This window comes from Chanos chanos, chromosome 8 (genome assembly GCF_902362185.1).
Source record: "Chanos chanos chromosome 8, fChaCha1.1, whole genome shotgun sequence".
In the NCBI taxonomy this organism is placed as follows: domain Eukaryota; kingdom Metazoa; phylum Chordata; class Actinopteri; order Gonorynchiformes; family Chanidae; genus Chanos; species Chanos chanos.
This window is the reverse complement of record NC_044502.1, coordinates 9,027,223-9,168,947: the sequence shown is the minus strand read 5'-3', so window position 1 is coordinate 9,168,947 and position 141,725 is coordinate 9,027,223. Positions and strand designations below refer to the sequence as shown.

Below are 141,725 nucleotides of genomic sequence, written 5' to 3'. Positions count from 1 at the left end.
TGTTCACACTGCAGATGGATGTATGTCCATTTGACTGTTTTGGCATCAAGTAGACTGTGGCAAGTTTGGATTACTTGTACCCCTCAGTCACCATTGTCCTGACTCTGGCAGATAAGTAGATCTGGAGATCTTCACTGTCTTCTTGGCTGTACTGTACACTCTGCCTGCCTTTGCCTATTGAATACATCTGCAACTATATCACTCACACTGTTAAAGTAGTGTTGTTCTGCCTCGGTTTTCATCAGTTTGGAGGTCCTTTTTTTCTTTAGTGCATGAGTGTTGACAACCACATGGTTGTCCTTAAAATGCAAAGCACCAACGCTCCAGGTTTTGGTTTGCGTGGTAGTTTGGAGTCTGAGGTAACAGCTGGTTCCCGTCTCTTGCTCATAGTTCGAGGACACGATGGCATGCTGTCATTTTGCTGTTGCTCGCTGAACTGGTTGTCGTGTACATATGCAACATCTCAGAGCCCTAAAGCTATCAGTGCCCAGAAACAAGAAAGTCCACTGAATCTACAGGAAGTCCTTCAAGGCTGTACTTGTCATCCTGATCTTGGTCATCAAACATTACTTTTTGCTTCTATGAAATTTCTGAACCCTTTTGAGTTGCACACAACTCACTTACTGTATGTTGCCTACACGTTCTTATCCATGAGCGGTTCCACTCAGATCTTGTCTTATCTTATTAAAGCAGGGAAACTGACATGGCTGATAAGCAAATGAAGATGTCTTCTGGCAATAGGGTCAGATCTGGGTAAAACAGACAGTCAAATATGTAGAGTCCATTGAAGAATTACCTGTTTAGAAACAAAAACAGCATACTGTTTGCTAAACATCTTCAAACCTGCTTTCTATTGATTGGTTAAATTACTCTGTCTATTCTGTGCATTAATATGCTGCAAGCTATTGATCTTGTCCTTTCATATGAAATATTATGATGTGATGTTTTGCGTATAACGTCTCCATTTTATTGTGATAGTTTAATTTGAGATTTTTAACGTAATGTAAATGTAAATATTTTTTGGTGATACTTGCATTTTCTGCAATAAAGGGTCTCTCCACCAATTGTCACTTTGAAATGTTTTTAAATGGCATTCTGTTTCCTCAGCTGCTCTGATATGTGTGGTGGGGTTTGACAGTGAAGGACTAAATATCAGAACTGAAAAACTCTTTCTCTGTTGTGATGACAGCTGAACAACCTTCTTTTGTGTTACATCTAGGTTCCTGTGTAATGTTACTCATTTTAAATCATCTTCTTATTAGACAATATTGTAATCCAGTTACTTCAGCAAATGGCTCAAGATCAAAGACAGATCTTAAATGTTTTATCCAAGTAATTTTAATCTTACACAGTTTTTATTAATCTATTGTTTTCGATGTTACTGATCATCTTTTATGTCGTTTTTGAACTCTAAGAGGCTGCCCCCACTGCATAATATACTGTATACTCAATATTTGACTGTTTGATCTTTGAACTTGTGTCTTATACATCTTCATTATGCTTGTGCTTAGGTTAAAATGGAGGCGCAGGCAGGTATCAGACAAATTATACCGTGGAACTTCTTTTCAGTTTTCATGGAGAATATAAAAGATCTTTTCTTGCAGTGTATACACTTTATCAAAATGAAATAATCTTTCCCATTCCTTTGACATAGACCTGTAATGTTGCGTATCGTGTAGATCTCGTTCTTAAAAAGGAGAAGGGGAAAAACAGCTCTCTTGCGACGTGACTCTTTGAATGTGTCAAGTGCAGTCCAAGCAAATTAAGAAGAAAATGTTTAAAAGCGAGGGAAAATAAATATCGTGTATTTTCAACACGACACTGCAAGTACACTTAATTTGACCAGCAGATGGCGCACAAATGTCGCGTAATTTCAGATACATTCAGTTGCGCTATTATTCTTGGACACACTGTAAATCAAAAAGACATTTCAATACCATGTTTACCCCGAGCATATATCTAAAACACGTTATTGTCTGAGCTGACAAAAGGCTGCTCTTCGTCAAATTTAGTCGCTGAGGTGACCCTGATGTGGCCAGCCAATAGTCACTGTTAAGGCTCTATATTCTGTGTAGTGTGCTGTTACTGTTACTGTTACAGTCACAGTCATTTATATGAAAATTGAGCTGTAAATTACAATATTGAAATATTTCGTATGAATTCCTTGTCCGTTTGTGTTGACATAAAATATATGACCAAACAATTAACTGAACAATGTTAAAACAATGTTTAAATTGGTTATCAGATTTCTGCTAAAGTGGCGCAGTGGGGGGGAGGGGGTGAAAAATCCTACATTGTAACAAGGGAGTGGGAAGCTGAGGAGAGGGGGGGCGGTCAGTGTTTCCTCTCCGTAGCGCACACGCCGCAAGAATACACCGAACTGATTGGGAGAGGGAGGAAAGAGGGGAGCGAAGGAAGGAAATTGAGAAGCAAAAGCACGATACGAGTGCTTTGTTTTAGAAATTCGTGGATAACTGACGAAGAGCGGATAGTGAGGATACAGAATACTCGACGAGTTTTTCTCCATAGTCATTTACCGGGCAAAATATGTTGCTTGCAAGCTAATTTCGCAAGGTTAGGAGCACGTTAAGGAAAATTTTCCTCTTCATGGAGGTAGGATGTGGTCCGTGTTTTAGATATAGCCTTTAGCCTTCCTCGACTTTGCGTCCAAATGCTGGACCATTTGTTCACTGAGGCTGTACATTGTACAATTCGTTATTTATGTTCCTTACATTTATGCTCGTTGTTCTGGCAACTAACTGAAGCGTGTAATTCAATGATAACCGTTTAGAAACGCTATCCATTTCTGTTCAGTCTCCAATGTAGACGCAGTAGCACATTGCATTCGGGCCTCTAAATTACTTCTTATGTAAATGCTTTTAGAACTCCAGTGTAACATACTATGTTTGGTACTGTACTATTTGCATAAGCACCACAGTAAACAATTAGTATTGGTTTTGTTTGTTTGTTTTTTAATCCCTTTGAGTAGCGTGTAGGGAATCGTTATCTCACCACGTTCTCAGCAAATTGGCCCAACCTTAACAGTTAGGTTAAGCTAACCGAACAGACATAGACGAAAGGCTTAGATGCAGAGGGTTTGAAAGAAAGGAGGGTTTTACGAGCTGAAGGATAAAGATTTGTTTGCCGGCACTATAAGACCAGGAAGAACTTTGGTGAATTTCAATGTTAATGTCGACCGACGTAGCATCCATCATGTTACCCGTAACCCGGGGAGTAATGGACCGGGAAAGGGACTTAGACCCAATGGCAGGAGTACATTCGAACTCGTCCGGGGGTTCATCTACAGTCCGTGGGATGAAACGTGGAGATCCCGAACCAGACGCACAGACAGCGGCAGCACTGACTGACTCAACTGGGGCTGAGTGCAAACGTCCACGCATTGATGGGGGAGTAGGAGAAATTGGCCAGGTAATATTATTTTAAAGTGTGCTGGCCTAAATTGTCAAAACTATGAAATTTTGTTGATATTATGCTCACAGAACTCTAAATTTAGATGGCGGTTTTTTCCCTGAAGTGGTCTATAAGATATCTTCATCCGTAAAACCCCTACCTCATCTCAGCTCAGCATCCAGGGAGGATAGTTAATGCACTGTTCAAGTTGTAGCCAATGCTGACATCTGTCTCATATTTTCCGATATCCACGTTGATATGTGCTTTGTAAAAATGCGATTATATTATTTCTGATGCTCGTTTTCGGTTCCCGTGGACTTCTGAGATATTTTCCCAGTGCAGTTTATGGCCTGTATCTCTTATTAAAGCTAGGGTATGGCATTTTTATTGATTTAGGGTGCAGAAAACGGCAAGGTCTGTGACTTGTCCTAATAAACAATTTAATTTTTCCCACTCCATTATGTTTCACTGCTGTTCATCTACATTTGAGAGCAGTAAAAGAGAAAGCGTCATTAATATGACTTCATAGTCCATGAATCTAGGAGAGGGGTGAATAGTTCGCAGGGGAAAAAACAAGGAGCAAATCTTGAGTGGCATTTTTAGAGTACCCTTTGGCCTATGGGTATGACAACTCAGCAACTCACAAGCTGTGCCACATGTAATATTTCATCTTCTGGTGGCTTATTTCCCCTGCTGCTCATCTGGGGACCTCCATCAAACCTTGCAAGACAACAGTCATTAGTCATTAAGGCCACCTTGTTAGAAATGGCCCCAGTTATTTTCCATGACCTTGTATTGTTAGCTTCAAGTGATATGAAGTTGTGTCACAGCAAAAGTATAAAATAAAAAAAAAATCACAACCTCGTTATTTATCCGTACTGGCAGAGAATAATAGACAGGGATGTCTCACGCTCCTGTGTCGTTTAGCTTTATGTATTTGTTTTCCTGGTAGCTTGACCTGTCTATCAAACTTCAAACGCCTCCTTTCTTTCTTTGCCTCTCCCCATCCATCTCCTGCTGTTGGATAATTGAAGCTAAGTGCTTCGCGGTATGGCTCATGTTGAGGAGTCTAATGGCTCGTTTTCACACTCTAATGGCCCTATAGCCCTTCACTGCTCCTCCTCTGAATGGCTGAGAGACAGTCTTAAGGTTTTAATACACTTAAACAGGATGGAACGGGAAATGATGGGTTGAAATGGAGTGTGTGTTTGTGTGTGTGTGTGTGTGTGTGTGTGTGTGTGTGTGTTGTCAGCTTTGACTCCATACGAAGCTCAAAAAAGGTATTGATCGTTCACTTTGGGGGGCAGTCTGGAAACATGCTTACAGGAAAAAAAGACAGAGCGAGAGAGAGAGAGGGGAAGGGAGAGAGAGAGATGTGTGGAATGGGCAAATGAGGATCAGATGAGGGGGTAAACAGAAGTTTGATAATCATATGTAGCCAACAGAGAGCGGGGGGGGGGGGGGGGGGGCTTAATGAATGTCAGCCTGTAAGTGTTTCCAGAAGCAAGAGAGCAACTGCGAATAAACGCCCCCCCCCCCCTTTTTTTTTTACTCCTCCTGAGACGTCAGATTGAATCAAGTTGATGTGACATGAACACAGAAAATGTACAACACTGAAATGTGCTGACCTGTCAACAAAATTCTTCATGACCTTATCAGTCTCTGTCTGCCCCCCCCCCCCCCCCTTTGTCTTTACACCTTCGTATTTCTGTTGGAATCACTTAAATCGCAATCTGAATCACCACAGCGATATATATATTCCCCCTCTTTTTCTTGGCCTCTGTGTCTCTCCTCTGTGTTTCCTCCTTCCCTGTTGTCTTCTGCCTGTCCTCTCTTCTATGTTTCTCGCATTCGCACAGACGCGCAGACAGACGAACAAGTAAGCTGCTTTGCCCTATCGTTAACAGAAAATAGGCTTTTGGTTTTGGTCTTGAATCGGTTAGGAGTGGGCTTTCCCTAACTCTGATCTCTCATTTACGAATCAAAGGACTAGAGGATTAAAGCCTCACAGCCTAAACACAGACACACACACACACACACACACACACACACACACACACACACACACAGAGTATGCAGTCATTACTCTGAACACTTATTTTTCTGTCTCTCACGGGCTACACTACGGTCAGTCGCTCATATAAAAATATTAGATGATTGTATTAGTGTAAAGCACAGCAAATTCAAGTCTGTTTACATAGCAGGAGCTGACTGTATAGCCACAGTCGGTAAACCTTCCTGTTACTCAGTGGTCATTTTATGGTGCGCTTTATGTAAACAGATTCCTGAACATAAATGAAATTGCGTTTAGTTCTACCGCTGTGATTTAGTGATCTGACAAAATCTAAGATGGTATTCCTCCTGCGATACTGCTCATAATTAACTGGTAATTAACTTTAAAACACGACTTCAAACAACATTGGATGGTTTCATACATCTCAACGATGAACAGTTCTGTCCAGTGTCGCTCTAAGAGAGTGAGTGCTTACGCTACCTCATACCCAAGCTGTAGCTTATTAAACACAGAGGAGAAGCCCAGATATTTGGCTTTAAGCCATTCTGTGACCAACCTTTCCATAAGTTGCAATAGAGATAAAAGTCTGCCTTTCTCAGAGCGTGCTGACTAAATTGTAATGACATATTTTGTTCCTCTAGCTTTGGATCAATGCTTTAATACGAAGAGTGTCGCAGTGGCCATCTTGATGATTGAGCTTAATGCAATCTGTTTTATCCTCTGTTTCCCTTAATTACCCTTACGAGATCTCAAGTGCATGCATTTCCATGGCAACACTGATCTTTGACCTCTGGGTTGGGCAATAAATTGGGGTGTGGTATTGAAGAGGATTGCAACAGACATTACAATGACCTCATTCAATCAGACAGACAAGTGCAAGCAAGAATGAGTTTACTGTCTTTCTTTCTTTCTTTTTTGGTGTGTGTTTTTTTTTGGTGTGTGTCTTTTTTAATTCATATTTCTCCCTTCAGTAGTTTACAATAACCCAGTAAGGTTGTTTACACCACACTTCCCAGTAATAATAATCATAGTAGTAATAATAATCATAATCATAATTTGATATACTGACTTAAAAGTAATTTTATCATAGCTATTTTTTTTAAGCTATGTTGAACTTTGTTGTACTATGTTGACACCATTCTTTGGACTAATGACATAGATTCCAACAGTCTGTTGTGTGGCCCCTGGTTAGTCAGTAACTACCCACACAGAGTCAGTAGCCATTACTGTCACTGAAACACCTACCAATTAATCAGTCCCCCCATATGAAAATCTGAGCGAAAATTAACTTTCACAGCAACAACCACCAGTATAAAAGTCGCTTAGCGATTTCTTTAGATGCTTGACCAGTGTTAACCTTCTGGGGTTGTGTTTTTGTGTTTGTTTGTTTTTTTTGGTGGAGTGCTGTTATACTGTGAGGTAACTTGTGAAGGAAAGTTTGACTGTTACTCTCTGTGTCACTAAGGGAAAGTGATCTATATCAGATGGTGGTTAAATAAGCAGGTGGGTCCTGAAACCAGAGAGGATATCCTCCCCTGGTCACTCCCTGTGGGTTTGGAAAGCTCAGGACCTCAGGAGCATAGGGATTAGTGCAGTCCTTAGCACTGGTGATGTGAGTGAGAAACCTGGATGTTTTTAGGCAAGTGAACTCAGTGCCAAAGCGTAAGAAACGCACACACACACACACACAAAAACAAAGTACAGAGCCTTGAATAGATGCTTCCCTTTCCACACACACACACACACACACACACACACACACACATACAGAAGACTTTGTCCTCTTTAGCGCCTTGCCCTTCTCAACTTGTACCTCTTTCTCAGGTCCTTTTCCACCTCCATCAGCCGACTCCTATTCCCCTGTTACGCTGAGCCCTCCCTCCCTCACCATCTGCTGACTTCAAGTCAGTTCCTTACTTTCTCCTGATTGTCCACACTCCCTTTTCCCCCACTTTATCCCTTCAACTTTTCCCTTCACAGAAAGAGGCCGTTACTTAATCAGTTTAAAGGAGAAGACGTCTGACCTGAGTGCTCATCTGCACACGGCCATCTCAGCTGCCTTTTGATATCTCTTTTTTTAACGATTTGTTTTTTTTTTTAATCAGAATTCTGAAGAAATAAGTATTGTGTTTTTAAAGTGAGTGGCCTTTTGGTGTCTGTATTGTTTGGAGATAAAAATCTGTGTGTGTGTGTGTGTGTGTGTGTGTGCGTGTGTGTGTGTGTGTGTGTGTGTGTGTTGGGAGGGGACACTTCCACCCCACTAATCCTTAAGGTAATTAAGCACATGATTAGACTTACGTATGACTCATTGTGTCTCTTCCTCATCCAGCTTTGCTGGTTTTCAACTTTTTTTTCTTTTTTTTTTAAACTTATTTTCATTTTCAGATCTGTCCATCTGGCTTTCCCTCAGCACTGCACAAGCCTTCCACTCGTCCTCCCTCTTTTAACCTCTCCGTCCTCCTCTCCATTGTTTCTCTTTCAAATTACATTTGCAGCAGGTGCTTCTCCCCCCTCTGTGTACGTTTTATACTTACGCTGTACGCCCTACTGACACCCATTATACACGCAATATGTTACCGTACCCGCTTCTCGCTTCCTCAGAAAAACCTTTTGTGAGAAAATTGAAAATTGCTGTGATATACAAAAGTACCATAACAGCGCGTTAGATGATTAAAAATCTATTATGCAGCTTTTGGAACACAACACCGACTTGATGAATTATGCAGTTAACCCAGACTAGGTAGCAGCAGTGAACTCATTAACTATTGGTATTTATTCAGTAGTTAGCTTGGAGGCTGACTCTATCTCTTGGGTGCAGAAGCTGTGGTGTGCCCAGTACTAAGTGTTCCCCCAGGGGACAAGAGTAGAGACTGACATTGGTTCCAGCTGAGAGAGAGAGAGAGAGAGTGAGTTGTTAAGAGGGGATGAAAGGAGGGAAAAACGAGAATGAATGCGACAGAAGAAATATATGACCCATTTTTTTTGTAAGCAGGGAGCACTCACATACAGTACATGTCCATTTTTTTTTTTTTTACGTAACCAGAAATGGCTTAATGTAGTTTCTTTGTAAATGTTTAAGGAGTAGGTCTCTACACGCTTAAACCTCTGAAACTGAACAAGCTGAACAACGAAACTCATTTGGTGTTCTGAGCATATACTCAAAGTTGTTCTGACTGCAGTGAAACAAACTCACTCCAGATATTTGTTGTCGAATTTTCACGGAATATTTTCATCTCCCAGAAAGCTGAAAGCAGAATATTCATAATAACCAGTAAAACTGAATGTATCTCATCATTTACAGAACTTAGTAAAATGGCTCTCTTTACACTCATTTCATATGCTTCAGATGTTGGTAGTTAATTTTTAACACAGTTTTTTGTCAACATGTTCTTTTTTTTTCATTTATTTTAAATATAGACGAGATTAACTGTTAATTGGTAAAATACTTGTGATCGTTTGATGGCAAATAGTCATCCTAGGGGAAAAAAAAGGGGAGGGGGGGAGTCTGATGCATAATTGTGAACTCATTGGTGCGCTGGTGTTTTGAGTCACACGTCACTGCATCCTTTTCTCTGTCTCATGTCAAGCCTTCTCGTTTTAACACTGTCACAATGAACCAGCTGGAGTGTGAGTTCAACAGGCCACGCAACAAAAGAATTAGGAGGAAACATGATTAATCTGATTAGAGGCAATTAGGTGACAATTAAACACATAAGCAAGAGAAGAGAACTCACACTGAGAGAGGTAAAGGACAGAGTGGCATAGACTGGTTTCCTCCAACCTCAGCATCAATGGCCCGGTCTCCAGGGTGTGCAAGATTATTTAATCGATAGGCCGAAATGCATTCATTAGACATAATTCAGTAGTCAGTGGTCATTTCAAGTATTTTTGGTCCCGTTGCACTTTGAAAGGCAGTGGAATTTCAGTGTCCATTTTCTCCCGTGTTTCATTGTAATAGCGCAACATATGCAGTGACTCACAGGGCCAGCCAGCAATGGTGGCCAGGGAGCAATTCAGACACATCTGTGTTAATCAGTTATCAGAAAATCTTCCAAAAAAAAAAGCCTTACACTAAAGAACACTGCAGGAGCCCTTTCCTATAAAGTTGTAAATCCCTTGGTGATGGATACTGTTAAAGTAATATTGACCTGAAGTTAAATGTAATGAGTGCTTAATATTAATTGAGATTTTAGAAGTGCTGACATACCGCAGGTCTTTGAACAGTTCTCGGACGCACACAGATTGTTAAAGCTGTATAATATGGATTGACCAAGCGTGATGCAGGGAAAAGGTCAAGGATCAGAGGTTGTTCATTTGGAAAGGTTAATGGCCATTCAATCACCTTGTCATGTACTGAAATACTGTTTCACCTCTCCTCCAGAATAATGAACCGCTGACCATGGGTTTCCATGGATACCCAACACCCAGTCAGGTAAGGAGACCCATCGAAAGCTCTCAAATTAGTTTGTAAAACACACCTGGAGCTTGACATTCTTAACGTTAACCTGCAGGTTTTAATTTGGATGTAACCATCGTGTGGATTTTATACATGCATGTTTTTCAAATATGTGTCAGCAGGGAGTTGAAACGTTGTTGAAAAAATTGAATTAACCCAAATCTCTCAATAAACCTGTGTTCACATTTAAATCACATTAACTGCTGCCATCACTTGCTTTATGTGAACTCTTAAGGTTTTTTTTTTTTTTCCAAAAGAAACAATTTGATGTTCTGTGGAACGCTCTGGAAAATCATCAGGGATTATAGCCACTGTAAATTTTGCTGGAAATTCTTAAGCTTTGGAGCTCTCTCCTGGCATCTGGCCGTCACACCTCCTGCTTTTGGCCTGAGCATGTGTTTCAAGTGTACACTCATTAATACTCACCAGCACTGGGGTGTTTCATGGGGGTAGGTTGTAAATGTAACTGTTCCTCCGGAGCAGATTCAGATGTCTCCATTATGGGAGAGATGTCCAGCATGGAGCAGGACAATAACATCTAACCCCCCCCCCCTCCTCTGTATGGTTGTTTGATGGTGGCTATAGTTGTTTAGTGGTGGTTTGATTGTGTCTAAGTCTGTTTTATCTCAACATGTGTTATGTTGTGTTGACTTGGTGTATTAGCGTATTATTAGCGCAAGGCGTACTGGCGTATGGAAGGGTTATCAGATTGTTCAGTTGGTGCTGTTAATCCCCAGATCATCCCCTTTATCCCCTCATCCCTCTCTGTCACTCTAATTCTGTCATCTCTCTCTTATCCATTTATCACCATCCGTTTACCTCTGTTGCCTGTTATCTACTCTCTTCTCCTTCTTTTTTGCTCTTGTGTGTGTGTGGATATTTGTTTAAATCTGTGTGTATTTAAAAAAAAAATCAGCAATACGTAATGAGATGGAAATTTAGAAAAACAAGTAGAGAAATAGTGGTTTAGTACTCTGGCAACACCATCTAGCTCAGCAATTGGTGGATTCTTTTATGTGCTGTGGGGTGCAAATGGCCAACTTCCAGCTGACAGTGTCAAAAGGAAAGACAACAGAAAGGTGCTGATGTGGACAAGAAGCTGTTGATGAGCGAAAACATGATCAAAGCCTTTTCGGTTGGGGTGGGGGGTGAAGGGTGGGGGGGGGGGGGGGGGGGGGGGCACGTTCAATGCTGGGAGCTCCATCCCCAAATGTGAGGGAGGAGTCCGTCTCTTTCTCCCAGCAGTGCAAACAGCCCCAATTTACTCACCTAGATGAAGAAAGAGAGCAGAGGGAGGGAGGGAGAGAGACTGCGACAGCAAAGGGGAGGGAGAGAAAGTTTGCAGGTGTGACACAGGGCAAGGAGGAGGAGGGAAAGAAGGAGGGAAGGGTGGGAGGGAGAGAGAGAGAGAGAGAGAGAGCGCGATATCTAGGTGAGAGAAGGAGAAGAAGACAAGACTCTGAGCAGGCAGGCTGAAAGGAGAGATGAACGGGGAAGAGCACTGCACAGAAGGTTGGGGGTAGAAGAGAGAGAGAGAGAGAAAAAAAACAGAGAGGGAGAGTGACAGGGACAGCTCGGGAACCACTGAGGAGGGGAGGGGGGACTAGTACACAGAGAGAGAGAGAGAGCGAGAGAGAGAGAGCGAGAGAACGTGAGCAGGGCAGAGAGCGAGGGAGATTTTGAATGCATGAGACAGACAGAGCAAGAAATAGAGACTGTGAGAGGTGACACCAACCAAGAGGAAGTGGAGGAAAGGAGAGAAAGAGAAGAAGAAGAAGAAGAACAAGAAGAGAAAAGAAAGTGAGTGGAGGTCCAAATACAATGATGGGGCTCTACTATCCCTCCGTGTTGTCGGTGAGTGCTTGCCCTCCTTATTACACAGCACAGCTGGAGACATTTCGCCAATCGTTTGCGGCTGTGTTTTACAAGACGCACGAAGTTAAACCTGTAGTCAGAAGCTGACGTGTTGTTTTTTTAACAGACATCACATCCTTAAGAGTGAATCGAAATAATTACCAAGGCATTGACAGGGCATGTATACTGTGTGCAAGTCTTTTTAAATGCTCGCTGTGACAGCGGCCTCTCGGAGGTCTCATGCAGTGCACGATATAAAAAAAAAAAAAAAAAAAACAAGAAAGAAGAAAAAGTCATGTCTCCACAACATGAGCTGACTAAACTTATTATGTCTGTTCATTTTTCAACTGGGTTTTTTTTTTTTTCTTTTTCTTACTGTTGAAATAGAAACAGAAAATTGCTGAGCGGCTCAGTTTCTTTACGTACGCCCCAGGGCGATCTGTAAATGCTAGAAACACGCTCAGTGTGTTTGCCTCTTGAATGCAGCGTTTCCTCTGGTCTCTTTAAAGTGTTTGTTTTAAAGGTACCGTTCAGTTGTTATTTGGATTGTGAATGACCATTGAGCTGCTTTGCATCTGGGGCAGTAGTAGGGCCATGTTGACAAGCAGGCCAGGAGACTTAGGGAAAAAGAGAATGAGAGGAGAACAGAGGGGGTGGGGGTGGGACAGGGGGTTAGAATGGAGGAGAGGGGCACATGGTGTAGAAGAGGGAGGTAAAGACATGCTTTGTTGTGCTTACCCCCCCCCCTTCCTCTTTTCCTCAGCTGTCTTCATAACTCTCCCTTGTCCTTTTGACTGAAGGAGGCAGGTGCCAATGAACAGTTGTCACCCCTTACCCTTTCACTCTTCCTCCCTTGCTTTCTCCCTCTCTCTCTCACACACACACACACTTTTAACGCACACGCAGGTCTCCTTACCGTCGTGCATAGCACGTTCGTTTTGGGTCTTTTTTTCTTTCTTTCTTTTTCTTTTTAGCGTTTAGGGCGAGTCGGTGTGGTTCGCTCTCTTGTCTTTCTCTCTCGGTTGTACCTTGGAATCCTGCTCTCTTTACTGTTTTGACCTCTTTTCCCTCCTCCTCCCTCTGTTTCTCCCCCGGGCTCAAGCAGCTGTTATCTCAATGTTTTTCTTTAAAAGCAAAGGATAAGGGGGGGGGGGGGGGGGGGGGGATGGGAGGAAAGGAAAAAAAAAAGAGTAGGAGAATGGAAAATTGATTTTAAAGGTGACAGCCAACCAGCCCCCATTGCTGGGAAAACATATGAGATAGTGTCGTTTAAATATAGATAGCCAGCTTTGAATACACACACACGCATAAGATATGGTTTATAGGTTGTGAGTCATAACGTGATAAGTAGATGGTGATACAGATGGTCAGAATGTGTATGACTGTGGAGGCATTGTTACAATGCTGAGCTGGCCTTTCTGAAAGTGTAGAATTGTAGTTGATACTCAAAGGAAATTATAGTTCTACTGTGGAGCCTCTGACAGGTTATGCAACATGAACTCATTTTTTTTTCCTCAGTGCATTAAAGAGAGAGAGAGAGAAAGAGAGAGAGAGAGAGAGAGAGAGAGAGAGAGAGAGGGTTGTTGAAATATTTGTGGAGCCCCACCTAAGCATGTGCCCTGAGGTGAGGGAGGGAGGGACTCCTACCTGCCATGCAAGACACACACACACACACACACACAACTGGGAAAAAGAAGAAAGCAAAACGAGAAGCAGGGAAGAACTGTAACGAGGGTTTCATATGCTCATATTCAGCCCACCTAGGAAAGGTTTTGTATGAAATACATACATAGGCACACGCACACTCTGGTCATTTGATATGTTCTCATACACATGTGCAACCAGTTCACACAATACAACACCTTGCACACGTTGTCAGGTGGACAAACACATGTTAAAACTCAAACAGTCTAACTCTTCACACAAACATGCACACACACGCACACACACACACACACACACATTCTCACATTCACACTAAGTTAAACACAAACAGGTCACCTGGCCTCTCGCTGTCAGACTTATGTTGTGGTTAGCCTTTCAAATGTTGTGGTTGTGGTCATAGTCACATCTCTATACCAGTACAAACACACACTTCTGTTTGTTGTGATCACACCTGCCGATTACTTCAAATATTTGTCAGTACTTCCAGTTCAGGATAAATTTGCAGCTGATTCAGCATCTGATTTGACTTTAAAATATCCATATTTCAGAGCATTAGACAGAATGGCAGTAGCATTCTCTGTAAGACAGGTTCTGATTTGTCATGTCCCCTTTTTGAATCATTTCTTCACTTGTTTTTCTCTTCTTGTTCTCTCTGTCTCTCTTTTTTTTTCTGTCATACGCACTCTGATTATGTTCTAAACATAGGAAGCGTATCTTACATCATGGATTGTGGTCATTTAATGTGTTAACCTTCACTCACTCTCGCTCTCACTCTCACACACTCTCTCTCTCATTTATTTCAACGAGTAATGCTGGTTGGATTCCTATTAGTGACACTGGAGTCCAGACACATTGAGCATTTTAAAGGTCCCTATTAAACTGATTCATGGAGAATCTGACCCACCTCAGTGAAGTAGAAAATTACATGGTGTCTGAAATGGGTTTATCAGGATTAGCTGATGATGTCATAGGTAGCCTTGATTTTTCATTTGAGTGTTGGCTTGAAGTGTAGACCTTTTGACACATTTGTACTTTTGAGTTACGCCCTCAATAATGGTACGAGGGCTGAAATGTTAATGGGAAAAGAGCAGAGATAGAAAACTTTATTTTCATTTCTTACAGCACAGATGAAAGAGCTTTAACCACCAAGTCCTCATCACCAGAACAGGTTTCCCACAAAACACCGAGCCCCCCCTCCCTCCTCCCAGTCTGTTCATGACTGCCAGGCCTCTGTGGTATTACATTTGCAACTCATGGCACATGGTTTCTGGATTTGCAAGTTTTTGAGCTCTGATGACAAGATGAACGAAGCATTGCAGACTAACTTATATTCATTTCAACCTTTTCTTTTCCCACTCTGATGTCATTGTTACTTACATGATGAACGAAGCATTGCAGACTAACTTATATTCATTTCAACCTTTTCTTTTCCCACTATGATGTCATTGTTAGTTACATTTGTTTTCATTTAGCTTTTAATATCAGACTCACGTCTGAAGAAATAAACAGAGAAAAACCTTATTTAAACGTGTTGGGTCTCGCATTAGTGTAGGTCATGCAAACACCATGTTGGAAAGATGAGTTATAGAAGGCAGGACTGAATCTGTGCCACATTTAGAGCAGCTGTACCTCCCTTAAACAGGACAAACTAGTTCCCTGGTCATTGCCAGTGTATGCAAGGTGGGGTATACATCACCTTATTTCATTCACACAGTGTAAACATGCTTCTGTGTTTGTCTTTTTGGGTGGACATATCCATGCCTGTACCGTACGCTTTAATTTTTTAGTGAGGTAAAATTAATTGGTTTTCTCTACTGGACTCGCTTGCGTGTAGTGATTTATAGTGGCCCCCATCTAACTCTGTACATTCTGGAGGCTAGGAGAATATGATTGGTTAAGAACTGGATAGGAACAGAAACATCACCCTATAAGGAAGAAGGGCCGGGAGGTCAGAATAGAGTATTGACAAGGTTCTGACCAATAGCACTAAGGCAGGACGCGTGATTGACGGTGGAGGCGGGACGGATGCTGGAGGTCCCATCTGGATTTTACGATGCGTGAAAAAGGAGAAGAGAAGCATGAGGATCAGACACTCACACTGGACTGAGCACATAGAACTGTCCCTGTGAATAGCCCCTGTTTTGAGGAGGGGGGGGGGGGGGGGGGGAGTAATTATTATCATGCTAAATACATTTGTTCATCTTTCTCTAAAGTTATATCTTTCTCCCATCATATAAAGTGCTGAAATATGATACTGGCTTTATGTTTTAACTCTTTTAAGAGGTCAAGGCTTGTGTTTCAATTATTTGACATGTTCGCATATAGAAATAAATAATCTATACCTTAATCCTAAATATTTTATTTTAATTCGAGTGGCCGCTCTCCTGATATTGCAGAGCATGGTGAAACATTTAGCATCGGCCCTGTAAAGTGACTGCAAATGAGGAGAAACTGCGAATATTAAATGGCGGTCAAGCTAGCCAAACGCTACGCGGGGCGTCCCGTGACAGCAGAGCATCAGCCCCCGTGCTTTGAATGATATAGCCTCCCTAACCAGATACGAAGTGACCCGTAACTAAGGCAGCCAGTGCTTCAGAGCCTCGCGCTCTGCTGAACGCACGCTCTTACACAACCAGCGAACACGCACATACATGTGCCTTCACCCTAACTCTAACACGTGCAGGCTACTGTTTATCTCCAACACCGAACTTAATCTAAGGTTAAGTCATCTGTTTTCTCCTTGTATCTGTTTCGTGATTTTGAATCTTCTCCCTAAACTCTTTGTAGTAATCAAAATATACCTTGAAGAGCGCGCGTTTTCTCAATCAGTCCAAAAATAAAAACTAGAAAAAAAATCCAAGCTTCATGACGCTGTGATCAACAACTACACTCATTAAAAAATAATTTTTACAGCTACGTCGTTTTGGCTTAAAATAGCAAATCACATTTAACCGAAAGAAAACAGCTCATTTGTTGAGATGTTACTACTTCATGTAAATGCAGCTTGCTAGTCTGTGGAGCAGATTGGATTTAGCCTTGTCATAAGATAATGATGTGGTATTTTTGTATCCCACTCTCTGCCACGGAATAATTGATAGATAGCAGTGCTATTATTACCAGTGTCTGTTATTTCTTGTCTGTCTTTTTTCCCCCTCTATCTCTCCCTACCCCTCTCTCTCTCTCTCATTCTGTCACTTCTGCTCCTTCTCTCCCCCCTCCTCCTTCTCTTGTCTCCCTCCGTCCACATAATAATGCCATTTAGGGTAGTGGTGCCCGTTTGCCAATGGGCAGGAATGCACAGTTGATAGAGCAGGGCTGTCTTGCCCCCTTTCTGACTAAGCATGTTACTGGGAGAGTGCAGACAGGCAGAGAGATGGACAGTCAGCCAGTCTTCCTTATTACTCTGATGTGTACGAACAGCACGGTCATTTTAGATTGTGAAAGCGATTGAACGTTGGAGGTAACTGACGCAAAGGCCAGAGTGTTAATTGAAAAGCTGGGCTCTTTTTTTTTTTTTTTTTATCTCTGATAGCAGATCTATAATAGTCTCTCATTGACTTCATAGGAAACGTCACTGAGATAAGAGAAGAAATGAAGTTGCTTAAAGCAGCAATGTCATGTCAATGGAAGAGTGTGAATTGGTAGATCTGTCCTTATAGTCTTCAAGCGTGTTAATGGTGGTCTGTCCCTTTCCCTGTGGTTCAAACTGACCGTTTTAAGTGGTACTAATATACAGTAAGTCATTGGTTGTAACACAGAAGTAGTATGTAATTTAGCAAATTGAAGAGCGACAGTGTAGTTTTTAAGATGAGGTAAAGCTAATCTATTGATGTGGGCTGCCCTTTTCTATATATGGGGTGTGTGTGTGTGTGTGTGTCTTAGCAGAATGCCTTAGGAATGACAGAGATGTTCTCAGAACAAGAAAAAAAGTCAATATTCAAACTTAATGGGAGCTCATTTGCAGATGTTCTCCTGCTCCAGATGACTGTGATGGATGGAAACGCAGTCGTGAATCGATATATATATATATATACATATGTGTGTGTGTGTGTGTGTGTGTGTGTGTGTATATATATATATATATATATATATATATATATACACTATATAGAAGAGCATTGGTTATGATTGTGCTCATTCTCGCAGTGCCTCACTTAGTGTTTACAGAAAGACCGAGCCCTCTTTGTGTGTGTGTGTGCCGGTGTGTTTATTCATGTGTGCATGTATGCACACTGGAAAGTGTGTGGGTGTGTGTCTTGTGTGTAAGGGACGGTTTGTGTATTGTTGTAATGCCGCTACCATTCATCCAGCATTGTGTGCTCGAGTGTGTTCTAGCTCCGTACTTTCAATAATGCATGTGGCCGTAATGAATAGTTAATGACTGCCTGAAATCCTCTTGTCTCTATAGAGATATGGAGATAGAATGAGAGGGAGAGAAATGGACTATATCTGGCTTTTAGTGCTTTTCTCTGTGGGAAGTGTGTCTCCATTCTCACATTAAAGTTCAGCTTACCGGAACCTTCCCTGTTTTTCCTCTCTTTCCCTTAATCATCACATCAGGTTTTATTTTATAAAACGCTTCTACTTCTTCCTCTCTTCTCTCTTTCTCTCCCCTGCCCTCTCCATTCTGCTCTTTCTGGATTTTTTTTTTCTCCATACAGTCAGTTGCTTAGAAAAGGAGACCCTTTTTTTTTCCTGCTCTCTGTTTATTTTCTCCTCGCCTCACTCCCTTTTTCACCTTCTAGCTCGTCTCCCTCTTCCTCCTCTCCTCCTTCCTAAAACCTACGCCGTGGACGCGGGCCAGCTTGTCAATTAAGACCACTCTCTGGTTTCCCCCTCGCAGGGCACTCAGGATTCGATGGGGGGTCAGGAGGGGTTGGTCCCTCCTCCCTTTTCTGCCTTTCCTCCACCTCCCCCACCTCCCCCACAGAACGGCCTGGCTCTGGAGTACGGGGGTGGTATGTACCCTTCGGCCGGGCAGGGGCAAGCGGAAGCTGCAGCTGGTATCAGTAGCTCCACCACTACCCCCAACAGTCTGAACACGCAAGTGAGTGGCTTTCATTTTACCTTTAAACTGAGAACCGACCGGTTCATTATTATGTCAGTTCGTGTTAAGTTTTGATTGGTCCTTGTCATTGTAATCTTACAGTTATGAGTGAATAATTACATTTTGATTCCAGTGTTGAAGTAAATATCTCTCCCACTCTCACACATACACTTACCCCCCCCCCCCCTCTCTTTCTCAGCTATCAGACGGAACTCCTCAAACAGAGGGCCAGTGTGGTTCTGTGGGGGGCTCTGGACTCGGCGGTGGGGAAGACCCCACAGAAGGCAAAGGAACCCCGAAACGTCTCCATGTCTCCAACATCCCCTTCCGCTTCCGTGACCCTGACCTCCGGCAGATGTTCGGGGTAAGAATCTGGGAGATGCTCATTACACCCCAGTATCATCGTTCCGCAGTATTTCACTGGACCATATGCACACCATTCATGGATGAGAGAAAAAGATTGATGATGTTAGAGAATTGTTAATGCATTGGGAATGAATAGAAGAGAACGCGCTTTGTTTGGCAGCACTGCCACCTAGTGGTCAATAGTTTTAAATAATCATTGAATCAAATACTGTATGTAGAAGATACAGTGTTATGTAAGTATTTTCTGCAAATACAGTATTGGGTCCATCAAACATTGTCCAGGGAATACCACATTTATGGAAAGGAAAATATAGCATATATCAGTGTTCACTGCTGAAATGAAAACTGCTCAGTGAAATCCCCATCTCTCACTTCGTCTTGTAGGCAGTATTATTCAGGACCTCATACAATTTTTTTCTTTCATTTTTCCTGTTCTTTTCAGCAATTTGGAAAAATTCTGGACGTAGAGATCATTTTCAACGAGAGAGGCTCCAAGGTAAGGGATTTTCGTTTATGTATTTATTTTTGCAGTACTCGGCGTGCATTTGAAACTTCGTTTCGATACGGTTATGTAAAACTAATGTAGACACTGGGCAGCACATTTCATACATACGAACATGCAGGGTCAGGCTTTCAAGCTGAATTCTCACCCTTTCACTCCCACTCGCTGCTACAAACATCGCATGTAGACAAACTTGTTTGGTATATAAAATTTAACCAGTCTTTTATTTATTTATTTATTTATTTATTTTCTGTGCTCAATCTCTCGCCCACAACCACCACCACCATCTTTTTCTTACATTCTTTCTCTTTTTGTGTGTCACTCTCACACACACACACACACACACACACACACAGTCGTGGCCTCACAGGGAAAAGATAGGCTGTTCTCTGCAGTGCTTAGATAGATAGCTTACTGCAGGTTTTTTTTTTTAAACGACGCCCAGTAGCAGAGTGAATCGATGCAGAAGCTTAGCTCAGGGAGCTGTGTGTTGAATCTGCAGAATCCTGCTGAATGTCGGATTGCAGGCATAAAGCGCCTCACCGCTTTAAGGTTTTATCTCTCTCTCTAATTACACGAGAAATCAATCACAGCCCCACGAATAAACACGTAAAACAGCTGGGCTTGAAATCAACTGTATTACCGTCAATTCTACATCGTCCAATCTTAAGTGTCGTTTTTTTTAAAGACCAGCTCTACAGACTCTAGGTGTATATACGGGGGGGGGGGGGGGGGGGGGGGGGGGGGGGAAATGTACATGTAAGCAGAACACACACACACACACACACACACAAACAAAACTATTGGTTCTTTGTGTGTCACGTTGAATTTTCTGAGTCTGTGTTTTCTTGCCAGCCTGCTTCGCTTAGGCCCAGTCACCCCCACATCTCAATTGTCTCTCCGTGTTATCTCAGGGCTTCGGCTTCGTGACGTTTGAAAACAGCGCGGACGCCGAGAAAGCCAGAGAGAGACTCAACGGGACGATAGTGGAAGGCAGAAAGATCGAGGTAAGTCTCTTTTCTCTCTCTCTCTCTCTCTCTCTCTCTCTCTCTCTCTCCCCCTACCCCTGTTTTTTGCCCCCCCCCACCTCACTATCTCTCTTTCTCTATCTCCTGTGATGCCTCTGCATCCTCCCCCCCGCCCCCAGCCCTTTTGTTTTATCTGTGAGAATGAGCTCGTTGTATGGCTTCAGCTGGTCTGCTCTGCTCTGTCCTGACGTCGGTGGTTCAGACGATAGCATTTTTTGTGCGCGCGTGTGCTTGCGAGTGTGTGCGGGACGCCGTCGTAGCTCTAGTTACCTGTCTTGTGCTTGCATTGATGTTCATAGCGGCTGAATGTAAACGATCAATCCTCGCGTTAGCCTGGATAAAAAAATAAAAATTAAAAAAAAAAGCTGAAACTGGGGAAAAAAAAAAACCTGTATGTTTCATCCTATTCCTTCAGGTGTCTGTGTTTTATGCCAAAAGATTTTCTTTTTTTTTTTTGTTTTTCAGTTTGGTTTGAACTTGGATAAGAAATCCTCTGTCCCCTCTTTGACTCCTCAGCATGGGTTTAATGCGTATGAATATTTACTTCCAATAAAACACAGACAGCCATTGTTGGTATACCCTGATAGGAGTTTTGCATTCTAATTTGAGTCGGTGAATCATACCACGAAACAGAGGGACTTTCCAGTGGGCAACTCTGTCCTCCTCTTTCTCCCTTGTCTTCTCTTCATCTCCCGCGTGGGGCCGTAAGCATGTAGCTTCTGCTGTTCTTTTGCCTGCCCTTCAGCGAATGAGCCCATCCTGTCTGATCTCTGGCTTTTTTCCTGTCATCTGTGGCGTGTCTTTGGCCCTCTCTGTGGAGCGCATACATTTTATGGGTGTTGAATCATGCTACATGTCAAGTGCTCTTTTGAAATAACGGAAAGACCCTGAGAGTTCTGTGGTTTGGTTTGTTTTGGTTTACTTTTTTTTGTTTTTGTTTTTTTTTCCCGTACTGAAAGTTCTCAGAGTTTGAGCAAATCATGCATGGAGTGTTACCAGAGTGGTGATGCGTGATGTGTGTGTGTGTGTGTGTGTGGGGAGGAAATGACCTTTTGAAACTAAGTGTTTCACTCATTTGGCATTTGGTACTGTAAATGAACTCAGTTCCGCAGTGTTTGTGTGTTAGTGAGAAACAAGTGACTGAACATCGCCGTGGTCCTGCATGGTGCTTGTGGAAACGTCCAACTGTCCCAGTGTCTTTGCTGTGCCTTAACATCATCAATGGTTTGATCTTGCATGGGAAATCAAATTCTTTTTTTTTTTTTTTCCTTTTTGCACAATTTTTTTTTTTTCCATCACTGTAGTTTTTTGAGACGTTGCTTATTCTACGTCTTGTTTGCATGGCTTTGGGGGAAAAAAAATGAACACATTTAATGTAAGTATCATAATGATCTTAGATACATAATTATCACCAGACCTGAGAGCTTCTACTTATGATTAACAGAACAAACTCATCTCATCAGATCAGACAACATTATCGTTCAAAGGTTACATTCATGTCACACCTGCTTTTGAAAGCTTGGATTTCTTTTCTGCTTTTTGGGGTCAAAACATGACTTTATATATTTGCAGTGAGGTACCATAGGTTTACAGGTTTACTTAGAATTCGAAGCATATGGTAAACATGAACCTGTGTCAGGTCTGTCAACATTCCATCAATTCATGCAAAAAATGAACTTGTTAAAAAGTTCATATTGGCATTTGTGTGCGTTTGTGTGTGTGTGTGTGTGTGTGTGTGTGTTGAGTGTTGCTGTGTGTCTGAATGTGTTGCTTTTTGGAGCTTGAGAGAGAGAGAGAGAAAGAGAGAGGGAGGACAGAAAGAAAGAGACAGGGCAAGGAACAGGGCTAGAGCGATATGTTCACTCTCAAATTCTCATCCCTCACTTTTGTATTCATTCCCCGTCTATCTGTTATCTGTTCCTCCTCATCTTTCTTTCTGTCCTTTTCTCACAGCATTCTCTCTCTTTCTCTTTCTCTTTCTCTCTCTCTCTCTCTCTCTCTCTCTCTCTCTCCCTCTCTCCTGCTCTCTGTGCACTCTCTCTTACTTTTCTGTCCTCTTTTTTTTCCCCCTTTCGTTTGTACACCACTTCCTGTCTTTTCATGTATGACATTTCTGTCTATATTTAAATTTTTTTGTCATTCCCAAGAACTTGCCTTTAATGGGGGGGGGGGATTCAAAGTCCATTTCGGTGGCTTTCTGCTGGAGTATTTGACTGTCTTTAAGTCAAGACAGTAATGGCTGACTTCCTAATAGTCCACTGGTTTAGGTTTCACTATTTAGAGTGAGATGGGATTGATCTGTAGATTGTAATTGTACGATTATAGCTGCCGGTAATGGATCATGTGACTGAGTCTATTTCTCTGTAATCTCATGTTCTCGGCATCTATGTTTCCAAAGAGTTTTCACTGTTAACTTTAAACTTCCCCTTTCATTTGTGTTCCGTGCACTCTTGACATGTTCCTTTAATTCATTTGAATTTTGTCTGTTTAAATGGGGCTGAGTTCTCTCATCATGTGTCACATAATTTTTTTTTTTATTTTATTTTTTGGTCATTTCTTCGTTCATTTTTTTTTCTCTATATATTATTTTTCTGTTTCCCTGATGACTTTTGTGTGTTGTTGTTGTCAGTCTCTACGGTAACCACTCGCGTGTCTTCACGCCGTATCCTGGGTCATGGTAAGTTGTGTATGTTCGGCCTCATCCTTGAATCACCTTCCAATCCCTGCTCCGCTAAACAACTTACAGGAGCACTCTCTTAGCTATAGCATTACCTCTACTAAAGAACTATGTCTGTGCTCTGTTTTGCATGTGTCGTAACACAGCTATATTCATTTTTGAGGGAGCAGCGGGTTATGTGGCATATATTTTGAAAGCAAAAGAGAACACACTGAAAAACGGTTATTGTCCTGTTTTAGCCCTCGTTCAGAATGGTCCATATGCAACAAGCAGCTGCTTCCCTGTTACCATCAAGTCTTCTCCTTGGCCTATCCCCAAATGAATAGGAAGTGTTACATTAAAATTATGCTGGGTGTAGACAAGAGGAAAGTAGACTACATTCAGGGTTTTTTTTTTTTAACCTTTTATCACAAACATACTATTGTCTCGTACACGAATTAGGCAAAGGAATTTTGTAATTGATAGTTATTTTGTGTGGGAATACGAGATGAAAGACTTGAAGATCATCCAGCGTATGAGCTGGTGGTTTCCGTTAGTTCCTGTGATCCTGCTGTGATGTACTCTTTCACTCCTGCTGAGAGAGTTAGGAGGAAAAAAGAAAAACGCTCTTTATTAAATTAGCCTCATAAGTCTCATGCTTAGCCCCCCCCCCTCCCCCCAGCCCCCCACCAAAGACCACAGGGGACTGACAGAAATGATATCTCTCCTCCCACCCGCCCACCCCCTCTCTCTCTTTTTTCCTTCTCTCCTTCCATTATCATTTACACATCATCACTCTCTACCCCCGTACTGACACCAGTGACAAGACTCTGCCTCTACGCCCACCCCCACCTCAACCCCCCCCCCCCACCCCCACCTCCCCGTCCATCCATCCGTCCTGTCGTTCGTCCTAATGAGCCTAAGCCGTCATTAGATTTCTCCTCCGTGTGCTTCAGGGCCCTATTTAAAACCATTTTTACCAGCCAACCGGCCCAGCGCTTTTGTCACAGACACCAGCGAAAGCTTGTCAAGATGATGACCGCTGTGTAGGCAATGAGTAAATGCACGCGCCACCCCCCCACACACACACACACACACCACCACCACCCTCCTCCTCCCAACACATCAGCGCCCACGCACGTGATTTTTGAATGCCATTAAAACCCCCTCACCCCTCAGGAGATGTGATTACTGTAATATTCATCTGGGGCTTTTATTTTTCTTTCTTTTTTTTTTCTTTTTTTTTTGTGGCCAAACTCTGGGGTTTGTTACTCCCTCAATTATATCATTTCCTTTTCTTTTTGGATGGTGTTGGTGTGACACTTTTGGTTTTTTCTTTTTTTTCTTTTTTCTTTTTTTTTTTGTCGTTGTTGCTGTTTCTTTTTTTTTCCTTTTTTTTTTTTCTTCTGCATTTTGGTCGTAAGAGTGTGACAGCACAGTGTTGACGCCTGGCAGTGTTTTGGCGTTCATGATTTGATTTGTTGTGATATGTGACATATGCATCTTCACTCTCTCTCTCTCTTTCTCTCGCTCTCTCTCTCTCGTTCTCTCTCTCTCGCTGTCTCTCTCCCTCTAGCTTATCTTTCCCTTTCCTTTCATCACTTTCGTGCTCCCTCTGTTCTCACGAGGTCTGTTATGAAAACTGATCACTGGCTTTTCTTTCCTTTGACACACTTTGGTATTTGTCTTTGTTCATGAAAAAATCTGGTTTGTCTCCGTTTGTTGTTGCTTATGGGGGTGGATGGTTCATGCCGTTCTTTCTCTTTCACTCTCTCTCTCTCTCTCTTGCTCTCTTGCTCTCACTCTCTCTCTCTCTCTTGCTCTCTTGCTCTCTCTCTCTCTCTCTCTCTCTCTCTCTCCTGCATCAACCCTCCTCCCCATTCCTCTATCTCTGTATGATGTGTGTGACTGGGAGATGGGTTACAAAGTGTTTTGATTGGTCCATATTCTGCATCCAGTGCTTGCTGATTGGCTGTTTATTGCTCATACCCGGTCATGTGATGCATTCTGACTTAGCTGTGTGTGATTGCGGAATGCTCTGCACCACTGAAATATCTTCATCATTGCTAAACAGACGTTTGTCGCTGCCCCTCTCTCTCTCTCTCTCTCTCTCTGTCTTTCTCCCATTTTAAGCAGCGGAATGCATAGTTTTCTTTGCTTGGACATGCAAAGTTAATGAATTGTTTTTATTCTAGATGGGTTTTTCTTTAATAGTGTTTGACTTGTCAATGAGATTACGTGAGAAGTTTAAAATTTCGGGCTGCTTTTTTTAACCTTGCAGACAAATATAATCTTAAATGTCATGGTTAATCAGTAATTTCCCCCTTGAAAATGATCCATAATTTAATACTAAATTATTAATTGATGTTAAATGTAATGAAATAATCGTAATGACCTTCTTACAATACATAATGATTAATATTCCTGGCTCTCCTTGTTTTGTCATTTTTAAAATAATTCTACGATTAAATCTTCTTTGCTTACTTAAACGATGTGTTTCTGAAATGTAACCAGGCAGGTAAAACGCTTAGTTAACTCTGATTTGATTTAGACTCTCTCATTTATTCAGATCGTATTTAGCTGTTTGTTTCTCCCTGCTGTTTGTGTGTGGCTTTTTTTTTTGTTTGGCTTGGCTGCGATGTGTATTGAATTAACGTTTCTCCCGTGTTCAGGTGAACAATGCCACAGCCAGGGTCATGACTAACAAAAAGCTGGTTAGCCCTTACGCTAACGGCGAAGGACTCACTGCTCTGCCTTACGGTAAGTCTCCCTCATGTCTAATCACCGAGTTCTTCCGCGATAAACTACGGCCAGTCTCTCTGCTCTTTTTCGTTGTGCTATGTCCTTCAGTGAACTAGCCCGTTTTCTGAAATCCTCTATCTCTTTTTTTTTGTGTGTGTGTGTGTGTGTGTGTGGTGTGTGTGTGTGTGTGTGTGTTTTTCCCCCCAAAGCTGGGTGGAAGCTGAGTCCAATGGTAGGGGCCATGTATGGACCAGAGCTCTACGCAGGTGAGACACTGGGTATGTTTCCAATTCTACTCTTCACCTTCCCCCGTGACTCTCCACTGCCACACTAGTGCAGGTCACACACGTCAGTGTGGCGTTAGCGACCACATGACCCATTGACATACAGCTTCAGGACTGCGTCAAAGAATTTGAGTAAAACTGTTTTTGAGAGGTCAGGTTTTAGAAAGGGTTTTAGACGAGGTGTCAGAAGGAAAACCACCCGGAGAGATTTGAGAAATTCTGGTACTGATTTGTCTAACAGTCAGGTGACCCCTTAAATATAGAGACACATAATATCAAGAACAGAATGTGTGAAATATTATGCAATGTTTTCACCAGAAATATTGAGGTAAGTTGTCAGTGTGATTTCCACTGCTGTGGTAGTCTGCACTGGAATTGCTGTAGTTGTTTCTTTCCTCAGAAACAGACAGCTAAAAAGAAACAGTAGAATGAGAGCTGGGGTTACACCTGTTTTAATTCCTCTGTCTCTCTCACTCTCTCTCTCTCTCTCTCTGTCTCTGTCTCTCTCTGTGTCTGTCTCTGTCTCTCTCTCTCTCTCTCTCTCTCTCTCTCTCTCTCTGTGTCTGTCTCTCTGTCTGTCTCTCTGTCTCTGTCTCTATCTCTGTCTCTCTCTCTCTCTCTCTCTCTCTCTCTCTGTGTCTCTCTCTGTGTCTGTCTCTGTCTCTCTCTCTCTCTCTCTCTCTCTGTGTCTGTCTCTGTCTCTCTCTCTCTGTGTCTGTCTCTGTCTCTCTCTCTCTCTCTCTCTCTCTCTCTCTCTCTGTGTCTGTCTCTGTATCTCTCTCTCTGTGTCTGTCTCTGTGTCTGTCTCTCTCTCTCTCTCTGTCTATCTGTCAGTGCCTGGTTTCCCGTACCCGACGGCAGCGGCAGCAGCAGCGGCAGCCTCCACTGCTGCCACGTTCAGAGGAGCCCATCTGAGAGGGCGGGGCCGTCCTGTATACAGTACCGTACGGGCTGCTGTACCACAGCCTGCCATACCAGCCTACCCTGGGTAATAAGACACACACACACACACACATATATATATAATACAGCCTGCCATACCAGCCTACCCTGGGTAATAAGACACACACACACACACACACACACACACACACACACACATATATATATATATATATATATATATATATATATAATACAGCCTGCCATACCAGCCTACCCTGGGTAATAAGACACACACACACACACACACAGTTTACTCTCATGTAGTGCAAAGGTTCAGAATGTGCATATACTGTACCTAAAGACTCAATAATGGACAAAATGGTGTCAGTAACAAACAGACATATACATACACTCGCATCACATAAACAGGACAAGGCACAAACCACTCACACAGTGTACCAAACATAACCTCTACATTCCAGTCTATCTGCCTTGATAGTACTGAATCGCATGTTGTTGCACGTTGAAGTTTAAATAATGATTGATATGTTAAAATGCCATTTACATTTACTGATGTATAATTATGTACCTCTGTACGATATAGTTAAAACTGTTTTTTCTCTCAAAGCACTGAGAGTGTTGAGAACAAATTTGAATGAATATACTTTCAGTGGCTATTTTGGCACTGGGTATAATGTGAAAAAATTGATTATAAATGTAAATTTTGTGAATATGTGAACGTAACGCTGATTACATGTGCGTGTCAGATAAATGGAGGTGGCATTTTAAATGCTGTTTGCTGCACGTGTGTGCTAACCTCTTATTCCTTTTTTTTTTGTTTTTCCATCTTTCTTTCACACCTGTCCTCTTCCGACCATCATCTCGACCTGCTTCCCTCCCCCCCAAAAAAAACACCCACTGGATGGCGCTCTTTCCTTACTTTTATTTTACAAATGATCACTCTTTCTATCGCTCTTTCCTCTGTCCTCATCTCCTTTGGTCCTCTCTCTCTCTCCTTTTTTTTATTCCGTTTTTTTGTTTGTTTGTTTTGTTTGTTTGTTTGTTTTCTCTCAGTGTGGTGTATCAGGACGGCTTTTATGGAGCAGCAGACCTTTATGTGAGTATCAACCCTCTTCTCTTTCCTTTGTTTTCTTCACCCTCTTTCTTTTCTTTTCTTTCACTCTGAGTGATTTTGAGTGTAAGAGTGTGTTTGTATGCGTGCGTGTGTGTGTGTGTGTGAGCAAATCAACAACATAGAGCCATTTATTTGTGACCTCTGCTTTAAAGTAACAGAAACTTTTATCAGTTTCGTTATTTTTATCTTTTTTTTTTTTTTTAACGAATAACCCTTTCGGACTGCCAGCTCTTTAACTCCGTCATGTTGGATGTATCTGTGCAGTTGACTTAAAATAAATTTCTTCTTAACTTCCTGCTTTTCGTAAAATTGACTGTTTCTCAATGCCTAATTATATTAGATTCCACTGCTGAACACTACTTTTGCAGTAACAAGTGAATGTGTGACAGATTTACATTAGCTGGTATATATTCTAACTAATTCAGTTTGTCATATGCTTGAAAAAAGACTCGATGTCTGTGAGTAGATGGCTCAATGTGTAGCGTGAAAAAACTCGAGTGTCTCTGTTTTTACGTTTCTGCGTGTGCGTGCAAGTGTGTGTGTGTGCGCGTGTGTGTGTTTGTCCAGGTTGACGATAGCTTTTTCTGTTCTCTCTGTAGAATAGTGTTTCAGGATTCTATCGTTAGTGGCAGATTGCCTCAGGTAGGGTTCTTCTGAGAGACAGAGTGCATCATTCCCTCTGATGGGCTTTTTTTTTTTGGTTGTTGTTTTATTACTTTTTTTTTTTTTCATTTTTAATCTTGACCGTTTGAGATTGTGATGCTGTTTCTGTTTCCCTACTAACTCACTGCAGTCTCACATGGGCGGAGGTGTGGAAGGGGGAGAAGATCATTACGATCATTCAAATCAAGACATTCTAGAACGTTCTAGATGGTCGTGTTGACATTTTTTTGACCTCGACATTTTGAAGTACTCGCACTTGAGTTTGTTGGCTATTTGATTTACTTTTTAATTATATTTTAGATAAAATAACTTTTGAATGTCATGAAACGTATCACTTTAAAGTGACATTACCAGTCACTATCTTTCAGGGCATTTTAGTTTGAGCAGCATTTTGTACTGAAATTCAAATACACTGATGTTACGTTTCGGTAGAGCACTAAAGACTTTAAGTTTCTGACTCCTAGTTTCAAAAGGACTCTGGCCTGAGAGACCACAGAGCCAAATATGAGGATGGCTTTCTGACCCCTTACCAGAATCTCCCTGTATTTGTTTCACTTGTGGCATGCTAACTGAATCAGTGTTGGCATGCAGGCTCACTTAATTCCCCCAGACTCCTAGGCTACTGCTCCTCTCCTGGCTTTCTCTCTCTCTCTCTCTCTCTCTCTCTCTCTCTCTCTCTCTCTCACACACACACTCACACACACACACACACACACACACACACACACACATACACACACACATACACACACACACATTCGCACACTCTCTTTCTATCTTCACCACTTTTAAACACTTCCACATTTTTCCAACAACTTTATTTAAAAAAAGTTAACCCAGTTATTTTCCTGTTTCACTCCAACATATACTTCTCTTTTCCCATTTTAGTCTCTCTCTCTTTCTCTCGCTCTCTCTCTCTCTCTTTCCCCCTCCTCCCTGAAGGTGTGTGAAGGAATGTTGGGAACTGTATCAGACTGGTCATAGGGCAGAATGCAGTGGAGTGACCGGCAGAAATTGCTTGTTTGTTTGTTTGTTTTTTTCCTTTTTTTTTTTTGAGTTTGGGGTGCATGCTGAAAGTCTGTATGTCTGTCAGTGTCTGACTGTGGTCATGTGAGTGTGAATGTTTCCTTTAATCTCACTGTCTGTCTGTGTGTCTGTCAGTAAGCCAGTGCGTGCGTGCGTGCGTGTGTGTGTGTGTGCGTGCGTGTTTGAGCATATGTGCGTATACGCTTGTCTTTCTTGTCTCTAAACGGCACCTGTAATTGACTTGCTCACTACTTTGTTTTGTGTATCTGTGCATTCGGGCTGAGGGAGTGGCACTAAATCTATGCACATGTTTTATATACATATATATTTATATATATATATATTTATATATATTTATTTATATTAATCCCTGTTTGTGTCTCCCAATGGGACAAACTCAAAATCCTAAGTATTGGGATGATATTTGGCAATGCTGCAGTACATTTCAATAGCACGGTGTGGTTTGCAATTGTGGATGACACACTCAGTGAAATGACTCTTCATTCTGACGATGTGGTTCGCATTAGACGCCGCATTACTGCCAGTGTGCTTGTTTCAATTCTCAGTATCCTCTGTGAAATCCGTCTTTTAATCTTAAAGTCATTTATGGTTTTGCTCTGTTTGTTGAGGCCGTTTGTTTGTTCATGTGAATTCTAATCACCATGCGTCTCTTTCTCTACCCCTGTCTGTTTCTTTCCATCCCTCCCTCTCTCTCTCTCTCTCGCTCTCTGTCTCTCTCTCTCTCTCTCTCTGTTGTCGTGGTTTGCGTCTGTAGGGCGGTTATGCAGCGTATCGCTACGCCCAGCCGACGGCGGTAGCGAGTCCCACGGCGGCGGCGGCAGCAGCAGCCGCGGCAGCCTACAGTGACAGGTCAGACAGCTCTGCTTTCCGTCTCCCCTCACGGATGCCAACCCTTTTTTTTTCCCCTTTTACCTCCATTAAGTTCAACGCTCTGAACACGCTTGACAGCAGCTTTTCCACTTTTAGACACTTTTTTTTTTTTTGTAACTGTTTTTTTTTCCCCCTGCTGTTTGACTAAGCGACTAAGCATGAAGAAAAATTTTTTTTTTTTTTTTTGCTCTTGATGGTCCTTACGGTCTTGCTGTCATTCCTGTCTTAACGGTGTGTGCTCTCTCTCTCTCTCTCTCCCTCTCTGTTCTCCAGCTATGGTCGAGTGTACACAGCAGACCCATACCATGCTGCAGCATTAACCCCAGCTGCAGCAGCTGCCTATGGAGTGGGAGCTATGGTAAGATTCCCCCCCCTCCCCTCTCTCTCTCCCCCAGTCTCAGGGAGCAGTTTTATTAAGATACAATTCTATAAACTATACATATAAATGCATGTGTGTGTGTGTGTGTCTGTGTGTGTATGTGAAGGAGAGAGAGAGAGAGAGCTTTCGAGTGTCTGCACGTATCTGGTATCGAGCTGTTCTTGCCCGCCAGTCCAGTAACAGATTTAATTTGAATTTGTTTCAACAAATATTAGAACAGTAAAAAGACAAGGTCAGAAACCTATAACTAATAGAATATTTCTCCGCATTCTCCCGCAGGCTACCATCTACAGGGGAGGCTACAGCAGGTTTTCCCCTTACTAAACATCCCTACCTCCAGGTTTGGCTGTCTTGTCAGATACCTTTCAAATCAGTCAGTTTGACTTCCCCCCATCTCACTGATGTGGAAACGAAACAGTTTGGGTTTTTTTTTTTTTTTTTTGGACAATGGAAAAAAAATAATTAAATGCACCCAGCCTGATAGATTTCTTAAAAAAAAACAAAAAAAACTAAACAACAGCAACAAAGTGATATGACCACAGTGAAAAGGTGGATTTTTTTTTAAGACAGTAAGGCAGAACAGGAAGGACTGACTGAAAAGGCTGCACAGCTCAAAGCTCCATCCTTCCCTTTTTCCTCGGCACGTTTTTGTCTGCACATTTTGCATGCAGTATCAGGCCCCCCCGGAGCACCGCAGACAGGGGCCCCACCAAAAACTACGTGTGCACAACTTTACCTATGTGGCAACTGCGCCGTTGCTAACCATACAGGACAATTACCTATCTCCTTCTTGACTCTATAACGCTGCATGAATTCAGTAGACGAAGCCCCCCCGCCCGCCCCGCCCACCGCGCTGCCATGCCAGACTGAGAAGGTGGGGGTGTGGGGTAAGGGCGAGGTGAGGGGGGGGGTCTTTGGAAGTAACCACTGGTCAAACTGCTTGTTGGACGACGTTTCCCTATGACATGCAAGAAAACCACAATACAGGAAAGATGTTGTGTGAGGAACGCATGACGGAAGACTGCTCTTTTAAACTGTTACAGGTCACATGATTTTTTTTTGTTTGTTTGTTTGGGGTTTTTTTGGCTGCAGTGATTATGAATCATGACGTACACGGTCTTTTCGTTGTCGGTGTTGTACATAACCTCCTATTTTATGATCTTTTTTGGAAAGTTCAGACCTTTAAAATTGAATAGTAATTATATGCAAATGTTGTAGGAACAAAAAAAAATTACCAAACATTATTATTATTATTATTATGATTATTATTATTATTATTATCCCATTTGCATAGCTGTTTAGGCAAACATTTATATAAGATGGAGGGGGCATAGAATGGGAGATTCCTAAACAAAATGAGTAGTTATTATGATATATGAAAACAAGCTCCGTCATGTCATGAGCGTTTTTCACAAAACAATTAAGCTATGGTCCTCAAAAATGTACAAATATGTTTTATTTTCTTAAGGGTTTCACTACTCTGTTTAATTCAAAGTGTTCTTGAATAGTTGTGTCAAATATGCAAGTTTCATGCCACGCTCATGCAGTGTGATGGCGAGTGAAATGATACTAAAAAATCCAAGTAAATAACTTAAAAAAAAAAACAAAAAAAAAAAAACAACAACAACATATAACTACATTGTATTCTCAGAATTTTAAGGTTTTACTTTTGTTTTGGTTTCAGTGTTTTGTTTTTTTTTTGTTTTTTTTTGTCAAATGTATGAAGATATTATCCTTGTTAATGTTGGATATAATAATTATCACAGATGTTATTTTACCTTGGGTCTTTTTTTTTTTGGATAATAGATATCAGAATTCCTTCCAATACAAAATTTTAGATTTTGTTCCATATTACTGAATTTAAAGAAGTTAAACCTGTCTAGAAGATTCATCAGTCAGTGGTAAGGACACCCACATATGGACACAACCATTTTCTTTTTAACGACATATTCACATTTATCCGCTGTTGTTTATTGATCCGTTTATAAAAGGAGTGTTACTAAGCAAACAAGCAAATTTAACATTTTAAACAGGGCAAATGAGATTTTGAACTAAATGACAGATTTGCCTGAGCCATATCTCAACACTGTTGAAAACGCTGGGATGCAATCGTCAGCAATTATCACACAAATCTTTTCATGACCCAAAGTTTACAGTAGATGAAGCTCTCTGAATTAACTATTATTTGGGCTTTTAATCTGGTCATCAACCTCCGGGAACAAAGACATTTCTGGAGAACACATTTCATTTATTTGGAGATGGAATTTTCTCTGTTTCATATTTATCAGTTCTAGTGGTTACATAAATGACTTATTCAACCGATAATGCAGTCATTTGGAGTATTTAATTGCGGTAAGATACCAAATATAAACAATTTGAGTGCAAAGAGAGATGTTATTTTTTTTGTCTTTTCTTTGTCCATTTAGGTACTCTGAAGTCTATGCACTCTTCTCCTCAGTGTTAAAGTGAAACAGAGACCTCAACGCTTTTCTTTTAAACCTTGTTTCTTTTTACGAGTTGCAATTTATAAAGAAATAGCAGTTTTTTCTCGGCTGAAATTCTTTCACGGCCAATTTCTGAAGTCCACTTTTTTTTTTTTCCTTTCTTTTTTTTCTTTTTTTTTTTTTTGGTAGCCTCACCTTGCGGTGACCTTAGTACCACTGTATATGTTGGTCTGTAACCTTCCTCAGTTGTGCGGTAGGTGATGCAAAGGTAATGGCTGCCACAGTGCGACTGTTCCGTTACTGTTTTATCTTATAACTTGTAACATATGACTTTTCCATCCTTGCACCTTATTCTAATGACACAAGTTATGCATATTTGGTTTACAATGAATGTTGCTGTGTACTTGATTTGAGCTCTTTCCCTCAGATTATTCAGATGCCATTTGTGATGTTGTTTGTAATTGAATGTCCATATAAACCATTTTTATATACACATGGATATTTTGCGTGTTCATTTCTGAATATTTTTGCATATTATATGTTATTTCTCATTCTATAGTATTTAGCATTTTTTTTGTTAATGGTCGTGTTACATTAAAAAGAGTTTAATAGAGAAAAGAATTTATTCCTTCCCCCCAAAAAAACACTTGAGGCAAAACATTGGGAAAATATTGGATTTATTTTGGATTCCTACACCAAGTTGTCGGCATTGCTGGGTTGAGACTACACATTGTGATGTACAGATGATTTGGAGACACACAATTACAGTCACACTTCATAAAAATATAGCTTTGTGCTTTGAATACATAAATATATCTCTGTACATACAGATGTATTAAGGAGAGCGGGTGAGGACAGAAAGGCAGGAGGGGGGAAAAAAAGGACTATCGTTATAATATTGCGACAACAGATATCAAACCCTGTGCGTAAGGTTATGTCCATCTCATGTCTCTGTGCTTCGATGCTTCTGTCTCTAGAGAGAGCTCCATCAGTGAAGTAGCTTCACAGCTTTGGGGGGAAAAATGCCTTATTCTTGAGGAAACTCAGGAACATCTCCACGGTAAAGTGCATCTCGGTGCATTTCTCACCGTGTCATTCAGGGAGGGGAAGGGTAGACGAGGGAGGGTTGCTCGAACGTTTCAGCCGAATTTGCCCATATGTTTTCCACCCATTACGTTCCGGATGATTATCGTCAGTGCGCGCGCCGGTGGTCTGGCTAGCTTACAACGATAGCAAGGTCGAAAGGTCAGAGGTCCGTGGGATCAGGGACCATACTTTAGGAGAGATAAGAGCGGAGGAGAAGGAGAGGAGGTCACAGGGAAGAGGAGAGAAGGAGGCGGACTACACAATTCCGTATTTAGCCAGGTCGCTAAGCTCCATGTCACCGAAGGCTTCCCATGGGCACACCACTGTGATGTCTGTGAGAAAGACAGAGAAAAAGAGGAGATTAATTCTAAGAATTGGCATCTCTCAGAAGCAGATTTACACGATGGTAATTTCTGTCGAGAGGTTAACAACATAAACAAAGGTTAAGTCTTTTACGGCGATCAGTATCTTGATGTTAACCTGCTTAAGATTAAGTAGAACTAGTGATTTATCTTAGCACGTGATATATTAGATATTCACCTGTGCCGAGACCCTCCATTCCAGGGATGTCATCACCAAAACTGTTTACCAAAGCGAACAGAAAAAAAAGAATTTTATAAGACAACATTTAAGACACAAAAGTAAGAGGAGCTGTGTCTCTATGAGTTGACAATGTATGTTAAAAATATATTTGGTTGTATCTGCTGTTGAGATTATTCTCTTCAAATTATTTTTATACATTGTCTTTTGCCCTCACCCCTTCTGGCCAGGCTTGGGGGCCTTGCTCTTGAAGGTGCGGGTGGTCCTCTGCTTGAATTTGGGGGGTCCCTTCTTGTCAGCAGGTGCAGGGGCGTCCATTTCTCTTGTTTACTGATTTGGAATGTAAAGGAAGAAATGTATTTGAATCTGGATTAAACACCTTTTACATACCTAAAAACAGTAGAGAGTAATGGCAAGTCTATAAATTAGATCTGTATTAAGTAATTATAAGTATTGTCAAAAGTATTATAAGTTTTTTTTATTTATTTTTCCCTAACTGTTCCACTGACTTGAGGCTATTTCTAAGTTTATCCTCCCGTCTGCACTTAAAACCTTTTAATCTCTGTTACCTTTTTGCTCCCTGTCACTCTATCAATGACCCTCACAGATAAAGTGCTAATCCCATCAGATTAACTGAAAATGAGTCCCAATCCCCAGATAACTAATTCTGGGGACAATCTGTTACACAATGAGTAAACCTGTTTACCTTAAATCTCTGGCCATGTCTATATTTACTGAGCACACACCGCTTACAGACCCTTTTTTTTTTTTTTTTACATCATCTCGGTCATCTAAAGTTCTTGTTTTAGTTCAACTCACAGGATTTAGGTCAACATGTTCTTTGTCTCAATACAGCCTGTACCAAACCAACTTCAGCTACTTTACCTACACTTTTTCTGGGAGGTATTATACATTTATTATATTATTATACATTATACATTTAAAACAATGGTCTAGAGAAAGCTACACAATTCTAGCGTGGTAAGAGCAGCCACCAAACATAATTTATAAATTACACAAAATATCCTGTTCATCTGCACTCAACAAAAGTTCGTCCTCGACTAGAACCATGTCCAGACTTGCAGAAGAAATTGTTCTGCTCACTGTGTGAAATAGTTATGATGTCAAGAAATTAGCTTGTATTTTACAGAACTGATCCTAACCTAGCGTTGTGCTTACTCTCCATCTTTGTTGGTCCTCAATTTGGTATCTACTTTTTCGACCTTGTCAATCTCTCTTTTTACTTTTTCTCTTCTTGTGAGTCCTCCTTTCTCTACCCTTCTGTCTCTCTGTCTATCCATCAGACTTGTTGTGCCTCTCTGAACCTGTTTCATGCATCCGTGAGTATGCCCTAACCATACGCAGTATCTCCAGCTCTGGTCTTTGGATCCAAATTAACAATTCATTTCTGTTGTCAAACACCCATAATTCAACGAGTAAACTAACCATAAAGGCATGGACCGCCTACATCAGTTATGCTCATTAGAACCATACTGGACCTCTCTGCGACAGCTCAGTGTTTTCTCTCAGACAGAACTTCGTCTGTGCGTGGTTACACCTTTGTTTCATCCCTTTTCTCCAGCAAGTACATTACACCCCTTTCGTTTATTTCTCCGACTCCTTCTTTTACATTTTGTCTTTTATTTTCTGTGATAAGATCTACAACCTAGAATGTTCAAAAGTCTGCACCACACATCCATTGATAAGCTGAATTATAACCCTTCTTATACGCCAGGAGCACACATTTTGCATAGCACCCTTTCAGTCACTGGACTCACACGTGGGAGAACTTTTGCCTCACTCTACATTGTTGAACATCTTGACCAAACCGAGCCTTACTCTGAGTTTTTCTAACATGCTCTTTTCATTTGTCTCATGATCTGTTCTTGCAGTAAAACAGTAGTCAGTCCTGTGCTGCCCAGGCACTAAGAGAAAACGTAATAATGTCTTTACCTTGCTTTGCGGCGTTGAAGTGTTCCTGAAGAGCAAGGGCACCAATGCTTTCCCTTTCTCTCTGCAGTCTCGCTGTTTCTCTTCTCCTCTGTCTCTCGCTCAGCCTCTTTTATACCCCTTCACCTAATCCCTCACAGACGTTTCCTCAGTTGCTCGCACACACTGAATTAGCCTCTTCTGTTTTTGTTGCCCCCCCCCCCCACCCCCCCACCTTCACCGCGAAGGAGATCAAAAGATCCTTAGAGGTAGGGTATTTTAAGGTAGACTTATGGGAGAGTTAGCCTGCATGTGTTTTTACAGACATAGGTGTTTGACATGTGCTCTGTCGATAAGCTTGACTCTTTATCAGTGTGTCACATCGGCAGTCATGATAATAACAATGATGATGATGATGATGATGATGATGATGATGATGATGATGATACCAATTTTCAGACACCTTGCTTATTTAGAAGTAATTTCAAGGACCCGCCCATTTCAACTATCAGTATGTCAAGGCAAAATTTACGACTTAAGGGCCTTGAAGATTTAGCATGGGTTGCTTTTCCTTTAAAAAAAAAAAGATTAATCTTTCTTGTTTCTATAAGAATTTCCTTATATCCCTCTTGCTTAAATAGTACAAATAAAATATTTTATGACAAGGAATTGATATCATTTTTTAAAGATTTACTGATCTACTACTGTAGATCTACTGATACACTGTGGAAGGACAAATGGAACATAATCTAGAGGCATACTTCAAATCTGTGGTAGGCGGCCTAAACCAAATTGCTCCAAGTACGTATGAACACATAGAGTGTTGTTACATTCTGAGTAATTGTACTGCTTGTTTAACATACATTAAAAAAACACTAACAAAAACTCTAACATTTATTGTTTGCATGACAACAAAATGTTCCTTGTCACATGTTTAAACACAGAACATGTTCTGTTCCTTTCCAAAGCTATGACGTCTGACTTCTGAGTAATACACGTTCTGACGTATGAGAAATAATCTTCCAGAGAAAGATGAGGTAACCGTCACACATTCTTAGCCCCCCCCCCCCCCCCCCTTTATATTTGCATCATCATAATCTCTCCTGGTACAGGTGGGGAACCCCTGACACAGTGACCTGAAGCCATACAAAACAAACACAACTCACTTAATAGATACCAATATCTATTAATTCAGGTAGTAGAAAGACAAATGGAACATAATTTGTAAGCATACTTCAAATCTGTTGTACGACTCTTAACCAAACTGCTCCAGGTATTCGCCAACAAAGAAAGTACTGGAAAGCTAAAAAAACGTAAGGAACGCGCCTGAAAGTTCTGGTCAAAAATGTTTGCCAGCAGGCCTTGGATCAACTCGACTTTTGTTTACAGTGATTAACATTAGGACAGAGGCAGGGTGAACCTGATCCAAGATTAACGGACGAGATGATCACATCTTCTCGCTGGAAGCGGCTGGTAACGATGGTGCGCGTTCTTTGACCCCGCCCGCCGGTTCTCCCTGCCCGTTTGCGCTCACATAACAGCGGCCGTGTGTGTCAGCGCTCTCCCCCGTGCTTTGGCTTCGATAGGGCATGTAATCGGATTGGTCCACAGATCTCTGGGATGGAGTCAGCGAATGTGTGGCCGTGCGTGTCAAATTATTTACTGATTGGCTTTATTTTTGGCTCATCGTTTACCTAAATTAGATGAAGACCTGGTATTTTTAGACCTGCTTAACTGATTGCCCCTGTTTCATTTATGTGCAAGTGTTGAAAAAATGTCTAATTAAAGTAATGCTAACTCAAGAAACACGCGCGCTCATGTGTTTAAATCGTTTGTGTGGCTTCTACCATGCGTCAGGGTTTTCCTCTCATTGTGTGTCTTTAAAAGTTCAGTGTGGTCTGACTGGATTTTTTTTTTCTTTGTTTAAAATGGCAAATTTACAGAGAACTACAAGTCTAAAGTGAAATTATCAAATGAATGATCAAATTATGACTTTTTTTGTCTCACTGTGTCTGTATGTAAATAACCTGCTTTCACAAAGCGTGTCTTTTGGAGTTTTTTTTTTTTTTTCCAAATTACAATCAATACTCAGAGTGCTGCTGCATTCAGTAATGTTACTGCGTTCTACTTGTTGTTACACACAAAAACAAACAAACACACTAGCAAAAACTCGTACATTTATTACTGCATGACAGTGAAGTCTTACTTGCCTTATTTGTAAACACTTCAAAAGCTATGACGTCTGACTTCTGAGTAATACATGTTCTGACGTATGAGAAATAATCTTCCAGAGAAAGATGAGGTAACTAACTGTCACATATCCTTAGGTCACCTCCACCTGCATATTTTTGCATCATCATAATCTCTCCAGTCACCTGAAGGCGTTTGATATGATAACTTACCTGAACAGCCATAGCACTACCATAGAACACTGGAACTGTGTGGCCTGGGCCCTGCTTTTGTTAGCAGAATCGTGTTAACTATGTGGATTGCAATGCTAGCAGAAGACAATTTAATATGTTTTTCACATCTGCTTCACATCTCTTGAGGTCCCACCGTGTCACAAAGTTAGCCGAAACACACTGTAGCCTGTTAGTGTTCTGCTTTGAAAGTGAAATACTCCTACAAAGTCCTTTTTTAAATTACTTTTAATGACATATTTATTTGTCACTGATTAAAAGGGAAAAAAAAGACCAAGAGGCATCATAGTGCCTGATTCTCAATTGGACAGTGATGCTAAGAAACATTTCTGTTGTTAACAGCAGTTGTTGGTTTCAAACAGTAAAGGTTTTTAACAAACATGTACAGCACTGCATTAAATAAAGTTCACAGGAGCAACTTGATAATTGGCAAACGGAATTCTTTGACTTCTAGAGTTTCTCAAGTAGCAATAGAATCTGCCTCTTCTCTTCTGTCCATGAGTGTAAATGTTTAACTGCTGATGCTGTGTGTTTTGCTCTTCGTCAGATTATGAGAAAATGATGAGGACAGTTTCTTAGAACTTGCACACTACTTGGCAGAGAGGAGAACAAAATAGCAAAGTCTGCCAGCAAACGTGTGTTTAAGGAGGTTAAACATTGCATAACTTGTCTTTATAATGAAAAACATTGACCAGGCTTAGCTTCACTTAACCTTACCATAATCCTTTATCCTCTGACCTGAGCCTAGATTTACCTCTATTTTAAATCTAACAAGTTTCTAACCTCATCTGAGAAGCATGTAGCCTATTTTAATCTAGTAAAAATTTACAGGACCTCAAACAAGCTACTGTCCATAGCCACAAGTTAACTTAGAATGTTCACAAGAAGGGAAAAAATCTTATTTGTTCAAATAATGACAAATGACAAAGGTAAAGTAACAGGTAAAATGATATTTGAGATTCTCTATTAAAGAAAAAAGATAAAGTGTGTGTGTACATTAATACAGAATAAGAATAACAGAATATAAGAATAGTATAATACGAGTATGGCGTCGTACTAAGTTGTACGTGTGTAGTTTTATTGCATTTGTCGCAGACACGTTCTCATCTTCTGTCGCCACGTTCACCCTACCTGACTCCGTCGGTGAAGTCAGCTCAGGATCACGGCTATAGGACCATGCTTATGTAAAGAATAAATGACAGCGTATGTGCGTGTTTGTTCTCTGTCTTTCACACTCTCTGTACATGTTTTTTTCCCTCTTCCATTCCTAGCCTTTAACACATTAATTTTAAAGAAAGAAATAGTGTGACTGGATCATTTTTTGTAAAATACACGCCCAACCGGTGATAAGTCACCAGAAAACACAGAAAGGAACCTAGTTGAAAACAGCTTTTGTTGCTTTGTTAGTTAGTTCTTTCTTTCCTTTTTTCACGCTACTTGTTTCGGGAAAAAACTGTCCCCCGCGTGTACTTGCAGTTTATGATTTCATCAAACCGTAAACCCGCTCTTTATGTCTTCGCTGATTTCGTATTAAATTTGGACAATCATGCTGTCCTTGGTGTGAGACGGATGACTGCCTGCCGGGGTTCTTTGATTCCCCTTGGACTACATTGACTTATATGAATTACAATCTTTCGCCCCAGCTTGTAAAACGTGTCAAGATCGCATAAGGTGGCCGGCACACAAATGTTTAAGGATTCCAGATCTTTCCATAGCCGTTAAGGAGTCTTACGAGCTTAATGCTGGGCACATTCGCTAAGACTCTCCAAGACCGTTAGCATACACATGGACTCTAGACACCTGCGTTGCTCGCCGGTTCACGAGAGAGCACTGTCAGTACCAACACACCCATACACAAATAGGCCTATCTGTTGATCTGCTAAGGTTTAGATGAACTATTTCTTTTCTTCTTTTTTTTTTTTTTTGCTTCTCGAAGAGTCGTAGTCAACTACTTATGTGATATAGATTTGGATATATCCTTTGATATAGCGACATTTTGATAGTTTGGACGTTTGATATTGTATAACTACAATTTATCACTGTCAACTCACAACTGCAAGTCCCTTTTCCACATTGATCACACAAATGCCTTGTAAATGATTGACATCAAGTGAAATTGTGCTGCAAGTGTCATATTTCATAGAATCAATGATGATTAATGTTGCATCATTAGTTATCTATCATTTGAACAGTGTACCTATGTGCACTTTTTTATGTTAGTCCTCTCTGCGTTAGTCTGCTTGCCTTGAGAAATGTCACACAGCACGAGAGACCATTGAATTTAGTGTTTTGTTCTCTGAGTGAGATGAGGGTGTATTTTGATACTTTTGTTGCCTTTCCTTATCCATGTTATCCCAATGACAAATGTTTAGTGGCTGTAACAATAGTAAAAGCAAAGCATTTGTGTGTATAAAGTATTTTTATTTCATTTATCTCTTCTCCTTATCTACTGAACCTTAACATATTTAATTATTATTTATTTTCATTCTCCACCACATCTCAATACTGAATCACACATTTCATATGAATTTTAATATTTCACTACAGCAATATTTTATCTCATTTAATTTTCTTTTCCCTAATTTTACTAATACTCTGATAACAGTTTTCGATGAAACAAGTATTTTAAATATTTACCATTGTTAACCATGTGTACCTCTTGAGACATGTTATAATTTGGGGTTTTCTGTGTTTAAGACTCAATGTGCATGAACCATGTGTTATGTTATAATTCTGATAGTGTCTGGTCGTTTTGGGAGCGGTTGATGATTGTGCATACGGAGCTACAACATTCATCTATAGAACGTGGGATTATTTATGGTCAAATTATGTCGCTGTAAATGACAGTAACCGGTAACAGGTGTGTATACACTGTGTGTTCACAGACACATCTTTAGACTGGTAGCAGTGTAGGTCTGTTTATGACAGTGGCTTCTAATCTGTTTATGAAGGGATAGATTCTCCGATTCGAGCACCCACACATGTTCATGTTATTTTTATCTTAATCTTTCTATACTTACACTTTGAAGGCTGTCATCTAGAAGTTGGTTTGAATGTTCTAAGAAACTGAAATATACTTAACAATGTGCTGATCTGCTTAACTCTACATATCAAACCATGAAGCACTCAAAAAACGTTTTTAAATATTTCTGAGTAACAGCGTTCATTAGAGTTGCAACTGAAACACTAAAGGAAAAAATCAGCAAGTGAACAAAGTAGTCTGAAAAAATGTATGATTTTAGAAATTTTTTCAAATAAAAAAGGAAAAAGAAAACTGTTTGTGAATGGCTGCACCTGAGACTGCTCCAGTAAAACCTCATTTGTAGAAATGAATTCTCTGGGAAAAGAATATTAATGCTGTGAGACAAATTTACATATAAACAAATTTACATCTGAAAAATCTACTACTTTGATAACTTATGGAATTTGTACTCTGATACTGTCAATGTGGAAAGTGATGTACTAATATCTCATCAACATTGTGAAGTCACATTGAGAAGTCATTAGGTGGATAAACACTGTGGTGTAGTCTGAGCATTTCTTATGTAAGCGTTCCTGTCCCTGTTTAAGACAGCATGTTGGCGTGTCTATGACCAGAACACTATGAATGTGACTAACAGCAGGGCTTACACTCAACCACTGTTGGGATGTTTTGCTTTTCCCAAGTTCAGCCACTGGAGGGTGCTTTCATGGGGATCTGCACCACAGGTGGAATGAAAGAGGGTGAAAGCGTCTGCATCCATCCATTCACTATTGTCAATAGTCACCTCATTTATAAGTTGAGATGATTAAGCGGAGAAAATTCCTGTTAACCAGGAATTCACTGACACGTAGTGACACGTAGTCTAACACCTGCTAACCTTACCATGTCTCACACACCTGTCCAGTTCTCACACAACGACCAATCATTAAAGTCATAAAGAGTCACGTGACAGTGATAGAAGTACTGAGAGATGGAAGCAGAGGTGGACAGACAGGGACATGGTCACAGACAGATGCTGCACTCGAATCGATTCACAGAGCGTTTAGTCAAAGCTAAAATGTTTCTAATTGTCCTACTGTCTTTATTTGCCACGTGCACCACTGCAGAGGATAAAGGTAAAATATTCATCTTTTTTAAAATATTTAATTCTTTTTTTTGTGTATGAAAGATTAATTGGAAGTCAGTAAAAAAACAACGGTACAGACATCTTTTTGAGTTCCGCATCTCTTAGATCGTCAAGTACTCTGATACTGAGTGGTGCGGTTATTTTATTCAAACACATGCTGGTGTATATTGCTTTTGATTTGACAGCTGTAGAATACTGACTTTGCGTGTATGTTAATAGTCATGACAAAGGACTGGTAAACGTTGGGTGAGGTAAACTCATCCAAAATCTGTTGTTGAAGGGGAGAAAACACACTTTGAGGAGATTTCTGTGACACTCTCTCCTAGCCCCAGCAGACAGTGCTCTTACCAGACTGACTGACATCGATGGAGCCGAGACGTTCATTAACTCATCGGAAGTCGTCGTCATCGGGTTCTTCGAGGTCAGGTTCTGGGAGCATGTCTGTCTGTGTGTGTGTGTGTGTGTGTGTGCGTGTGTGTGGTGGTGGTGGTGTTGGGGGGGGGGGCAGGCTGAAGATGATTGACAGTGCCGTTCAGCATTGCCAGGAAAGGATGAGTGTGGATAAACATAAAGAAGGAAAAGAAAAGCTAAGGAAACCAAACAAACTCAAAACTCAAACGTGGGCGAGATTCCGTCGCTGTGTTTCCTGTCGCGACCGTAGCCCTTCTGTGCGATTCTTGGGAAATATTTGTTGTGGGCGCAGATCTAGATGCAGGAAGTGTTTGCTGTCGTGGCGACAGAGGGCAGCTGTCCCAAAGTGTCTGGCCCTTTGGCCCAACTTGTTGTGCGGAGGAGGATGGCAGCAGGCGGGAAATTAGGGTGCATCTGAGGCACTGTGGGATTGGCACTTGCCTGTCTCCATAAACTATAACCGAGTAACCTAACTTGAACTTAAACACGGTCATGTTGTTGTGTTGGAGAAAAAGGAATGAGTCTGAGAAGGCAGCAGAGGTAAAACAGAGTTCACTTTTAACGACGTTAACGGTCTTTAAGCCTTTAAGTTGAAAACAAAACGTAACATGCTATAAAATATCTCACTCGTTTAATCGCTTTATCCTCACGTTTTCGCTCTCTTTTTGTGACTCTGTCACTCTCTCTCTCTTTGTTCGTCAGGGCGAGAAAAGCCGTGGCTATAAAGAGTTTATGAAAGCTGTTGCTGAGGAGAAGTCTGTTCCTATAGCTCTTTGCAGTGAGAAAGAAGTATGGGCCCACTACAAAATTGAATCTGACACCATCTCCCTCTTCAGAAAGGTAAACTGCACCCTCACCCTCCACCTGTCTTGCCCTTTTAAGGAAGTTTCTATTGTGTTGAGACTAAGGTAAAACACCATAGACCAAAGCACGGGAGATAATGGAACCATGACCACTCATTTCATTCAACAATTTCATTCATGTGTACTCATTTAAACAAAACCTTCCTTTCATATCTAACCCAATTATCCAAGAGCACTAACTAGACCACTGTTAATGGAACCGTATTCCTCTATTTAGTGTGTGGGCGTATCTGGGTGTGTGTGAGTGTGTATATGTGTATGGGCATATCTGTGCATGAGTGTGTGTGTGTGTGTGCGTGCGTGCGTGTGTGTGTGTGTGTGTGTGTGTGTGCGCGTGTAGATGCATGGGTGTGTGCCTGTGTGTATTTGTGTATTGATATATGTGTTTGTACGTATGTTACAGGTAGACCAGTTCCGGGATGACTTTAAAGTCTCTGAGGCAAAGAAACTGGACAGCGATGGGATCTCACACTTCATAAACATCAATGACCTTCGCTACCTAACAGAGTACAACCAAGTGGTACTGTGTCTCTTCTCTTCTCTTCTCTTCTCTTCTCTTCTCTTCTCTTCTCTTCTCTTCTCTTCTTTTCTCTTCCCTTCTCTTCCAGTGGCGATTCTGGACTTTTTTGACTGGGGTGGCCCAAGTGGAGCACTGATTCATTCAAGGGCGGCAGTCCTGCCTTCGACCTAGTTGATGGCCAATCATAGACTAGGAGTTTTGGGTGGCACCTGGGGTGGCCAATCAAATCTCCAGGGTGGCCCGTGCCCCTGAATCCCCTCCTCTGGCCCCGGCCCTGTTCTCTTCTCCTCTCTTTTAGGCCTTCCCGACGTTAACTTGATTGGCCCATGGCCCAAAGTTCACTCTTAATCTGGCTTTCTGAGAAACCTTTCAGTTTCACTTAACGTTTCCTTTTCAACAACAATTTGAAATGCTACATAACTTCCTTTTTTTAATGATTTATCAAATTTCCTATTGGACATCTGTTCCCTGACAAGACTTTCTCTCTCTCTCTCTCTCTCTCTCTCTCAGTCTGCAGTTGGACTCTTTCAGTCTAAGGTGAAGGTACACGTGCTGCTCTTTGTCAGCAGGGGAAGTAATGACTATGGCCGACTGAAGAAGAGGATGAGAGACCTCGCCCCTGAATATACCGGAAAGGTATAACCCACTGCATTAAAAAAAAAAACAGTGTTACATTATACTGCTACTCAAAACTGATCCACAGTCAGTTGTAGCTGTAGGCCTGGTCTTGAGGAGGGGGTTTTCTCAGCCATATTGTCCCTTTAAAATCTACTAATGGACTTAAGTGAGCTTGAGTGAAGCAAGATTATTAGAAGGTCTAAGGGAGAAATCTAACCGAACAAAATCTGCTCCACTGACCCTAATACTACCTGCCATATAATTGCACCTGGTTGAACTTTTAACACTGTAGAAATCTTAGACAGGCAATAAGTCACTGTGTGTGTGTGTGTGTGTGTGTGTGTGTGTGTGTGTGTGTGTGTGTGCGTGTGTGTGTGCGTGTGTATGTGTGTGTGTGTGTGTGTGTCTGTGTGAGTGTATATGCATCTTTGTATGTCTGTTGACATCGAGAAAAAAAAAATCTGTTTTGAAAAATCATTACCGAAAATCATTACCTTAGTTTCGCTCTAGTCAGTCCAATCTTTTTGCAATATCACTATTTTTTTCCCTGCAGTTCCTGTTTGTTCTGATAAATGGGGCATTGCAGTCCAATGCCCGTGCCATGAACTACTTTGGCCTGAAATCAGGAGACTTGCCCAGGGTGGGTCTCTACGACGCAGACTTGGACAAGAGGTGGCTGATGCCGAAGGGGGAGATTTCCACAGAGAAGGTGAAGGCTTTCTGTGAGTCATACCTGGAGGGAGAGCTGCAGGCAAGTCTGCCATTGGTTCTCATTGACATTCTAGTTTAACATTATTCACTTCAGTGAACTTCAGTTATTCACTTCCATTACGTTCTGGCTCTGACCTCCTAACCTCTGTTAAGTTCTCAAAGGGACAATTACCAAAGTTAAAAAAAGCCAACTGATGGAGTCAGTAAAGTAACTCGCTTTCTCATCATGTAAAGACTGATACTTACGAGAACTGGAAGGTTCCTTCCTCGTGAAACATCTCGAAGTGGCAAAATGTTCTTGGCAAACGCATTAATGTCTTCGTTTCTCCTTCTTCCAGAAACAAAAGGAGGCTGGACAACCTGATCCAAAATCAGAGCTCTAAAGAAAAGATGTACTGTTAATAAAACGTTTTCATATGACGCTGATATTTGGTGTGCGTTTGTGTATTGCATTTCACATTTAAACAGTTTTTAATCTTTCAATTTTTTTTTATTCTAACTTTAAAAAAGAAGATCTCCCGAGATTTTTTTTTCGTTTTATAATGTGTAACCTTTCACCTTGGTCGATAACAACGAGGTGTGTGAGAGACCATGTCCTTTTTTAACGTGTGTGAGACGGAATGAGGGGGCGAGTTTTGTTTAAGTCTGTCTGTGTGTATATGAGAGAGAGTGTGTGTTTGTTTGTGTGTGCGTGTGTGTGAGTGCACGTGTGTGTGTGTGTGTGTGTGTGTGTGTGTTTGTATGTTTCTTTCAAAGCCTGTATTTTGGGCCTGTATGTGTAGACTGTATGATTTTTGTTAGTCTGCGGCCTGACAGTTTACCACGAGTTGCTGGCAAGAGCTGGCGTATTCTGTTAGTGGTCAAACTGATCTGATTTCACACACCACAACTGACAACCAGTGAAAAGTTTAAGGATATCCCCATAGAGAAATGGATGGTGCAAATTAAAATAGAACGGAGGGAAAATAAAAGGATAAAAGAAGTGTTATGGATGGGAAAAGAGACTCAGGCCTCGCAAAGACTAAAGCAAGAACGGATAAGGGACGCAGTGAAAAAAAAAAAAAAAATTTAAATGGCAAACAGTGTCAAAAAAAATAAATAAATAAAATAACAGTGTCTGGCCGTCATATGTACAGCTGTGTAGGGGCCTAGTCAATGAGAATAGCTGCCATAAAAACTGACATCAGTTTTAGACAAAAAATCTTTTTAAAGTTCTAAAAAGAGATGCTTTTAGGGGCACTCTAGAATTAGAATAATGAGTAGCGTTCGTTAGCTGAGAGGAAACTGGTTCTGAAACATAGCAGGGAATGCACATCTGGCACAGGCAGACGGGGGGGAAATCCACTCAGACGGAATGATACGTTTTGACTCTGTAAACCATTGCATGCGAGCGGATAAGAATGCAAGTGTTTGTGGCCATGTAGTGCAATCAGCGCAAGGACAACATTTGAGAAAATGTCCCCACAACAGACAGTAAATGGTGAATGGAGGACGACGCTGGGTTGTCATCTCTTAAAACTGTGGCTTTTTCATTCCATTCCTAAAGGAGAGAGAGGGAGAAATTCTATGCATCCGCAGGCTGCAGCAAAATGCAATTTACGTTCCAGTTGCAGTTACCAGTAACAGAGCGTTACAGAAGTCAAGTTGTCCTTTGTAAACAAACGCAAATATTATGGGTAAATCAGATTGACTAGTGACTCACGCGGAAAAGAGGAATGGTTTAAAGTGACAGATAGGGGAGATTTATCGCATAAAACCGTCTCAGCTGCAAACTGTAAACAGTATTCCTACTTTTCAAGAGCTGAATTTCACCCATTTACTTTCATTGTAACATTCTGTTTACATATAGTGGGATTCTACTCAGTTTCTATTGGCTCCCCCTTTCTCATTCTCCTATGGGGTGTTAACTGTAAAGGAGTAGGGAGTGAGACAGAACAGAGACAGAGAGAGTGACACATAATTGGACAAGTCTGCTATGTTCCTCTAAGTTCTCCTAGTGCATTCTTTGTGGTGGGAATGTAGGTCTTTTCATTGCATAGAGACATATCAATAAAAATGCCTGTTCAGATGGGTCTGGAGGGAACGGGTGGGAAAAGGTACACACAGCAGTACGACTGTTTAGAGCCTTACATGCTAAAATCAGATCGCCGCTGTAATTACGCACTGAGAGTACACCCCAGGCACCCCATTCACCCAAGTCAGAGACTATTCACAACGCTCCAGCCTGGCGCACGTTACGACAGTACCAGAGTACAAATCAACCGGTTCAAAGACAGTTTCTAGCTGGATGCAGTGAGAATATTAAACAAACAACTACTCCAATGATATTTGCATAATATTTATGTCCTGCATGTGTGTATGTGCTGTCTAGACCTGTCTTGCCAGCTGCTGTTGGTGGTGGTGGTGGTGGTGGTGTTGTTCTTGTCTGTTGACAGACCTGGTGAGTGAGAATTCCACAGCACTTGCGGGATATGGCAATAAAGCTGAACTGTACCTTAAACGTTAAGCCCATGCAGACATTTAAAACACACACACATAATTACCTAAACAGTCTGCATTTACAGAGCATAGCTAAGGAAATAGCCCATGAGTCCTCATACACACACACACACACACGAGCACACACACGCACACACACACACACACACACACACACACGCACGCACATACACATATGGTCCTTCACTTCAATCAATTTTAGCGCAGACTCAGTAACAGTTGATGACTGGGCTTGTTTGTGGTGTCTGACATGAGCGTGGATGCCAGATATGCCTACACAAGGCTGCTGCTCTCAGTGAACTCTCTCTCTCTCTCTCTCTCTCTCTCTCTGTCTCTCTCTCTCTCTCTCGCTCTCTCTCTCTCTCTCGCTCTCTCTCTCTCTCGCTCTCTCCATCTCCCTCTCCGCCTTTCCGCCTAAGCTCGCCCTGCAATTGAAGTCCAAGGCCGTTCTTATGTGTTTTTTGCTTCCTGTCATTTCATGTCCCTTGAGTCAATCTGTGACTTTTAAATGTGAAGATAACCATAAGGAATCAAAAATAGTGTTGTATACACTTCCACCACACTGTAACAAGTTTTGGATGCAAAGAAATACTTAGGCTGAAGAACTGTTTAACGTGTTCACATAAATAGGATTTCTGGAAGCACAATCAACAGCGTATACACTTACTGAGAACCGTATCGAATGCTATTAAATGATTTTGGGCCTGTTTGCAAAAACATTTAAGATTAAAAAAAGGCCTATCCGATTTCTCTTGCTAGACCATGACTTCACTTGAACTGAATTGAATTGAACTCATTTCATTTAATTTCATTTCAATTCAATTCAATTCAGTTCAGTTTAATTCGATTCAATTCAATTCCATTCCATTCAATTCAGTCCGTAATGTGAAGGGGGATACCATCTTTGCATGGATGATTGTTAGGTAGTTGAGTGTGAGAGTAGCTAGTTTGTCAAGAAAGAACTTCCTGTCGGTTAAGTTGGTCTGTTGAGTGAGAAGATAGTAGGATCTAGGAGAAATGATATTCCTCTGAAGACATTGCGTAAGTGAAGAGATAAGGAGAGTTCGAGTTCATCAGGGATCATTCTGAAGAGGTCATGGAAGTGATAGGGTAGGGAAGGATGTGCAGTTAGTTATTACAAAAGTGAATATAGCAAGCAGACAGGCCTGGTGTTATCAAAAACACCACTTTGACTTTAGTCAATGATCATACTGGTAAATGATTGGACACTCTGCGACTGGCATGTTCCCTGGCTTTCATGTGTGTTAGAGGCTTGGGGTCAGTGCCCCTGATGTGGACAGAGGGAGAGGGCATGGCCTTATTGCTCATGAGAAAAACTTCTAATAGTAGAAAGTCTCATGCCGCAAAAATGAAAACATACATTAGCGCAGATGCAGGATGGTAGCATCTGGTGTGGCGGGCAGATAGCCGTATACGGATGTGGGCAGTCAGGGTGTGGAATAAAATCAGTTACAGACTACAAACTAAGCGCAGTAATGAAACTCTGTAGAGCCTAATCACGATGGCAGAACCACAAAGAAGACTCAGAGGACAACACAGCTACGAGGGCTAAACGAGACAGCAGAGAGTCCAACGATACACAGCTGACTCCACCAACACGCAGTTCACACAGAACTGAACACGTGTGACGGATGGGAAACATCGCTTAGTGTCCAGTTCACCAGAAAACTCTCTGTCACTTGCCCCCATTTGGTTCCGCTCCTTTACTATAGGGTTAACTGTGGGAAAATGCCAACCTTTAGCATATATACCTGTAGGCTAGACCGAGCAGCTGTGTTTTCAGTCTAGACTTCAAGATTGAGACTTTGTCTGAATCCCCGAACACTTGCTGGAGAGTAATTTCATAGCTGGGGGGGGCTCTATAAGAGAAACCAAAAGAATGCATGGGTATCCAAAGATACCTGAAAGCTTTTCTTTAAATACCTTTTGGTCAATGTATTAATCATATTTATACATTTGTATAGAATATTTTTAATCAGCAGTTCATGAATTGTCTCCTTACACATTCCATACATTCTATATGCATTACTGAAGATGCCCAGCAGAGAGAGACAGAACTCCTTATACATTTACTATTGAAATACCACAGTGAGTGAGACAGGTGGGGAAAAAGACACATTAAAACTGCATTTGAAATTTCCTCTTGCTTTAACTATGCTAATTAGTCACCTGTGTTTTCAGTTATGGCCACAGACTCTCTGGGGACAAAGATATTCAAAAAACAGACAAAGAAAACAGGACGCAAAAATGAAAATTACAACATTGTGTAAACGGTGGCAAATCCTGTGCAGAACTGTTAGAATTTTGCCAAGGCTCATTGTGGCGATGTTTTTGCAAAACTGTCCCTCGGAATTGAAACACATCAACTAACGGGCCAAAAAAAAAAAAGGAAAAAAAAGAAAACCAGACAGTGAAATTACACCCCACAGAAGCCAAGACAAATCTCTCACAGCGAGAATAACAGGCATCCACACAGAGAGAGAGAGAGAGAGAGAGGTTCACTGAGGGGAAAGATCTAGGGCTACTGTAACTACGGTAAAAGAAAGCAGACCGAGAGGTCTTTCCAGATATTTCCTCTATTTATATACAGGTAACCATACTGATACAGCTAACTCTTTCCCCTACATCCCCTCTCTCTCTCTCTCTCTCTCTCTCTCTCCTCTCTCATTCTGTGTCTGTCTACATGTTCTGATGTCTTTCTCCGCTGTATCTATATTTTGCGTTTTCCAAACATAAATCTCTTGTAGCTGTCAGTCTAAAGTCTCATAGCTGTCATTACTGCCATAACTGATCACTACATCGACTAAAACAAAACATAGGACTCTTTTTTTTTTCTTTTTTCTTTTTTTTTTTACTAAAACCATGTGCAAACCATACATTCTATCATCCACCCCACATACGGAGGGCTAAAAAATACGAACATACTTTATGGAAGTACTTCAAGCATTGAATTTTTGTTGTAAAGTTAGCTAAAACTCCGCTCGGTTTGGTTCTTTATATTGGGACGGGGTTGTGGCTTCGCTGAGCAAAATGGGGAACCTTTAATTAAACCCCATCTCATAACGATACCCCCCCCCCTCCCCTCCCCGGTCGCTCGGTGAGTACCCATGCGGTGCGCAGGGGCAGTAGTTTGGGGTTTGCGGAGGTTGGCGAGGGGCACGAGCGCTTTGAAAGACGACACGGCGCACGCCGGAAACTCCAATCAGGAGTTACGGATACGGTGTCATTTAGTGAGGAACGATGACTTGTGTGACCCAAATTCTGTTTGTAATTTGTCGTATTTATGTTGCGTGGGAAAACCCGAGAAAATCATTGATGGGGGTGCAAAAATACAGACTGCCTTTCTGATCAGACCCTGAGAAAGGGTGCAGCCCGACCTCCACCCCACCACACGTTTCAGCCAGAATACACTATGAATAGACATTAAATTGAATGAGAAAAGCACGGGTTGTGAATTTTACAGAGGTAAATGCGAATAAATGCCACCTGAGACAAATGCTGAAGTAAATATCTGTGTTGTCCATGTTTTGTTTTGTTTTGTTTTGTTTTTCTCTTTATACTGTACTGTTTTCAAGTACTCCATTCCTTTTCCATAAATGCTGACCTACATTCATTAAACAAACAGAGTGCAGTCAGACTGTTTTCTTTGGATTGTGTAAAGTAAATGGTTGTTTGTCTGTAATACATGTTAAGTGTCTCCTTTTGATAGTATGTATGGGTGTGGGCACACAAGTCTATGTGCACGTGCATGTGTAGGTGTGTGTGTGTGTGTGTGTGTGTGTCTGTCTGTGTCTGTGTGTCTGTGTGTGTGTGTCTGTGTGTGTCTGTGAATGCATGTCTGGAGAGAGAAACCGGAAGGGTTGTCTCATGATTTTTCAGCCAATCACAAATTTGAACAATTGTTTGTGTGGGGTACAGGCAGCACTATAAACATGCCAGAGAGAGGAGGGAAAGACACAGAGAGAGAAGGAGAGCAGGAAAAGAGAGAGAAGAAGAGAAGAGAACCAACTTCACACAACTGTACTTGAATAGTTCCAAGCAAGAAAGGAAGAAAGAAGAGAAAGATGAAGACTTTTGCCATCCTCACCATTTGTGCCGTACTGTCTGCATGCATGTCCATGGGAGGTGAGGTGGACCAAAACTAACCCTGCTTCTTGTTATTACTGCAATTAACTTTGATATTTGATATGTTTGGTGTCGATGGTTCGATGTCGGTCGGCATAAATCTGGGCATGCACCTGATAGTGTTTAATGTGTTTGCTTTATTGATATGATTAGTGGACCCCGTACCTGAAGCTTCAGTTGAGCAAGATCCCGATCCCGCTCCCGCCGATGCCGATGCCGATGCTGATGCCGATGCCGCACCTGCCTCAGATTCTGACCCTCCAGCAGATTCTGCCTCTCCATCAGATTCTTCCTCCTCCTCGGAATCTGACTCAGCGTCTTCATCGGCTTCTGACTCTGCCTCTGACTCGGCCTCTGACTCCGCATCAGATTCCGCCTCTTCATCCTCTGAATCCTCAGAATCCTCAGAGTCCTCCGAATCGTCCGAGGCGGCCAGCACCAAGGGTAAGTATCATCCGCACCGCGCATGATATTTACGCCGTGCATCACGACCTTATGAGAGCTGTCATGTTATTTTTTTGTAGATCGCTTTTGGTGGACAATCTCCACAGAGATCTTTGAGTAGAGATGTTAGATCCAGTACTGGTAGCCCCGTGCAAAAAACAAAACAAACAAACAAAAAAACTTACTGTGCTCACCATGGGATGAATAACTATCCAAGATAGTTTGTCTGATTGGACCACATGGTGCTAAATTCTATTCTTCTCCTCTCTCTCTCTTTGTGTGTGTGTGTGTGTGTTTGTTTTTCAGCCCCAGCCACTGAGGTGCTTGTGAAGAGAGATGTGGCATCAGCTCTTCTCAGGAGACACAGGAGGGCAGGCACCCCTGCTGCAGCTCTCACTCCTTTTCAGCTTGAGAGGTAAAAAAAAGAAAGAAAGAAAGAAAGAAATGTGCTGTATTTATTTACTCAGCAACAACAACAGCAACATCTGTTTCTGACGGCCATGAATGCTGCCTCTGCTACGGCTCACTGCGAGTTATAATCGTATCTGAGACCACGCTAAAATTTGTAGGCTCTCAGCCTCATCTATTTGGATGCCCACACAAAACCGGGCACGAAGTCACTTGCGCATGTCGACATTCTTGTTAAGGGCTGTGCGGTACTATGGGTGACGTGCCATTAGATTGTGGGTAGCTGTGGTATTACAGAGATGCCTGTGAAACACGGCTATGTTAATTGCCACTCTGCCAATTATACCCCCCCCCCCCATTTAATTATAGCTCTGCTGACCCTCGACAGATTGACAACCAACTTGTTTAGTTATGGAGGAAGCTAAATTAAAATGTTAATACATTGAAATTTTATTTATTTATTTTTTTAAATCAACATTTTTCAGTATAACTGAAATGACTCGTTCCCTCTCTCTCTCTCTCTCTCTCTCTCTCTCTCTCAGTTTGCGGGAAGTGTGTGAGGTAAATATGGCTTGTGAGCACATGGCAGAAACAGCAGGCATTGTGGCAGCTTACACTGCATACTACGGACCCATCCCTTATTAGACAAGCCCCGAGACCAGCAGTTTCCTAGCGGACTACCATTTCCTCCATCCCCACCTCAGAGATGATGTCTGGTCCGTTTCAAACAGACTGACTACCTCCCTTACATTACTGAGAGGAATACAAGATAAATGTTTACTGTTTACCGGTGCAGGTTTCAACATAGCTGTGTGATTTCTGTCGAAGGCACGACAGTTTTCTTGTTTCTGCACAGGAAGTGTCTAAGACCGCTTTGGTCAGCAATTTATATTAAAATGGGAATACCACTTTTTTTCATATGCTTTGTCATACTGAGGAGGGTTGGGATGATGAATCTCAACAGTTTGGATAGAGACCAATCCTTTACCCTGTCATAATATCACGAGGTCTCTTCACAGATTCTGAAAAAGAAGAATGATTAGGATGCTTTTGATCATTATATATGTCGCATTTCAGGGTATGAAGCTTCTGTAATCAGCGTTGTAATAATCATAAAATGCATTTTTTTTTCTTCAGGAAATATTAAATGATTGTGATCCGTTGTACTGTTGGAAAAGAGGAAATGCAATTATTCTTACTAAAAATGGTGCTTATTCTCCTTGTGTGGCACTATAACTGGGAAACAAATTGGTGCTTGTTCTCCCTGTGTGGCACTATAACTGGGAAACAAATTGGTGCTTGTTCTCCCTGTGTGGCACTATAACTGGGAAACAAATTGGTGCTTGTTCTCCCTGTGTGGCACTATAACGGGAAATAAACTGTATTGTAGATATGGATCTTTCAAATCTGTGAGACACAGGTGAGATGATACTAATTTTGTTCCAATTGCGACGTTCTCGTTTTGTCATTTTTGATGTGCACATAAAGCTAAAGTTATATGTAATTACTTTTTTGTTTTGTGTTAAATAAAATGTTTTACACCCATGCTGCCCTACTTGTGCGTGGCTTTCTGTAGCTACCTTGACGAAGTTCAGTAGAATCGCCGATCATTCACTTCGCTGTAAGCTATTTATTAACTTCAGTGAGCTGTTCATAGCAGTGGCACGTTAAAAGGCTAATATTGCCACAAAGTTCATTCCATATGCATGTTCAGTTTTCTAGATATAACTGAATTAATAGCCCGACTAATGACTAATATTGACTAACGGCATTTCCTGACCCTGTTAAGTTCACGTGACCGCGCGTCCACAGTTCAGTAGCTAGTGAATGCGTGTACGTGTTCCAGCGGTCAAGCCTAATTCGATGGGGAGGTAACTGGTTTAGACATAGAGTTAGATGATAACTTTTCATTGTTCGCCACGTTGAAATAAAATGGAATTTCTTACTGGGAGCCCATTTTCCTCTCCGGTTGGACAAAGAATCCGTAAGTATTCGGCTACTAGTAGTCTTTAAGTAATCATAATTTGCAATGGTGGCTTGGTAGTTAAAGTTCAACTGAAAGCAGTCAAACAGCTTCCCTTCTAACTGTGTTCTAACTTCAGCATCTTTTACACGGCCAGTCTTCTAAATTCAGTATTTAGGGTTGCCGAAAGCTGAAAGGTGCTGTGTTATTCATACCATAACGCTTCTTTATTTATTAATTTATTTTAATAACAACATGCTTTGCGGTAAATTTGACATCATGCAGTTATGTTCTTGTTGCGGTGATATCAAAACTTGCTTATATCAAAAGTTTGGATATCTCGTGTCTTAAGGTTTTGTACTGTATGAGTTCAGTTAATTACTGATGAAAGCGTCCTAAAATCACCGAGATATTTCATTTGAGCAGTCACGAGCGTTTGCAGGGCAACAGTATCGAATCTTTGATGCAAGAGAGCTATGGGCGGGTTTTCCAAATGTCACTTTTCGTGCCCTTTTGTACGAGGAAGTGAAAAATGGTTCTGGGCACTTTTGAACAACTGTGCTCACAAATAGAAACGAATCTCACAGTTTACTTATACGTTTACTTAAATTCAATAACTTGTTTGGTCCCCTGCAAAGACACCTCAGAAAATGTGAGAGCCTGTCGACAGCTGCAGGTCGCTTTCCTGCAATGTTTACTACTTTTATTACGTGTGTTGATAGACTCCATAGCCACAACCTAGTTTTATGCCCCTGTAAAGGTATCATTACATGCATGACTTAAGCGTATTCACGAAAAACACGATATATCTACTGCAGATAAGTGAGACGAGGCAGCGCATGAAGGCAAGGTTCACTTTGCCACAAATCTAGGTAGGTCATGATGTTATCGCAGATACAGGGGATTCATGACCTCTACTTCCCGTGTGTTCGTTAAGTGTTAAACCAATAGAGTTTGTCTAGTTGACCGTTGAGGCTGTAACTATTACACAGTTTATGTAACAATAAATGATATGTTAAGTAAACAGTGACATAAAGGCCTAATGCAGTCAGTGTTTGAATTGTTACTCGTGACAGTTCTGTGTGTTTGATTCATACCACACAGCTGGCCTCAACCCAGCCATTATTTTCTCTTTTTTCCCCTTCTCCTTGTTTTTATTTATTTATTTATTTATTTATATTTATTTATATTTTTTTAATATCACCAGTCTCATTTACATTAATGTCATAAATATTTCAGCTACCTCAGAGTGAGTGTGTGCAGAGGCAGCTGACAGTCACATGAAAAAGTATGTGTGTGTGTGTGTGTGTGTGTGTGCATGCGCGTGCACAGCAGAGTGAGTGGTGGGAGGGAGTGTGGGAGATTTAGGGAATTATGAGAACTAACGGAGGCCGACAGAGGGTAGGATTCTTGTTAGATTGGTTTGGATCACATGGTAAGGAGGGAACAGTGGGAAGATCACAGTTATAACTTGTGTTTTCATAGAGTTTGATCTCCCCCCGACTGACAAAACAGTAAGCTTTCGACATAAACCGTTTTGTAACCTGGCTCATTGCGAGTTAGCGCTACAGACGTTCATTAATTCTTGAAAAGGGGTTGGGGGGGGGTAGAGTGTATGGTGTATAGTGGTATACAGGCCGTCAAAGTTATGATTTAAGTTGCTAAGTGTTGCTTTCCCTTTTTTGGTCTCTGTTCGTAGAACGGGCCACCAGCTCGGCTCTGCAGGCCGAAGACTGGGGGCTGAACATGGAGATCTGTGACATCATCAATGAGACCGATGATGGGTATGACATCATGAATTTCCTTCTCATTCTTTTGACTCAATCGCTAGTCCGGCTGCACAGATTTCTGGGGAAGAGGCCGATGTTGATTGAAAATATCTGTTGCGCTAACTGTGTCATGGGGCATTATGAAATTGTATTGGCCGTTCAAAGTGTGCCAGGACAGTTCATTCTAATATGTGCTTCTTACCAGGCCCAAAGATGCAGTGAAAGCATTAAAGAAGAGGATTGTGGGAAATAAGAATTTCAGAGAAGTCATGTTAGCACTCACCGTAAGTGTTGCCGTACTGTTTTTTTTTTTTTTTAGCCTGTTCAGCCGTAAGAATGAAAATTTAACGTATTTCGGAGAAAATCATATAAGTAATGGAGATACTGGGTGCGGTATATTATTTACATGAAGCTTATTCGTAGAATGGATATCGTTTGCATAGTAGCTGTGCATTTTGAATGACACCTGTGTATACAACTGTTAGAACTTTCAGTCTGCTTTTGTTCCGTTGCAGGTTCTTGAGGCTTGCGTAAAGAACTGTGGCCATCGTTTCCATGTACTGGTGTGCACCAAAGACTTTGCTGAGGGAGTCCTCGTCCGAGCGATCCTCCCTAAAAATAACCCCCCCATGATCTTGCATGACCGTATCCTGAGTCTTATTCAGGTATTAATAATCAATAGAAGATGAAGAAAAAACTCTCCGTCTGTTGCTCGGTAGGAATGTAAGATGAAAATGAAGAGAAAGCTATTGTCAGTTCCCTGACAGGCATATAAAATGTCAGGCTTGTCTGTTCTTCACCCTTTAAGCAAGGTGCTCTACTCTCCTGGTGTTTTAATATGCGGTTAGATTGCACATGTTTACTAGACAATAACCCATTTAACTACAGGGACGAAGAGGGTGTGTACACATAGACTGCAAATAATACATTGTTGGAGTGCAATAATAGTTTTTTTTTTTCCCCCTCCAGCCGATATAGCAAGTACACTAGTAATGCTGTCTTAGTATATAGTGCGAAATTACTTTCCAAATGTTGATTTGTGTATAGTCGCTGTCTCTAATAAGAGTGTTTTTAATGTTCTTATTCAGGCGTGGGCTGATGCCTTCCGGAACTCCCCCTCTCTGTCGGGAGTAGTGAGTGTATATGACGACCTAAGAAAAAGAGGTCTGGAGTTTCCAATGACTGATTTGGATGCGTTATCCCCTATCCACACACCCAACAGGGTGAATCATCTCTGTTTGCTTTTCTTTGAACTTTACTCTCAGCTGCTCTGCCACTGCTTTTTGAACTGCAGTCAGGGTCATTGTCATAATGTTTTAGCTGTCATTGCTAAAACTGATAGAGCTATCCGGGACAGTTGTAAAATATACTTTACACCCTTTATCAATGAACGTGTCTGCTCTGTCATTTTCAATACCAGTTTTTTTCAGTCCCTCATGTATGTCTCTTTTATTTATTCTTAGAGTATACCAGAAAATGAGATGTCTGTCACGTCTAGTCCTGTGTCTCCTGTCCCTTCCACTGATAATATATCCCAAATCCTTCAACTACCTCAGACCGGCGACGGACCTGTCTCACTGTCCACTCAACAGGTATCCGTTAATCCTCTAAAACATAAGTGATCCACACCATTACGTGATTAAGAAAGCTCTCACTGACCTATCTAACTGCATAATGAATTCACTTTTATCATCTTTGTCACAGAAGTGTCAGTAAGAGTTGTTTAGTAGTCTTGGTCTTTTCTTTTTTTTTTTTTGTCTTTAGTTACCCGAGCGTGAAACCGTATAATGTGTCAGTGAGTTATAAGGTGAACATGTATATTTAAGCCAGAATGTTCTTTATGATATTTTGCAGAAGCAGAAATTGAATGCTGAGCTGGATGTGGTTAAGGGGAACCTAACCGTGATGACTCAGATGTTGAATCATCTCACACCGGGAGAGAGCCAGCCGTCTGACACTGAGCTACTCCAGGTCTGGATCTCCTTTCTCAAGGACTGGCAAACATCGCCTATTGTCATCGTACCTGACGTAACCCCTTTTTTTTCTTTCCTTTCCTTTTCTCTCTCGTCTCTGTTTGTCTGTGTCTTTGTCTATTTGTGTGTGCCTCCCAGTAGCAGTTGTATTCTGTGTGTAAGGACATGCAAAACAGAGTGATGGAGTTGATTCCTAAGTTGGCAGAAGACGCTCTGATCGGACAGTTGTTGAGTGTAAACGATGAGCTCAACAACGCTTTCATCCGCTACGAGAGGTACCGCGCTGTCTGTCACCAGAGTGGCCGCAAATGCAAAGCATCTGCCCTGCCATCGGAAGCTAGTGCTTTGCTAATCTGCTTTACCACATCAAAGAGTAACCACATCTCTCTCTCTCTCTCTCTCTCTCTCTCTCTCCTGTTCAGGTTTGAAAGACTTCACAGAACACAAAAGAGCACGAAATCAGAGGAGGTAAACTCACATTTCGTATTTTATTTTGTTTTACTGCCATAATTACTGTTATAGTCACAAGTGTCTGGTGGAACAATGGGTCAGTTTTGCACTGTTTATTCGTGTTAGAGTTCTGAAACCGGAAACCTCATTGACCTCAGCCCTGTGTCTGAGCCCACCAATCAAAAAGCCACAAACCCAGCTATGAGTCAACCAGCGGTTAACGCTCTACTCAGTCAGACAGGTAAATAACAGATATCCATTACTTCTTCAAAAGAGACTTCTGTACAAAAATATGCTGCTTCGCTAAGTATTTTTTTCTCTTCCTCCTCCTCATTCGCTTTCTTCTTCATGCAGCAGAAGATGATGATGAGTTTGATATGTTTGCTCAGACCAGGGCAAGCTCACTGGCTGAACAGAGAAAGAGGTGTGTGCTTTGTCATACCGTACAACCATAATCTGTTTCGCACGGCGTTAAGAGTTACAAGTAACAGAGGAGCTAGGGCCTGTTTCAACCGTCTTAGCTACCTGTTGTGATTGGATGCCTGATGTACTGAATTTGCGCTTGTTTTGAAATGTCGTGCTTGTTTTGAAACGTGCCTGTGTGTTGTCATAGCGTACGGTACGAAGACCCTGGAGCGGTAGAAGGTCTGGCTGAAGCTTTGGATACCCGGCTACAGGTCACGGGAGCGGTCAGTACAAATAGATCCATATAAGGCGGTTCAGACAGAACTCTCTTAGAACGTGACATTTACATGTCACATGACTTCGCTTTTTCATGGGAGTTAAGCGGGAGTCTTCACCCAAAAACTCAGAGACTGAGCATTATTTCAACATGTGCTGTATGAAATATTTTATTGAGTATACACATTTTCAGTATATGCTTTTATTTTGGTTGTTGCATTTCGTAATGAGTGTTCCCTAAAATATCCAATATTTAATAATGTGATTATATATTAACACTGAACATTTTATCTTAGACTCTTGATTGTGAAGTGCGTGAAATAGTTCGTCTGTGAATCCGTGGTCTTTTTACTAGTCCGTTTTCCAGGTTAATGTACAAAGAGTTTTACTGTCCCAGACGTTCTAAGATGGTTACTATGGTAGCTAGATATGAGGTATCATGTGGTTTAGACATTCCAGTCCAAAATAGCACAACTTACGTAATCGATGAAATGATATGTTGGTTTTAACTTCAGTAATTAAATAGATACTCGCCCTTTGTTGTCATATGGGGACTTAATCATAACAAAAATATGAAATTACGTGTGTATTTATGAAGGTTGGAATGCCGGACTTGGGTCCTGGGTCTGACTGGATGTTCGGTGAAGGGATGGTGGGTTTGAAGAACCGCTCCATTTATCAAGCTTCAAACATTCGCTCTGTTTATATTATGTTTATTTTTAAGACCTGTGTGCAGCTGTCCTCAATGAATTTTCTTGGAAAGAGCTGGTATGATTGACTGATGAAGTAAATGAGAATTTAAGGAAGTCGCTGATACTTCAGTTTCCCTTTGAATGAACTCTGGATTGCACACGTCAGTCCTTCAGTAATTAATTTGCATGATATGTTAAATGTTTTCACTACTGTTGGTGCTGATTTGACTTGATGGTAAGGGTGCTGTTTGTCTGCTTGATCATCATTTGTCTGTTGTGATTTGTTCATCAGACTGAAGCTTCAAGTCTGTCTCATATATTTGGCGAAATACAAAAGGAAGCAAAACAAATCGTTCGTTAAATAAATACTTGACTAAAAATCTCAATGAAACATTGCTTCCCGCAATGACCTATCCATCTTTCTGCATTGTATTTAGAATGAAAAAAAAAAATAGTTCTGCTGTCTATTTCTCTTTCTCTGTCTGACTCTCTCTCTCTTTTTCCTCTTTCTCTCTTGTAGACGACAGCCCCTCGATCTTCTGCCATGGACGAAATTGAGAAATGGCTGTCTTCAGAAGTGGTAAGAATTTATAGAGGCTGTTTTTTGGCCGTAACTACAGTCAATTTTATTATTGCTATTTACTAAGTGAAGAAACAAGTATCAGACTAATGTCAAAATACAAAAATACACTATTTATTCAGACTGTACAGTTTTTTTTGGGGGGGGGGAATAACGACTTGATATCTCAAGTCCAAATCAAAAACGTGTTTCCAAGAGAAAGAGCTCCATCTGTTGGTCCTTTGTGTTCAAGATAACTTTTCAGTTGTATCTGGATTTCATGTAGTGTTTTGGTCTGTTGACAAATATCAAATGTGCTTAAAAAAAAGGTTCAGTGATCAAGTTATACAAATTCTGACTGATTGTTCCCACCATGCAGTTTTGTCAAAGATAGAAATAGTAAGTGAGAGAAGAAATTTATGCACTTTTACTATAATGTTTCTTAGCATGAAGAACCTGGGGAAGGTGACGGACTGACTAGTGAAGGTGAGTATTCCCTTCATTAGCTTTAACCCCATTTTAAGAGAAATTCTCTGAATTCAATTAAATTCTCTCTCTCTCTCTCTCTTTCTCTCTCTTTCTCTCAGAGTTTGATAAATTTCTTGAGAAAAGGGTGAAAAGGGCTGACCGTCTTCCTTCTGTGCACAAAGATTCCTCCACCAATGCTCAGCAGCTCTCTGAGTCTGCTCAGAAAGAGGAGAGCTCTCACGACCAGCTCTTTAAGCTCTAACTGACCGGACAGAAACACACGACAGATCAGACCAACAGGTAGCAATACACGGTTCATCGCATGAGCTTCCGATACAAACCATTTTGGTTCTTTTTTTTTTTGTTTTTTTTTGTTTTGTTTTTTTGTTTTATTTGATTTCAGTTGTGATTATTATTTGCCAAAATCTGTAAAGAAAACTACTGCACTGGACATCCCACACAAATTGCTTTCCAAAATGCATGTACATGTCCTCTAGTATCTTTTAGCTTTCTTTGTTCTGCTGCTTGTACATAAAACATTCCAGTGCTTTCTTATGATATAATTCTGTACAGTGCCTGTCCACAGTGACAGTGCTGATGGATGAGATGAGATGAGATGAGATGTGTCCTAAGCTTTAAGAAACGGGCAAATTTAAACTGAAAAATCATATCAGACGTCTTAAGATATCACATTATCGCATGTGCTTAGTATATCAAGATACGGTCAACTGTTCAATACAGGAAATATGATATGAAAATGAACTAGTTTTTGTTGTTTATGAATAATTTAAGTTAAGCTCGTTTAAATGTAATGACATTCTGTGATGACAAAGACACTTAAAAAAAAAAGACACTTAAAATATTACAACCATCAAAATGTGACCACAACAGTTATGAATTAAAGAGTCACTTTCCTCTCATCTTTGTCGGGCTCATGTTTGTTTCTAAAATATTTTCTCCGCATATTGAGCCCATCTGTTGTAGATCATTTCAACTGGAAACTATTTTTAACTTTTAAGTGAGACCATTCATGACGGAATGTTCTAGAGTACACACTGCTGTTAAAATGTAATGTAATTTATTAGGCACACTATTCAACCAAAACAAATGCTGTGCTCAGTAAAGCAGAAACGAATGCTTGTGTTTTGTGCTGTGTCCAGTGGTGTGATGGATCTTTACCAATGGAGAGTTGCTTGTAAAACAATGTAGTCACTTTGTATCGAGATTTTACAGTATTGCCAAGTTTATTTTGATTCGATCATCAGCATCGATTAACTCTAAAGTCTCCATGAGAAGTTTAGATTTTATCTCAGTCAAGAAAGCTCTACATACTAATCGTGATATGTAGTTAAGACTGCAGAATCGAGTTAAGAGTCTAGACTAGTTTAGAGCTTAGAGTCTAGACCAATGAATCAGATCTTTCTGTTCAGCATCACTGTTTCCCATGAAATAGCTTACATTTCAGATATAGATAATTTTACGGGATTTTCAACAGAAAAAGAACAGAACCTTGACATGGGAGACTGTGTTGTGTGCTCTAGTCATAGCTGATAAAAAGAGGGTTGTTCAGGTGGTAAGGTCAGTCAGGGATATACATTGTTGAAATTGTGTTCAAGGATGTCTGGGCTGATACTCAGAGGACACAAAGACTTCAAAACAACTCGAGGGAGAGACGAGAGCAGGGAGAGGAGAACCAGACCAGAGAGAGTCTGGCCCTGGACCGAAATGCTCCGCAGCCTTTCCTCTGCCTTCTAAATCAAAATGGTTGTGTTATCCATCAAGGGCTTTTGCATGTTTTCATACTGGAGATTTTTGATCGTTTATCTTTTTTCGAGTGTGGATTTATTCTGTTGCTTAATCTCAACGCAACCCGACCAACTGGTATCTCGCGGTGGTTTTTCGAGTAAAACGAACGTGGAGTTGGACCTCTCTTTCCTTCGCAACAGAAACCATGCTCCACTCTCGTCGCAGTCGGTTCGACCATATTCTCTTTCCTTGCGCGCGGAGGACTATCACTACACACCCAAACCTAAGCATCTACGTCCGGCCCGTCTCATTCGCCTGCTGGGCTCCTCTTTTGACCCCTTTTGGATGTCCGTTGAGCGTCCGCGGGAGGCCGGTGTGTGGTTAAATGAGGACAAGGTGGAAATGACAAGTCAAACAACCCAGACAAATGAAACCGCAGCATTGCTGGCAGATTACACAGCAGCTGGCAAAGGTTTCAACATGAGCGCATCTCCAGAACTGACAGAAGGCGCAGCACGCTACAAAAGAAAACTGGAGAAAGAGGCTGAAGATGTAGACTTGAGTTGGCTCTCGGCTGATGTTGCCACATCGGTGAGGGAATGGCTCGTCCGTTCAGCTACATGTGGCCTCCGTTATCAGTGGGTCGACTTGGGTCCCGTGTTTTGGCCACGTTGGCTACGACACACGGATTGCTACAAAGCCTCGCAGACCTGTTCGTTTCCGAGCGGAATGGCATGTCGACGGGCACAAGTAACCCAGCTGAAAATCCTTGCCTGGCACTGCTGGAGTGGCGAGGAGGGAGACGGGAACGAAGAACATGAGAAGAAAGCTGGTGAAAAGAGTTTGAATGTTGGAACTACCTTAATGGGGAAAAGATGTTTGTGGAGACAAGTTCCCATATCCAGTTGTCACGGCTTGCAAATGCTCCTGCAAGTAGGCTGAATGGTAGCCATACAATTGAATGACGTTTTCACTCACAAGTACTTGAAACTGCATATAAGACGATTTGCTTTACAGTAGAGCAGTTCTGTTCCGGATGCTTCCTTTCCCAACTGTAAAAGGCTTACATGAGCTCAAGAGTTTCGATGGCCGTGCATTGAATTTATGCTGTTTACCCGTGATAGAGGTTTCGCCCATGGCCTTTCATTCACAATTTTAACTTTCTAATTCTTTCCTGTGTATTTGCGGGAGCCAATAAATTACGCAGAATTAACAAATATTTTATAGTTTTATTACAAAATATACAAAATATACATCTTTCAATATGCTGTAAAAATAGAATAAGAGAGTTAAGAGCCATTTACAAGTATTTGCCATTGCATTTTTACCATTGCATTGCATTCAGAGGAATTTAGGTAACGCAAATTACCAATAGTGTTGATATTACAACTTATTTTACAAATCAAAAACAAAAAGGAAAAAAAAAAAAAGTATTGCTGAGATATTTGTATAGTGAAATGCGCACTACATCTGTGGTCTATCTGGGACAGGGCTACATGTTACAAAGGAAATGCTGGGTTGTAATTAAATATAATTTTTTTTTTCTTATTGGATCTTCTGCTGTAACAATTTACTATGATGTCACAATTCCTATGAGATCTGATCATCTGAAGGAAAAAAAAAAGAAACCAGATTTGAACTAAAAAAAAAGAAGAAGAAAAAACATGGATTAAACTGTTGTTTAAAATGCATAGATTCCCATTCCAACAGCTAGTGCCACAAACACTCCAAGCAACATTCTTAACAAAGGGGTAGGAGACATGATTGATTTGGAGATCTGCAGGGTTTCATCCATCATGCCCTCTGGAGAGAAAGGGGGAAAAAAGAATGAATTAAATGATTGGTGTTTAAGGTGTAATTCAATTCAAGTGTGTCTGTGAGTGAGTGTGTGTGTGTGTGTGTGTGTATGTATGTCTTACCGTTTTTCATTGGTTTCTGCTTGTGAGGTATGTGTCTATGTCTCAGTTCACCCTCCTTATCTGTAACTCTTAGCATGGTCTGAAGTTCATCAAATACCTGCACCAAAGAATCACAGTCATTCAGTCCAACCATACTCAACAGAGTGAATGATTACATAAAATAAGGGAAGAGATGTCAAGTAATTTTTACAAATACCCATGAGTAGCTTTATGTAAATTTTATATAAGTGGCCAAAGAACAAAAGAGGCCAAAATACTCTTTTGTGTTAATCCAATTACCTTCACAAAAATACAAGGTTATGACACAGCGTTCTACAATATAATACAGAATACAAAAGTGCTTTAGCGCTTAGCTTATCCTCACCTCGATATTAAACTCAAAAGCCGTTACGGCCTCGTTCAGAACGCCCTCCCTCTCTTTCTCCGACAGCTCGATGCTGTTCATTCGGCTCCTGTACAGCTGCTTAAAGCGATTGGCGCTGGTAACACTGGGAAACGAGAAGAAAGACAAACCCTTCCCGTCCTTAAGTCCCAGAGACTTCTGGGTAATGCGACCCAACACCTGCCCGCCAGACAGGTCACCCAAGTAACGGGTATAAGCATGAGCAACGAGATATTCTGGGTGTTCTGAACCGACCTGAGAAACAGAGAGAGAGAAAAGATTTCTGTTTAAAAATATATTATTGCTATTTTTTAAACGGGTTTGATCAGTTTCAACAATTTTTTGACCCATATGGTTACATCGTAATCCAGGGCTAGTTTCAGAGCATCATGTGTAAAAAGCTCTGGGTCAAACAGAAGTAGGTTAGCTGGGGTAATGATTTTGTAATATATTTACCGTCCTGGTGACACAGATCACATAATTTGCAGTTAAAACACAGGTCATATAATTTGCTTGATAGATCAATTTCCAACAATTCGTCAATGTCCAACAATTCTTATGCACCATAAATAGAAAGTGATTTTAAAAAATGAATTTTAGTAAAGTTGTTCATGGACAGATACGTACCTCTCTGAGTCTCTGTGCGTATCTCAGCGTAGCTGCAGGTACAACAATCTTCTCGTGCCAATCCTGACCATAGAAGTGCTCTAAATCCTTCTGGATGGATTCTAATCTGGCCAGTTCTTGAGGAAAGTAAATAGGGGCTACACTTGCATGGGAGGCATTGCTGTCCAGTGCCTCTTCCAAGGCTTCATAGATCTTATACAGTGAACAGAGGAGAAGCTAAAGTGAGAGAGAGAGAGAGAGAGAGAGAGAGAGAGAGAGAGAAGAGAAGGTTGGTCACGACCTTTTGTCACATTTTAACTTCACAAAGCAAAGTCACTAAGTTAAAAAAAAAAGTCAGTAGAAAAAAATTCTCAGTAGTGGAATTGGTGAGTATTGTTCTAAGCATTTAACTTTAGGCGGGTTCATGTCACTACTCAACTAACCATAGTCTCATATTCCAATTAAATAGCCAATTAGAAAAGATGAAAACTCAGGTCCGTGTTTATTACACACATGTTCCTAATAGAACAGGCAAGGCCCAGTGCTGAAACTAGAAGCTCAGTGTGATGCTGCAGAGAGGAGCTGTTGTGGTAGGTCTGTTTGTGGTTAAAGCAGACTCATTACCTTATACTGTTCCAGGGACACTTGTCCCCGCTGGTAACTCAGCATCAGCTCTGTATTCTCGGCCCTGACGTGGCTGTCTTTGGTCACTGACTTGATTTGCTCGGAGAGATCGCTGTGAGGAGAGAGCCAAACGTGTCAACCTTGCATCTGCTTAGTACAGCATAAGCATGACTTAAGTTTTCACTTAACACAGAATGAGAATTCAGAAAAATGTGACAGTTTCAATCTGTACAATATACGGCACAGTGCCAATGATGTGATGTTCTAACTTAAGCATGCATGTTGTGTATTTGCAGTATCTGATGTCCAAAAATGTCATGACAAAGAATGCAAAGTTATAAGTAAAACTGATGACTAATAAGTTATGTGCACATGTGGAAAGGTACAGAATCACAGATATGAGTTGCCACAGAAGTTTACATTACCTGTCTGTGATCAGTACATTCTCAGTCTGTGTCTGCATGCTGCTGTGTGGATCCATTTCTGTAATTCAGATGAAAGCCAATATGCAACTCAGTAGAGTAAATATTATCCAGGCTAACTTACAAACTGACTTACTGAATCTAGACATAACCTTATAAAAAAAATATATAAACATGTTTCCACGTGATGTCAATCAAATTTCGCTCAAAAGCATGCACATCAACAGTATAACATAGCAAATGAGGTACAGAAGATTGTTCTCTTTTTATGAGAAATAAAAAGTAGGTAAAGTTCCACTCACTCGCTTCTCTTGGGCAATATTCCTTTTCTTCTTTTGTGGATTTGATGAACGCTCCCTCTTTTTTTTTTCCCCCAGTGGCTAAAATCCTCTATATGCGCCTCAATCTCCCCTCTTATTCGTCCTCAGTCTGATTATTCTGCTCCGATAACCCACTCCCTGTTCTCTCTCTTCTTTTATACTCCCTCTCTCCCTCCCTCACTGGCCAGCTGAGAGAAACAGGAAGCACTGGGGCTGACACAACGTCTCCATTCTGTGTACCGAACAAAGACGGGAGGAGGGCCTTGTGCTAAACATGACAGAGCACATTCTCCAGACCGGGAAGGGAGGGGGGAAGGCAAACCAGGATCAGTGTTGAAATCCTGACTCATGCTTAGCCTCGATCATATGATTACAAGTACATATTTGGTATATAATTTGTTTTTGTCTTTCACTCTGTTACCTCAGGATACCCTCAGACGAGTATTACCGATTGATATTACTCACTAAGTAGTGAGTACCACATTGTTTGAAGTTTAGTCGAACTTTGGGCTTTGTTTTGCTTACTTCCACGCAGTGAAACAGAATGGCACATTTGGAATGGGACGTGTACCAACAGTCAATTAAAAAAACGGAACAAAACTGTTTTGCTTTACCTTTTTCTGAGTCAAGAGTCCAGATCTTGCCCCTGTGTATTCAAGTGCAATGTTTAACTAGATAAGTGATGATTACCTTCAACTTCATTCGGGTAACATTTCTGCTGATCTGACTGTTCTTTATTGTTGCCTCATATGCACAGTCTGTGTTTGTACAGAACAATACATTAGATTGATAATCTACTTCTGTCTCCACTTGTTTTCTTGAAGAGCTGTGTTGCAGTTTCATATTTAAGAACTTTTTTATGTAATTTCTCAGTGACACCGTGGGGTAGGCAGACCTTGTAATCAGTCAAATCTTGACAAATGAGGACTTAGTAGTTGTGCAATAGACATACTGCAATGCTGCAACTTTTTTTGTTTGTTTGTTTTATTTTTTTTTTGTTGTTGTTTTTGCAGGAAACACTTAACACATTTTCAAACTTGGTTGCAGTTATTACAAGGATTTCAACAATTTGTTGTTACAGGAATCGCAGTTTAAGATGGGCTGAAAAATTCATTTGTAAGTCTTTGATTTTGTCCTAGGCATCAACAGAATTATAGCATTATGATATGAGTAAATGCGAATGAGGGGATGTGCTTGACCGCACCGAACTGATAAGGACGTGATTTGTGTGCCAAATTTCAACGACAAGTATGTTTCTTTAAATCTGAACCATGACTGTGCAAAACCAGAGGGCGCTGAGGGTTGAATGTTGAAATCATTATTCTGCATTCACTTTAGCGACGGGCGGGAGAGCGCTCAGACTAGAAAACATGAGTAAGCACAATATGACGACTAATCATAAAAAACACTCTGTACCAGTAAACAATGAGTAACATTCAGGAGTAGCTCCCACTCTTTCTATTGACAGCTGTGCTTCAGTTTGCTCCAGTGGAACTTATACATGCACCCTCGGATTTTGATTCTGTTCCCAGAATTGATGAAAATAATACGACGTGTTGTACATGAGCAAATCTGTTAACAGAAACGTCTTCTGTGAGAATTCCTTTAAAGGTAGTTAAACAGTAAGAGGACAAGAATCCAATCTATCTATATCACATATAGAAACAGTGGGCATATGACAACACAGAAGACAAACGTGGTTCTTAGAGCTAAATCAACTGCAAGTGCGTTATTCGCTATCAAAAGGGTTACTATATTAAAGTTTAAGGCACAATTGTTTACGGAGTGAGGGATAAACTTGCTGGATCAATTTGCTTTCTACGAACTAAAACTCAAAGTTATCGTTTGTTAATAACGTGGGAAAAGAAATTAAATGTACAGTTAAATCATTTCAACAAAGTGTTCGAAAGAAACGTTATGGGCTATGAACAAATCTCTTTACTGTTCTTATTCGCGTTGCCGCTTTGTGAAACATGACGACTACCCAAAGTGGCCATCAGAGGCAACATTCTCGCTGTGCAGCCGTTCCCTCGGCTAAGCACTACAATAACCAAAATGGCGACTGCGAGCGCATGAAGTTTACGGTAGCTAGCTAAATAACATTAACCTGTTATGAATGAAAAGTACTGTTTTATCCTTTACTTGAACATCTTTATAACAATTTATAAAGACATAGATAGACTCCGTAGAGGTTTTATCAGTTGTTAACCTATTTACCTAGTCTGCAGCCTAAAAAGATAGTTAACCTTGCTAGGCTTTTTAGCCAGCCAACATTATCTCTAAGATAGCTAGTTAGCTTGGATATTGAAGTTAACCTAGCTCGATGGCAAAGCTAGCATAAACACCAAGCTATTCCAACATCAGCTGTGTGAACAGCCGCCGCCGCGGAGGACCTGGTGTGTTGAACTGCTTTCAAACATAGGCGGGAGATATTGCATTTTGTTGTTGATAATTCCTAGCATCGCTGCTCATGCTTTCGCCTCAGCATGTTTTTTCCTGCAGCTAGCTCTCTACGTTTCTGGTACCATTTATGTGAACATAAGCATCACTCGCAAAGTTATAGCGTTAGCAACTAGACTGTTTAACTTGGCTATCTGTCTAGCTTAGCTGTTACCTAGGTTACTTGTTTGCTGGCGAAGACCACCACGCTGCGCGTTGCCCTAAGCAACATCAGAGACCTGCTAATGTAAGCCAGCCCTCCTAGTTGTGGTGAATGCAAGAGTCCAAAGTTGGATTATGGGATGCGCGGGCTCCTAAAAAGTTTATTATCGGTGCAGCCCTGTGATAACGATGCTCTTGTTTGCGGTTCCCGAGCGTCATACAATGCTTTGTAAAATTAACATTGCACTTGTGCACGGACTGTTCTTCAGTTGTGATAACTGAAATACTGTATGTTTTTATTTTTTAGATATGGAAGGAGAGGTAAGCCTTGTCGCTGGTCGCAGTCAGAGAGAGAAGAGGAGATCCTACAAAGACCTCCTGAGAGAGGAGGAGGAAATTGATGCTCAAGTTCGCAAGTCCTCCAAGAAACGACCTAAGGTGGGTTCCATTTCTGTAGTCTTCTGTCATTAGATTTGCTTCTGTGATGCACTTATTTTTGTCATGTGCAATATCACTTAACATTTCTTTTTCATATTCACTTAGTAATAAGGTTATAGGTTTTTTTCTCTACTCATGATCATACTAATATTTTCAGGAACTCGATGGATTCTATGGTGGTGGTGAATTCCCCAAAAAGAAGAAGAAAAGACATGATGAAGAATCCCTTTACAGTGGTGAGTAAGACATATTTAAGCAGTAAATATGTGCAAGAACATAACAGTACAAAGCCATTTTTGATAAGACTTTTGATAAGCCATTAAAGCCAGATCTCTTCCCGGCATATAGATTATGGGTCCGGATCGCATCATAAAAAGAAGAAGAAGTCGTCAGACGGTCGTCCCTCCGCGTCCTCCTCTGCTTCTTCCTTTTCACCTCAGCCTGCAGTCACTGCCATGGGCCTCCTCCAGGCCATTACCTCTCCCATGGCGAGGGGTTCGGAGCCCAGCATCGCTCCTCCCAAAAAACCCATGTGCCCTCCCATGTTCTCTTCGAAAGACCGCAGACGGGACGGCATGATGGTGCCGAAATCCGTCAAAAAGAAGCAGCATGTCCAAGAGCCGCTTCCGATCGTGGGGGAGGAGGTGGAGCTTGAAGGTATAAATGGGAAAAAAAAAATGTTTTAACTTTGTGGGTGGTTTTGTTTGTGGCCCTACATTTGGAGATATATGGTCCAAACGTTATGAACTGAAGAACCAAAATAGCGGGCCACCACTGGGCTTAAGCTTTATAGCTCTGGAGCCTCAACAACTCTGGCAAAAAGCAAACCTTTTTGTTTTTCTTGTTTATGCTTGAAACTGTATTTACCATGTGAACTTAAAAAAAAAAACAACTTAAAAAATAGAGCTTTTACTAGCGCCATTATTGTGTATTAGTGACTAATGTCTTAATTGTCCTCTCATTCTAATGCAGGACATTATGCAGGACCTTATGGGCAGCTAGATGATGACAGCTCATCATCCTCATCTGATGAAGAGCTGGAGGCTGGGGAGCTCGTTATCGATGACTCCTACTCGAAGTACACCAAGAAGACAAAGAAGAGCAAGAAAAGCAAGAAGAAAAAGGACAAGGGAAAGGAGAAAGAAAGAAAGCACAGCTCTAAAGCATCCAAGAAAAGCTCGTCAAGTAAGCAGGACGGCAGTGGCTAAAAGGCCCATGTTGATGAGGACCGATATTTCAGAAATACTATTTTTGTGTAGTTTTGTGTTTTTGTGCAGTTTACAGTAATGTAAACCTATATACCCTTTAATTCGTCTTTTCTCCAGGTGGACACTCTCATGGGTCAGTCAACGGCAGTGCAGGCGGCGAGATGTACGTGAAGGGCGGCCAAGGGTCCTTCATTCATGACCAGAACATAAAGAAGAAGAAAAAGGAGGAGAAAGCCAGGTTTAAGGCAGAGAAAGAGAAAGAAAAAGAAAAGGTAGGGTCGGAAAGAGCAATTGTATTTTACATGGGTTGACTCACGGTTGCAATTTTAGAATTTTCACAGTTTCTTTTACTTTTTTTTTTTCTCTGTGTGTCAGGTGAAGAGGAAGAGTTTTACAGCGTATAATCTTTTCTGTAAAGAGTACAGAATCAGTATCAATGAAGAACAGCCGGGACTTGGTAGGTGTTCTCATTTTGCAACAAGATGAACTGACGAACTGACGTTTTTACAACGTGCACTGATACATAACAAGGAAGCAGAAAAATTCAGCAAATATCATCGCAACACAGTTTGGCATTTTCATGTCAGTACTGTGTTGTGTTTTTATGTTTTAGTGTCATTATATGGTAATAATACGCTTATTTTAGCTTAATTTTGTTAATGTGATTTTAGCCCGATGCAGTACAAACGATAGAAGCACACAATATCAATCTACCCTTAGTACCTTGGTGACTTTGTCCTCTCTTGTCTTGCAGATTTCGGAGTCTTGAGCAAAAAGCTGGCTGATGCTTGGAAGCAGCTTCCCGAGGGAGACAAACAGGTCAGTGTCTCTTTTATAAGAGTGTCTCACACAAAATATCCTCCAGAGATGCGTTTGAGCAAGACCGACGTGTCCAGTGCTTCAGTTCTCAGCTGTTCCACGCACAGTCAGATTGGCTGGAGCTCCAAGAGAAAGCCAATGACTAATGGCCTTCTTTCCTTGGGAGGGCGTGTCAGCCAGGGTTGTTCAGCCTCTCACGGGTCTTCAGCGCTCGCTGACGGTCAGGTGCCCGTGTTGTTTACAAGCGTGGCGCAAATGGCGTTCTCCTCCAATCGCACAACGTCACTTCATAATCCTGTTGATAGAGTGAAAAAACGCTGTGACTTTACATTTGGAGGAAGTATGTGCTGTCCTCACTAACTTTTACTGAACTGACTGAGATGCAGGGAGAAACTTTTAAGATATTGGAGAAATTCAGGCATTCCAAACTTGAGTAGAAAACAGGGTAAAACTGCAAATCAGATTCAGTGAATTTCTGCTGCCCCTCCGTGGCCGAAACACGGAGGGGCTTTGTCTTGTAGGAGTGTTTTATGCTTAATGGGTTTCACACTGATTGCAGGTGTGGAGAGAGAGAGCTCACTACTTGCATAACAAACAAATGAAATCAGAAGCCAGCCCAGTCAAGCAAGTCAAGCAGCAATTCTCCAAACCCCCAAAAGACACTACCAAGGCTAAAGGTCAGTCATCACCGCGTTTAAACCATTTCTCGCATCCGTCTCTGAACCATCTAGCTGAGTCGCGTTTACGTTTTTTCGTTTTTGGGTTTTAGTTTCGGGCGTTATGAAGAGGATAGAGTGCGTGACGGTTCCGTCTCAGAACGGAGCGGCGGCGCTGGTGGCGGTGCAGGAACCGGCCCGTTCTCCTGTCAGAGACCCCGACGTGGATCCGATCGATGCCGCCGCTCACCTTCAGCTCCTGGGAGAATCCCTGTCTCTCATTGGCCGCCGGCTACAGGAGACAGAGGTAGGCACCTGCGTTCGACGGCGATCAGATTCTCTGTCACGTGAAAGTGGCTGTTCTCTAAAGTTACTTGTACCCATGAAATCTTATCACAAATGCTCCTCTCTCTCTCTCTCTCTCTCTCTCTCTCTGTCTCTGTAGGGGATGGTGACTGTGTCCGGGAGTCTCTCTGTGCTGCTGGACTCTGTGTTATGTGCTCTCGGTCCTTTGGCCTGTCTGACCGCGCAGGTTCCTGAGCTTAATGGATGCCCACAACACGTACTGGTGATTGTCCATTTTTTTTCTCTCACCTACCTTTCTCTTTTGTTTCTTTTTTTTTTAATTTTTGAGTTTAAAAAGCAAACCCAGTGTAATGTATTTCACACTAATTTGATCAGAGCCAAACAATCAGTGTGCCTAGGCCCATTTTTTTTTTTTTTTGGTCTGGAACATTCTCGGTTTGACGTGACTAAAACAGTTGTCGTTTTTCTCTTTCAGTCAAACACTCTGGACAACATTGCATACGTAATGCCGGGTTTGTGAAGCCAACTGTACACAGCTCCTCACACGGCTCTGGACAGGGGAGATGTACCGGATCGATGAAGGCAGCTCCCCCCCCCCCCCGCCCCCCCCATCACTCTTAGGCCTGCATCGGGTCAAATAATATTCTTTTTTTTTTTTTTTGAACGTGGAAGGACTTGAAAAATTGCACAGTTTTGCACTGGACAAACCACATAGACGTTTCTACTTTTATCCCGATTCTTAAACCGTCGTTCCGTTTTTATCGTCTCTGATACTGACTTTCTTTTTATTTTCTCCTCTTTTTCTTTTTCAATTAAAGGTATTTTAGTGAATTCTTTTAAATCCTGGACGCTTGTCTGTTTTCTTTAGAAGAATGTACTGTTTGAGTGGTGACCTCATACCTCATATCACACATTTTTCATGTTCATGCTTTATTCTGTTTTTACAGTTTTACTTAGTATTGTCTCAGGTGATTCTTGTAACAACGTCACGTTTTAGATCGAAAATTTCATATTTGGGGCGGCATGGCGGTGCAGTGGGTAGCGCTGTCGCCTCAGAGCAAGAAGATCTCGGGTTCGTTTCCCGGACGGGCGGCCAGGGTCCTCTCTGTGTGGAGTTTGCATGTTCTCCCCATTTCTGTGTGGGTTTCCTCTGGGAGCTCTGGTTTCCTCCCACAATTGGAGACACTAAATGTTGATACTAAACGTGAGTGTGTGTGTGTCTGCCCTGCGATGGACTGTCGAGCGCTGGGATAGGTTCCAGCACCCTTCCACAACCCCGATTAGGATAAGCGGCTTAGATAGTGAGTGAATTTCACATTTCCACAAACCATAGGGTTCTTGCATGTTCTCTTAAGTAACACAGCGGGTGTACCATTCGTTACTTTTTAAGGAAGTATAGTTTTTAGGAAGCCAGCTTTCTTACCTGGAGGACTGTTACTTTTAGCTCTAACCAAGTGAGTATTTCCATTTAATTTAATTGTTATTTCTGAAACAGGCCAATATATTGGCGACGAGCCATTCAGCAGTTGTGCATGGATCTGTTCATGTGCAAAAAAAACAGGGATACACCCCAAGAGCGTACGTGGGCTTGTCGAGGACGGGCGTGGCCGGGGCATGGGTGCAGTGATTAACACACATGATGGCAGTTCCATTTCCACCCAAGGATGGAATGCATGGAAGTCTCTGAAACAATGAAACTGGCTCGATTAAGAACTCAAGTGTGTGTTTGTGTGTCAGTGAGAGTGAGAAGAAACCGAGGACTGTGTGAACAGGTGGGAGGGGAAAACCGCATACTTCAGACAGAGGGAGGACAGAGGCAGGTGAGTAGGTGAGAGGCAGAGAAAAAGGAGTTAGTGGTAAAAGAAAGTGGAAGAGAGACAGAGGAAAGAGAAAGAACTGAGTAGGACGCATAGGAGGTGGTGACGGTACACGCGCGTATAGGGAAATGCTCGAGTCTTCGGGTTTTGGTAAGTCAAACTGTAAGAATTGAATTCGTCTGTTGTTGAATCATGGTTGGCTTTTGGTTCGTTCTTGCATCTGTAGTCTGAACCGACCTCTTTTATATATGTTCTGAGAATCAGTTTGGAAACATGTAGACAATGATTTTACTGGAGTAAAAATCAGGTCTTAGGCTTGAACTAAAGATACATCTCGGGGATCTCTCTGGTTGTTCAACGCTAAAATCAGACCAAAATGAAGTCTTATTTCGTATATTTACGCGATTGTTCTTTGTACAATTTATGTTGTATGAGATATGTTAAAAGACGTATTAACTTGTGAATAATCATGTCAAAGATGCTGTTGTGTGCCATCCAGTCTCACATTAGTAAAGGCATTATCCATTTTATGGACACAGATCAATAATTGGTTTGTTCGAAACTTAACAACATATCTTAGCGGACCTGTTTCAGAGTGAAACTAAAGATCCTAATCATTTAATCTGGCTAACCTGTTGCACCACACAGTGGCCTGCATGATCTTGATGCTATACGGATGTTTAAGTTGCATTGTATTCTGACAAGGTACTTATTTGGAAGGTGATTCTAAACCGCAGTGTCTGCGTGTGTGTGTTTACCCATATGACTGAATGCTGTTGGACTGGCCCAGCAAGCTTTAGGGATTGGGAGTGTGTGAAAAAGGAGTTGTGTGGAGTCTTTTTATATCTTGAGACACGCACACACACACACACACGCATACAAACTATGGTAAAGAAGACTGTGGACATCAAAAGAGATGTCCTGAGAAAGGGAAAAATCAGCAGTGATTATATGCACATATGTGTGTGTATAAACTCAATCTCTCTCTCTCTCTCTCTCTCTCTCTCTCTCTCTCTCTCTCTCTCTCGTTATGGGTCATTCAGTGTCAAATCAGACAGAATCCAGGAAAGGGGTTGCAGCACAGATTTTGTTCAGAGTTTGTCTATATAATGTTTGGGTCCCAAAACTAAGGCTGTAAAATATTTTTGCTCAATTGCAATGTTTTTGTATTTTTTTGGCCCTTGACATTTTTACGCTCACATAGAGGCCTTATCTCGGAAGCCATGTTTGGGCATTAATATCTTGAAAAGTATTATTCCTTGCCTCACCAAACTTTGTAGGATGGAAGACAAACATGTTCTCTGATAAGGCCAATTTTATACTTCTGCGTTGAATCTACGCCTCAGCCTGACGCGCACCTCTCCAGAAATGTAACTACGCGTCGCAAACAACTGATTGGTCCGCTTGGTAGCATCACCCTCCTTCTGCCTCAATCGGTTCAATGATCGTACAGACCATCTCCTCCGATGTCTTCTCTCTTTTCTGTGTTGCAGTAATTTCAGTACAAGTAACCATTGTTCAACATTTTGGCCTATTAGCTCCTGACTCCAACATGATCCGCTCTGTTTCAGTCGCCACTGAAAAATTTCGGCAAAATGGTGAAGTGAGCGTTCCTTACTTTGTGAGCTCTGTTTGTTTGTTCCCCAAATTTTAGAAACTAGTCCTTCTTTTGAACGCAAAACTAGTTTTACAGATATTACAGACATCAGCTTTTATGACTGAACCGTCAAAAGTTTGTACAGCATGCGTATTGATCTTCAATAAGGCCCTAGATTTGGAAAAAAGTGCAAAATTCCTAAAGGAGAGTTATATGGGCTTCACGGTGGCTAGTGGTTAGCACTGTCTCACAGCAAGAAGGTCCTGGGTTCGAATCCTGGCAGTCCCAGGTCCTTTCTGGATGGAGTTTGCGTGGGTTTCCTCCAGGTGCTCCGGTTTCCTCCCACCACAAAGAAATGCATGTTGGGATCAGTACTCGTAAGACTCCTGTCCCAGTGACCTTGACTAAGGCACTGACAAAAAGACCTAGAGTATAGGTGTACCGTCCCCCCTGGCGATGGTGGTTGCCCACTGGTCCTAGCTCATAGTGTGTGTGTGTGTGTTCACTGGTGTTGGGATGGGCTAAATGCAGAGGCTCCATTTCACTGCTCAGTGTGTGTGTGTGACAAATAAAGTCAGTTTGTTGTTACTGAGGGTTTTATAAAGCCATTTTTTTGCACCCATATGGTATCAATTATTATTTTTTTCTCCAAACACAATCTTTTATTAATTTGAGCCAATATTCGAGGTCTTTACCACTAATGGACATGAAGTTATTGAGAATAAAACAGGGTGTGGTAGCCTTTTTCAGTCATTTTCATAGGACCATAATGGTATGTAGGGTAGCTGGTAGGAACAGGAAAATGTATGTGGAAATAACTAAATGTATGGTCATTTAGTGTATAAAGTGCCAATGTCCTTCCAAGTTCCCCTCATAGATAAATACACATAGTTAAGGGCATTATTTTACCTCTAGGAAAAAATATCCATAATGAATTCAGGGAAGCAAGGTCTTCCATTATTATCTCTACATATGTGTCCTAGCCTCTGAAATATTGAACAGAGTAAAGAAACACATGTTTTTTGTAGGCTCATTTTACTACAGGTCATTAATGCAAGCTATATTCTTTACTGTCAGGGCCCCATTATAGAAAAAGGCATTAACTCTGATAGATGCTATATTCATTGGAGTGGTTAAATTTTATATCCCATATTTAAAAAAGAACAAGATAAAAATTCAAATAACTTTACTGAAAATGATGTGAAATGAAGCAAATTCATTCATTCATTCATTCTTTCATTCTTTCATTCATTCATTCATTCATTCATTCATTCATTCATTCATTTTCTAAGCCTTTCATTCATTCATTCATTCATTCATTCATTTTCTAAGCCACTTACACTAATTAGGGTAGGGTTCCCAGGTATATTTTTATGTTCCTTCCAACTAGGAACAATACTTATCAAGATATTAATGCCCAAACATGGCAAAATAGAGGAGCTACCAGATTGAAACTTTGAAATGAAAAGCATGTGATGAAAAATGCTGTTATCTCACAGTACAAAGTTAGTCATGTGACTTATGATTGCACAATGTACTGTAATATTTGTGATACTGTAACACTTTTCTCTCTGTTCCCCTCCCCTTGCAGAAATGTGTGAGGAATGGAAGGACAGTCCGCCTGGCTCCCCGGAGCTGCGTCTGGTTTTGGTGGGCACTATCGGCTGCGGGAAGAGCCTAACGGCCGACACTCTGCTGAAGCAGAAGTCTCTGCTCCCTTGCTCCTCCAGGGAGTGTCAGGTGCGTCGCGGCGTGGCGGAGGGCAGGCGCCTGACCCTTATCGAAGCTCCTCGCTGGTACTGGTGCGGCGGGAGCATCGAAGGGAGCGTCCAAAGGGAAACAGCGCGGGCCCTGAATTTGGGGGCCCCAGGCCCCCACGCGTTCCTCATTCTGGTTCCCGTGGGCCAGTTCACCGAGGTGGAGCAACGTGTGCCTCAGCAGCTGGAGGAGATATTCGGGCGGGGTGTGCTCCAGCACTCCATGGTGCTCCTCACCTGTGGGGACTACTTAATGGGACAGAGCGTTGAAGAGTATGTGTCCAAAGACAACCAGGGCCTCAGAGAAGTGGTGGAACGCTGCGGAGGATACTGCCACGCCATCAATAACCGCAGGCCTCAAGATAGGGACCAAGTCAAAACGCTGTTAGAGAGGGTAAGTTATCGACATTGGTTGCAATCCGTAGGTCATGGCAAATGAGCCGGCCCATATCACTGTTCTGTACTTCTGATAATTTGATCGTTGAAAGAGAGCGAAAAGCTAAATACCAATTGTTCAGACATGCGAACACTGGTAAATATCCCTGAGGAGGAATGTTTGGCTTTGTCACAAATGTCATGTGATCTCAGACGAGTGCAGTCTTGTGGTAAATCACCTCAGTCTTCTGTGATAGAAAAAAATCTCACCTAGCAGGTGTGTTTATTTATTTAGTAAACCTACCACTCTACTAAGTGCATATTTCAAATATATCAAAATATTTTTTGTACCTCATCAACTGCTTTTATTTCCCATTCAGTTGGAGAGTATGGCAGCGAGAAATGGCGGCTGTTACATCCCAAGTACGCTGCAGGGGGAAGAGGTGGAACACACGAGGGATAAAGAAAGAGCTTTTTGGCAAAAGGAAGAGGAGATTGAAGAGAAAGCTGAAATGACACTCGACAACATAGCAGAGCCTCTGAGAAATGGCGTAGAAAGAGAGGGACGAGAAGACGAACGGACGGACGAAACGGAAGAAAAAGACAGTGGAGAGAGAGATGGGTGGATAGACAAGGCAAACAACATTGTAACCCAACAGCTACGGTTTAACAACCCACCGTCTCCATGGCAACACGAGGAAGTGAAATCTCAGCGCACCGGTGACGCCAAAGGTGAGCAGAGCCAACAAAAAATTCACGAACAGCAGGTAGAAACTCAACACGTTATAGACAAGCAGCAAGTCGAAGAACCAAAAACAGCATACACAGAAGTCGACTCCCAGCACGCGGGCCCTAAGCAAGAGGCACAGCTGAATCACTCTGGTCACAAACTGGAAGCTGAACCAATCCAGAGTGGATACAAAAACCAAATGGAAACTAAACCTAATGAGAATAAACTTCAAGGAGAGCGCACAGATGACAAACAGCAAAAGAATGGCTCTAATTTCCCTTTAACTACAGGTATTTGATTGTACTTGAGTTTTATTTGAAACTTTTCACTTGTATGATGTAACAGGCATGAGGTTGCATACAGTCATGAACGAAATCATGCGACCTTGTTTAAAAATAGTGCATATCCATGAGTCATGTGTAAGTTCCCTTTCCAGCAAATTGGTATTTATTAAATCTGACATTGCCGTGAAAAATGAATATATCTCAACCCAACTCAGACCATGAAGGGTTTTGGTGCAAATACTTTATCATAGTTCAGAATCATTTTATGCGTGTGAGTAATTTGAAACTGTTATAAATTACATCGTTTGTGACATAGTTTACATACACAGTGACATAGTTTAGGAACGTAAATTCAGGCAGAGTGATGAATGACAGAGTGATTTATCGTCCGTGGATGTTTTGTCTCCGTTCACCTGTAGAGGGAGGCATTCTCAGCCAAATGTCAAAGCTTCCTGAAGACAAACTAAACCAAAATTTAATCAACACCAGTAAGTCACCCTTAAAATGATGAAATTTCCTTTTACAGCAATGCTCACTCCCTCTCATGCACTGTGTGTGAGTCTGTGTGTGTGTGTGTGTGTGTGTGTATGTGTGTGTTTGTTTGTTTATTTCTCATCATCCACTGCAATGTAATCTTAATTTCATCAAAACGAAACAAAAGCAAGCCTCACGATTACCACATCGTCTGTACTTCACAAAAACGCATATCATGATTTTGTCATTTTTGTTGCATCTAATTTAATTGAACACACACTCCAACATCTTTTATATCCTGCTAGTTCTCTACATAACCTTTGCCCCCCCCCCCCCCTCCCCCTTCGTTTTTTTTTTTTATGTAGTGTACCATCGCCTCACCCCTGGAGAGAATGAAAACGCTTCAGCATCCTCCTCCTCCTCCTGTCATTCAGGAGAGCTGAGGCTTGTTCTGTTGGGCCGGCGTGGGTCGGGCAAGAGCGCTGCGGGGAACGTCATCCTGGGTCGAGAAGAGTTTGACACGGGTGGGGACGGTGTCACGGCTGTCACTCAGACGTGCGAGAAGAGCAGAGCCGTTATCGGTGACAAACGGGTCGGTGCTTCTCTCTTTTTTTTTCTTTTGATGTGATTGTACATTCATTTCTTATTTCATAATAGCGCAAAAATTCACAAACTCGCGTCGGGTTGTTATTTCTGATCTGCCGAAAATAGCGGTTCGGTTTCCGCAGAGCGCTTTGAAAAATCGAACGCCGCGCGCGCAACGAATTTGTCATCGTGATAAATTGGGAAAATGATTTCATTAGCGGTTATTAATTTCTTTAATCTCTCTCTCTCTCTCTCTCTCTCTCTCTCTCTTCCCCTCAGGTGGCGGTGGTGGATACTCCGGACTGGTTCCAGTCTGAGCAGTCACCTGGGGAGGTGAAAGCTCAAATCTCCTCATGTGTGGCTCTTTCAGCTCCGGGACCACACGCCTTCCTGCTCTGCGTCCCTGTACACCAACCTGCCCACCTCGAGCTGAAGGCCCTGGCCGCACTGGAGGGGGTCTTCGGCCCTGGAGCCATGCAACAACACGCCGTGGTGGTTTTCACTCACTCTGACCAACTCCAGAAAGGGTCGAGAGAGGGAGTGGAAGAGTACATCTCCTCCCGGCGCCCGGAGATGCTGAAACTGGTGGAGAAATGCGGGGACCGCTACCATGTGCTAGAGAGAGGGAGTCATCGAAGAAGGAGCGTGGAGGAGCTGTTAGAGAAAGTAGAACAGACGGTTAGAGAGAGCGGAGGGAGTCATTACACGTGCCCTCTGTATCAGGAGGCAGAGAGTCGAGTACGACAGAGACAGGAGGAGTTAGCCAAGGAGAGGAAAGAAAGAAAGAGAGAGAGAGCACAGATTCAACAAGAGATGGCAGACAGGTCAGCTCCTCTTCAGTCACTGATGGAGGAGGAGGAGGAGGAGGAAGAGGAGGAGACAGCGGTTCAGTGGGAGGAGATGGAGCAAGTGAGGGAGGAAGCGGAGAAAAGCGTGACACTGGAGGACTCTGTTCCTTCCATCTCCACCTCCTCCTCCTCCTCCTCCTCCTCTTCGTCCTCCTTCTCTTCCTACCTCTCTCACCCCCTCCTTCACTCTGTGTGGGAGAAGGTGTGTCTGGGTGCTGAAAAGGTGCCCAAGTTAATAGCTGGCGGAGCACTGTTGGGCGGCGTAGCGGGGGCATTTTTCGGAGGACCCTGGGGGGCAGCGATTGGCGCCACCACAGGGTCTGTACTTACGGAAGTTGGAAGACGGAGGTATAGCAAAATGAAAACAGAGTAATGGAGAGATAGATGAAGGAGAAGTGAAATACACTCATTGCCCCCCCACCTACCTTGTAGATATGCCTAGTAGGTTTACAGTAAGAGACTATGGGTCGTTTGTTGCCATGCACCATGTGCGTTAGCCATGCGCTAGCCCCTCATCAGTGGTCGGTTTCTGACCGCAGGGCTGCCGTGTGCCAGATATTTTGGGAGAACCACTCTTATGCCAGCAGTGACACTGACATGTGGAAAAACCCCAGCAACACTGCTGTGTCTGATACACTCTTACCAGTGTGATACACACTACCATGTCACTACTGTGTTTGGAACTGCCTGTCACTCATATATAATCTGGCTTAAGTGACCCTGTGGTTGGAAACTGCCCACTGATGAATGGTGACTGATCAATTCTACGTGGCAACAGATGGGCTACAGTCTTCAGCTGCACACGTATAAAGTCTACCTGTATGTTAGGTATGTCTTATAGTGGGTGAGTGTAGGTCCAAGATAGGGGTTTGTAATAAAGTGGACAGTGAGTGCTTATGTACAGTGTGAAATACAATGAAGATGCAGGTCTTTTGCATTTTCTCAAAACTCTGTTTGCTAATAATGAAATGGACACTGAATGTCCATTTGCTTTATTTGTGTTTTTACAGAAGTGCCTTTTGTATATGAACAATGTATTGAGTAGAGCACTGTTAATCACAAAGATCTTGTGCTTTCTAACTATAGCGTAGTGTTATCTGTCACTGTTAACAACAACAAATTCATTATATAGAGTGCAATACAGACTAGATCTGCCTGTAACTTTTATTTGTGATAAGTTGTCTTATAAGAGTATAAATAAACTGCGGATGCATTATATATGATTGTGTGTAAAGTATCCTGTTTCTTTCCTTTGGTGCTGGTTTGTTTGTATTATGTCACAGTGCATTTGTCCAGTTTTGTGTGTGTGTGTGTGTGTAAGTGTATATTGTGTATAACTTGTGGTACTTAAGATTGTTTCACTGTGTTATTTGTGTGTGTCTGTGTGTGTGTGTGTGTGCACGCATTTGTGCGTGTGTGTCACCGGAGGTTGGTGACACAGCGTGGCTGTGTGGCGTGTGACCCTACTCAGAGGAAGCGCTAAATGTCGACACGGATGGCGTAACCGCCGCAGAGCTGATGAAATTCAGCAGGTGGCCAGAACCAGTGCCAGGACTATGGGTGTGGTGCCCATCCAGCCTGGCCCCACGGGCAACGGGGGCAAAAGCAGGGAGGGTTGGGGGGGGAGGGGGAGGGGTGTTGGATATTATCTCTGTGTCACAGACCACTTTCCCAGCCCCCTGGGGCCTCCAGTATCAACAAACAAGGGCTCCTCCAAACCATCGTAAACGAAGCTATCCCATCCATCTCGAGTCTTGTGAAAGAGCTTCCTTTCCCTAAACCATACTTGGTTAGGGCTTGGGTGTCAAATCAAGGCCCAGGCTCTCTGGCTAAGCTGTGTTATGCAAGTTTCCCTTCCTGTTGTGCAGCATAAGTCAGGAGGATCCGAGAAAGCCCTCGATGCAGATTTTCACTCGTTTCTTTTTCCTTTCTCTTTTTTTTTTTTCCCCCCCCAGCTTTTCGTAACCATGTTACCACCGCAGATCCCTCTCAGGAAGCTCGTTGGCTGCCGATGAGACAGCACTAACTGTAGCCATTTCCTGGCCACCTGATACAGTGAGTCGGACGGCCTGCAAAAGCCTCACTGTCCTTTCCACATCACCCCCCTCCCCTCTCCAATTGCCCCCCCCCTCTACTATTCCCTGACCTCCCCAGATACCTGACCCCAAACTTGCCCCTCGGCACTGCCCTGCTCGCAGCTGCACTGGGAAAAACGGACGCGCTCTGCTTCGAACGTGAAAAAGCATCACGCTTTTTTCCATACCGCTCCAATTCTCACGGCACTGTCATGGATCAACAATGTCCGGCTACAGGACACGGTTTTTTTCACAACGATTTCTTTTTTTTTTTGTTTTTTTCTTTACGTGAGCGTGTTTTTTAATGGGCATGTTATTTTTGTGCTTGTCCTTTGTGTTTTAGTTTACAATCATAAATCTTTCATATAATGGGACAACGCCCAGTGAAATCACATTCGACGATGCACAACTGGATGACAAACAATACAGTGTACTGGGAAATGGTTCCCATACTGGAAATTCTGTGTCTTGGCATTCTCCGAATGGACCAATCCCATATTATGCTATTTCGTGCAACAAACTCATAATTAGAGTAATGGTCTTCTCTAGAGATGGTACTGGATGAGAAGAACAGGTGTGTGCTTCACGTGGTGCAGAGCAACGTTCACGATAAGAAGAAACTGCTGGTGGCGAAATGCATTTGTTGATTTGCATTTGTGTTAGCAGCGACTCTGTGATGTTTTTTACAGCTACAGTTTTAATGAACTCGGCTCCAAGTTTGGACTCCAAGAATGCAAAGCACCTGATAAAAGTTATAACACGCAGCAAATGAATTTAAACAAATGGTTATGATTTTGTGTTTAAGGATTCGTCGACTTGAAAATTGCAGATTGTAATAAGACGTGAAAAACATTATGGATAGTTGAGTGGCTTAGAGCAGTCCCTTGTTCAGAAAGACACACTTTTGAGAGGATGTCAAATAAGGAAGCATGAACCCAAAAAAAAATCTATTTATTTCTCTGATAGTCAATGTCACAATATCTTCCAAAGAAGGGTTTTTGTCTTGTTGTTTCCTTTTAGAGGAAATAAAATGGAGAACTGTCAAGGATGAAAACATTTCAATAAGACGATGAAAGTGAACATATCATACGGCAACAACACAATCAACTGAAAAACTAAAAGCTTTTCATCTAGACATTGCCAAACACTCCACTCATCTTAAGAAAAAGAGCACAAATAGACCAAAAGCACTACTATTAACTCTGGCTGCAGCCACACAATAACAGAGAAACAAAAACCTTCACATTGTCATGGCGCCATTTAAAACAAGACCCATGCCATAAGGGGGACTTGCAACCATAGTAAAATATCCTTTATGAAACCACGCACACTTCACAATCCAACTCATTGTAGTAGAATAATTGTTTAATTTGTCAGTTTTTTTTTTCTTTTTGGAGGTTATGCTTCTTTGGCTTTTTCCAGATTTTGAAGTAGGTGTCACCGCTGGTGGCTGGTGGCTGTCACTGTCCGTATTTGATCCTGCACTTTTTCTGTAATCCCACCGTTGCCACCAGTCTTTAAAATCAGGTTCCTGGGGCCCGGACTTTCCTCGCTGTCCGTGTCGCCGTAGCAACTAGAGCCCGGAGATGTCGCCAGAGCGATCACAGAGTCGGTGGAGTCTCTGCTGTTGCGTAGGGCGGTTGCCAGGGCAGGCCGTGCGGTTGACGTGGGGACGGAACATTGGGATGAAGGTGTCCCAGTCTGGCAGAGGGGATGTAGCTCAGGGCTACCGTCCTTTTTCTGGCCTTCGCTCAAGAGGCTTTCCTTCTCCTCCTCCTTTTCAGCAGCACCTTCGACCCCCCTAGCCACACGCTCGCTAGCCTGGTCGTTGAGTAACTTGACCAAGAAGTTGATGTATTTCATAGCTAGTCTGAGGATCTCGTTCTTGCTGAGCTTCTTGTCAGGCGGGTGAGTAGGGAATAAGCTTGCGCAGCTCGGAAAAAGCACCATTCACATTCTGTTGTCTCCAGCGCTCGCGGCTGTTGGTGAAGACCCGGCGTGCCAGCTTCTGAGGGGGACCTGCGAGATTACAAAGCAGATTTTATCATCGAACTCATGGTCTACACTTATAACACCCTTTCAGCGACCTTCTCTTATATGAATTCACATTTAATACCATACAAGGAGAGAGGATTAAGGGCCAACATAGACTGTGATTTCCCACCTTCAGGGATGTCTAGTTCAAAATGCGATGATGGTCTTCTCTTTATACGACTGTTGCTGAAGATGCCATAGTTTCCAGATGGGCCTAGGAAAGAACTGGTGGACAGATACGGAGAGACAGAGGAGAAAGTGAATCAAACTTATCTTGAGTGAAAAAAATTACCAAAACAAAAAAAAAAAGCAAAACAAAAAACAATCGAAACTCAGACACTAAGACACCATATCTACAGCAGAACATACTGTATCTTTCAATCTATACCGAGCGGAGAAAACCGGTCGTTAGTGACAAATTACACAATTTGAAAGAGATGATTTAGGGAAAGGAATCCATAAAAAGCAATTATCGGGCCTCTGATGAGTTCTCAGGCTCTGATTGAACATGCATGCCTTGTGGAAGCCAGTCCTCATTACTGTTTGTCAGTAGCTGACTGTGAGATCTGAAATAGAACTCAGCTAAAATAAACACTCACTCCAGAAGCTACAGAGAATAAGGAACTCACGTTGTAAAAGTCACATGGTACTGCTGGTCAAGAGTAGGTGCAACTGAGAGACAGACATAGTGTTGGGCAATGTACCACAAACTGAGGGTCTAAAACTGCAGGTAGTGATTTCTCAGTGGTTTTGATTGGTCATTTTTGGAAGAGTAATCCAGGGTCACTGTGAGAGGTTATGACCCCCAGTGCCCAGATTTAGTTGATGTGACCAGGTCCAGTTCATAAAAAAACTGAAAAAGAATAACCTCTCTTTTGACAGAGTTTGAATGGACAGAATATATATCACTATCTTTGAACACACATGGGTTGCAGCAAAAAAGTCACATAGAACAACACTGATTGCAGTCCACTATGGAACAGGTCTGAGCTATTGGACAAATGACCCATAGCTCTCTTTTGCTTTGTTTTTTTTTCCTCTGGTGAAATTTAGGTGAACATGCAGTACCATAGCAGTTTGTTTGAATCAAATTTGATGAAACACCAACAACTCAGTATCTATTAATATGTATTGTCTTGTTTACTGGATAGAATTCAAAATTAAACAAAGTACCATTCACAGCAATTAATTCTATGACAGAAACTGACAGTCAACTAAACCTCAATCAAATTTTCATCCTCTGTATTCAAGGTATATTTTATGCAGTTGTATATTGTATTACCAAGTCTAGTTTAAAAGTCTGATGTTTGCCTGGTACATTGCTGCTACAACGGGTTTTTGCATACTTGAGCATTACCGAGTCTTGTTTAGAAATCCTCAGTAAACTATTATGAAACGTCATTCACATTCTCTTAATGTCTCCAGTCCATTCAGGAAACCCAATTCAAATACTAGCGCAACCTTTGCCTACCTGTTGAGGAAGGGGTGTGTGGGCAGATACTGATGGGGCAGCAGGGGGCCAGATGAGGGCACCGTGGGCCCCGTGTTGGCCCCTGTGAGAGAGGTGAGCTGCGTCAGGCGAATATCACCGGGGATGTGTGGTTGGTTGGGGATTGGATGGAGGGCGGTCAGCTGAGGTGAAGGGATGGGGATAGGGGGCTTGCTGTGGCCCAGACTAATCACAGGGATGTTGGGCGGCAGTGGGGTGGAGGAAGAGGTCGATGAAGATGAAGAAAAAGCCAAAAGAGCTGAGGTGCTCTTGCCGGAGGCGGTTGTCGACTCCGGGAGGGGTGGTTGGGGCAGGGGTTGTGGCGGTTGCGGGGGCGGATCAGGCGGGTCGTCTTGTCCGTCAGCCGTTTCCGTGGCATCGGGCTCAGGTGCGGGTTGGGAGGGAGGGTCTGCAGCAGGGCTGCCGGGAACCGTGTCTGCAGGCTTTCCCGTCTCGTTGGCCACGGGGCTGCTAATGCAGGGAGACTCGGCTTGTGTGGGACTCGGACGTTCGCTCACAGAGAGGGCGGAAGGGGTGGGGGAGACCGGGAGCTCTAGCTTCTCCATCATGGTCGTCTGGGAGTAGCCCCCACCCCTCTCCCTCTCTGGTGCTCTCTCGCTCTCACTCAGGCTGTGAGCTGACAGTTGGGGACTGGAGCTTGAGTCTATACAGCAGTCTGTGCCTGTGATTCTGATGTATCTATTAAACCTGCTGCTGTCTGGCTCAGGTGCGGGTCACTGCGCCCTTGAGTGCCCTGCCTCCTCTCTCCTCTGGGACTGTGGTTACTTAGATACAATGACCTCCTTGTTTCCATTACCTTTCTTTCCTCGATCTCTTCTGTGGGCGAGTGTCATCGTGTGTACATGAATTGTATCACTCAATAGAGTGTTCAGCTGTGCTCAGCTTTCACTGAGTCCAGGTCAGCTTTCACAAATAGTCCCCAGTGTACAGGCGTGAGTAATTCCGTTCTGGAGCAGTTTAGAGGTCAGTTGTCCTTATTCTCACAGCAGACCTGATTAAAGAAAGCTTGAATTCAGACGCCTCAGACGTTTTTGAAGATGCTAGCCTTTAACACTGTACTCCAACAGAATTCAAGCCTGAAAAAAAAAGCCACAGCAAAACACCCAGTGTTAAAACCGACGGTCATACATGGTCAAATGCAGCACTGTGTAAGGAAAAAACAGAGAAATCTGTAAGAAAAAGCTCAGGACTTTGGATTTACTTCACAAAATTTAGAAACAGGTTCTAAGAACACAAAAAGTGTGCTAACAATTGCCAGATAAACTGACTGTGCCTTGACGGATTCATAGCAGAGTTTTGCAACCAGCGTCCTTCCCTTTTTCCCAGCCCAATATTCTCTTCTATAAAAACACCATTTCTATTCACTAGACCAGCTTCCCCTTTTTGTTTTTATTTATAAATGCATATATTTAGTTATCTTGATGACATTCATAGCCTCAGGTTTGAAAGAGAAGGTTTAATCCTGGAAATAACACTAGATGAACTTGATATGTAGGATCATGTGTGCAAAAAAATGGGCCTTGTTTTCAGAAAGCCACAACAAAAAGGTCTGAAGTATGTCTAGCAACGTATGACACTGCATGTGTTCACTGCTAATCTCACACACATTCTTTCCCCATTGTACAACAATATGAATGCACATGTATTGGTAGATACACAGAACCTGAAAATCATCTTATTTATGGAAATGGACATTTTCTCAAACATTAGAGGATCTTTTCCTCAAAAACAACGCCTTATCTTTGCTCTTTAGTTTAGCAAGGTTTTAGAATATACCAGTTATATAGCATGTTTGGTTCATTATATCTAAGTACATGCAAGTCAAGATCTTTAAAAAGTGCTTAAATTATACTTTTTCATAATAGTGCTTAGATTAAACTTAGCACTATTATGAAAAAGCATTATTAGTAATGGGTAGTACTTATATGTGATAGATTGTTTCTGAAGACCTCATATCAATAAATTATAAATAAACAATTAAAATTTTATATCGACAGGCATTTTTGTATTTTATTTGAAAACTATGTAATTATTATTTGGAGGGCACTGTCTTCTTAGACAGTATGACATGACAGTTGGAACGTAAACAGGTATGAAATGCACTTCTGATATAAGATGTCTCAGACATTAGGCCATGAGGCGATGAGTTCTGACAATAATTTGTTGTTAAGCCGCATAAATAGGATATAAATCATCATTATTTTCTGAACTTTGCAAAATAACAGACATAACTGACAGACATAACATTTGAAATATCATTTTATGGTCTTTATAACTTCTGGGCTGTTTGTCTTTGCATCAAACTAATGTAGCATTATTTACGGAATCTCACCTGTGGGTCACTGCTTCAATATACACAAAAATATAGCTTCTACACAAATATACTGTATAATACAAACTTTTCAATGTATAGAATGATGTATTTATTGAATTAAAAACAGTAAATATTCTGTCATGATGTATCATTTGTCTTTTGGTTTTAAAGAGCAGGTTGTAAACATATACATTGTTAAACGTTAAAATTAGTTTTTTTCCCCCATAACTAAGACCTCATATATTTGACTAATAGACTGATAACATTGTTATTTCCTTACTGTTTATGAAAGCATTTGAAAAGCTCAGAAGAAAGCCACTCACTGAGTTCGGTGGTAAGCGAAACCAATGCGTTTTCACATTCTCACTGGTTTCTCTCCTTCTCTGTGCGTATACGCACATGTCGCTCTTCGTGTGACTTCTGTTCCCCGAACGTGTCTCTTTCTTCGCTCACGCCTTCTCTGCTCCTCTGTACTTTTTCAGTCTCCCAGTCACTTCCTATGAGCAGCTTCCTATGGATTCCTTTAAAAGTCTCCTTTCCTACTGACTCTGATTAACCAGCTCACCCAATACAGTTCGTGGTTTAACAAACACGGCAAGAAATTCTTAGGACTCCAGCGTTCAATAAAGTGAATACTGAAACTAAACCGGCTCTGGACACAGCTTATAAATGAATTTATTGTGAGGTAAGTCTCAAGGCAGGTAGAAATTATTCGTTCTTCAAGGTGTTATGTCTAAGACTGACACTAGTGGTGGAGTGTGGGTGATGCTTAGCCTCTTCACGTCATTCACTGTCTTTCTCTCTCTCTCTCTTTCTCTCTTTCTCTCTCTCTCTCTCTCTCTCTCTCTTCTCTTTCCCTCTTTCTCAAACACCCTCCTCCCCCGTGTTCGAGCAGCCACAGTACTGTAGTTGGCTGCCAATTGGACAGGGCCGGTATTGGTCAGTGTTGTGCAGAGAGAAAGAGAGAGAGTGAGAGGGAGAGAGAGGGAGAGAGAGAGAGAGAGAGGGAGAGAGAGAGAGAGAGAGAGAGAGAGAGAGAGAGAGAGGGAGCAGCATAGCAAGGACAGTTTTCCGCTCCCTGCTGGACAAGAGGATGTATTCAGGCAATATGGTGACTGCTGATAAGAGTCTCAAAAACCGCCTGTGGGCCACAGATAAGGGAATGTGACTAACCCCCCCACACCACCTCCGTAACCCCCTCTGGCACTGAAACACACACACACACACACACACACACACTCAGACTTGTCTTTCCACCTCTCTCTGGCAAGTCTCAGACTATAAAGGACTTTGGACCACAACCAGAAGGAAGTTGAGTTTACATCACAATTGAATAACACCAAATGCGCACATACACACTTCATCTAGCCACCAGACAAGCCAATACAGAAGTGTTTCCATGACTTATGTTTGCTGCTAACAACACCTAATCCAATCGCTCGCCTCAGGTCTTTCTGATGTGATTTTTTCCCCTGCTCATTGTCCTTCAGTAATCATTTGATTATTTGTCCCCAAAAGATAAAGGTTTCAAGTCAAGGAAAGTATAGATTGGCTTTTGTGTAGCACACTCAGCACAATCCAGATTTGAAATGGACTACAGGAACTTGGTGTATGGACCGACAGGTTGGGTCTGACTGGGCAATGAAACCAAATGAAATTTCGTTGGCGTAAATGATTAGCCAACAATGTCACTATTCTTTACAAAACAGGGACAATATATATATATATATACACACATATACACACACACTACAAAATCTATATATATATATATATATATATATATATATATATATATATTTTTTTTTTTTTTTTTTACGAACACTTGGAATGTACTGATGTACTAAAAATGAAAATTGAAAATGAGAGACAGGAAATTTGTGATTTCGAAATGGCCAATTTGGTTGGAAATCGGTTGACATGGGTTATGGATTTTACAACCGTAAGTGTGTGGTTACTCTTGCAAATCAAGTGAAATTGTTCAATTCATCTCCAGACTATTTAGCAGAGGAGCAACACCCTGATTCCTTTGAACGGTTTCGCCGTTAATTATCTTACCGAGACAGCTCAGAGGACAGAGGTGAATGTGAAAAGGAGCTCCTCCATTACCAAATGTGTAAAATGAGCGTCATCGAGTCTGTGGTTTCGGAAGAAATACTGTACCAAAACTTGTCATTGTCATTAGCCGTACAAAATCCACAGAGACATACTGTTTTTAATTCAATACAAGCCCAAGAGAAGTAAACCCGTCAATGAAGCCACCTGATTTTTAAGGTTTATTTTACGAGAATTTATTTCGTATTTCGTATCCTGGTTATTACTACAGTGTTGTCAAAACCATCCATTCACATAGCGTTAGGCTATTTGCATTTCACAGTGTTCATTTTAATCACTATCTCATGTCTAATTTGCTATGTATAACCCACTATATTGTCTAGTTCAGGAGCACACTGTATTGCAATTGCTTCAGTTATCAATTTTTAGCAAATACACAGCAAAGCAAATACGCAGTCACGCATATCAAATGCGAACGTTCTATCTCAAGCACTTCCTTGAGAACTTGTTCTTCCTTCCTTAACTACGGTTCCTTCTTTATCTCTCTCGTGTCTTAATATCCAGACTTATCACGTTCTTACTTACAATAGAAAAAAACGCATATCTGTATCACTGCCGTGCACACCGACATTTGTCGTGTTTAAGAGAGAATAAGGCGCAACGACAATTGTTATGTCTCAATGGTGTTACTTGAGGTCAAGACCATGATAAATTTGTGGCGGTTCTCATTTTCATAGTAGGCAACACTCTGAAGAAGACACCTGCTGTTACACATGAGTGACCCGTAATAGTGTGAAGCATCTTTGTGGATTTGCCTACGTGTTAAATAAAGAAACACAGTGCCTCAGAGGACAATTCCATAGAGAGATGCTTTCTCCATCTCCTATATACGTATATTCATAAATACACACATGAAATAGAGTCTCAGTCAAACGAACTACCTAGCAACGGGTTTCAATAGATTTCAGCAGTTTCAGACTTTATGTTGCCATAGTCTTTTGGGAATACAGAAACAGATGTGTTTCTGAAATGCAGGTGCGATGCAGTTCAGGAGAAGCTTGAAATGGTCTTTTAATTTGACCCTATCCGTCTTTGTTCTCGGCTTTCAAAAACACTGGCGATTCCAAATGCACAGATACACACACACACATACACACACACACACACACACACACACACACAAATCAAACTATGGACATGTCAGTTGTGCTCTTTGTGTGCAAAGAAAACTGTGGACATCAAAAGAGATAATAAAAACAGAGAGTTTCCGTTTCTCTACTAAGTAAGGAAGAAATCAACAGCGATTGTTTTAATCATGAAGAGTTGTGTCCTCATTGTCTTCATTTCTCCAAACACACAGCTGGGGGCACAGTGTTCAACACAGACTGACCTTAGAGTGTGTGTGTGTGTGTGTGTGTGTGTGTGTGTGTGTGTGTGTGTGTGTGTGTGCATGTGTGCGCGCGTGTGTGTGCGCGTGTGCGTATGTGTGTGTGTGCCCGCGCACGTGTGTGTACAACTATGCAGACAAACACTTGAAGCTATTCTCCATATAAAAAGAATAAAACTGTAAAACTATTTGTACAAATACTCACCTCTATAATAAGTAGCAAGGGCATTTTCCTTTACACACAATAGTAACAATAAGCACAGATTAACGTTGGAAAATCCCTAAGACACAGTTATCATGCGTACTCCCCACCGAGCCACCCCTCCAATTCCAAGCTTATTTCCTATGAACTCTCTGGTTGTTAGGGAGCCCACTATTGATGGTGCTTTGGCCAAAGTTTTTGTTCTTATCTTTTCAGTGATTACTGAGCTTGGCACTCACGCATGAGAGTCTTGGAAATGCCAAAGGTACATTTTTCAAGTGGGCACATTTAAGGGTTTGTAAATGGCCGAAATTTCAAATTCGTTAGGGAGACCCGTGACATTATGACAAACGTTTGCCGTGCTACAACATAGCTGTTGATTTCTTTTTTTTTCAAAATGGCAAAAACGTCTAACAGTTATTCTCTTCAACTTTTTATTTTATCCATGCACTTTCAGTGCTAATTTACTAACCAGCTGCTGATAGACCGCACTGACAACGCCTATACCTGTTAAATCGTTTAGTGTAAAAACTGGCTCACTCATACAGACCGGAATTGGAAGAATGCCACTTTTAGCGTCAGATGAGCCAATGTTGTAGCGCCACCATCAGGCCAAATTTCACTATTAGTACATTTGCCACACTGCTTCCCCTCTCATCATTTTAAGCATGTGTTACCTGACACGTCTCTGAATCCAGAGAAAATGAACTTTGTGTCTAGCCCATATGCAGTTTTCCACTGTAAAAGCATAAAGCGGTCTGATAATATTTAATCCAAGAAGGGCTGATCACTAAACCAGAGAGAGCGCATGTTCCCGTGATCTGGTCAAATAAGAAAGGGTTGTTGTCATCATTTAAGAAGCTTGTGGCATATCTTCCACATACACGTTGTGTTTTTAGCGAAACCCGAGACACGTGTTTTGGCACTGACCCCAGAGAAGAAGGAACTCGAGAGGTTGTTCAGTATAGTCATGGCAAAATGGTGTACCTTACGTGCTATTTTTTTTATTACACTTATAGACCCATCTCTCTCTCACTCTCACTCTCTCTCTCACTCTCTCTCTCTCTCTCTCTCTCTGTCTCTCTCATATGAGCTCTGCTCACACAGTAAAAAGGCTCCATGGACACATTTCCTCAAAGCCATGTAAACACTATTGTGTGTGAGTGATAGGGATCAGTGTGGCCTAATTGTTTGGGGCAATATTAGCAGTTCATTTTGTAGAGAAAGTGACAAACAATGTGCAGCGTGCTGTGCAGACAGACGCGTCTTCGGCTCAACAGATGTCTGCTCTCTAGTGTTTGTTTATTTTTCCTCGTCTCCGGGAGCCGGAGGGTAAGGAAGGGGTCTGGGTGAGCAGCCGCCATTCAAATCAATACTTCAAACAAAAAAAACCTGCAACGGACTAATTATTACAGAACTCTCACTCTGGGAACGGGGAGTTATGAGCTGCGCATGAGGTGTGCTCACACTGAGGGAATCCTCTGGGGAAAACCATGACTTTCATGGCTCAATTTATATCTGGAACAATTATTTCTTTATTGTTTCACGGGTCATTTCAAGATCTAAAATAGACTAACAATGTGACTTCAAATGCTCTAACAGACGTGAATATCCACTCCAACAGTCTCTGTTGTGTTGGAAGTCTATGAAAAATCAGCTTAGTGTTGTTGTTTTTTTCTCTCTCTGTATAAAGGTCACTGAATACAGTTCAGATAATACAGATAAAGTATGTCCAACCATACAAATGTTTCTCAAGCGTATATCTGCAAGACCGAATAAACAAACAAATAAATAAGCAAACAAACAACTAAATAGATGCGTAAATAAATAAATATATGTCTGTTGCAGAGCACACAGTTCCCAGGATACACCTGGAAGAGAGTAGGCGGATGTGAGGGACAGCTGTTTCCTGTCCACACTTCCTGCCTGGCAGTGTGAGGAGGGGATGGGGGGGGGGGGGGGGGGGGTTTCGAGGGAGGGATGAGGAGAGAGGCGTTGGCGAGGCCGCTGGCCTATTCCAAACAGGATATATCTGCCATGGTTGCAGGTGTGAGCACACGAAGGCTCATAATTCATAAGTCAGAGAGGCCCCAGTATTTCCGACTGAAAGGGCGGGGCAGCCATGAGCTGGTGTGTGTGTGTGTGTGTGTGTGTGTGTGTGTATGTGTGTGTGTTGGGGGGGGGGGGGGGTTCAGTATGTCGAGATCTTTTATCTTCAGTCTCAGGACTTTTGTGTTTAGGACAAGGCGCAGGTCATCAAACACCACTGCTAGGGAACAAGGGGTCTTTGGTTGAAAAACACTGATTTTTTTTTTTTTTTTTTTCAGTGGCTCGATCTGAAACAGCTCTTCTGAGGCTGTTCCTGACTTGACCTTGACTGACATCAGCAGAGTCTGAACTGATCCTCACCAGGCTGAAATATATGCCTCCAGCAGGTGCAGGGTCCTTAACTTGGGAGGACATCTCAATACACGGCCTTGTCAGTTAGGACATACAGACGTTTCACTGTGTTCAGGGAGGTGGTTCTGGACAAAATGCATTACAGTATTTAGATCATAACATCTTTTGCTTTAAGACGAGTGTTTTCATGATCTCTCTTAAAGACACCTCAAAACACAAGTCAGCCACTACTGAGTAATTTTGTTGTTACCCCTATAGCAGCTGATTGTGCTGTTGGCAACATGACGAAGAATTCCTGGACCGCTTGCTGACGCCAGAACGTGACTAAAGCAGATTTACCAGGAAAACGGCCAATCAGCCCAGCGCTTCTGACCTGAAACCAGAAACCTTTGTCCTGTCCTGCTTCCCTCAGGACTTGACTTACTGCTTCTCATTACGTGCTACATTTTATGACTCCAAGTGGATTATTAAAACGACTTTGCACATCCACTTCCTGCATTCTGGTCATAGCGCTTCAAATATTTCCCAACGTGAGAATGAGACACAATGGTGAGCGCGGGAGGTGTTGTGCGATACTCCAGGGAGGCGAGCAGGAGGTGGGGGCCAGAGGGGTTCGCCTAAACATTGCAAAGAACAACGGGGACACAGGCTTCCCTTCTCTCATATTCCTAATATTCAGCAACACAGCATTCCTGAATCCCGAATCGAACAACAGTGAAGTGAAGATGATGAGGACAGTGTTTGTGAGGCCGTCCGGGAAAAGAGGAAATACCACATCACATCGTATCAGCACCCCCCCCCCCTTCCTCTTTTCCACTCTCACTCTCTCAGGCTTTTAGCATTCAGTTTTTTCCACGCACATTTTTCCACCTCCTGAAAGAAATTCTTTGACCGAGAGAGTCCCCGTTAATCTGCCTGGCTTTATTAGGGAGAATACACAAACACTTCACAAAGTCGTTAAATTCACAATTTACTTCCGGAGGCAATTATACAGTATTTCGCCATCCGCTGCCACTAGAGGGAAATAAAGGACGTATTTAAAAAACCAGCAGTGGCACTCCAAAGGGACAATTAGACAATCAGCAAAATGTCCTGTGTACATGTTTTTTTGTGCAATTAGATTTACTGTAACAGGGCTCAAACTTTTCTCAGACCTGATGTACTACAGGAACCATGTGGAGCTCTCCTGAACTATGAAGTGTGGTTAGTCAGTCATGAAAACCCTTTAGGGGCAGGAAAGGAGGATCCAAAACTTAATGAATATTAAGGGTTATAATAATCACTGGTCATTTTGGGGGGGGGGGGAATGTATTGATCAGAAGGAGGACAGACAAAATGAGGGAGCACTAAAGGGTAATTCAGTAAGCGGAATGGTTGCACTTTTCCCAGATTCACTTCTATTTGTCTCCACAGAGAGGCGCTGTTCATTCACTCTGTCCGCTGTCTCAGTGGAGGGTCTGGCTGGAAGACATACAGTGAAGCATGTGGGTGGTCCATCCAAGGTGGAAGCAAGAGGAATTAACACAAGGCTCATGTTCCAAAAAAGGAGAGAGAGGGGTGGAGGACAGCAAGAGAGGCTGAAGAGAGAGAGAGAGAGAGTGAGAGGGAGAGAGAGAGAGAGAGAGAGAGAGAGAGAGAGAGGAGCGAGAACATTTAGACATACATCTGTCTTACAGATGTGGCGTCAGATTTTTGAAAATGGAGAGGTAAAAAGAGGAGGGAAAGAACAGGGGGGAAAAAAAAGAAGATCAAAACAATGGGCTGTTTCTGAGTGATATGAATTAGATCTGATCCACTGCTGTGTATCTCCGAATCTTCGACTACTCCCAGAGGAAATTCCCACCGTGAGATGACAGATAAGAGAAGTCATGGGAAGTCTCCAGCGAAGTGTACAACCCATCATAACCATAGCTGTTCTTTCTTTTTTTCTTTCTTTTTTTTTGCCTTCTCTGGTTCAAGGATGCAAAACAGTCCATTATTTCACTGACCTAAAATGCAAACCCTTGTCACACACTCAAAATAGAAGTCACGAAAACAAAATGTTGCATTTTACCCCGGCGTCATCATTACAACTACAGTTAGAGCGGTGTAAGTAACATCCAAACCTAAAATTCTAAATTGTAGTCTGGAGTGACCTCAGAAGGATGGACTGTCTGCTATTCCTTACTTCAGAGAGGGAAAAAAAAGGTTTGTATTTCTTTGGAAGCACTGATCTCTTCAGGATGAAAGACAAGAAGACAGCGATAGGAAAATCTAATGGAACTGAACACAGGCGTGTATCAGAACAAACAGCAGCGTTGTCACCTGGGATATGTAGTTAAAATGATCTTAGTTTCTGAAAGCCAGTCTGCATATCCACTTTGTTTATTGTCACATGAGGTCCAGAGTTAGAACTTTTCTTCCTCTTCTTCTTCTTTGTCAGATATTTCATACTAACATGGGTGATGCGAAATGTAGAGATCTAATATAGGATCTAATCTTTCAATCTTTTCGAAGTTGACAGATTCATATTTATTTCATACTTATTTCAGAGCATACACACACACACACACACACACACACACACATTGGACTTCAATTAACTTTCTTCCTTATTCTTCTGTCTTTACTGATCAAAATCTCTGTCTTTATTGATCAAAAAAAAAAAAATCTAAAAAGTATGGTTTTGTCCTATTTTGAAAATTGCCCAAATACTTCACTAAGTAGTCATAATTCTAGGGGCAAGTATGGCCAACAGCACTTTTTAAAAATTGATTATAACCATTTTTGTTTGAACCATTATAACAAGTTCACCAGTGACCATAAAGTGGTCAAGTGTGCACAGCAAGCTTTTTACATAAAAGAACCCATTAGATCACACTGGGATAAAGTTACAAAGAGGGATGGGTGAGCATACATTGTATCTGAAATATCTTGGAGTATATTCTTTAAAGCACACAAAAATGACAGCTAAGATGAAGCTCTATCAGTTGAAACACATCCCAAATCCAAAGTAACGATTGTTCATTTTTCACAAGTACACAAGACAACTGCTAAAAAGAGAGATTTTAAGATCCCCCGTAGCTTGATGGCATCGCTAAGTTATGCATGCCTTTCAGTATGAATCTACGTGTGTTTTGAGTAATGTTTTGGGTAATTCCGTCGGTCGACATTGTGGTTATTTTATGATGATGGTCATAACATACCGTGTCACCAAGCAAGAATTGTGAATGCTTACTTGAAGAGAACATTGCTACTGCCTGATCATCTAGCCAAACTCAACCCAAAATAACATATTTAGGATTCAACTGGAACACAGAATAATGGACAATGCCAAGATGACTCTACGGACTGTTCCTTTTATTAATGCTTTATTGAGAAGCAGAGCAAATCTCACCAATTCGAAAACAAGTTTAAAAATGAAGAATTTTATACGACATAGTAAGGCAGTGATTAAACTCAAAAGAGTGCTCGACATTCCCAATTTTTCTTTAAATTATGAAATTTTATTCGTATGTATCTTTCCTCAAGCTAAGGAAACGTCGTCTCAGCACATAAAGATATATCAGCGCATTAGTTACCCATAAGCATGATACGAGACACACTGTCCGTGTCCGTAGAGAGGGCAGTAAAGTCCAGCTGGCTGCACCTCTACATCTGCTCTCATCTTTTTCCCATTAGCTGTGTTTTGATGTTCCTCCCCTGTGGCGAGAGTGTGTGTGGCAAGGAGTGTTTACAGAGCACTGTGGAGGACTAGCCCTGTTCAACATGGCGCAGCGGCTGTGTTCCGAGGCCCTCGCAACCTCGTAAATCCCGGATGAAAGCCCCAGCCAAATTAATAAATCCTAATTGGAAAGAGATGTCTCTTGTAACAGAGCATTAAGATGTAATTGCACTAGCGAAATAAGAGTTAAACAATTTATCTTTAAGCCATTTGTAGGAGTATGTAAAATGAGGAGGCAGTTTCTCACTTTTCTGATTGAGCCCGCGAAAGCAAACGTTAGACTGTACACCCCCCCCCCCCCCTTTCATGTCATTGGCAGCCGGATAATCTGTATAGCTGATGAAAATTAATGTAAGTGGCTCCATATGGCAACTAATTAGCATGAGAAATACAAACAGAAAACCAAAATATGTGTACACTTCCTTGTTTAAAATCTATCAGCACAGATACTCTGGGAAGAAAACGAAAGTTATAATATAAATTTGTCGATCCCTTCAGCAATGCACAAGTCAGCCCATCTGGACAGATGGTTAGTGGAGTTTTATCTAACACTGTGAGGAAGGCTTTTACTTGGAACAATAAATAGGGCACTGTTATTCTCGGTGATGATTTTGTTATGGGTTGTAATTATATTTTATTTCTTTTGGCATAGTAATTGCAATTGTTTTCACTGACGCTCTATAAAACGGATTGCAATAAAAACACCTTTTCGTCCTTTTCCTCCCATCACACAAAATAAGCAGGATGCTTTGGAAAGTCGAGTTTATTGCAAATAAAGCAAAGAACACAACATGTGCAGACTCCACGTTCTTGAAATTCGACCACAGAGTGAGACGTACACTTTTGAGATTCTAATGTATGATGAAGGTAACAGGTGGCAATCAGTAAACATACAAAATAATCATTAAAGCATAAAAAAAAAAACAACAACAACGTGACCAGACCCTGGGCGCTAGGTTCAGCTAGGGAAAACTTCGTGTGGGGTGTTTCGTGCGTTATTATGCCAGCATCAAAACAAGTGACGTCACTGAATGAATGACAGGCAATTACAAGAAAAGAAGGATGAGGAAAAAAGAGAGAGAGAGAGAGAGAGAGAGAGAGAGAGAGATGGGATGTCTCGGATTTACAACTCTGCTCTTTGGGGGGGGGGGGGGGGGGGGGGGAACGTTTTTAAGTAGTAGCTGTCTGTGTTGTGGTCGTGACTTACAGGGCTGAAGAAGAAGGATTAGAGGGATGCCCATTTTGTGAAAGATCCAAAAAACCATCATTTTTTAAAAGCTGCATCTCCACTGACAAGCAGCCATCTAAACGTAAATAGAGCTTAACAAGAGGCCTAATGACTCCTCCGCTACGTTTGGATCTGAAATCTCGGAGAAGTAGGGGAAATTCAGATACGTTCACGGAAAGCCAAGCTGCTTTGCACTGTCATTCATTGATGTATTCACCTTGGTAACTGTTTGTTAATCACAGTGTGTTTTGATTGGAGTTCTTCAGGAGATTTTGATGACCATGCAAAGTTATGGTTTTTCTTCTTTTCCTCTCTGAGACACTGGCATGTGGTTTGGTTATTGATCTCGATGGCCAAGAAAAACAGTGCCTGTCTGGTACTGAAAAAGGGGGCGAAATAGTAATTTTCCATGTTGGAGTCCAGTACAGCTTAATGCAATGCAAGTCATTCTTAGCAACAGCACATGCAGCCAACCTTGCTAAAGCAGTTAAATTAACCTTTCTGCTGAAGCCAAAAACCAAGTCTACCTACTGAATTGCAGAGTACTGCTCTACCAATATTCAAATTACAAAATACACAGGGTCAAGAAGTTAACTCCAGTGATTCATAATGGAGGAATATAAAAAAAAAAAAAGACTGAGAAAGAAAAAAATAAACAGTAAATGACTCTTTAAAGGATGTGTTTTAGTGTTGGTTGCACGACTTCTTTGCATTCTACTGGCCGCAGAACTGTAGCCAGGGCTTAGCAAACATCAGATGTCCTCCAATCAGAGCTCCAAAAAGAGCCTCTGATTAGTTCTGTGGTGATTTTGAAAATTGTTCCCTTTTGGATAACAGGAATGAAGAGAGAAATTTGGCAAATAAACCATATGAAAAAGAAAACAGCTGTGTGGTCCTCCATCATTTACAAAGAAAGCTCTATCATCACTGAGATGCAAAGAGTCTGTTTCTTCAGTAGTTACGAAGTACTCAGTAACTGATTTTGAGACACACTGACTTCATAAGACACTCTTATATTCATACAGTTTGCTGTTTTATAATCTGTGTGACTAAGTTACTAGTTTTATGTGTTTATGTGTTTTCTTGCCAGGCACTGAAACCAAAAAACAATTTTCCATGAGTGGACGATACAATTTTCTAATTTAGTTTTAATCGAATCTTTATTTTATAAGAAAATCTTGTGCTTATACTCCCTATTAGAATTCAAGTCCCTCCATTTGTTGCAAATGAATATTAAAGATTGAATTTAATATTTAAGCAGAGTGGAGGTCTTCTCGTCTGTCAGTAATGGCAACTGGAACACAAACAATAGTTTCACTGGTGTAATCATTTATATTTTTGGCATGTCACAGGGAAAGTATATTGGCCTGCAGATGTTTGATAGTAAAAAAGAGTCAACCGTACCACTCTCTGCCAACTGTCAAAGAGACAAGCGTGTCAGGTTACAACTCACACAAGTGACAGACTCATGTGGAAACCTCCATCAGCTGTCAATCATTTAACTCAGAGCCTGTGGTTCGGACGTTTTTTGTCTTTTTTTTGTTGGGGTTTTTTTTCCACCCATGTTTGGGAGGGACTTTAAAGCTAAATGAAAAAGCCTCCACAATGTAGTAATCTTAGTCATATTTACTCGCTCAGACAAAAGAAGGAAAGGTTATATTTGAGCAATCTGAAATCTGCAACAAATCTGTTGTCCATATGGTCCGATTCCAGCTTTTTTCGTCTTTCAACTGAGGTCATGTTTTTGTTTTTGAACGGAATTCAGCTTTTCTGCACATCTGCATCTGCACATTTTTCCCTGTCTCTTGTATTTCCAGTTTATTAAGTGAGTCCCAACTTTGTCTGCACGCTGACAACAGACCACTTAATGGGGACTCTGCCACGTCTTTGACGAATCAGGGCAAGATTAGGACACCAGAGCCTCGGGGGCCCAGTGTTGAGCTCCAACACAGAATTCTGACTCATTCTGGATTAGATCTGAAAAGTTCTGTCACTTACATGAAACATTTTTGTGTCACCACAAGCTCCTTTCATCCGTTTGATAAATGTAGACCATGGTCCTCCTCAAAGTCATTCATGAGTAATGGTATCCCGCTGAATCGAAGCAAGAAAACAAAAATGAGTCAAGACTGCTTGTTCTAGTCTATTGTGTCTACGGATATGGTGAAAATGAAGAACAAGACAATGGCAAATATTTCACAAAAAGCAGCTTTGACCACAAGCCTTAGTCACTGCATGAGATAGGGGAAAAAACGAATAACTGTGATACCCCTCAGCGATTTTTTTTTCGCTTCAGCATTCAGCCACATGAACACAGCATTGAGTTTGGTTCACTCTTGTCCTGTCTGGGACAAGTTTCTTTTGGATGAAATTTTTGGGCGAAAAGAAAAAAAAAAAACCAGTGATGTTACAGAAAGAAAGAGAGTAAAGAAGCAGGATGTATGGAACGCAAATTAAATAAATTACGCGTCGAGTGAAGCGAGAGAAAAGGCGGGGGGGGGGGGGCCGGGCGAGAGCTAACGAGCGAGAACGAGAGACTTGATAGGTTTTCCGACGAAGGTGAATGTATAAGCACAGAAGTGCCTCACGGTTTCTGCCAGGGTGGTCTGAGTCCTGTCGGGTGTGTGGGATGGTCAACGTGACCTCAGAGAGAAAGAAAGAGAGAGAGAAACCCCACTCCCAGTCCATCTGTGTTGCTCTACCCATGGGACCCAGGGTGTGAGTGAAGGCGTGTGTTTGTCCACGATAACAAAGCGGGCTTTGACACAGACACTAATCTGCCTCACCCCCCCCCCCCCCCCCTCCCACACTGCCTAAAAGGACCCTCTCCATGAGCCCTGGAATGTATCTCAGGTGTAGCTGTTTGTGCTGTTTCAAATTAGCAGACTATAAATATAAGTCTCTCTCTCTCTCTCTCTCTCTCTCTCTTCACTTCGTTCACTCACTTCTGTCTTTTTTCTCAAAATCCCCCCTTTAGCAGACATTCCTCTCCTTTCCAAATTATCTCACTCATCGTTCAGTCAAAACCCTTCCCTCCCTTACATTTTTCTCAGCTTTCTCCATATCTTAATGATTTCATAAAGTTTCCTTTTTTTTTTTTTTTTTCCTCACTCCTTGATGTATTGATATTCAAGCAAAAACAGCTGGTTACCGTTGGCCCACAATAAAAAGAGCAGGGCGAACAATGCTGTAATGTGGTTTGTGTTTTGATTAATACTAAAAAAAAAAAAAAAAACTCGTTTAAAGGTACGAGGAGAGAGAAGAAAAAAGAAACAAAAGAATTCAAAACAGGAAAGCGCTATGTAATGCAACGTTTCCACTGTTTCCTTTGCCTCCTGTGAGCCGTTTTTCAGACGGCATGCCAGTAATTCTTTAATCACAGGTAATTGTCACCGGGGAGGAAGTAGAAGTACTCCAGGGGCAACTGTGAGGCTCCTGAGCTTGGCTCTTATGCTGAAGTTCTCCATCTGTTCAAATAAACCCTCCACAGTGACATCCACAGTCAAAACACAGTAATAGTTTTTGAGCCCCTTTGGTCTCTCTCTCTCTCTCTCTCTCTCTCTCTCTCTCTCTCTCTCTCTCTCTCTCTCTCTCTCGCTCTCTCTCTCTCGCTCTCTCTCTCTCGCTCTCTCTCTCTCCCCTGCTTTGAGTCTTCAGCACCTGTCAGGCCTGGTTTTTATGAGGCCTGAATGCAGAGCAGAATACACATCGAGGACTGGTTGTGGAGAGGTGAGGGGAGTGTAGTAACGATTTATAGGTGGACTCCCCCTCCTCCACCTCCTCCCCCTCCCTCTCCCAGAACAACACACAACACAGCGCTGGGCTGCCTGCAGGCCAAACCTTCCCTGTAATGTACTTTGTATAACTCTATAGCAATCCCTCCTTCCCTCTGCAACATATTTATACACACACAGACACACACACACACACACACACACACACGCACACACCACTCACCCAAGAAGCAGTTTTATGAGCTTGGCTAAATCTACAAAACAAGTGGGGGGGAAACATGACGACGTCAGACTTTTTATGGTGCTCTGTGAGGAAAAGGGTAGCGGGGGGTCATCCAAAAAAGGTACAGGGCTCTAAAGGAATGCAGGCCAAGTTTACCAGTCTGCCAAGATGCACAAGAAAGAGCACAACCCTTTGGACGGAAAAGGGGGGTGTGGAAGGGAGAGGTGGCAGGGAAAAAAAAAAAAAAAAAAAAGGGCAGGTTTTTTTTTTTTTTTTTTTTTTTTTTGTGGTTATGCTGCAAAGTGCCACTGCTCCTGCCACTGAGACCAGGGAAAAAAAAAAAAAGGGGGAAATTTTCACTCCGGTAAAGACTCGAGTCTGGTGCGGTGTGGGGGGACGAATAGAGCAGGCCCGCCTACCTTGTCATCTAGTCAGCTCCATTACCGTGGATATAACCCGCTATCACTGGAACATCCAGTGTCGTACCCATGCATTTACTTAAGCTCTCAGGAAGTAGAACAGATCAGACTTCTCTAAATTAAAAATACCAAAACATTCTTAGCCACAAACACAGAACTGTGTACACCCTGTCCCGTTCCGCATGAGACGTAATAGATCTTCCTTAAGTGGTCAGTAAGACTTCAAACAAAAAAAAAAGTTTTTTTTACAAATGAGTGTGTTACAGCACCCAGGGCCCATTAGCTGGTAAATTATCCTTTCACTCCAGTGACAAATTTTGACAAATGCCTAATACGCTAATAGATCATTGTATCTACTTAAGTCTCTGATGCACACATGTAGACGTGACAGATTTTCCTCTCTTCTTCTCTTAGATGTGATCAGACAGAAAAGAGGGGGGGGGGACATCCTAAGAGCAGCTTTTTCAAATTAAGAGCCTGTAGTACTCAGCCAAAAGCCACAAATTACCCCCCTCCAGCAGCAGAGAATTAGGAACAATTTTGTGTTTACTATAAAAAAGCAAAGGGAGAAACGAGGAGAGAAAAAATATAGCTTGCACCAGGGACCACCGGGGCAGGCAAGAATAAACAGCATATTCACCAACAGTTTGGGTGGCAGGCAGCGCTCCCTGGCAAAGCTAACGTAAAGTGATTGAAAGAAAAAAAAATGAAGAAAGAAAAGAGTGAGAGAGAGAGAAAGAGAGAGAGAGAGACAGAGAGACAGAGAGACAGAGAGAGAGAGAGAGAGACAGAGAGAGAGACAGAGAGAGAGAAAGAGAGAGAGACAGAGAGAGAGAGAGAGAGAGAAAGAGAGAGATGAGAGAAAGAAATGAGAGAGAGAACAAGCAAGCTCTAAAAATGTAAGATAATCACACTAGCATCTGGTCCTACTTGGTCCCATCGTCACTGTTACCCATCAGAGGGGCAGCTGACCACAAGGGCCTGGCGTGTTCGGGACACGGTGGAACTGCGTCAAAAGGCAGCCTGGGCAGTCTTCACAAACCTCCAGTGCTCTGTTTAGATGTGTTTCCTTTTTGTTCCACTGCAACTTTATTTTTTCAAAGCGGATGTCTGACACTGGTAGTTCCATTAAACTGAGACCACATCAAGTCAGAGGCACCAGAGATGATGGCGACAAACACATACTGTTTGTGCTTCACATCACATACTGTGACGAATGAATTTCTGTTTCCTGAGACCCTGTGGGGTTTTAACGTTTAGTAAGAGACCCTGTATTTACTGTCATTTTAAAGCAGACCATCAGACAATGATATGTTTTAAAGTTGTTTTAAACATGTCATTTATAATGTTACCACTAGAAAACGCGGACTGGTTTGGATCTCTGGCATATCTTTAGGTGCAGTCTCTCAGTGTAGTTTTGGCCAAACTAAACGGGAACTCCTGTCTTGGCTGGTCTCGGTCTTTGGTCTGTGCTCGTATGCTCACATTACGCCACCATCCCCCTTTCCCTCCATCTATTCAATATAGGATGTTACACTTAACTAGTCTACCCAACTGGGTACTGAGTTTAGCATTAAGAAATACACGTTGGGTCGCCTTTGCTGTGAAACAAATTGAGTTTGACAGTAGAAATGCTTAGACGTAAAAGGTGTTGAAAAGACAATGCAAAAAAATCTGATGCAGTCTCTAAACTTGTGGTCTTATTTGGGACAGAGAGACCAATTAAAGAACCGGTTTTATACAGCCTATTGAACAAAGAACAAGAATTCCGATTCCCAAAATAAAACACGATCGCTAAAATGAGACTGTTGTTTTATCCACTCCTTCTTTCATTGGTCCGCTCCCTTAGACCGTATAGCCACACAAACTTTATTTCATCCTGCAGTGCCAGTAGAGAGACAAAAGGAGGAGAAACATTTCTGTGCAGACAGAGGAAATGACAAAGGTAAAAGTCTGGAAGCCTTTCTTTGGATGTCTGATGAGCAAGTACCAATGGGGCAGCTAAACTTAGCAGCAGCGGGAAGAGAGGCAGCTGTTTTCTCTCTCTCTCTCTCTCTCTCTCTCTCTACTCTCTCTACTCTCTTCCCTTCTCATTCTCTTTTGTTTGCCATCTATTATTGCAAGAGAGTAAATCACAAACAGATTGGTTTTACACCTTCATAGCAGAGATGACCGAATCTGGCTATAACAATGAGAAAATCATTAACCTAGCAGAAGTGAGCTAATCTTTCACAAAATAAAATTGGGAGGTGTCCGGCTTTTTTTTTTTTGCTTTTTTTTTTTTTACGAGAGAAAATCAACTCTCCTTTTTCTTTTCTTTTCTTTTCTTTTCTTTTCTCTCTCTCTTTTTTTTTTAACGTTGCATTACCAGGATTTCAGCTGACTGGAAGTTCACTCCTTCATTGCTTATACAAAATGTGTCTTCTCCTGATTCTCTCTTTCTCTCTCTCTCTTTCTCGCTCTCTCTCTCCTTCTCTCTCTCTCTCTGTCTCTCTCGCTTTCGGTCCTTCAGTTGCTCTCCCTTCCACCGAGCGCATGGCTGAGGTGTGAGCTCATTCCCCTTCTGGGTGGCTTCGCTGCTATATGTCACTGTCATCTGTTGACTCCTGAGGGGGGTCCCGGTTTTCAAAACACACGTACACACACACACACACACGTGCACAAACACACTTACACGTGCGCCCAAGCTATGTCACATCATCCACTCGCATAAATTCATGAACTTAGACCGTTAAAACAGTGAGGTAAAAAAGTTTTAACCGGCCCTATGGGTGACATACCAACCGCTGCGAGGAGGGAGAGGAGGAGGAAGTGTGGGGGTTTTAATTGAATAAGTCCCAAATATGAGAAGCAAGATTGCCAGGAAAAACAAAAGGCAGAGAAGCCAAGAGTAGGGAAAATAGCCATTAAAAAGAGTGAGAGACTAGCGAGAGGCTAGCTCTGTGATCCACAGTGCTCTAGCAGTGGTCTCCCTCTGTGAGATACTGCGTCCATCCTTTGATTACATGCCGTGCATTACGTTCTGTGCTATTTATGCTGTATTTATTCAAAGGTTTAGTTCACTGAATGTTCTGTTCAGACATCTTGCGCTTAAAAGATATCAGCTATCAGACACTTGCAATTTTGTGAGACATTACAGAAACACCTTTTCATGGGAAACAAAAGCTGGGTACATAAAGATTTGTGGAGAATAGGTATGAAATATCTGTACATACAGTGGCATAACCCACGTACACCTCCTTTCAATATACATTAATTTTAATATGGGAACATCACAGTAGCCACTCTTCCCTTTCTCAGAGCTGTGCTACTAGGCTTTAGTTTATTCATCTTTATTCCAACTGCATTTTAAATAGTGGCTATTTTCAAAACAAGGCTTAACCAGATCTGTATTATATTACCACAAAAGAGGCAAGAGTGACAGTGGCAAAAAAAAACAAACCTCTTTTTTTTTCTTTTTTTAGAGAGAAGTCTCAGAAAAGGAAAGTTGACTCAGCAGAGCTGTTCATGCAGTGCCATTCTTACAGTGAATTTACCAGGATATTTTCCTTTACATGGCAGTTAGACAGGAATACCAGAAAAGTGGACATCAGAAATGAATATACCAAGATGGCAAGGGAGGAAGCACATGGTGATATACATATTCTCATAGACAGATAGACAGACAGACAGATAGACAGATAGACAGGCAGATAGATAGACAGATAGACAGACAGATAGATAGACAGATAGACAGACAGACAGACAGACAGATAGATAGATAGATAGATAGATAGATAGATAGATAGATAGATAGATAGATAGATAGATAGATAGATAGATAGATAGATTTCTATGAGCTGCATTGCATTAAAGTTGATGCATTGTAACCATTGTCAGTACATGCTTTCACAACGCGACGGATTCGCTGCTAAAAGAGTGCAAGCACATGTATTCGGAGGAGTGGAAATGTAGAACAATAAGAAACACTTGCTTAACATGCTCAGAAGGGAGCTGGGGCAGAGAGGAGTAGGAGGACAAGATTTCTCAGGAAAGGCTCATCTGGGCAACAGCAACGGAAGTGACGCCAGACGCAGCGGCGAGACATCAAAGTCCAACAGCTCCATAACAGAACGGACATTCAACATGGCCAAATGCACTACGTCAATGTCCATAATCTCATATTTGGGTTAGAGATTTTTTTTTTTCCCCCGGACAAAGAGAGTTATAACCTAAGGGACAAGAAAATAATGGAAAATTAATGGTGCTTTCTCATTGGTAAGTACAAATGCAGAATATTTCCAGAACATGCAAATCCCCTTGCTGTAGCAATACAGCACTACTTCCATAATAAATTACCCAGAGAGGTGAAAAAAATGACATAAAAGCCCGCCCAAATGCAGATAACTATTTGTTTTCACAAGTGCAACCGGTTCCCTAGATGCCAGTCATCTGGAGTCGCTCTAACCCCCGAAATCCATCCTCTCCTTTAAACAGTCCAGCGCAAGCACAGTACATACTGTTAAATAAACCAAACACAGTCCAGTGACTGTAATATATGGTCGAATTTCAGTCCTCTGTTAGTCTCTGGTATGAGAGCCAAAGTCTGCTTTGCAGGTGGTACATTTGCCTTGCCATAGTCCCAAGCGTTGTAAGAAAAATGGCTGGCATCAATGCACTTCGAGACATAACAAATGAAATCTCAGACAGCATAAAGTCACAACCAAACATTCAATACCGTCTTCTAAACAATATCAGATAAAATCTAATAATGTTTGATCTCGAGTTAACCATATGTGTTTGATAATCTCGGAAACAGCGCAGTGAAGCACGTTGAGCAGTTTGCATGTGTTACTTATTGAAAGTAGCTCTTGGAACACAAATAGAACTGTGAGAAAGTCTCTCAACAGTTTTGAATGTGAAGTTTTGGGTTTTTTTTTTTTTTTTCCCTTCGACGCAAAGAACTGTACAAAAGCAGCTGGGTTTAATTTCAGTATATTTTCATTTAATTTGAATTTTATTTCAATGAAAAAAATTTTTTAGAGATGCAAGTATATTTGCATATGTGTTGTTTTTGTTAATAGAACGAGTGAGTCGTTTAAATGGAGAGGTGTAAAGAAAGAGCGAAAGAGAGAGAAAGAAAAGAGAGAAAGAGAAAGAGAGAGAGAGAGAGAGAGACAGACAGACAGACAGACAGAGAGAGAGTGAGTGAGAGAGAGGGAGAGAACTGAAGTGATGCATGAGCGTGTTTTGTGCCTCTGTAAGTAGTTAACTGACAAGTACTTGAATCAGAACTGAAGTATAGAGTAAACAGAGTAATTACATCATGATAAGACTTGATTCCACCCCCACCATCCCAGAGGGCCTTTGTTCCCTCACACAAATGACTGACTTGTGAAATACACCCTGCAGTACATGAATGAAAGGGGTCCAGTTTAAATATACATAGAAAGAACGTGTAAAACGTTTCTCATGCTCTGATGCTTATGTCAAACCTGTTTAAAGTGAATTAAAAAGCTTTAAGCTACATAGCATTGTAGGAGATTTGTCAGCTGAAGGGATAAAGTTATTATTCCTCATATATTTTTCCATCAACTTTATACCATTCAGTAAAACAAAACAGTGATAATACTAATAAAGTCACATACTTATGTAACAAAACGCTAAGGGGGTTCACATACGCCACCTGGATATGATCTCCTTCACTCGTTCTTTTTTTTTCTTTTTTTGGGGGGGGGGGTGCAATAGCATACAATAGCATATAGTTTTGGTCCAGTATTAGTATTTGAAAAGAGATCTACAGAAGAGGAGAACTGCAGAATGGTTTTATACGAAATTGCAACAGAAAATGTCCAGGATGTCAAAAAAATATATTGTGTCAAATCTCAAAAATCCTAAAAATCTCTCTCCATTTAAAAAAAAAAAAAAAAAAATATATATATATATATATATATATATATATATATATATATATATATATATATATATTTATAGTACTATAAAACACTGCCTCTCATATTATGAAAATGAGTAAACATTCTTCGTATTTTGACATTTCGATGGATCAAAACAATTGTGTATAACAAAAAAAAAAGTTTGGGACTGCATTGAAATGTTGCCTGATTTACAGACAATGCCTTATTTTGGGATTCTCTCTGTCCTTTTGACAGAAATTATACGAAGAAAATTCAGCATTTTTAAGGATGGAGACAACTGAAAAACAGGCTGAGAAAACAGATTAACTGTTAGTATGTTGCTCTTGTCGTCTTCGTTGTTGCTCGCGTTTGTTTATTTTTTCTGTAAACTAATGGACCCATGGCCATTTGAACAACACAAAAAATGAGGCAAGCAATCTATTTCGATGTTGCATCTGCGTGTTTTAATACAAATTTTCGCAATTTGTTTAGCTTGTTGTGCATCTAAACATTATAACAAACCGGTGTCAATAGTTCTACAACTACTGTAAAGAAAACTCGAGCATTTTCACAGTTACGTGTCGTTTATGTATCGAAAATACTTGTTTGTTGCAAAACTTCTCAAATTCCCCGAAGAGAAACATGATCAAAAATAAAATTACAACACTGGAGTGAGAGCTCAAACATCATTTTCGCGCTTCGACGTTACCTGTACCATTTCTACTTATACGTGGGGAAAAAAATTACTTGCTGGCTTCGCCGATGTGCTGTAAGAGTTTATTGGCTAGTACTGAGTTGTGGAGAGAATGCAGTTTATGGTATTCCTGATGAAGGTTGAGAAGATGGGGAGCTCCAATGGAAGGGAGCGCAGCCGGAGAAAGGAACGGAGAGCTGGGTACCAGAGCAGAAGGCACTGTCGTACAGCGATTACCATCGAGAGACTCAAGGGTGAGAGACGGTGGCGGAAGAAAAGTTTTAGGTCCTGAATTTGAAGTCCGGGAGAAAAGCGTGGAAAGTGTTGGCAAAATGCTGCCCACAGGAGGAATAGATGGAGAACAGGACGAGTTTGGATGAGGGTCGATGCCCATTTGATACAGCTCTAAATTGGGAAGCTGAATACACGCGTTTCCCATACTGTAAGCACTGTAGGCGAAACTCGGTAGAGCCGTGAGCTCCAGTGGTGTTTCTTTCACCATTCCGAATCGAAAATGTTGTCGTTTGAAGCGCTTCCTCCGTCGCAGAAAACTTCCATTCTCAAACATATCGGACGACATGGGGTCTAAAGTCCAGTAGTTGCCTTTTCCGGGGTTACCGGGCTCTCTAGGCATTTTAACAAAGCAGTCATTCAGGGACAAGTTGTGTCGGATTGAATTCTGCCACGCCGGGAACTTCTCTCGGTAATACGCAAAGCGTTGGCTGATGAATTCGCAAATCTCACTTAAAGTGAGGCGCTTCTTAGGGCTTTGAAGAATTGCCATCGTAATAAGTGCAATATAAGAGTATGGCGGCTTAACCGAAGCTGTACCTCTAAGAGCAGAGACATTGCAGGTTGTCGGAGAAATGTCCTTATCCTTGACCGAGCTCTCTTGCTTTGGAGATGATGGTACGTGGTTTCGTCCTGTTGTACTTCTTAAATCCCCTGAAGGTGATGTATGATTTTTAGTGTCTTTTTTACAGTCTCCCACCACGTCAATACTGAGCTCCTCCATGGAGTCTTTGTCCAAAGTCATAATCCTCAAACAGACCTGATGCCACCTGCGCCGTGAGGCGGGATGAGCGTCTCAAATCTGAGAAGTGCAGATGCTCTCCCGGAATGGTCCGCCTTTGCATTCCTCATTCACAAAAAAGTTCCGCTACGCCAAGCTCGCAGTTCAGACGAAAGCTACTGAAGCATGTCAACAACAACTCTCTGCCCTTTCATTAAGAGAAAAAAAATGTTTACTTGGCTTAATGTTCGATCTGAAAACACATCTATTTCGTTCTTAGACCCTTAAAAAGAATCTCAAGCAAAAGAAAAAAAAATCCATGTAATTTAATCCGTAATGAGATCAAGAAACGGTGATGTCATGAGTGAAGGAAGAGACAAAACTCCTAACCAAAAATATAGGTTACCAAAAAAGGTACCTCTTTAAATTAAATAGGTGGTGTTCAAAAGAAGACTCAGTAGTTTCCCAAAGGGCCTTCAACAGCTCATCCATACCAAATTATTTGACGTAACGTTTCCAAGGTGTAACCAAAATAAGAGAATAAGTTTGTCGTGTGCAACTAATGGACTAATGACAAAACAACTCGATTGTTATTATTATTATTATTGTTATTATTATGTTGATGATGATGATGATGATGATGAATGTGATGATTAATATTATTATTATTATTATTATTATTATTATTATTATTATTATTATTATTATTATACAAGTGCTGCAGAATCTAGTGTTTTCATTCACTGTTTTATTTTGTTCACTGGAGAGCCATTTACATCTCACATGACTCTCATGGGGAGAAAGCAACAACAGCTTTCAATAAAAATACGTTGTTTTCTCTATTTTTCAGTCACCCAACCATGCATGTGAATTTACTTTACATCTTAAGGGTATATTTAACGTACGCACAATTTTATTTAACTTTCAGTAAATCCAAAACGTGTGTGAGAAGTTTCAAACATTTCAAAAATATTTCATTCACAGAGGGTTGTTTTTAGTTCAGTTAAATATGAAAAGCGTCCGTTTCAGGCAATCGGTAAGGTTTAGGACTTTTGTCCGTGCTTTCTCTGAGCATCTTATTTTCTGTTTCGTATTATTTTGGCCTTTTAGAACTAATCGCAACCACTCAAATCTTTAGAGCGTTTGGTGCTGATAAATTGAAAACACAAGGTCCTTCATCTCCGGATAAAGTGGCAAAGTGTAATTTCACGGTGGAATTAATGTAGATCATGCTCTAGCTGTTTCATGTAATATTTCCAACTAGTATAGACTTAGCCAGCTTTACTAATGATTCCGCAAAGCATTTCAACATGCGGCAAACCTAAAACAGTGGCTGTGCAACGTCTGCTGAGAAGATATTATGACATATAGTATATGACATATAATATATGACAAATAATAAATGAAAGGATACATGTGAAGTGATTTTTATGGAAACATCGTGACAAATTCCTGACCCGTCACAAAGGTACTTGAGTCTGAATTAATAATTCCAACACCGATATGCTGGTCAGTTTAAAAAACAAATTAAAAATGAGGTCTTTCATTTATTACTCATGTAACTGGCCTACGATAACGAGGTAGAATACAAGACGGGGGATCTTTAAATAATTATTCTGTGCATTAATCATTTTTATCTCTGAAAATGCTTGAAACAAACATTAATGGTATCATCAACAAACGCAGTTTGTTTCTATTGGATTTTACTTTGGGACATTAAATCATTTTCAAATTGAAACAAACATTCAGTGACTACATGCTATCCTTGCTGAGGAAAAGTCAGCAATGTAAGCTTTAGAAAGTTTGAAATTATTTGAACATAAAATATCTGTAAATTGATAAGAATTTTACGTCATTAAAATGCACAAGTTTAACTCTCCGAATGCAAAGATGCTGATACACATTATCGCATAAGCTAAGTCAGTTTTTTTAAAATGTAAAGAACAGAGAATATTGAGTGGAGTTTCAAATTTAAAAGATCTCCAAGCACTTATCAGCGACATAACATGAAAACAACTGTATTATCTATAGTTATGAATATGAGCTAAAGGTGATGAATGTCATAAATCAACCATAAATCAACACACAGTTAATCAGGAGCGGTAGGGTTCCCCATAACGCAGAGGCGCGACAGGTACGTAAACCATTTCAATGACGGTCATAATTTCATTCCTACCGCTGATAAACTACATTTTCAGGACAAACAAAATAATAATAATAATAATTATTATATAAACTGACTTGAAGTCCGCTCTTAGTTACGATAATCTTCAATAATTATGAAATCGGTAAGAGATGAGAGTCCACCGTGTGGTTGTATAGTGTATTGCACAGAGTGTGTTTTTGATCACAGTGCGTGCTGACGATAATCCAACAGTGTAATAACTATTGCGTTCTCGTGCAGGCACTTACATTCAACAATATTTTTTTTTACACAGAAAGCAGTGGTTTGTGAAACAGTATATGTGACTGGAATTTTCAAATACACTTTATTTGTGAACAGGAACAAACATCAGCTTAGAATATTTTCTTAAATAATATGTTAAGCGTGAAGGAATGAACTGACATTGCACAACAAGTAATTCAGAGGAGAAAAAAAAACGCCAAACAAAAACAATACCCTCAATAACAAACCTCACAAAACCAGCAAGTATGGAAAATAACACCACATTATATATTTGCATGTGGTAACAGGTCAACGGAGCATGGACCAAACATGTTACGAGCCAAAACATCCTTAAATATACAGTTGACTTCTCAGACAGAGATTTAAATTAACCCTGGGCTAGAAGGCTTTTTTAAAGACCAATCTGCATTCAGAATGCCACTTAATCCAGAACTAAGTTTAAACCTTGTCTGAAACCAGGTAGTAGAGTTTTGATCATTAAAGATACAGTACACAAAAGTGAGAGGCTGAGATACTTTAACAGTTCAACATGACATGAAGTCATAAGATCGTTGTTATGGTCTTGCTTGTCCCATGGATCGTGATGCACACATGAGGTGCCCTACCAGTTGTTACGTTTGTTATGAGAGGCCAGCTTAAGCACATCCCCACACTTCAGACACTTGGAGCTGGAGTTGCCCTCCTTCTTTGGAATGTTCCAGCATTGTGGACAGCGCACCCCATACTTTTTATACCTGTCAGGTCAAAAAAGGGTTATAATTAGGGATTTACACCCAATAAGGGGCATGCCTCCGTTGAATAAAGTAATATTACATCTATTTATCTCATCTACACTCCTCAGTATGAAATGTTAATACTGTGATGGCTAAGGATAAAATCAGTAAGCGTTAACATAAATGAAATTCATTTATGTTATGTGACAAAATACGCTGGCAGACATAAACCTCCCTGAACACAGTCGAAACAGATTCACCTCAGTTTAACTTCATTACAATAAAACAAGAAGTGTAATACATGTATAAAATAAAGAAAGGAATCCTGGAGAGCCCTGATCGTGTATCGGCTCGCTGCGGGGATGCGTCTGAGAGCACCTACCGGATTCCACAGGCATTGCAGAGTGGGGTCCCATCCTCTGCATCTCTCCACAGTGGGGTCTTTATGGTGCAGCAGGACGCACACATTTTATTCTCTGGTGGAGACGGAGCAGTGCAGGAAACAGACGCATCAGCGCACAATAACAGCTACCTCAAACCCTCAGCGGTTCGTTTAAACGCTAAAGACTACATATTTTTTTTTCTTCTGTTCACGTGCATTTTTCAAACATTAAATTTAAAACAAAACATTTAAAAGTTATGCAATCTCTATATACTTTATAATATTCTATTCCACTTTTTCATGAGGATAATTTTATTCCTATGGCAGGCGTCCGTTTATGCTGCCTGTCAGCACCAGCTTTTTTGATTGGGGTCTAACTTCTTTAAAGCATCGGATGTATGTGCTAAAACACTCAAAGTGATTTTCTGTTATTGGGGCTCCCTCTGCTGGCGATAAATGGTAATGGCTCACTGGAAATGTTGGAGGGATGCCCCTCCTCCTCAGAGCTGCTGGTTCTCTGAGAGCTGTGAAGAGATCGGGAGCGGCTACCTCTGGATCTCCTAGTTCTTCTGCAAAACTCTTCCCTATAGAACATGAGAAAACTCATTGGAATGAGAAAAAAAATCCACTTCCGAAACACATTTGAAATTTCAGTGAAACAATCGACCAAAGAAATTCGGTCAGGATATTTTATACATTTTCTATAAGGGAGGCTGTCACGACCTAGTCACCAGTAAATTTATTGTTGGCTTTGATAAAATGAACAAAAAGTATGCATGAACAACCGCAATTCTGAGCTATGTTTTATGCTCAAACAGGAAACCTGTAGCGCTTATAGATATACAGTTGTCAAAATAACTGGCACACATAAAGATTCTTTTAAAAAGATCTGCGTGAAAACTGCATGTGGTTAAGTTCATTTCACTCTTGGGAAATGTACTCTGACCTTCCACAGCCTCCTGTTCCACTAAGGGTGTAAAAATTAGGCAATGCAAATGTGAAGCCCTTTTTTGTCATCCATCCCCTCGGCGAAAGGCAAAGAATGGACCAATCAAAAGAGACAAATGTTTATTGACCCCTAAACACCAAGTAATGGGTACAGAAACATACATACAAATTTAAATACGTCCCTCACAACTTCTAGGCCAATCATTTTTAAACCACTAAAACGTTGGTTCACTTGCCCAGCAGAAGAAACAACTGCGTCTCGTTCCAACCCACAGTGATGTAACGTTAAGGGAAAATATGTGGCTCTCCAGTGAACAAAATAAATTGCAAAATATAATTGCATCTTGGGGTTAACATGCGTTTTAACAATTACATGCCTGATACGCATCAGATTATCTATCCTGTTTGCCAGCAGAAAGGTCTCCATGAGCAAAAACCACCAAAATGATGTGTATGGAGTTGCATTTTGATTTTAACCAGGTCAAAATTAGGAGGTCTCTGTCCACACATACCCTCTGTGCGTTTGGCATTAGAAGATGGAGGCTGACCAAGAAAAGCACCTCATATCTGGATATGTGTGAAAAATGGTGGTGTGGTGGGTCATTGAGGGTATGTGACTGTTTGGATGCCGAAGATCCTTCAGACCTTGCTATGTCCAGCGTGTAGTGTCGTGTGGGAGGCTAAAAGAATTCAGGAAGGTCAAAGTGAAGAACTGCAAAGTACAGTTGCATGTCGGGGTTAATGCGTCTGCATTCAGACAATAAGATACGCTTGCCTTAATTCCAAGACGTTTTGGCCCAAAAACATGGTCACCCATGCCAGGGCTGAAAATTGTGCAATGGCTGCCTCTTAAGTCTCTGGGCTTAAACCTGACTGAGACTACCTGAATGTAGACTACACCATGTACTAAACATGGGTGCCTGCCAACAGTTGTGAAAACTAAGTGCATAATTTTAAAAAAAGTGCTATTTTCACAGATTCACATAAATCGTTAATGAAATGGAGTATATTCCAGTATGGATGTTACTTTTTTTATACGGCTGTTTCATTCATTTTTAACCAGCGTATAATGACTGCGTTTGGATAAAGATCAGCCTCAAAAATAATGCTTGAATGAGCAAGCAAAAAGTTCAATTCTATCTCAAGATGCAAGCAAAGATATTAATACTTTGGAGAAAACAGAGAATCATTTGCTTATTTTCCTGTAAACAATGCACTCAGCGTTACCTATAGTTTGATGTTATGAGAAGTCGACACTGGTCCTTGCTGTCATCTAGCTCTGTGTACATCCGAAAAGCCACTCCCTGGAGATCTGGATCCTGCAGATCAGCACTCCGTGTGGGGTGAGGCTGTTTCCTGGGGTTCCTTCTTTGCCACCTGGTTTGTGAGGAGACAGCTTGGATCTCCTCAGTGTCTGATGGCTTAGTACTCGTGTCATCATCAACATTGTTATTGTTAGGATCCAAATCACATGGTAACTCGCTAATGTTCTTCTCTGAACACGAAGCTTCCAGGTCAGTTTCATTGTTCAATGCACAAAGCTGTGGTGAGCAGTTTGCTCCTGTGTCTTTGCAAGAGTCTAATGTGAAACATACGTTAGAGTTACAGTCTGTCTCAAGTAGTAGAGTTGAGGTCAAGTCAATTGTTTTGTCCGCATAGCTGAATGCAGTGTTCTCATTTTGCGAGTCCTCAGTTTCACGTAAGTTGCAGGTAGACTGACCTTCTTGGTGGACCTGAGGAGTTGCCAGTTCAACGTGTTGATCATACAGATTTTCTTCTTTCTCTACAGCATCTGTAAAAGAGAATTCCCTCTCCTCTTTGCCTTGTGAAAAGTGACAGGTAATGTCAAAACTGTCTTCTGTGTTTTTGGCTACAAATTCAGTGATATCCATTGTTTCTTTACAATGTTTACTTTCATCTGGAAATCCGCTTGCTTGCGTCTGAACTTTGTTCTCTGTAACTGACAGCAAAGAGTGACAAACACTGGATTCACTACTGGAGATGCAAACTGTATCCCCAATACAGGTGATGTTCTGAGCGTCTCCTGTCTCATACGGACTAAGTGGAGATGCACCAGGACCCAAAATAGAGTCACTGCACTCTGAAATTTTGTCTGAAACAGACAATTCCCTAGTATCAAGGTCAGGTAGAGCAGGGTCAAAGTCCTCCTTCTCTCCCTTTTCACAGCCTGGATGAAGAAGCCTCTCACACTGTAGGTTGATTAAACTCATCACTTCCCATGGGCTGAGCAGGATGGAGAGAGTCCCACTTAAGTGAGATGCTGAACTGGAGCCACTCTCTTTTGGGCTATGGACAGAGACAGAAGTGCTATTGGATGGAGACAAGGAATCTTCTCTATGGTTTTCACCAAGTCCTCCTGAGACTGTCAAACCATCGGCATTGGCAGGGGTTGCAAGCTTAGTGGCCTCTTGAAGAAGGTATGAGATTGTTGATTGAGTTACATGACGATCAGGCACTTCAGGATCCTCTGCGGTCAACTGAGTTTCTTGCCTAAACGCACTGGGGGACCCTGCTCCTGAGCTCATGTTTCTTCATCCGTTTTACTAAGGGAATAACAAACCAAAACAACAAAAAATATATCATGTTTGCATTATTATTACACTGGCCATCAAAATTTGTCAGTTTGCTTCTTAGTTAGGCCTACTGCGCGATAAAAGTAGCCGTTTATAATTATTAACACCATGGCGAACCAAGTCTCGCATTTACGTTCATTTTGAAAGGTCGCCCAACAAGGTTCATTCGTGCAAATTGTTCTGAAATTACTTATGAGGATTTGCGGTGGTTGGAAAAATCTGTGAGGGGAAACTAGGAAAATGTGAGTATATTTTGAAGACGTGTAGGTGGCGTATTACTGAAGGTAAGGATGGTCATGTCTGACCAAAAAAGGTTTGGCTGTACTAGGAAATGCTCCATTACATTTGATATGTGCTGTCAAATTAGCCTGACATCTCTTTTTTCTTAAACACGGCTGGCTTGTGGGTATAGCTCATTTCTCGAAAAATTAGAACAGTTTTACTGAACACTTGAGTACACTTCCAGAATTATCTAATGTTTCGGAGTAACTTCAGTAAAAGTCACAATGTAAACTTACCTGATTCAAGTTACAAGTACGAAATTCTATCAGGGAGAACAACCGGCTCGAGCTCCCGATCACCACTTGAAGGCATGCGTGCTGTCAACATTTGTTCATACAAACAAGCGAGGGCAATAAAGATTAGTGGACACTGACTTTTCTTCTTTCTTCTGCTTTATCTCCACGTACTTCGAATCAAACTCACGATTTCCAAAACCTCCACAATGAAATTCCAAAATAAAATAAACATTTGTCGTAGACTATATCTGCAGTCAGTTTAGACTTAACACTGCTTGAGTTCAAAGGGTCAACGTCACTATAGAAGAAACCGCGCGATCAAATTGGAATTTTCAGTATATAGAAAAATATTTTCTGTAATACGGTAAGGAAGCTCAACAGACCTACCTCGAATCGACACCTCTGATTCATAGATTAGATTTAAAACTGTTAAAGTATTGTTTTCTGATTTTAAGGTTAGAAATCTTTGTCATGTCGTAGTATAGTAGCGTCGTACATCAGGTGGTCTGAAGTTCCCAGGTGTCTTTGATTTGTGCCAATCCAATCAAAGAACACCAAACACATAAAAAGGTAAACAGGCCAACAAATTTGTTCCCAAAATGTAACTGTGACCGAGTTCTCGCAGACGTATTAGATCGTCATCGGAGCAGTTCGACCTTACATCTGCTGCAAAGTGGCGCGATCTCTTTTCGGTCCAACGATGCGCGGTCCACAGCGCAAAAACAGCAGAAAAGTGAATACGTAAGTCACAGCTTGTGACTTTATTGCTCTGAATGCTCTTAATATTTTGCTTCTTTTAACATGAGTATTACCATGTGGTCAAACATTGTTGGTAAGTTCAAAAGGAAGAAACATCATGTTATGATAAATGTTTGTACCACTATGACCACTACTGCTCCTTCAGTGAGCTTCACTCAAGTACTCAGTCATCAACAAATCTTCACTTTGACAATTTTTTTTCTTTTATTTGTATACACTTACATTTGTGCGTAGATTTGACAATTACAGTACAACTTAAATATAGCCATTAGCGTCCTGGACTGAAAGTGAATTATATTTTAAATTAAATGCTGGTTCTGATGAGCAAGTTCTTGTGAAACAACACAGCAAGCATGGGCTGTGCCGATGTGTTTTTTTGTGTTTTTTTTTTTTTGTAATACTGACTAATTTCTAGCATCTGAATGAAGAGTACAGCTTGTCCGCTCGTGTCCTCTAATGTCTTCACACTTCAGAGAAGGAAGGGTGGTACAGTTTAAATCTACCGAGCCATCTCCAGCAACGTTCTTCAAATCTGTTTGAACCAGTCTCCGTGTGTTCCAAACACTAGAACACCTCCTTCAGTTAAGAGCTGACCAGCTGAGCTGAGTGAGGAGCCTAGGTAATGGGCTAAACTACAAATGACTGACATGGAAGCTTTTTAAGAATGATGGAAACAATGCCCCAAAGCACAAAAGCCCTGTTAATCAGAAAAGGAACTTTGTGTTCCTGAGGGTTTGTTGGTGATTATAAAACTTTTAATGGCACAACCATCTTTCAGTGGGATTTCTACTACTTGGTGTTTAGGAAGTGTTGAATCCCCCCCCCCAAACTTCCACAAAACACATGTTCATTATATCATGGCAAATACCACCATACTAACTGGAGAAACTCAGAAAACAAGTATTTCAATTGTCTTTACAGCATTTAGAGGTTTATCTGGTAAAAAAAAAATAATAATAATTATGCGTCTGACTTGCATATCGCCTGTAAAATGGAATGTCCCAATCCCTGACACATCATGGTTCTCCCTCCGAAACCAACTTGAATGCTAATTTCAGGTATTTCAAACTACATGTATATATCACAGTTTTAAGAGCCTTCCTACACTGCATATCTGACCTGAAATACTCTTTGGGCTGGTTTCTCAGTGAAGGATTAAGAACTAAACTGCATTCTGAAGCTCTGAACTTTTTAGAGTCATATCACTTGAATACAAATTTAAATTAAGATGCTGAATTTCTGAAGGACACAATTTCAGGGTATGCAATTTTTTTTTTTTTTTCTTCCATGCAAAACCCACAGAAAGAAAATTAGACTGAGGCGTAGTGCTTGGTTTCCACAGTGCTGCTGACTCATTGAGAAACTCAAGGTCTTTTTTTTTTTTTTGAGGAAGCTTTTGGCCTTCTAAACTCTTGTCCACTCCTCAGAAATGCACTAATCCACCACCCCAGCACTTCTCCTTTCTGACTCTTCTATTCAGTCCGGCGCTCTCAGTGAGGCTTGGGTACGTGACCATCCACATAGAAGTTCCTGGTGACCTTCGGGAGCGTCAGCTCAATGCCATCCAGCTCAGGGGTCAGGATGATTTGACATCCCAAGCGCGAGTTCTCCTGCAGCATGGGGGCCATGTCAAGCATGTCGTCCTCTCTAAGGAGAGTCAGTTGTTAAGTAAGACAGGAAACTATACGTGGACAGCAGCAAAGCTAATCTGGCAATGTGTAGATGAGGGACAAAATAGATTTCAGATGAGCATCCATGTGACTTTTTAAAAAAAAAAAAAATGTCTACAGAACACCCATGTCAATTTCTTATCTCCTAGATGTACACTTTCCTTGAGCATTCACCAATTCACGTTTTGAATTGTCTCCGTGCAATGCAGAAAAAAAAGAAAATGGTATTTGATCTGCCTTGTTTAATAATCTACACCGATGTCCGAGCCTTCAATGGCTGACTGGCACGCAAAACTATATAGCGTTGAATGTTACCTTTCCTCAGGTGTAGGCAGTTTATCATAGTAGTCTGCATTCACATACACATGGCAAGTGGAGCAAGCTAAGGATGCTTCGCAAGCCCCTGCAAGCAGATTGAAATACAATGACAATTAAGATCCTTCTATATACAGATCAAATTACAACTTGGAGTAGATAAAATTCTCTGTAAAAAGTTAACGGGGCAAATGTACTAGAAACAAAGGCCAAGCCAACACTCACCCTCAAGATCAATGCCATGCCTGTGTGCCAGGTACAGTACATTGTCCCCGACTTTTGCTTTAACTGGAATTCTCTTCCCAGATCGATCTATATACACAACATTTACACTGAAACCAATAAATTACAAGATTAATTTTGGGGCAGACATTTTTCAAATGTGGTTTAACACTTAAATACACCCCAAATAAGAGCAAAGTGTTGTTACCTAAAGTATTTAAAAAAAAAAAAAACGGTCAGGTTAACTTAGTTAATTTGAGCTAGTGCTTTAACTAACTGGCTAGTTTCCCAGACAAGTAGTGAGACTAATCCAGAGTGAAGTGTACCTTTATTGACGGTTCCTTAGTCCAGTCTAGTAAGGGCAGTGCTTTGCGTAACACTTGCTGGAGTAAACTATCCACTACCGGTATGCACGCGCAACAGCTTTCGTTCCACTGGTGTGGATATGAGTTTTAAGATAATAAATTTTAACACTTACACGTCCTCGTCTGTATCTTCTGCATTTACGCTTTTCTCCTCGCTGTGGCGTAGACCTGTCAATCGTTATGATTATTACTCACTTGCAGCTGACCGTGGATTATTTACGCATAAAGCTATGTTACGAAAGCATGTCAGCCTTGTAAAACATGTCAGATTATTATTTTTGCAGGACTGAGACATTGTCAAGTGTGTAAAATATCCAAACAAGATAAAGTGATATTTTCAGAACAAAATCATTTTCCTCAGGTTATTTGAAGCTTTTGTAACAGACTTAACTAGCTCTAAAACAACTGAGCAGTTGACTAGCTACTTACTAATGGATGTCTGGAGGTGTCTGTTCGGCGTCTTGAATCGCTCCATGGACTTTCCCTTTGTTGAAACCCTCCTTGCATTGTTACAAATGTTTAACACATTAAAAGGACAAACGCTACAGTCCGGTATCACTCTAGAATATCTCAAAGTCAGACCCATGCTGGCCCGGACCGCGACGGACGCCGCCATGATTATGTTTTGGTCATGTGGTGTAGAATAGCCTATAGAAATGAGGACTGTATGGTGACGTCAAAGTTGTTTCCTTTATTTTGCATAAGATGCAATATCAGAGCAGTAGTAGGTAGATAAAACATACCAGGATAATAAAGATTATATTTAAATAAACCTTTTCTTTTATTTCAATATTTTTAAAACACATCGTCTCTAGATCAATTTGCGGTCATATGTTTGTGCGGCAGAAGGACAACAGATGGCGCTACAACGCCATGTGATTTTTATGGCTGAAGCTAGGGAGAATAGGTAACTACACAGAGTCGTGCTACATCGATGAACTTCAAAGAACTTAAGGTATGACAACGTTGTCATACATAGACGTACATAATAACTTTAAAGAACTCTTGGGTTGATTTTTACTGATACTGCACATTAATCAAGGAGTCTCACTCTAGTTCAAGAACTCTAAAAGCTGAACAAGCCTAGAACAGTTCAAACTTCCTGTGTAAAGACAAAAAGTGGGTAAAACGTTTTAATAACAATCTGCAGCATTCAGTGTTCATTGTTCCGTGCATAATGTAATGGATTGAGTGATTAATGTATCTGAGTTCAAGAAACATCTTTTTCCCATGCAAATAATTTCACACTTGTTCAGACATCCTCACCGCTCCGCCGGGCTGGACTAGTCCGTGCTTAGACTTGTTGAAAGGGATCTTTGGATGCTAACGGGCCTTTGGCTGTTACAGCAAAGATTCATCACACGCTCCACTCAACCTTCCGCTCCATCACTAATGGATGACGTAAAGGAGAACCTGTCACATATAGTTAGCAAAGACAAAATCTGACAGAATACTGCAGCTGATACTTTGCCAGGCTGTTGAGATTGTTGGCTGTTGGCTGTTGATATATTTTTTTTTTTTAACAGTACTTTTCTTCATATCTGCTCTGTGCCCATTTGCACAGACCAAAATCTTGTCTCTTCTAATAACAAAAAAAAAAAAAAAAAAATGAAATTTATATATTTAACTTCCAACATTACATCAGAAAATCGTTTTATGAGAGGGAGAAAAAAAGATTATTTTGGTTCATATGACTGTGAAATGGAACAAAACTTAGCAGTGGGCGGGGGCGGGGGTGGGGGTGAAATGGCTGAGGGTACAGTTAGTGTGAGTTACCTGATTGTTATCTCGAAGTGTTGTGTACCTTTGAAATTACAGAGGCATTCACTGCATTGTTTTGACTGAGGACGGCCTTGAAGCCTATTCCATACTGCAGGCAGCAGTAGATTGCCTTGATTTCACTCACTGATGGCTTGTGGAGATTACTGTAAGAGTTTACGTGTACTCGACTGTCAAAGGATTGCCCCCCCCCCACCCTTTGACCATAAGTGAGTGGGGGTATTAAAGCACATGCTCACTGAACTCCAGCGTAAACTATTTCTGTATGTATTAGCTCACCGGTAGAGTTTTGATTCAGCTATATGTTTCAGGCTCAAGATTAACTTTAATATTTAAAAAAAAAAAAAATGGTAAGAAAAAAAAAGTTTTGTCAGGGCCAAGAACTCTTGGGCTTGTGTCATCCTGCAAAGTTCTGAGATATTGGAAAACTTCACCACAGTCAGAAGTGTGAGATGTGTTAAAGCAACTGAAACTAGGAAATTCAGTAAACACCTGGGAACTCTTCACTTTTACAAGTGCTGTTTAAGCGATATCATCATCAGTGTCTTTAATTTATTTCATACTGTTCCTTGTTAAACTTTTCAGAGAGAATCTCCATAAAACGTACACAGAGAAGTCTCAGTTTGTCTGTTCGGGGCAATATTGTGATATATGAACAAGTTCAACATCATTTTTGAGCCTTTATTGAAATGGCCTGCCGGAACGATCGTCCAATATCATTCTTCCCTCTCTGTCTCCTAAAAGGGGACATTCAGTAAAAACGTTGGGTGTCTAAGGAAGGATATATGGGTGAATGGATCAGCTGCTTCTTTGCATTGCAGCGGTATAAATGTTGGCAACCCAGCAGTTTGTATCTGTCTGTGAAACTCATTTGGAGTGAAGAAGCCTGACACGGCATGCTTGGCTTTGCTAAAGGCAATTTAATCTCTTAGTCATGCATTGAACTGTTCCTTTCCACCCAGACCGTGGGGGGACTTTAGTGAGGCTGATGCTCAAAAGCAGGGAATACTCTTTTTTTTTTTTTAATCATTCCTAATTCTTCCTAATACAACCATATGTCTTCCCACTTTTTCTTAGGTATTGATGGCGTGGGAGGAACAAAGACTGATGTAAAGTGAAAATATAAACAGACTTGTTCAGGAGAGAAACGGGAGAAAACAAAAAAGAAAGAAACAGGAACCAGGTCAAAATAACTGTGTGTGTGTGTGTGTGTGTTGGAGACTAGATCACCCCCCCCCCCTCCTACACACATTCTTTGTGGTTCAGATTCTCAGTTTATCTCCCCGTCTCAGGACAGTGGAATAACGGTCAGCGGATTTGTCACACTCTATTTGTTAACCTGGGCGTGTGCCCCGTCATTAACACAGAGGCTTTCACCCACCTCCATAAAACCCCCGTTGGCGCATTCTCGCCTGCAAAAACTGAAGCTGCTGCACTTCTCCCTAGTGTTTCAACTTTGTGCAGCCTATAAAGTACAAGTACAGCCTATAAGTAGACTAACACGGATTCTCTCACCATTTTTAGCTGCATTTTAATTCAGGAATAAAGTGCTTGTATAACCCCTGGATGGTTATTCAAATTTTCAACAGTCTATAAGGGTGCTTTGGCTTGGATCAGTAGACATATGCCTTCGCCACTTCAAGCTACTGATTGTATGTTTTACCATCAACCATAAACCACGAATCATCAATCACCTTTACCATATTAATAGCAATTGTCTTTTTGGTAGCAACTTTACAGAAGTGTACCAATTCAGATGCTAAACGTTAAAGTCACAGTCAGAGAGGCAAGTCAAGACAGCCCTGTGTGTGTGTGTGTGTGTGTGTGTGTGTGTGTGGAGTGCATGCAAAGTTGCGCAAGATGTCAAACAAACCTTTTTCTTGTGGGTGGATTCTCCTCCTTTCCACTTCCATAGCAAATGATAAACTACATGTTACAATTTGCCCTTATATAGCCCAACTCATTTTCCCACTGTGGGAAAATAGGTAGATACTTCAGTCAAGCAAATCAGCAAGAGCTTGCCAACTCTGCAAAATTTAAAAAAAAAAAAAAAAAAAAAAAAAAAGAAGAATCTTTTGATATTCAAAAGATGTTGCTCTGAAACTGGAGAAACTGTGAGAATGGACATCTTGCCAAGGTCTAACAGAGGCATGAGACCTTTTACTGCAAGTCCAGACAGAGAGAGTGTTAGATCATAAAATCAGAACCATTGTATCATGTGTTTTTGACGGACTGTAGTGATTAGAATGTACTTAGCCCTTTTTATAATACATGAGGATTGCACATTTTTGTAGGTTGTCATCGGTTGTCTCTCTTGGTTAAATATTTCAGATCTTTTCTGTTTTTACTTGTTTTGGTTTTTTTTTACTGGCCTCAGAAACACACTACATTACCATGGCAACCACAGAACACATCGATTCCAAGCAGGGGCCTAACGTACTTTCTCTGTCTTTCTTATCTTCCTTTGTAATTCCACAGCAAGACAGACATTTGACGTCCCATACAGACGAGCGCAAATGACCTGGTGTTGCTGGTCAGTGTGAACTACCATTCTCAGGTTACATCTCAACAAACACTCTAAGTCACGGTTTCTCTCAGCAGCCAGCAGCAGGAAACTCTGACATGTCAGCAGGAAGACTAATGTGTGATTCTGTGAGTCTCTGCCTTCGCTGATAGGTTGTGTTGAGTGAGTCTTCCACCGGCTGGGGGGAAATTGTTCTCACCTACTGAATTCGGTGGCATTTGAGTGAAACCACCTGACCTACTAACACGTTAGGTGCAAGGGTAACGAGTGGGTGATTTCTAAATAACTGTAAAACCCCTCGGGTAGGGGAAGCGTAACCAGAATGTTCCGTCGTTTTCATGGTTTGCAACCTAAACCCACACGCTTTATTTTGACAAGTCAGAACGTAAGCAGACACTTTATATGGAACACATTATAGAAGATTTCTGTGTGAAATTGCTCAGTTTTTCAATATCAACAATGACGTTCTATGGCTTTGCTTAAAAACAGAAGCCTCTTTCCACCTGGTCAAACCAGACCTTGCTATTCTTGTTGCTGTATTCCTCTGTTTGTGAAATAAAGGCTTCCATGTTTGAGTGGAAAGAATTAATATGGTTTGTTTGGACCTGGACTTCAGTTCAGTAGTAATTCTTCATTTATTTCTCTTTCTTCTGGTCTTGATGTGACCACAGACAAATGCTTATTGTTGAATATAAAATGGCACAAAATAGCATGGAATTTTTACCGTTATTAAAAGTGCTTATATGGCTTTATGCTGGCACAAAAGTATCACCTCAGCGTTTTAAATGAGCTTAGAACACTGGCTTGGTGGATATCACAACACACACACACACACACACACACACACACACACAGACATTTTAGGTACACAACTAAGCCAACACACTGCTGCGGGTGTGGACATCACACAATTATTTTTCTGCGGTGTATGTTTCATACAACAGTAGAAAGTCTCAGACAGGAGAGGCTTTGTGTGAGGTCTCTTTTTAAAGATTGTTTTCCTGAAATGTTACTCTCCAAAATCTCCCAAACCACCACTATACCCTTTCAGAAGGGCCTTTTTGGACAGGGGAGGAAAACCAGAAATCTTCCTGGCGATGGATTTTACAAACCAAAACGTGTAATTGCTCCACCTTTTGAAGCAGACATGAAAACACAAAAAAAAAAAAACATGTAAGAAGAATGTTTTCCCTGGATATTCACATGTGGTTTAGTTTGCCTCTTTTGCACTGAGATTTCTCATATCTTTCAAATGAGGACAGTCACCTGACTGTTTCACAGAGCAGCAATTCACCGTGACTTGGTGAATCATGCCGTTACAGTGATTCATAAGTCAAATTGAACATTGAATCAGGTTTATATTAAGGACCGATTCATATTAAAGACGTGAGTATGATCTGTTGTTGTATATTCAATCATTTAACACCGGGGACAGGTTCTTCTTTTTATGAAGGGTTTTTTTTTTCACTTCTGCCAGATCTGCAGGTTAAAATCTGACATTCACAAGTCCTTAGAGCCTGGATTAGCTGAATCATGAGTGTTTGTGTAGGCTTGAATTGAAAGTTAACAAACCCTGCCACACTACACATGGGCTAGGAAAAAAAAAAAGATTTAACATAATGACTTCAGTAATTTTGTTAGGATTAATGTTGGCTTTTGTGTTGTTTTCTGGTTAGACTTACCAAACAAGTGTTACAATGTACTGTCACTCTTTCATGTGCCATGCTACCACATGGCACATAAAGTAGGACATAAATTAAAAGAGCGCTTCTCCCTTGTCTTACCACAAAAGTCAAATCTTTCGTCATCTCATGTTGTTTTTCTGTGTGGGCTAAGGCCTCCCTACACACTTGAAGTGTCCCATTTTCTCAGATTCAGTGTTTTACTGTGACCCAACTGTTCTGCACGTCACAAAAGAGGGATGGTACACGCATTGTGATCTGTCTGCGCTGTTGCCTTGTTATCATTTTTAGAGTCTTTCACATTCAAGCTGCCGGATGAAAATGAAAGGAGATCTGGGTCAGATCTGTATCTGGCGTTAATTTTAACCAGGGCCACAAATCAAAGCCACACCATTGCTTATGCTAGCAGAAGGCCTCTAATCCTCTGGCAGTCCCTGAATCCTACGCTAGGTCTAGATGTGCTAGTATGTGTAGCCTGCTAAAGTTGTAACATTCAATGAGCCACTCTCTCACTGTCTGTCTCCCTTACTTTCACTCAAATTTAACCACTAATCTGAAACCCCTTAAAGTGAAAGGAAATGACTCAACAAGTTCACAGTGAACGCTGGTGGTAAACACAATGCTACCCAAAAGAAGACACTGTTGTGTCTTACCTGGCCCCCCAGCATAAAGGGTATGTGTGTATTTGCCTCAACAATCGTTTTGTTAGGGGCTCCTGGTCTTAACACAGAACAGAGCTGATAAGAGAATTCAGGATATGACATGCCCACGATATGTCTAGAGGACCAGCACTGAGAAACTACTGATGCTTCGCTACGATACCAGATGACTGTGATGCTGAGTGATTAGAACCATGCTAACAATATACATGCTGTTAGCGTGCACTGTCAACCATTTTCAATTCTTATTGGCTGATTGATCGATTGTGTAGATGAATGAAGATTTCTGATGTCCCTGGTACTTTTGACCAGTTTTATATATTTATTACTAAAAATGTCAGTTCTGGGTGAATAGCAGCAGACATTGAAGATGCCTTACTAGCATTACTCATACAGAAGGTTAAGGTCTGAAAGTCTTGTGTTTGAAATGGCCGGTCACTCTTTTTGTGGCATTGAACTGGAATGTAATGTTCTTACCTCTTTTGTATGCTGTAGAATTTCAACTTTGATTTATTTAACTGTGTCAGCACATGGAACCGGTATGGCTGACGTGTCTTGAAACATTGCAGCAGATGAGTGGTCTGTGAATACTGTACTGCCTAGTCGAATAATATTTCATAATCATGTGTAAAAGGAATGTGTTTCTTCAACTCACACTGTTCCAGATCATGAAATTGGGAGGTTCTGCAGTATCGTAAAATACATCGTTTTATCCATTAACACAACAATGTTCTGGGACTGGTTCCATACCGCCATCTGATTTTTAGCCTCCTCTCGCACTTTTCCACCATCCTTTTTATTTCAGCCGACACTGTGAAATCACGTTAGCGAGGTCATGTCAGCAGAACATAATTATCACTTTAACTTAGGAAAAGTCCCTAATGCCCCTTGAACAAAGACTTAATTCTTTAGCTTTGAAGGTTACCATAATTTTACTGTGGGATTTTTTTTTTTTTTTTTTTCCCCAAGATACTTTACCTCCCGGCGGGCTTGAAGCAGCGGGAAAAAGATTTGACAGGGTGAGATTTATGGGAGGAATGTGAGACCTCCGGGGAGACGGTCCAACAGAGGAGTAGCAGAACCGGGCTAGATGAGACAGAAAATACCCAGCTTGGGCCTCTCAGGACATCCTATCAGCCAGGTAACACGTATCCTGCCGATAAAAAGGCAATGAAGTACATTTAAGAGAGATGTAGACCCAAGGGGCTATAGAGGCTATACAGAGATTCGTCTTCAGTACTGACTGCGTTACAGTTAACTTGGGGATCAGCCTTTTGCAAAAGAGGAACTAGGATATATAAATAGTTCTCAGTTCTTAGAGTATTTATTCCTAAACGTTGAAACCCAAATCCAAAGAGATATTGTACAGTCAAATGTAATAGCCTGTTATGTCGTCATACTCAAAGCAGAACAAATGGATTACGACAATGTTTTGGAGAACACACTGAAAACTAATGAAGGATTTGAAAGTAAGGATTAGTAAAACTTAAACAGAGCAGATGTTGAGGCTAGTTTCAAACACAGGAAAAAGATCTATGGGTGTTCTGTATGAGGTCAACATTCCATATGGAAGTCAAGCAGAGTCTTTGAGCACCAGGAACACAATGAATCTAACCCAGCGACCTAGTCCCTCTCTTTGAAGCTCAAGGCTAGAACCTCTGGACAAGAGGTTAGCAGACAAGGGACTTTTCACTAACATAAAACCTTCTGAACATCTCAGCTCTTATGTCTGAGCCATCAGTCTACCTTTGACACCCCCCCCCCAGCCAAACAATTCAACAACCCCTACCACTGAGGTGAAGCAACCCAAATCGGCCTTCTGTGCTTCACAGTCAGGGTTCATGTGGTGAGCTGACAAGAACAGTCAAACATACACAGACATATGCACAGATGCACACACATCTTGCAAGACTCTTGCAAGATATTACAATTAACAAATATCACACACCTTCAAAATGAAACATACAAAGACATATGCCCAGATGCACACACATCTTGCAAGACTCTTGCAAGATATTACAATTAACAAATATCGCACACCTTCAAAATGAAATATATAGGGAAAAAAAACATGTAGAAATTGCATAGAAATTTTTTGTTCGTTGTTTTGTCAGAAATGTAATCCCTCTCTCTCTTTCAGTGTCAGTCCTTCCTTTTTTTCACGGGTTCACATTTTCTCAGTTACACAAAATGGCTGTAATGTTTGACCAATGTGATTCAGTAAAGCATTGTTACTCTTGAAGCTGTGGCAGATGTTACTGTCTCCAGGACGGAGACGGAGGACGAGCTGTACAGAAAAGATGATGGCAAACGTCCATCATCAGCTTCATCAACACCATCACCTTAAACCCAATCCCATCAGTAAATGCCGCCTGCCAAAATAAAAGTACTCACTTCTGACAAAAGCCATTCATGCACATCCAACACTAAGTGGCTTGGAGTATTATAGTAAGTGACTGGGTGTGGACAGCTTGAAACCACAGAAGTGCCTGACCCCCCCCCCCCCCTAGATTCCTCTTTTTTGGGCCAGAGCTGTGTGGCTAGCTAAAATAGGTGATAAGGGTTGATAAGGGTTTAGCCAAGCAGCAGTTAAACAGTTTGGGTTTTCTTTTCCTAGAAACAAGGTTGTTGTGGAGAGTTTTGGGGGTGGAGGTAAGGGGAACAATGTCATATCTCTACTTGCCATCTTCCTCTGGTCCTGTCATTCTCCTCAGTGAGTTATAGCTCAGGTTTCCTGTCATGCCCAGTATCAGCCAAGTCCATATGTCCTGCACACTCACACACACGCACAGCTTTGCACACGCAAACATTAACAGAAATATGTACTATACTGCACTGAAACCTGCACAGTACTTAGAAGTCTTTGACCTTAAATGATGGATGGTTCTCCAATACCTGAATGTATTACATGTGTTGCCTTAGGTATTTCAAACTCATGGTAATGAAAAACCGTGGAAGCATTTGCTTTCTGACAAGAGGGAGAACAGAGGAACTCTCATTACCACAAGACTGGTAACGAGAGTTTTATTGATGTATGTAATTTTTAATAACAATGTGCCTGAGAGGTCTGGAAGCGCAAGCATACACAGGTCCGTCCGATGACTAAATCCACTTGCTTTGCTCGTAAAACCTATCCAGACATTTATACAGTGATTCCAAGAGAAAACAGGTGTGCGAAAGCTGGGAACTCCAGACAGCCAAATCACTTTTGTGGTAAGTGAGCGTATGCCAGACAGAGTGTAAACGCTACATGAAGAGTGACTCAGTGACATTCCAAGACACAAACAAATGCGCACGCAAGAAGTCGCAGATACGGGAGTGACAGATGAACGTGAGGCTAACTAAAATTCTCTAATGACGTCAGCTATTTCATTTCATCTCGGAGCTCCTCCTGTCTACATCACAGGCGCCTGGCGGTTGTGAGATAAACCAGTGTCAAACAAACAAACATAAGGGATTGAAAGAAAGAAAAGAACAAACTTCTGACTGCTTCTTAATGGATTAGAGGAGTATATCCACAATGGTAAAGAATAAACATAAACATTAAAACAATTTTGTTGGGTGGTTTTTAATTAAAAGATATCCCTAAACACATAAAACAGGTCTTTGATTCTCTTTTCTCGAGGCTTAGGCTGGTGAAAAATGAGGGAGGCTCTACATTCCACTGAAGCACAATAGCTACAATTATCTCTCTATGTGTGGCAAATACAGACTTAGGAAACCCCCCAAAAATGCAAGGGGGGGGGGGGGGAGCCATGGGAATCATGTTATAGTGAAACAAGCAAAGAACATGGCAAGAAATGATGTAATGGAAATGTATATATTATCAAGAGATCTCCTGTGGTATGTTTATGGAGACATATCGACATTAATTGTCTGCCTTTAAGATACATTGAATGCAAGTCTTGTAACAATCAACGAGGATCGTTCGAGATGTAATCATCATCAGTGTATGACAAAGTTGGCGTCCCTTATAATTATGATTACATCTGTTTTCATCATGTTGGTACGATGCCGAATTGTCTTGGAAAAGTTAGTGCGTGAGAATAGAGAACGACATGTGACTCTTTAGCCTTGTCCATGTTTAATGTGCGGCAGTGGAGCACATCACTTCAAACTGTGCTAAACCATTGTTTTTCCATTTACACCAAGTGTAAAACACATAGCAGTACCTCACTTACAAGCCAAAATCCCAGAAACTCTTTAAATCCCAGAGATGAAACCATTTGACTCCATTTATATTTGTTACTTTGTTTAGAATCCCGGAACGTCCTCTCCCTAGAATGTTCCACAATATCGAACTCAGTATTGCGGCTTCCATTTCATGTCTAAGCAAATATTCATGAAAAGGACAGAGGTGACCAATTATGGTAGAACTTTTTTTTTTTTTTTTTCAAACTGTTTTTCGGTGTGAGCAAAGAAACATTCCAGTCTCAATGCTTCATTTGGCGTAAATCAGATACCACCAACAACGAAGGTTTCATCGTGCCACATAATCAAAAGGACATTTATCCAGATCATTTCTGCATGAATACCATCACCAGTCTAATCTCCAGTTCTCTCCTGCTGTCCCAGATGTTCATTCAGTGTCTGGTTTGCATGCTATCAACTTCCTTGAATTCATCACCAGTTTCAGAGGGTTCCATACCGGTTTTATCTGCCTTTATCAGTCAAAGCTACATGGAGACCAGGGGTTGCTTGTTCTGAGACGGGAGTTCTTTTGAAGTAAATTCATTTGAAGGACCATACCACAATGTTAAGCCTCATGGTCAATCAGTCAGTGTCCAAGATAGGATTCATAAGGTCTTGTATAAAACTATGAAGATACAGGCCAGTAAATATTAAAATGCTAAGGGCAAAGTAAACATGTATGGTTCCGACTGCATTTGGATTTCTTTACAGAAAAGAGTGTTTTTGATTAAAAAGAGAAGAAAGCAAGAAAAAAATATAATACCCATTATAAGCATTTTAATGTACCCATATGTGAAAAAGAGAGAATTTTCTCAGTATGCTAAATTCTTATAGGTTCTGTCCATCTGGAGAGCAACTCTGAATTAATGAACTGCTTCTTAAATGGTTTCCCTGCTTTGATGAAGACTATACAAACATCAAGAGAACCAGAAGGTCTTAATAAACGACAATATGTGAGATGATAGAAATGGCTTTGTTCCCAACAGTTTGTGGTAGAGCAAACCTCTCTACCGAATTTCAGTGAACCTCTGAGTGGATTGAACCGCACCCATTGACCACAGTATACTCATACCCTCTGGCACAAGACTGCCCGCGCTCAGTGCAATCTGGGTTCGTGTGCAGGAAAAATGAATATTTCTCTCATTGTTTCTTGACAACACTTTAAATGCTTTGGCTAAACTTTGAACCCCTTCTGCACTCCACCCAGACTCTACTGCCAGCAGCCCAGTTTGAAGCAGCCCAGTCAGAAGTAGCCCAGTTTGTTTTCAAGACCCCTCAATATAATGTTACTTCACTTTCCAATATCGAAAACCCACAAAGAGCTGGAACGGAGAATAGAGGGTAAATCAGGAGAGAGAGAGAAGAGAGGGTGAGTGAGTGAGTGAGAGAGAGAGAGTGTGTGTGTGTGTGTGTGTGTCTGAGTGTGTATTCGTTGGGGGGTGGGGGATGAGGGGGCGTGTGGTGCTATGAAAATGTCTGTAGATGAAGACAGTCTTTAATATGGGGGAGCCTTGGGTTTCTGTGGTTGGCTGCGAGTGGCTCCAGTTGTCCTGACGATTCAACAAAGGGGTTAGTCTGTTTCACCCCAAGAGATGTGACATCGTCCACCAAATACGACTGTGTGGTCAGACTGCCTCATGGGGTTTGGAGTCAGAGCAGGGAGAATGCTGTAGTGCTGGTCAATCTATACCATTCATCTCCACATAGACAGTCCGCTTACCTTCTCCTCATCATACATGGGACATATGTGTATGGACAAAGGATTTTAGTAAAAGCAAATACAGCAGAAGTGATTGGAAAGATGATCGCTGCATAAGAGAAATAACTGCTAAGTTACCTTTGAATGTGTAGCTTAAGTTTACTGAGGATCTAAAATGCAGCTGTGAGTGATGGCATAATGTGATGCATTGGTTGGGCGTGTGTGTGTGTGTGTGTGTGTGTGTGTGTGTGTGGTGTGTGGGGGGGTGCGCATCAAGGTAAACAGGACAAGGAAAATTCAATTGAAGAAAATGACATTTACTACGCCTGAGAGGTTCCATCAGAAATCTGAGGCCTGGTGTTGACATACAACGTCTGTCATGAACGCACTCAGAATTTTCTGCCTGCCTTAACCTTTAACCCTTCACATTCATCCTGAGGTTAAGACCAGAGAGGTGGTCCCACAGAAATATGGTCTGCGTTTGGACTGGAGCACAGGATACAAATGTGAATCAGAGCGGGTCAAAGAGCTGGAGTCACGTATCCTTGGAATAAAATGTCTTCTTGGTGTCATGACAGATTCTTTTTTTTTTTTTGGCCTCATACATGTGTGCATACACATGTGCTTAATTCCTTAGATATCATGTTAGACGAGGTCATTCTAAACGCAAACCATCAATATCCTGCAGCACTTCAATGCCCCCCCCCCCCCTTTCAGACTTGTAAAGCTTCACAGCTCTGGCAGATTTCTGAAGAAAAGGATGAAAAGAAAAATGAAAGTACGGGAAAAAAGTAAGTGTGTGTGTGTGTGTGTGTGTGTGTGTGTGTGTGTCCGTCTGTCTCTTCCAAGAACACCTCCTCTCCTAACACCTAACACCTCTAACAACCTAACATGCCTAACTCGTACCTACTGTGCTCTTCTCTACCTAATCTCCTGCTCTTTGTCTTGGAAGAAAACTTGCACGTATTGCTTGCACTTTGCCCTGCTGACCAGATGGAGTAGTTAGTAGCTTACTCATAGGTCTCTCTTACTATACTGTAGCTTGAATTGGCTCCCCACTTGTAAGTCACTGTGGATAAAAGTGTCGGCTAAATAAATGTAATATAAATGTGACATAATGTATGTGTGCTTGTGTGTGTGTGTGTGTATACGTATATGTGTATGTATATGCATGTGTATGTGTGTATCTGTGTGTGTGTGTGTGTGTGTGTATGCATGTGTGTTGCAGACACCAATGAGAGTAGTTTCTCACGTGTTATTTTACTGTGTTTGTTTTTGGTCTGGGCAGGGAAGCAGGGTGTTTGTTTAACAGAATAAGTGTAAAAGCCAGTGTGAGAAATGCACTATCCAGGGAGATGGAGAATTAGCATGGTGATAACGGAGCCAGAAAGACCAGACCGGGGGGTTGTAGGTGGGGGGGGGGGGGGGGGGGGGTGGGGGTTGGGTGTCAACAGTCAGCAGAGGAGAAGAAAACATGCATTCAAAAAAGCGGATCTTGTTTCCATCCTGAAGATCAGTTTGAGTAGTGAAAAGTAAAGAGTGAATTAAACAAACGAGTGCCTGATACATGGCCGACCTAACAGATGGCTAATATGTGTGTTTGACAGTTAAAGTGATGAGCAATCATTACAGTTTACATTAAGCTCTGAAGAATTTACATGTGGCGCAGCTAACAGTATACAAAAAATCCACAAGGCCAGACATTAATTTGTTATTTGTGTGATTTTGTAGTTATATGAAATCCTACCAGCTTTAATGAGTTCCCGTGACCAAAAAAAAAAGTTTAAAACAAAACGCACATTCGCACACGCATTCTTGTGTGCCAAATAAAGTGAGAGCTTTCCATTCAGCTCTTGTACTGTTAACTGAAGATAGACAACAGTAAATGTGATTACCTGCGGTGACTATAAAAATAAATATTTTTACACGTCTGATTTTTAAAATAACACACATCTCTTCTTTCTTTATTCCTCTCTTTCTTCATTTACATATATATTTACGTAACAGTTGTTACTGATTGGTTTAGAGTTATTTGTGCAATGTAAAAATATTTACATTAAACACTCACACACAGACACACTCACGCACACACACACACATGCACTGCAACCCTAAAATAATCTAGACTCTAACCGGAGGGGCTGTGTGTGTGTGAGCACAAATGTCCAAATCAGTTGGATCGGATCCTAAATGGGACTTTACTCTACCAGCCCCCTAGTACAAAGTCTGTTGTATGTTTGATGGCATCCATGTGAGAATAGATCAGATTACAGTCCAGAGAATGCACAGCGAGCGAGTGGTCGTGTTGATGCCGTTTCTAACATGCGACTAGTGCGAAACCAGACAAATACAAACATCTGAGGCTGAAGAAGAAGGGTCATTTACACGAAGACACGAACGAAAATGTGTAACTGGAGAGAGATTCGGGAACTTCTGTCGGTAAGGGCCGACGCCGAAATCGTCAGACAAAAGTCGGTAGGCCTCGTCCGCCATTTTCGAGGTGTTGTAAACAAAACAGTGCGATTTTCGCAGCGTGCTTTTTGCGTCATGCCCTGCCCCCTGCACGCTTTACCCAAGTGCAAACCCTCTCCTAAACCAAACAGAGTATCTCTAGTAGCTGAGAACGCATCTGACACTGACAGTCTCCTGTTGTGTGCTACATGTCTGAAAGGGCAACTTCGGACAAAACGCGAACCTGATTCTCCGGACATAGTCCGTAGTGCATATGTGAAAACGGCTACACACTCGTACACAGGCACAAACAAACCAATGCTTGTATTTATGTGTCAAATGAGGAACTTCCATTGACTTCATTTACTGCACTTACTGTGAGTTCAGGCCGATCCTCCTATACTAAACCATAACCCGATACAAAGAAAGATATATTTTGACACTTAAGTTTTTAAAAATAACACTCTACATTATGCTTATAATATGGTTACAGGCTTACATCTATGCTCATGAGGACACATAGTTCCTACAGACGTTACAAATAGACAACACACTTAGAACAGCAAAACAAAGAGTCTCACCTTTACTTGAGTTTGTGACTAAACATACACAAAATAGCATAAAGGCAAACAAAACCAGTGGAAAATCGAGACGAGGCTTTCATTCAAGCACAGAAGAAAAAGTAACGTCTGGCGATATGTACAAGAAGCGATGCAATGGCTATATACGTCCTTAAGACATAGTGCAAATGGTCATTCATGTTGGCATGTCTCCATATGGTAGATATCAGATGTCCTTTCCTACAGAGAGAGCACTTGCCAATCCCGTAGAACAGATGGAAGCTATTAGGGAAAACGTAAGTAGACATTCCTCTACATTCAGACCCCTGATTCAGATCATACTTTTAAATCGTCGTGTTGTTTACAATCACTCTTAGGCACTGATCCGGGATCAGTTTTTATTCCTTGATTGAATACGGCTACAAGGACGATTAAGGTAACGCAAAACTGATCTGAGTCAAACAGATGCCCTCTAAATTTAAATGAAGCCTCTGAGCTATGTAGGATGTCTGATTGTTCCTTACCCTAACATGACTACAGCCTTGAAATGAGAAACAAAGGTGTCTATTTCCATACGCAGGCCTCAATACCTGCATATTGAGGCCTGCGAATAGACACACTGAAGTGAATGCAAAGTTGTGTCATATCTAATTACTAACAGACTTAATCTTTATCTTTTCATGACTGATACTCCGCTCATGAATTCTCACTTTTCTTTATGAGCAAACAAGACAGTTAGATCCATTTACTATTAAAAAGCATGGGGGGGGGGGGGGGGGGGACTACTTCCTGAAACAGACAGACAGAACCATTTCAGCAACACTTCCTACACGACCGAAAGCACCAGGGTTGTAACAGTTATTAGAACATGCGTGTTTTGGATCTTGGATCAGATCTGATCTCAACAGATCCCACTGTTTTGGGCTGTTAGATAGAGGATTCCAAAACCTCCACAGTCTGTAACAATTATATGTTAAATTTCTTCAACCACAGACGAACGGAAACTGATATAAATAGAGTCAGGATGTCCAAGACGTTCGAGTTTCCTTTCAGTAAATTTCAGACAGCTACCTCAATATCTTGATAAAAATTTTAATTCTCCTTACAGACGCTCTTCATATTTTTCCATTTGACATACACCTAAGGTTTACCTGAACGGGGCTAACAGGTAAGAATTAGCTC

The 141,725-nt window shown here is 41.4% G+C and overlaps 10 protein-coding genes and 1 pseudogene across 12 annotated transcripts; 6 read left to right on the top strand and 5 right to left on the bottom strand.

Annotated features, from left to right (window-relative positions):
• The first annotated feature begins 3,183 nt into the window (after positions 1-3,183).
• rbfox2 (RNA binding fox-1 homolog 2) lies at positions 3,184-31,328 on the top strand. Its single transcript, XM_030782572.1, has 14 exons — positions 3,184-3,429; positions 9,807-9,857; positions 18,244-18,447; positions 18,647-18,811; positions 19,256-19,309; positions 20,230-20,322; positions 22,491-22,513; positions 25,668-25,759; positions 25,951-26,007; positions 26,860-27,013; positions 27,985-28,027; positions 30,510-30,604; positions 30,899-30,983; positions 31,284-31,328. The coding sequence occupies exons 1-14, from the start codon at positions 3,184-3,186 to the stop codon at positions 31,326-31,328; spliced, it is 1,407 nt and encodes a 468-aa protein (XP_030638432.1).
• Positions 31,329-34,789: 3,461 nt separating this feature from the next.
• pde6ha (phosphodiesterase 6H, cGMP-specific, cone, gamma, paralog a) lies at positions 34,790-35,392 on the bottom strand. Its single transcript, XM_030782581.1, has 3 exons — positions 35,292-35,392; positions 35,075-35,115; positions 34,790-34,866 (listed from the first exon to the last, which is right to left on the bottom strand). Exons 1-3 carry the CDS (start codon positions 35,390-35,392, stop codon positions 34,790-34,792), a joined length of 219 nt encoding a protein of 72 aa, XP_030638441.1.
• An 8,071-nt stretch (positions 35,393-43,463) lies between these two features.
• erp27 (endoplasmic reticulum protein 27) lies at positions 43,464-47,038 on the top strand. Its single transcript, XM_030782578.1, has 7 exons — positions 43,464-43,521; positions 43,868-43,953; positions 44,646-44,783; positions 45,210-45,326; positions 45,837-45,962; positions 46,498-46,695; positions 46,994-47,038. The coding sequence occupies exons 1-7, from the start codon at positions 43,464-43,466 to the stop codon at positions 47,036-47,038; spliced, it is 768 nt and encodes a 255-aa protein (XP_030638438.1).
• Positions 47,039-53,239: 6,201 nt separating this feature from the next.
• On the top strand, positions 53,240-54,797 carry bglapl (bone gamma-carboxyglutamate (gla) protein, like). The gene is made up of 4 exons (XM_030782821.1): positions 53,240-53,300; positions 53,454-53,744; positions 54,051-54,159; positions 54,695-54,797. Exons 1-4 carry the CDS (start codon positions 53,240-53,242, stop codon positions 54,795-54,797), a joined length of 564 nt encoding a protein of 187 aa, XP_030638681.1.
• A 1,205-nt stretch (positions 54,798-56,002) lies between these two features.
• Positions 56,003-63,627, top strand: LOC115819028 (target of Myb protein 1). 3 transcript variants are annotated; one of them, XM_030782567.1, is made up of 16 exons: positions 56,003-56,136; positions 57,815-57,899; positions 58,090-58,168; positions 58,400-58,549; positions 58,973-59,107; positions 59,348-59,476; positions 59,739-59,855; positions 59,999-60,132; positions 60,280-60,325; positions 60,434-60,548; positions 60,665-60,731; positions 60,921-60,996; positions 61,587-61,640; positions 62,201-62,260; positions 62,686-62,725; positions 62,827-63,627. In XM_030782567.1, exons 1-16 carry the CDS (start codon positions 56,085-56,087, stop codon positions 62,967-62,969), a joined length of 1,482 nt encoding a protein of 493 aa, XP_030638427.1. In that variant the 5' UTR covers positions 56,003-56,084; the 3' UTR covers positions 62,970-63,627. The 3 variants fall into 3 exon arrangements, with proteins under 3 accessions (XP_030638427.1, XP_030638426.1, XP_030638428.1); XM_030782566.1 differs by having other exon boundaries at positions 60,662-60,731; XM_030782568.1 differs by lacking the exon at positions 61,587-61,640 and having other exon boundaries at positions 60,662-60,731.
• A 697-nt stretch (positions 63,628-64,324) lies between these two features.
• On the top strand, positions 64,325-65,393 carry LOC115819256 (noggin-2-like; annotated as a pseudogene).
• A 269-nt stretch (positions 65,394-65,662) lies between these two features.
• Positions 65,663-68,847, bottom strand: hmox1b (heme oxygenase 1b). The gene is made up of 7 exons (XM_030782577.1): positions 68,709-68,847; positions 68,410-68,467; positions 67,985-68,096; positions 67,382-67,597; positions 66,737-67,009; positions 66,373-66,469; positions 65,663-66,256 (listed from the first exon to the last, which is right to left on the bottom strand). The coding sequence occupies exons 2-7, from the start codon at positions 68,463-68,465 to the stop codon at positions 66,135-66,137; spliced, it is 876 nt and encodes a 291-aa protein (XP_030638437.1). The 5' UTR covers positions 68,466-68,467; positions 68,709-68,847; the 3' UTR covers positions 65,663-66,134.
• A 2,789-nt stretch (positions 68,848-71,636) lies between these two features.
• On the top strand, positions 71,637-75,328 carry hmgxb4b (HMG box domain containing 4b). The gene is made up of 11 exons (XM_030782565.1): positions 71,637-71,765; positions 71,923-72,001; positions 72,114-72,422; positions 72,738-72,950; positions 73,091-73,245; positions 73,349-73,430; positions 73,728-73,792; positions 74,352-74,469; positions 74,562-74,755; positions 74,894-75,016; positions 75,230-75,328. Exons 1-11 carry the CDS (start codon positions 71,637-71,639, stop codon positions 75,272-75,274), a joined length of 1,512 nt encoding a protein of 503 aa, XP_030638425.1. The 3' UTR covers positions 75,275-75,328.
• A 10,966-nt stretch (positions 75,329-86,294) lies between these two features.
• On the bottom strand, positions 86,295-91,955 carry LOC115819030 (protein lyl-1). Its single transcript, XM_075353598.1, is given in 5 exon segments — positions 86,295-87,213; positions 87,215-87,315; positions 87,461-87,555; positions 88,802-89,916; positions 91,478-91,955. Coding segments are annotated over 4 exon segments (1,263 nt in total). The 5' UTR covers positions 89,389-89,916; positions 91,478-91,955; the 3' UTR covers positions 86,295-86,733.
• A 21,187-nt stretch (positions 91,956-113,142) lies between these two features.
• Positions 113,143-114,129, bottom strand: LOC115819255 (forkhead box protein D1-like). The gene has a single exon (XM_030782820.1). The coding sequence runs from the start codon at positions 114,127-114,129 to the stop codon at positions 113,143-113,145; it is 987 nt and encodes a 328-aa protein (XP_030638680.1).
• Positions 114,130-122,744: 8,615 nt separating this feature from the next.
• Positions 122,745-125,614, bottom strand: fdx2 (ferredoxin 2). The gene is made up of 5 exons (XM_030782579.1): positions 125,428-125,614; positions 125,112-125,166; positions 124,637-124,743; positions 124,412-124,499; positions 122,745-124,073 (listed from the first exon to the last, which is right to left on the bottom strand). Exons 1-5 carry the CDS (start codon positions 125,612-125,614, stop codon positions 123,917-123,919), a joined length of 594 nt encoding a protein of 197 aa, XP_030638439.1. The 3' UTR covers positions 122,745-123,916.
• Between the last annotated feature and the right edge of the window lie 16,111 nt (positions 125,615-141,725).

Bases quoted from the DNA above. Each gene is read 5' to 3' on its own strand.
- fdx2 (XM_030782579.1), bottom strand. From the start codon at position 125,614: ATGGCGGCGTCCGTCGCGGTCCGGGCCAGCATGGGTCTGACTTTGAGA. The intron at 124,744-125,111 runs GTAAGTGTTAAA...TATTGGTTTCAG, and splicing joins GAAGATACAGACGAGGACGT to TGTAAATGTTGTGTATATAG. The intron at 124,500-124,636 runs GTGAGTGTTGGC...ATCTGCTTGCAG, and splicing joins GCATGGCATTGATCTTGAGG to GGGCTTGCGAAGCATCCTTA.
- pde6ha (XM_030782581.1), bottom strand. From the start codon at position 35,392: ATGGACGCCCCTGCACCTGCTGACAAGAAGGGACCCCCCAAATTCAAG. The intron at 35,116-35,291 runs GTGAGGGCAAAA...TTTGGTAAACAG, and splicing joins CCCAAGCCTGGCCAGAAGGG to TTTTGGTGATGACATCCCTG. The intron at 34,867-35,074 runs GTGAATATCTAA...TCTTTCTCACAG, and splicing joins AATGGAGGGTCTCGGCACAG to ACATCACAGTGGTGTGCCCA.
- LOC115819028 (XM_030782566.1), top strand. From the start codon at position 56,085: ATGGAATTTCTTACTGGGAGCCCATTTTCCTCTCCGGTTGGACAAAGA. The intron at 56,137-57,814 runs GTAAGTATTCGG...CTCTGTTCGTAG, and splicing joins TCCGGTTGGACAAAGAATCC to AACGGGCCACCAGCTCGGCT. The intron at 60,133-60,279 runs GTACCGCGCTGT...TCTCCTGTTCAG, and splicing joins GCTTTCATCCGCTACGAGAG to GTTTGAAAGACTTCACAGAA.
- erp27 (XM_030782578.1), top strand. From the start codon at position 43,464: ATGTTTCTAATTGTCCTACTGTCTTTATTTGCCACGTGCACCACTGCA. The intron at 45,327-45,836 runs GTACTGTGTCTC...TCTCTCTCTCAG, and splicing joins TAACAGAGTACAACCAAGTG to TCTGCAGTTGGACTCTTTCA. The intron at 46,696-46,993 runs GCAAGTCTGCCA...TCCTTCTTCCAG, and splicing joins ACCTGGAGGGAGAGCTGCAG to AAACAAAAGGAGGCTGGACA.
- LOC115819255 (XM_030782820.1), bottom strand. From the start codon at position 114,129: ATGACTTTGGACAAAGACTCCATGGAGGAGCTCAGTATTGACGTGGTG.
- hmgxb4b (XM_030782565.1), top strand. From the start codon at position 71,637: ATGGAAGGAGAGGTAAGCCTTGTCGCTGGTCGCAGTCAGAGAGAGAAG. The intron at 71,766-71,922 runs GTGGGTTCCATT...TAATATTTTCAG, and splicing joins CCTCCAAGAAACGACCTAAG to GAACTCGATGGATTCTATGG. The intron at 72,951-73,090 runs GTAAGCAGGACG...TCTTTTCTCCAG, and splicing joins ATCCAAGAAAAGCTCGTCAA to GTGGACACTCTCATGGGTCA.
- hmox1b (XM_030782577.1), bottom strand. From the start codon at position 68,465: ATGGATCCACACAGCAGCATGCAGACACAGACTGAGAATGTACTGATC. The intron at 67,010-67,381 runs GTACGTATCTGT...TCTGTTTCTCAG, and splicing joins ACGCACAGAGACTCAGAGAG to GTCGGTTCAGAACACCCAGA. The intron at 66,470-66,736 runs GTGAGGATAAGC...TCTTTGGTGCAG, and splicing joins CTTTTGAGTTTAATATCGAG to GTATTTGATGAACTTCAGAC.
- bglapl (XM_030782821.1), top strand. From the start codon at position 53,240: ATGAAGACTTTTGCCATCCTCACCATTTGTGCCGTACTGTCTGCATGC. The intron at 53,745-54,050 runs GTAAGTATCATC...TTTGTTTTTCAG, and splicing joins CGAGGCGGCCAGCACCAAGG to CCCCAGCCACTGAGGTGCTT. The intron at 54,160-54,694 runs GTAAAAAAAAGA...TCTCTCTCTCAG, and splicing joins ACTCCTTTTCAGCTTGAGAG to TTTGCGGGAAGTGTGTGAGG.
- rbfox2 (XM_030782572.1), top strand. From the start codon at position 3,184: ATGTTAATGTCGACCGACGTAGCATCCATCATGTTACCCGTAACCCGG. The intron at 9,858-18,243 runs GTAAGGAGACCC...TCCCCCTCGCAG, and splicing joins GATACCCAACACCCAGTCAG to GGCACTCAGGATTCGATGGG. The intron at 25,760-25,950 runs GTAAGTCTCCCT...TTCCCCCCAAAG, and splicing joins ACTCACTGCTCTGCCTTACG to CTGGGTGGAAGCTGAGTCCA.